The following is a 144,179-nucleotide window of genomic DNA, read 5'->3' on the forward strand; positions in this document are numbered from 1 at the left end:
TCCTAGGACCTATCCTATTCAATTTATTCATAAATGATCTGGAGAAAGGGGTAAACAGTGAGGTGGCAAAGTTTGCAGATGATACTAAACTACTCAAGACAGTTAAGACCAAAGCAGATTGTGAAGAACTTCAAAAAGATCTCACAAAACTAAGTGATTGGGCAACAAAATGGCAAATGAAATTTAATGTGGATAAATGTAAAGTAATGCACATTGGAAAAAATAACCCCAACTATACATACAACATGATGGGGGCTAATTTAGCTACAACGAGTCAGGAAAAAGATCTTGGCGTCATCGTGGATAGTTCTCTAAAGATGTCCACGCAGTGTGCAGAGGCGGTCAAAAAAGCAAACAGGATGTTAGGAATCATTAAAAAGGGGATAGAGAATCAGACTGAGAATATATTATTGCCTTTATATAAATCCATGGTTCGCCCACATCTCGAATACTGTGTACAGATGTGGTCTCCTCACCTCAAAAAAGATATTCTAGCACTAGAAAAGGTTCAGAAAAGAGCAACTAAAATGATTAAGGGTTTAGAGAGGGTCCCATATGAGGAAAGATTAAAGAGGCTAGCACTCTTCAGTTTGGAAAAGAGAAGACTAAGGGGGGACATGATAGAGGTATATAAAATCATGAGTGATGTTGAGAAAGTGGATAAGGAAAAGTTATTTACTTATTCCCATAATACAAGAACTAGGGGTCACCAAATGAAATTAATAGGCAGCAGGTTTAAAACAAATAAAAGGAAGTTCTTCTTCACGCAGCGCACAGTCAACTTGTGGAACTCCTTACCTGAGGAGGTTGTGAAGGCTAGGACTATAACAATGTTTAAAAGGGGACTGGATAAATTCATGGTGGCTAAGTCCATAAATGGCTATTAGCCAGGATGGGTAAGAATGGTGTCCCTAGCCTCTGTTCGTCAGAGGATGGAGATGGATGGCAGGAGAGAGATCACTTGATCATTGCCTGTTAGGTTCACTCCCTCTGGGGCACCTGGCATTGGCCACGGTCGGTAGACAGATACTGGGCTAGATGGACCTTTGGTCTGACCCAGTACGGCCTTTCTTATGTTCTTATGTTCTTATGTTCTCCTTGTAGCCACATGGACCCTTATAAATATTTTCCAAATAGGAAAAAGAGAAAAATCTAAATATTAGTCATAACTTCCAAAAGTCCTCCAACAAAGTTGTAGAGTGATATTTACAAAAAGAATTGAACTCCAAGTTTTAAATATTATCTTTATTCAGATGTTCTCAGCATATCTCATTATGAATCTTCTTGAGAGAGCTGAATCTTCTTAACCTCCACTGAAGTTAACGGGAGTCGTTGACACTCAGCACCTCATAGTATCAGACCAATAGGCTAAATTGTATTCCCTAATCTAGATGAGTGTTCTCTTGCTGTGCATCAGAGAACAATAACTGACAGAAAGCAGGTAGAAATTCAAAAAAATTCATACCTCTGGGCAAACTCCTGCTCCAATTCGAATAACTGAAGCCCCAGAGCAAGACCTTTGCAGGTTATTTTTTCCACCTTATCAGATTTCACTTTTTTGGGGAGGTCACGGACCAGTTCTCCATAGACCTAATGTGCCTTTCAGAACAATGGACAATGGAGAGTATTGTAATGGTTGCATCACCAAGTATTGGCCAAATGCTTTTCCAGAAACATCACTATAACAATGTTCTCTAATTCCAGTACTGATTTCTGCCGAGTAACCATCCACTATAGCATTTGAAGAGCAATAGTATACACTTCTCCAGCTTCTAGTTGAATCTCATTTTGCTGACTCAGAGAGCAATATCTAGTCACTTGACAATGGTTAATAACTTTCCAATACGATAACTATACTGTATTATAAGTTTAACTTTATAATGTCCAGTGATTGGTCTCTGATATAGACAAATTTGAAGATGTGGTTGTGGTGCTATTTGACTACTGGCTTACTCTTGTGTAACTCATGCTTAACTGAAAACATCTACACCTCCACTTCTACAAGTAAAACTTGCTTGTAGTATTTTTTCTCATTCTTGTAAATATTTTGGGATATGCTAAAATAATGTATAGAAATTTTTTAACAAAGTCAATAAAATCTGCTGAATTTTTTTTGTTGGCGGGTTTGTAGTTTTCAGTGGTTGTTTTCAGTTAGGAAAAATATATATGTTTTGTTTCCCTGCTCAAAAAATGTCTGGGGATACTGTAGAGAGGAGGCCCTGAGTGCTGCAGTAGTTAAATGTTGGGAAATTTGGATAACTTAGTATACCTACACTTACAGTAAGGAGCATGGGATTTTTTCATTACTCAAAATTCAGAGACACAATCTCATACTTAGTGGTTCACAGGGAACAACAATGTAAAATTTGACTAATATTACTATTGCTTCTCCATTTTTGCACTGGCTATCATGGCAAAGTTCTGGCCAACCCTTTTATTTTGATAGAGAATTTCTAAAAGTGGCTATCTTGGAAGTGCCCAAGATTGCATGGAGGTTTGCTGTAAATGGATGAAGGGATTATATTGTCTTTTCCCTCTGAAACGTAAAGGCTTTTTCTCTTCTCTCTCTCTCTCTCTCTCTCTCTCTCTTTTTTTCCCCAACCCTCTGCATCAGATTCTACTAGATCAAAGGAACTCTACAGATGTATACTATTTTCATCTTGGGATGTGGCACTCTGGGAAGCAGAATGAATGGGAATTGTGTGTATATGAGTGCATGCATTTGTGCAGAAGAACATAAAACAACATCATAGTCAGAGTTATCTTTCTAAGGAAGGTGACTGAGCCCCCGAAGCAGATGATTTGTACTGGGATGGATGTTTGCTTCTCTAAACCAGGTGCTCATAATATGGTATGGCAATGATATGCAACAGTTGCTAACGTTGCCAGTTTTGACCCTCAGAATTAGTGTATTATTGGAACAAAATGTATATTTGTCACACAGATGAATTCTGAGTCTTTGGGTTTGCGCAATTAGACAATTGGCAGCCCTACCGGGTGGGCATGTGGAAGCCCTGGCCGTGCTGGAAGAGGGTGCCCAGCAATGCAGCCGGCAGCTCACTGGGCATCAGCCAGCGCAGGCGCAGCACCACCCAAATGTCAGGCGGACCGTATCCGCAGAGGCGTAGCTTGTGCGTGCATGGGGGCCCATTGACTGTTCTACCGTGGGGCCCGGAATTGCTGTCAGCGGGCCTGTTTGCAGCAATGCATATACTTGGGCATTACATAATCTGCCTTCTGGAAACTCCTGCTAGTATAGAAAGCTACAGCATATCTCCTCAGCAACAGGGGCTACCTGGAGTATGTCACACCTGTCCTTCATTCTCTACATTTGTTTCCCATTGAGTATCAAGCAAAGTTCAAGATCTCTGTTCTCATCTTCAAGCTGCTAAATGGTCTGTGTCCAGGATATCTAAATAATTGCTTGAGGCTCTAAAGAACATTGTGAGCAGTTCTGCTCCTCAGGCATAATGCAGCTTTCCACATCAAGGGTAAAGCTTGTGTGTGTGCAGCAGCAGAATTTTCTCTGGAGTTCATCCATGGTGTTAGAGCTTACTCTCACAAGATCTAACCCTCAAACCTCACCACTTTTCATTCCAAGTGCAAGGTGCAGTGCTTTGATCTTGCCTACTCTAACACACACACAATACAGTAGGCATAAAAATATGTACAAATATCTTTTTAAAAACCTCTCATAACTTTCCCATTGGAGTGAAAAGAAAATGAGAGAGAGAATCACACATCACAGCTGTGAGTCACATTGTTTTTACATTTCTAAAAGGTGCTCAGATGCTAAGTGATGACACTAGAATAAGAATCTGAATAGAATAAACTTTACTTTGAGTCCGTGGGTTCGCTTGCATGGGAGACCTACATGGAGCATGTAGATGATACAGGAAATGATGATGACTCTAAAAATGGTATTCTTCCCTCAGAGTAAAGAACTGAACAATTGCTACTTCATGGCATTAAAAGGCCTTGTGCTGCTGGAAGTGCTGTCTTTCAGAAGATATGTAAAACAGAACATTAGATCACCTGTGGTCATTAAAGACCCCACTTTTTCTCTTTTTGAAAGAGAGAATTTTATTCTTTATATCTTGGCCATAAATTCCAGCTCAGGTAATTGCTTTCTGTCTACAAAATCCCCCCTGCAGTTGCAATTAGATGTAGTATTCTTCTTCAATCTCTATCTTAAACTATGTTAGTGTGCACTGTTAAACAGCTGCTGAGACCCACACCCCAGGTGGCTACATTTCAATGTTGGGTGAAGTGACCCTTCTATATCATTCATCTACCTCACAGGATAGGCATAATTAATGAATAGCTAGAAAGCCCTTTTAGCTCCTCAAATGCAACACATACCAGTACTGTTTTCTGCTATGATAAAAGTGGGTGACTGGGCAACAAAATGACAGATGAAATTCAATGCTGCTAAATGAAAAGTAAAGCATATTGGAAAATATAATCCTAACTATACATACAAAATTATGGGGTCTAAATTAACTGTTACCATTCAAGAAATAGATCTTGGAGTCATTGTGGATAATTCTCTGAAAACATCTACTCAGTGTGCAGTGGCAGTCAAAAAAGTTATAAGAATTTGGGGAACCAATAGGAAAGGATAGATAATAAGACAGTGAATATCATATTTCTACTATATAAATTCATGGTATGCCCACGCCTTGAATACTGAGTGCAGTTGTGGTTGCCCCATCTCAAAAAAGATATATTATAAATGAATAAGGTGCAGAAAAGGGAAACAAAAATGATCAAGGGCATGGAATAGCATCCATATAAGGAGAGATTAAAACGACTGGGACTGTTCAGCTTGGAAAAGAGCTGACTAAGGAGGGGTTATACTAGAGGTCTATACAATCATGAATGGTGTGGAGAAAGTGAATAAGGAAGTCTTATTTACCCCTTCACATAACACAAGAACCAGGGGTCACCCAATGAAATTAATAGGCAGCAGGTTTAAAACAAACAAAAGGAAGTACTTCTTCACACAATGCATAGTCAACCAGTGGACCAGATGACAAGAGATGGATCACTTGATAATTGCCCTGTTCTGTTCACAACCTTTGAAGCATCTGGCATTGGCCACTGTTGGAAAATGGGATACTGGGCTAGAGGGACCATGAGTCTGACACAGTATGGACATTCTTGTGTTCTTATGACCCCATTCAAGAATTTGTATGTGGAATATAACTGACTAAACTTAAAAAAAAACATATGAAGCATGAGGGCATAATGTCTGTTTCCAGGTTTAATTTTGGAATGCATGATAATATTGCTTAGAGAAAAAAGAGCCTTTGAAATTTTGCAAAATCCAGACTACTCCTCATTCTGTAAATCCCTAATATTGATGATTAAATTATCTGGAAATTAAACTTCCAGTTGAAACTAAACTTTTAAGGATCCTTATTGTCAGGTATGTAGGTGAAAGAAAAAACAATGGTGTTGGATCTAGGAGGAATTGGTTTCATTCTCTTTCCAATAACAATAGGTATTTAGAGAAAATTTGGAGGAGCTGAGATAACACAGATCATAGAATCATAGAATATCAGGGTTGGAAGGGACCTCAGGAGGTCATCTAGTCCAACCCCCTGCTCAAAGCAGGACCAATTCCCAACTAAATCATCCCAGCCAGGGCTTTGTCAAGCCGGGCCTTAAAAATCTCTAAGGAAGTAGATTCCACCACTTCCCTAGGTAACCCATTCCAGTGCTTCACCATCCTCCTAGTGAAAAAGTTTTTCCTAATATCCAACCTAAACCTCCCCAACTGCAACTTGAGACCATTACTCCTTGTTCTGTCATCAGGTACCACTGAGAACAGTCTAGATCCATCCTCTTTGGAACCCCCTTTCAGGTAGTTGAAAGCAGCTATCAAATCCCCCCTCATTCTTCTCTTCTGCAGACTAAACAATCCCAGTTCCCTCAGCCTCTCCTCATAAGTCATGTGCTCCAGCCCCCTAATCATTTTTGTTGCCCTCCGCTGGACTCTTTCCAATTTTTCCACATCCTTCTTGTAGTGTGGGGCCCAAAACTGGACACAGTACTCCAAATGAGGCCTCACCAATGTCGAATAGAGGGGAATGATCATGTCCCTCGATCTGCTGGCAATGCCCCTACTTATACAGCCTAAAATGCCGTTAGCCTTTTTGGCAACAAGGGCACACTGTTGACTCATATCCAGCTTCTCGTCCACTGTAACCCCTAGGTCCTTTTCTGCAGAACTGCTTCCTAGCCATTCGGTCCCTAGTCTGTAACAGTGCATGGGATTCTTCCGTCCTAAGTGCAGGACTCTGCACTTGTCCTTGATGAACCTCATCAGGTTTCTTTTGGCCCAATCCTCTAATTTGTCTAGGTCCCTCTGTATCCTGTCCCTACCCTCCAGCGTATCTACCACTCCTCCCAGGAGTTTGTATGCAAACTTGCTGAGAGTGCAGTCCACGCCATCCTCCAGATCATTAATGAAGATATTGAACAAAACCGGCCCCAGGAGCGACCCCTGGGGCACTCCACTTGAAACCGGCTGCCAACTAGACATGGAGCTACCCGTTGAGCCCGACGATCTAGCCAGCTTTCTATCCACCTTATAGTCCATTCATCCAGCCCATACTTCTTTAACTTGGTGGCAAGAATACTGTGGGAGATTGTATCAAAAGCTTTGCTAAAGTCAAGGAATAACACATCCACTGCTTTCCCCTCATCCACAGACCCAGTTATCTCCTCATAGAAGGCAATTAGGTTAGTCAGGCATGACTTGCCCTTGGTGAATCCATGCTGACTGTTCCTGATCCCTTTCCTCTCCTCTAAGTGCTTCAGAATTGATTCCTTGAGGACCTGCTCCATGATTTTTCCAGGGACTGAGGTGAGGCTGACTGGCCTGTAGTTCCCCGGATCCTCCTCCTTCCCTTTTTTAAAGATGGGCACTACATTAGCCTTTTTCCAGTCATCCAAAAAACTTGATTGGATTGACATGGGGCTAATCAATGTAAATGCAAAATCCATTATGGAGAAGAGTATGCTTAGGGAGAAAAGACAAAAGATGGAATGAAAAGCATAAACTGGCAAGATGGCAGTTGTGTGTTGGAATCTGTCACTTGGAAAGCATTTTTCCAAGATATCAAAAATGGTAATAGCTATATACTTGCCTTCCAAATCTTTGTACTCAAGAACAACAAGCATTGCTTAGTAAGCCTGCACACTGGCCATATGTATCAATGAAATGTGTGAACACCTATATGCTCATCGTACTTCAGTCTAGTGGGTTTTTGGTTTTGTGCATGTGTTTAGGGGTATGCATGTGTCTTTCCCCAGTTAGTGGTCCTGAATTTCTTTAGAACACTTTCAGCCACGATCTACGTAAAAATGTAATAGTTTTCTTCTTTAGGGCCTGATTGTATTTCCACTCCTGTCAATGTCATTATCTTCTACAGAAACAGGATTAAACCCTCTACAAATCCTTGATTAAATCATGTAACTTAACAATGATGCACTACTAAAACTGCTCCCAGACCCACTAATAGAATTTGGACATTTTACCTATCGTCTCTATTTTTAAGGATGATAGGTAAAATTCAGACTTGGTGTAAATAGATGCAAGTTTACTAAGCACAATAGAATTGCACCAGGTTTGAATTTGTCCCACAGTCTCCTGGCAGAATGTAGGACAAGCTACAGAATGTGTTTGCTTAGCTCTGTGATAGGAGAAGCATGGAAAAACAAAACAGATAATATTATGGATGTAATTCCTTTAGCATCTATAAAGTATATCTCTTGAGAGATGTGAAAATATAATGAGCAATCTTTTCTTATACTGAAAGAACATTTTTTTTCCTCCCTGATTGGGTGACATCAAAAGTCTTTTGAGATATCTGCATGAACATTTCTCATGGGATACTAGTGTGAATCTCACATAAAAAAATCCTGGTTAAAGTAAAGTTACTGCTGCAGGCACAGATAAGTGCCTTGAGTGTTTATTTCCTTCAAGAACATTACAGTTTTTAAAAAATTACAAGCCGGGAAATTCAGAGTTAAGGCTAATCTTACATGAATACCAAATATTAGACAGTATGTAAATTTTCACAGGTAAGGTGCCCAAATGACCTTATCCCAGGAAGATTCCCAAAACCCTATTCCCTCTCTATAATCAAACAGATAAACCCAATACAATTAATTTGCAGTGCCTCCAACTCCCTTTCTCAGGTTAGGATTGCCAAAAATTAGAAGAATTTTTTTCATTGTAACTGTGACTTTTGTGTGTCTTGATTTACTAACTATTAGTCAGAATAACTATGACTGTTTGGGTTTTGCCATCATTATGGTGAGTCTGAATAACTTCATTTTTGGTGGAAAAAATCTCTCTATTGACAAGCTGCATCTAGTGTTCAGATATCGTTTTGGGGATCAACAGGCTAGATTCACAAATAAACCAAAGTGTCTAGAAAACCAGTGAGAAGTGAAGCTGGATCTCCCACAGCCATTGGGCTAAAAGTTATGAGAGAGCTCCTTCTTCTTGGCCTATTTGTGCAAACTCACTTTTGGGGACCTGATCTGGTAAACAAGGTTGGAGCACACTTACCAGATGAGGTGAGTTATGAGGAGGACAGCCCAACTTCACCCACTTCATAAATCACTCTGGGGCTTAGGCATCCCTTCCCTGATGTGGGACAGTATTGTGCATGCTCATAGGTAGAAACATAGGTGCCTAGGGAACTGTCGCAGTAAAAATGTAGTGCCAAGCAAGTTTACATGTCTACAGGAATTGGGCGGCAGTTGAGCCAGTGTTTTGTGAATCCCAGTGGGGCCTGATTCTCTGATTCAGGCACCTAAAGTGGAAATTAGATACCTAAGTCCTTTTGTGACTCTAACTTCAGCTCTCCAAGGTAAAGGATAAGGGCTAGATTCTCCACTCACCATTGCAATGCCTAAGTGATTTAATAATCTACAATTTCTTAGGTATATAGGTCATAAATGACCTTAGCAACAGTTGAACAAAATAATTATGAGCATAACATTAATTCATTAATTAACTATTAAAATATGTTTCAATTTTATAGATCTATAGAAAGCTATGCAGACTAACACTGGGCTTGTCTACACTGGCATTTTACACCCCCTTGAGCGCTGCAAGTTTCAGCATTGTAAAGTGTCAGTGTAGACAGTACACCAGCACTGGTAGCTATTCCCCTGGTGGAGGTGGGATTTTTACAGCACTGGGAGAGCTCTCTCCCAGCGCTATGCTGTGACTAAATAGCCACGTTACAGTGCTGCTGCAGCAGTGCTGCCACGGCCAGTGCTTTAACATTGCTAGTGAAGACGTGCCCTTTTTTTAGACTTCTCTAGGGTACATACTTAATATTTCAATAAAACAGAATTTGGTACACCCACTTTATATATAGATATTTAACATTTTTTTTCTCATAAACATAATGAGAAAATAAATATCTATTGGACTATGGAATATTCTGATGTGGGTCTCCCTCAATTTCTCCCATTGAAACTCTTCCACTTTGTATAAAAAATTAAATATACATCAGACCAGTACCACCACAAAAAATATTCTATAGTGTACTGGATAGGGCATTTATCTGAGAGGTGAAAAAATCATATTCAAATCCCTTTGCTTCCTGGGGTGTGAGTGGAGTTGAACTGTCATAGGATCTGCCATATCCGTTGTGAGTTCCCTAATCACTTGGCTAAGGGGAATAACTGAGTCGGTTTTATTCTCCTCCTTGTCTTTCCCCCACAATCATAGGCTTTTTTAATGTGAAGATAGGCATGTGCTGCTTCTGTGCTTTCAAGCAGCAGCTTAGACACCTGATTCCAGCAGAGAGTTTCTACTGTGGATTCCAAGCTGAGATAGGCACCTCCTTCCAGCCTGGACTTAGGTACCTAACTACTTGAGAGGGGCAGAGCTTAGGACTGTTTTATTAATTTAGATGGAATACATGGGTCTAAGGTGTTAACATAATCCACTCACTATTCAACATGGTTAAACAAGGTCTACAGTTTGGTATACAGAGATCTCACCTGCTTAGTACCATGGCAAACCCACCATTCAAATCCTTTAAAACTTTTGTTAAAGATACCAAAAAGAAGGAAAAATAGTAAAAGCATTTGAAATGTAAAATATTAAGTAAGGCTTTAATTTGAACAACATTTCTTGTTCCCTTTCCTTTAGCTGAGAGAGTTTTAGACGGAAAAATACTGTTGTTTGACAGTCTCTTTGGTGCTCTCAAAGATAGATAATAACTGTCTTACTGGTGTTTGGGATTCAGTTGGAGCTGGTTGGTGTGGATCCCTCTCTCTGAACTGATCTGGTTAGAAGAACAGGAGTACTTGTGGCACCTTAGAGACTAACAAATTTATTTGAGCATACATCCTTCAGGATTAGGAAGAAGAAGGTCTGGGGTCCCAGGACACAATTGGGATGGCAGCCATGATGGCGAAGTTTGGTTCAATACTCTGCTCTTCTGTATTTCCCCCCACACACACACACACCAAAGTCAATAGGGAGTGGTGCTGTAACATTGTGGGCTTGCCCCAGTAGTGAACGGGGACTGGTGCCGCCATCGGAGCCATGAAGGGTGCCAGGTAACGGAAAATTTGCACCTGACGTTTGCAGAGGAAGGCTGCCACGACCACCATACACTTCGTGAATACCTGAGGGGCCACCGAAAGCCCAAACAGGAACACCCTGAACTAGTAGTGCTGGCCGCTGACCACAAAGTGAAGAAACCATCTGTGGGCCGGGATAATGGAGGTATGAAGTACGCATCTTTCAAGTCAAGGGCAGCGTACCAGTCCCCCGGATCCAGAGAAGGAATGATGGAGGCCAGGGAGACCATGCAAAACTTCACTTTCTTTATGAATGTGTTGAGGTCTCACAGATCCAGGATAGGCCAGAGCCCACCCTTGGCCTTGGGGATGAGGAATCTCCTCTATCGTCCCTAGAGCGAGGAGCGATTGCACCTCCTGCAGAAGGAGTTGCTCGTGAGAAGGGTCCCTGGAGAGGGATGGGGAAGGAGGGTAGGAGGGAACAGAATTGGATAGAATATCTCATGTCCACCATGCTCAGAACCCAGTGATCTGAAATAATCTGGGACCAAGCATGGTAGAAGTGGGACAGTTGATTCACAAAGGGTGGGGGTAAGGATCCGAGCTTGGTACTGGTGTGCCATCCTCGGGCGCACCTTCAAAAGTTAGGCTTCAGGCCAGGGGGCTATTTGGAAGAATCCTGGCCTTGACCTGAGGAGGACTGCGATGGGTACCTCCTATTGTTCCTGCCCCTTCTCCTGGATGAGTCCCTCCTCGGAGTCCCAGAGTAAAAGTGGGAAGGGGGCTGAGGCTTGAATGGCTTTCTCTGGGGTGCAGGATTGTGGATCCCCAAAGACTTTAGGGTCATCCACGAGTCCTTAATACCGTGCAAGCGAGAGTCCGTATTTTTGGCAAACAAGCCTGCACGGTCAAAGGGCAGGTCCTGGATGGTGTTCTGGGTCTCTGGTGGTATCCCTGACTCCTGCTCCCACCCGCTGCATTTCATTGTAATGGTGGTGGCCATAGTCCGAGCCACCAAATCTGCTGAGTTTAACGCAGCCTGGAGGGAGGTTCTTGAGACCACCCTGCCCTCCTCTAGAAGTGCATTAAACTCCTTGTGTGAGTCAGCTGGGAGCAACTCCTAAAACTTTGCCAATGCACACCAGGAATTGAAAGCAATAGTGGCTGAGTACCGCTTGTTGGTTAGCAACTCGAAGCTGGAGCCTCCCGGTCAAATAGACCTTCCAACCGAAACGATTCTTAGTGTCCCATGACTTTGGAGTGGGACCCGGCTGCCCCTGCCGCTTCTTATGATTTGCCGCATCAACCACTAGAGTCCTCAGTTGGGGTGGGTGGGTGAATAGGTGTTTATACTCTCTCTGTGGCACAAAGTACCTCCTATACACCCCCTTAGCAGTGGGTGGTTTTGAGGCTGGGGTCTGCCAGAGCACCTTAGTGGTGTTCTGGATAGTGCTTATCAGTGGCAAGGCCACATTAGATGGACCCTCTGGGCAAGGATGTCCACCATTGGGTCCAACTCCTCTGTGACCTCCTCCGCTTGGTCCTGGTGCCCCCTGGTGTCCATCACCAGGAGGTTAGTGGTAGTGCCTGCCACCACCTCATCTGGTGAGGAGGAGGAGGAGGCCCATGGGACTGGATCTTCCTGACCTTTCGGCTTCTTAGAGGCTGGGTCAGGTGCGTAAGTCCACCCCATGATTGGAGGTGGTTCCAGTACCACTGGTGGTGCTGGCTCGGATGCTGTGTCTGGGTGAGAAGGCCCAGAATCCTTGTCCCATGGGGTGTCCTCCAGAGCCCTGTGGGTGTGGCATGACATTGAAGTCGCTGAGGATAGAACATGGGGTGTGGCTGCCACGATGTGTCCCTGGAGCCCTGTTCCTGAGCCTGATGATAGGCCCAAGGAGGCAAAAAGGCCACTGTACTGGACCCCGCCACTGGGGTGGCCAGGATACCTTCAGTGCTGATGAGTCCACAACTCTGTGGTGCCAAGACGGTGAGCGGTACTGGCTGCGTCAGGAGACAGACGACTCAGCCTCCAACTTGGAAGAGTACTCTGAGCCCGACAATGGCGGGGTGGAAACTGATATTTCCAGGGAGCAGTACCGGGGCAATGAAGAGTGGTAACATCGTAGGCTTGCCCCGATGGTGAATGGGGGCCGGTGCCGCCATCGGTGCCGCGAAGGGTGCCAGAGATGGTGCCACATGCAGCGCCACCATGGATGCTGCAGACAGTGCAGTCGTCTGTGCTGCTGATTGTGCCTGAACTTGCGCCGACGTCTGGAGCGGTGCTGATGTTCTCATCTGTGGGGCCGGGGACTGGGCCATCATGGCAATAAGGTCCCGCATTGCCTTGAAGGTATCCAGTGTGGAGGGGAGATCGAGTTCTTCCTCCAATTCCTCCCAAGTCGGGGGGCCCACCAGCACCAGACTCGACGGACCTCCAGTTGGGGCCAGAGTCAGTGGTGCCAGGTCTTGACACCCATGGACTGGCACTCCTGACATGGAATGCACCCCGCTGGAATCCCCTCACAGTTTCTTTATGGGGAAATTACCCCTGTCTACCTTCTTCGTATGCGGCACTGGGGACTGTGTTCGGTGCTGCTCCCGCACTGATGATGCCAGTGCTGTTTCCAGTACTGGCTGAGGTCGGAGGGCTGACTCCATTAGGAGGAGCTTTAAACGATAGTCCCGCTCTTTCTTAGTCCTGGGTCTAAAGCTCTTGTAAATTGAGCACTTGTCTGTCTGACCTTTTCCTAGGCACTTAAGACAAGCAGCATGCGAATCGCCTCTGGGCATAGGTTTTGTACACCTCGCACACGCCTTAAATCTATATGAGCGAGGCATGCCCTGCTGCCTGGGAAAACTAGGGGACCCCCCCCAAAGTAAGCTTAACTAACTATAAAACTACAACCTACTGTAACTACAACTCTATGAAACTATTTACAACTAAGAAAAGGAGAACCACTAGGTAGGCACTTGTGAATGCAAGAGACTGAGCTGTTCCAATGACTGTCACTGGCGGTAAGAAGGAACTGAGCAGGCAGCGGGTCAGCAGGGATCTATATACGCCACCATGAAGGCACCACTCCAGAGGGCTCCACAGCTGACCCGACAGGTACTGATAGGGGAAAAACATTCCGACGATCGTGCACGCGGTGCGTGCACACACCTATTGGACTGCACATGAGCAATCACTCGAAGAAGAACCTAAACACCTAACTCAGTGTTTCTGAATTCCATTGGGTGACTGAGGCTCAGATCCTTAAAGTTATTTATGTGCTTAACTCCCATAAACTTCAGTGAAAGTTAGGTGTTGCAGTACTAATCTTTACCACACCCAACTTTTAGGCAAGTAGTCTGAGATCCTCAAACTTTCTATGCCCCTTTGCGGATCTCCATCATGATAGCTATCCTTATGAGGATAAGATTAAAGAAGCAACAAACTTATTTTCTCTTCTAATTTATATCAATGAAGGAGTTGGGGGAATTTGTTAATTGAACTGCTCTTTCATGAGTTTCATAAAGACTTTCTGTGCTGGATGATGTGGGGGGTGGGAAAACTCACCATAGTATTGTAAAGGAAAATGGTGATTATTCATCTTTAAGTTTGAATGTTAACATAAACTTTTCAATCTTCCCTCTCACAGTTTATTTTATCATTAGAAGCTCTGGATAGAATTATAGTCTTGTAATTCCCACTAGCCCATGTATTACGTGTCTTTGAATGGTTCATAAATAATCTTGCTACAAAATGCAGGAGCACACAGGTATTTAGATGCTAAACAAAAGATATATAAAGTACTATTTATCTATCCTATCAAACAGACCATACAAATTTTGCTTCTATTTAGCTTTAGTTCCTGGGTAACAAAATTAGAGCATAGCAAGTATAGGAAACTTTAACTCCTAAATATCTCTTATTTTTTATATAAATTTACCTGGAAAAATCTTCCAGGACCGGACTTATTGAGCACAATTTTTTTCATAGTATTAATCTGTAGAATTCAAACTAGATTTTTTTTACTTCTATAACAACTTTGTATCTTTCCCTTTGTGGAATGAAAGACAACTCTGTATTCTGGGGAAAAAAATCCAGTCTGATGACTTTGAGGTTGATTGAGGTTTATGTTAGGTGTCACTTTTGAACTACTGTCAATAAAAACTGTGGGCCTGATTCACCAGTCAATTGAATTAAACCATTATAAATCAACAGCATTATACCAGCCTAAAACTGATGTAATGTAGTGGGGAATCAGAAAATGTTTGTAATAAAGTATTGATAAGACTATCTTTAGTGGATTTATTGCAGACTTATTCAAAAAATAAAAGTTTGTTAATGTGTTGTGATAAATCTAGAATAATGTACATGAAAGATTGTTCCAACACTAAAATGGGGGGGGGGAACCCTCAAAATATTAAATACTGTATTTAATTCGTTTTTTACAAAATCAGTTCTCACTATTTTACTGATTATTTTTAAAGTTATATACTGAATTTTGATATTTTAGAATTTGCTTGTCAAGCATGTCAAATACATGACCACTCACATTGGCTGTAATTTCTTAACTTTTTTTAACAAACCTGCCCAAACAATTTATTAGAAGTACTTATAAGTATAAAAGACAAGAATGAAATGTTGTAGAATAATTGTGAAGACTTCACATCTTACATGAGGGTAGTTAGAAGATAAATGTGCATTTAAAAAAAAAATGACCTTGTCTTTTCACTTTGGATATTTTCTCAAAAATATTCAAAGTGATGATAGTTCTTTCTACTTTTACAATCCTCTCTGTTCCTCTGCTTCAATTAAAATATAACATTTTACTTTTCTATACTTTTTTTGATAAACTCACCTACCTTCAATTCTGAAAACACTCTTGCCAACTTTTCATATCCAGTGTATGAGTCTTGAACAAGGTTATTGAAAAAGTCTTTAACTCAATTTTAAATTTGATATTTTTTGATATTTTAAACGTTCTTACTGTTCTTAATGTTTATTAACCAGCATCTGGGTTTAGACTATTATGAACATGTGTTGACTGAAGGCCCGGTCCCTCTCTCAGTGAAATCAATGCGATTTTTGCCATTGTTTTCAGTGGGTACAGGATCAGGCCCTGGATAAATCCAAGATACTGTATATTAGGACACAATAAAATGGAAAATGTCTAAATGTTATATTTGTATGTGTTCTATAGTGCTGTTTCAGTAGTAGTATTAAAAAATACACCAGGACAGATTCTTAGCTGGTATAAATTGGCATAAGGCTATTGACGATGCCAGTTTACACCATTGGAGAATCTGCCCCTTCCCCCCCCCCCCCCCAAAAAAAAATTAAGTCTACCAAACCAATTCTAACATTATTTATGAATCTGATGCTTGTTAAATGCTCCACATTGATAGTCCTGGAGACTGTAATCCTCTGTTAAATTTTTTTGTGTAAAATGTCAAGGTGGATGTCATTTGTCAATGTCATTTGCAATACAAGCTTCCTCATAATTCTCTAAAAATGTGCCTCTGAATCCTGACTTAGGGATACCACCTCTGGGAATTAGAGGACAGCTTAGTGTCTATGAAGCATACTCTGGCTTTGGCTTGCCTTCTAGCTATTACCACAATCCTGCAAAGATATACGTACATACTCAACTTCATGCATTGAGAGTAGCCCTATTTACTAGATGGGACTACTCAGTGTGTAAAGTTAAGCATGTGCATAAATCTTTGCAGGATTGGGACCAAGTTTGTCTGTTTAGGTTTCCATACAGTACTGATTACCATGTTATCTGAGCACTTGTGACAAAGGACCCCAGCAACTGTGAAATCTGGTAGCAATGGTGGTTTGAATGCCTGTCATCTAAGCAACTGAGCCATTGCACGACACACCACTGCACAGCATAGCTATCTGATAATAATGAACTATGGCCTGGGTTGGATTTGAATAGGAGAACTAAATCTCAGAGTGTGACGGTGCTGCCCGTGGGAGCCAGCTGAGGTCACTCAATCAGGGTGAACTGCAAACAAAACGGGGCAGACAAACCCCAAACGCTGGTGGATATTCCAATACTTAGATTTACCAAGCCAGCACAAAACAGCTTCTATAGTATCTTACAGGTTACTAAGAAGTTCAAACAACGCAGTTCCCTTAAAGTACCCAGCCTCAGGCCTCCGTCCAGACACACACATCAGATATGATGATGATTACTGAAAATCTTATCTCATCATATAAAAGAAAAGGTTCTTCCAATCCCAAAGGATCAGCCACATACCCAGGTTCAATTACAACGTAGACCTTACCCAAAATACACGCTAATAGCCAATTCTTATTAACTAAGCTAAAATTTATTAAAAAAAGAAAAGAGAGAGAGTTGGTTAAAAGATCAATATACAGACAGACTTGAATTCAATTCTTGAGGTCCAGATACATAGCAGAGGTGAGCTTGTAGTTGCCAAAAATCCTTTTAGAAATAGTCCAGAGGTTATAGTCCAATGTCCATATTCAGGGTGGCTCCAGTCAATGACTGGGGATCTCAATCCTTGTGGCTTAATGTTTCCCCCTCTTGAAACCCAAAGCAGACCTGAGATGAAGTAGGATCATGTCCCAGGGTTCTTATACATTTCCAGCAGCCTTTCTGCCTGAGAAAACAATAGGCCTAACTCTCCTTCTTCCAAACATACTGGCAATTAGCACAGGGTAATTTATCCATTAAACAGTTCAGATACAGGTTACCACAACCTTCAAAGAGACATATAGACAATAATACTATTTCACTCAAGTATCATCATAAATGTTGATATTCCCTTTTTGATCTTTGAATTAAAACTATAGCAATAGACAAGACTTGTTTGCTTACATCACAAGCCCTGAGCAAACATCTACCCTTTTACCTCTAACAATGCAGACTTTCATTTCAAAGCTCTATTCATTTACATATCTTCCTAACCAGTCTAGGTTCGGCCATAGGTCAGGTCACTCTGTGAGTTAATTAACTCTTTCTGGCCCTGTCACCTTTCAATGAGATATTATATTACACTCATAATATCACAGAGAGTAATCCAGCTCTTTAAGTAGATAAATTTTCATCCATCACAAACCTTCAAAACCATTCAAAATCACAGTATTGCAAACTGCAGTACCAGACTATGTAGCTACCTCAACAACAACAGTACTATTAAAATAGTGTCTTTTCTTAATGAAGGATTACTCTTAATGCAACTGAAAGACTGTTCACCAGGGTGTCCTAATTAAGAACATTCTACTATATTGTGTTCTACATAATTTTGTGATGAAAAAGAATATTAACATCAGAAAGAGAATAATTCTGAAGGGCATATTTTACTGAACATGGTTTGTATTCTATTAGGGCCCAATCCTAACATAAGTGTCTTGTGTGGATTGATGGGAGACTTGAGGCCTGAGAATAAATTCTGGTTTTGCCTCTATTGAGTTTTGCATTAAAAGTGCTGGGTTCTCTTTGTGAATCTGCAGAAAAATTAGCTGTCACTTTGCCATGGTATAACTATGCATATTTTTCTCTTGCAGGCATATCTATTCTTTAAACTCTCCTTAATAAATAGGTTTTTATGAAGTGTTGTACTGATTGTGACAAAAGCATATGCTAATAATTCTAAAGACTTGATTCAAAACCCATTGAAATCCATGGAAAGACTCCCCTGGACTTCAGTTGGCTTTAGATCAGGCCCTACACAAGGACAATGTAAGCCAGAAAGAGATGAACGTATCCTACTGATTGCTGAAATTCACATAATTTTGCTAAGTAACATGAAAATAAACTCTATTCAGTTTTGCTGACAGATATTTTTAAAAGATATTATTTCATTTTACAATTATTAAACCATCTCAGATTCGCAGACAATATTGTGTTTATCACCGAAATTACTATCAAACTACAGAAAATGCTGCAAGAACTCAACACAAAAAGCAGCCAAGTTGGACTGAAAATTAACCACTCCAAAACGAAATTTATGCGGTCTGATACCTTGCCAAAAGCCAAAATAACAACCAAGAGAGAACAAAAAGAAGAAATTGAGCAATATGTCTATTGGGGCCAAGAAATTAACATGCACCATGATCAGGAAGGTGAACTCTCGCAAAGAAAAAAAGCAGGCTGGTGCGCATTCAATTCTATCAAGGATGTCCTCCGAGGAAAAATCGAGACGGCAACATGTGCCTGTCTCCAACTCAAAAGTACTGCCAGAAATGTTGCATGGCAGCGCAACATGGGTGCTGACTAAGACAGAGGAACAGCAACTGTCTGTCACAGAGAGGGCAATGGAAAGAAATATTCTGGTAATTTCAATCTGCGACTGAGTCCCCAATGAAGTGATCAGACAGCAGAGTGGAGTGCAGGACATTGTTGTTGAGAGTAGGCATAGTAAAATGTGATGGGCTGGGCATATAGCGAGGCTGACTGACAATGAATAGACTGCATCTGTCACTGAGTGGTACCCATGGGAACTGAAATGACCACTTGGCTGACCTCCAAAGAGATGGGAAAATTTTATCGTGAAAAGACATGGCCGCACATGGAGAAGGAAGGCCAGGACATGAGAAGAATGGAAGACGTGTTGTGATAGGCGCAATCTATACGAGGGTTGAAAGACCGATCGATCAAGGTGAAGGTGATAATTAATTCTAGTTCTAGAATGTTACTGTCTTGTCTTTGAATTTCTACTACTTTCTACTTTGACTGTTTAGTTCCTGAATTTGAACTTTTATCTGTCTTGTCTAGGTTTAATTCTAAAACAATATACTATGAAGATTTAAACTTAATCATTTTGATTATATTCAAAACAGAATTAATCAGACATTTGGGAACAGGAGAGTCTCATTCTTTTTGTGGAATATCTATAAATTCAAGTATATGTTATTCCTTTTTACATTTTTATAATCGTAATTCTTTATAAATAATAAAAATTTATGTTGTACCCTATTTCCTACATTCCTCCTAACATTACATAGAAAATTTTCTTATTGCAAAGAATAATCTGGAAGATTTCCAAATCAGTATGACTTTTTCTTTTTTAGTACATACAAAATGAAACAGGCTAACAGAGGGTTAAAAGAATGAAGGCAATTGTCACAGGATAAAGCCACTGCAGGTGGGCAGCTTAACTGTGTGTTAATTGGGTAGCAGGTGGACATAAATAGATGTCACAGAGAGTGTGTGTGAGGTTACTGTGGATGAAGAAACAGCATGAATACAGAGTTCAGGTCAATGTAAAATCAAAACAAATTAGACTTTTCTGCTGTATTCTTTAGAATTTGTCATGAAGAAGTCTGTTGAATATTATTTAACTCCTTTAGTTCTTCTAGAATTTGAATGAGCAGCATATCTCATTATTTTTATAAAGTGAAAAAAGCAAGCCAAACAACTTTCTCTTAAATTAAGACTACAAGATTATGGCTCTATTTTTTTTCTATGCCATTGTTCCAACACAAAAATACTACCTGGGGTGTGTGTGTGTGTGTGTGTGTGTGGACTATACACAACAAATCACCAAGGTCTGATTGAGTTCACTGCTTGAATATAAGAAGCACAGTCTGAAGGTACATCTACACTAGCAACTGCACATGTGTCCATACATGTGGTTGTGCCATAATCCGCTCATTGTCCATATCTAAACCTGCAGAAGCATGTGTCAGAAGGCGAGTAGAGGGCAAGTAAGCAAGCATGCCTGAGGGAAGTGGCTAAGTACATGCTTCAGGCTGTAACATGGCCCCATACCCATACCAGTGGGCAGTGTGGATGGTGGTAAAGGGTCTCGAGTATGAATTTCTCCACTCCTATTCCCGCAATCACACCCTTCCCTGGAAACTGAAACCCCTCACAGGGGAACCCTGCTGAGTGTCTGTGATGGGAACAATGAGCCTGTGGGATATTCTGAAGCCCACCAAGTGCCTGTCCCAGTTGCCCCAAGAAATTCTCCCCCACCCCATTGTTTCCTCCCTTGTCAGGGGGAGGGCAAGGAGACTGGTGTGGAGACATTAACATTTGGCCATTGTTCACTGCTTCATTCCTGCTAGAGTTTGTTGATTTACATTTCTTTTTAAAAATATTTTAATGATACATCCCATCTACTACCTTTAATAAATGTTCAAGTTTCCTTGACTTGCGTGTGGGGCCTCCCTCCTAAGTATAGTGAAGGTAAGCTATTTTCAGGTTCGGGATTAGGCCCCAGCATTCACAGTACATGTATTGGAATGTAACTGACTGGTGCCATAACACTGCAAATACTTTTCTGTCTGTCCCACAATCCCCTCTGCGTCCCCATTCAGAAATATCCTTTGTCCAAAGGGTACATGGGAGGGATGGGGAGAGTGCAGTTAGTGTCATATGCTCACAGAAATCACTACTAGTTCCAAAAGCAGTAGAACTCACACAGAGAAAATGGGTAGATAAGTGTTTTTATGGCTTGATTCACATGCAGAAAACCGAAACACAATTCAGAGTAACAATACAGACATCTCCCGCTTCTCAGTGATTAAATGTCCCTCCTTAACAATTCCCCCCAAACCATGACCAGTTCCAAACTTGGGATTCATGATCCATAAATGTTGTTAGCACTCCTGAGAAAGTAGGGTTAAAAGAAAATATGGGTCCACTCCCCCAAGCAAATTTTGATAAGGTCATTAAGAGAGACTGAGTGCTTCTAATAAAGGTTTGTACACAAGTGTGAAGACAAAAGCACTGCACAATGACAACATTACAACTCGACTGCTCACCTCCAAACACAAACCCAACCCTAAAGGTGATAACCCAGTGGAGGTGCCCTGTTATAACTGTCTTTTATGTATTCTTTGTCACAGGAACCAACAGCTACTGAACTTCAGCTGCAGGGGAACAAAATCCTCACACAGCTATGTAGCCCTACCAATATGTGCCAGTGTTCCCTCATGTTTTTTTCAGTAGCTGTCCAGGCTCTGAAGATGTCCCTCAGCACAAGGAGACATCATCCTCTGCCTCCTGGCTGTGCTAAGATGTGTGCATATATGGAATCCCTGATTTCCCTTGCCTGCTGGGAACCAGGCCTACTGTGCATGTGAGTAAGATCTGGGTGCCTGTACGGAGTTTGTAAAATGGACTTGTCATGAGCGCACTCTGGATGGAAGCACTCTACCAATAAAAATATTAAGAAGCCCCCAGCAGTCAACAATTACGCAAATTGTGTTAGACACACTGGCATTCAAGTGAGTGCATAGGCAGTGCCAGTGAGCTTTGAGTCTACCACATGTGCATTCCACAATCAGTCTGCAACTACCGAGTTGGTAATTTAATTCACTTTTTTCCAGGGTCATTGATATTGGAGTATGGTTTCTTGAATCAATACAGATAGCTCAGTGGTTTGAGCATTGGCCTGCTAATCCCAGGGTTATGAGTTCAATCCTTGAGGGGGCCACTTAGGGATCTGGGGCAAAATCAGTACTTGGTCCTGCTAGTGAAGGCAGGGGGCTGGACTTGATGACCTTTTAAGGTCCCTTCCAGTTCTAGGAGATAGGACATCTCCATTAATTTAATATAGTTCTCTGTGGTGTATCTGTGCCAACTTGTAGTTTGGGTGACTTGGCATAAACACACCACAGAGAACTATATTCTTTCCCCTTCAAGTACAATCCAGGTCTCCTGAGCACATAGGCGTTTTGAGGGTTTCCTATGTTGATATTCATGAATCTGCCTCTCTGGTCTACCAAGCCTTACAAAGCGTGTGACTGGTAACCTTTTCAGGTCACATACTCACTTGCCCTTTGGTGGGCAAAGTGCTGGGATATGGGTTCCACCATGGCCCCTGCATAATTCAGAAATTCCATCCTCTAGAATCCAGCTTTTATTTTTGGAACTTTGCTTATGGCAACCATACAAGAGGCTGATCGGTGTTAATTGCTTCACAAGTCTGCACAGTCATGACCCTAATGGTGGGCTTCCCAATTCCAAAGTGGTGTGTAACAGACTGATCATTGTCTGGTGTTACTAGCTTTCGCAGGACAACAGCCACTTACTTCCGCACTGGTTTGGCTGCCCTGAATCAAATGATCTGGTGCTGAAGATGTGGCAAGCTCCTCACACAGCTCCATGAAGGTCTGTTTCCTCATTTGGAAGTTCTGAAGCCACTGCTGCTCATCCTAGGTTTCCAAAATGATGTGATGCCACCACAGTGTTCTTGTCCTCCTGCACCAGAAGCAATGGTTCACTCATGAGCATCCCATGGCAATACTGGCATTCACTGACATTTGTATCATAGGAGCCAAATGGATTGTCATTCACCCTCAAGTTCAGCCATATTTGATGTTGTGATAGAGTACAGGGAGTTAACAGGTGAGCCTGCACTCTGATCATCCTGATGCTAATTAGTGTCCCCTCCTCTCCAAGGGTTGATTAGTGTAGCCCATAGGGCTAGCTTGCCTTTATTATAGTCACTGACTTGCCTTCATTATATTCTACCTTTAATATGTTCAGCAGCAATTCAAGGAACCTACAGGCTTGAGTTTAGAAGTTAGCATTAGGCTATGAACTTTGGCACAGATAAACAGCCCAATGGTAACCCCTACATTTTGTGGAACTGGAAATAGAGTGTAAGGGGGAATTTTGTCCATAATGACATCAGCCAACCGTAGAAACATGAGCTAACACCAACTTTTGGGAAGTTTTGGAAAGAACATCCAACTGGAAGATTGCCTTGGCAAAGAATTGACGTATATGATAAATTGAAATAATTGGTATACTAACCTATAGAAGAAGGACACTTCAACATTAGTAGGATGAGGAAATACAAATAAGGAAAAGGGGTGAAAAAACCTACTGAATATGCATTAGATATAATGGCATCAATGTAACATATTATAAAAGTAACATCCTAGCCTGTGGATGGGAGGAAAGAGAGATGTAGCCCTTGGAAAGTGCCAGAATGATGGACACTGGTGATGGTGATGAGGAAGATAATGGCTAACATTTCAGGTAGTTCTGCAAGGGATGGTGTGAATATGGATGTTCAGATGTACATTTTACAGCTATCTACCTTGCTGGGTTAGAGTGTGACTGTGCTAAATGTATTAATACATTATTTGTAAATATAGATGAGCTCTTATAGTATGACTGTTGCAACTGTGCACATCGTGATTCCTAGCTATATAATAATTTGAATAATACTGGGCCTGATCTTGGGACAAGAACCTGCCAACCCTCAAAAGTGATAACTGGGAATTCTTAAGTAATCAATTAAAATTAATACATAAGCTATAGATCAGGCTATACTGGGGAATGAAATGCAACTAGCTATTCTGAATAGCAGGCTGGGTGAGCTAAAGGATTAATTAGCCCTTCAACTGAAGACTGATAAAAAGGGCACAGGAAGTAAGTGCAAGAGAGAGAGGAGCAGGGCTGGCTGAGCCCAGAGTCAGAGATCTCCAGGAAGGGAGATCTCTTCTCCTCTTGGGCTCTGAGAGAAGGGCTGAGGATACAATTAAACAATATTGCTACATAAAACTGTAAAGATGCTGGTGGAGGAAACACAGATAAGCAATAAGATGTGGATATCCCACCAGTGGAGTCTGAGCAGGTTTCTGTGGTGCAAGAAAGCAGGAGTGGACTGCACCTTGCTACAGATGTGTAAGAAAGTTCTTCCCAAATTCCATCCCATGCCTAAACGTTTGTCCCATGACAAGGAGCAGAATCACATCATCATCCCATTGCTCCATGACTTCCACCCAATTTGGCAGGAGGGTGAGGTGAGCAGAAACTGCCATCGGCAAATGAATGAAGACGGGGGCACTACCAACAACACACAGCAAAGCTGTTCCTAGATTGTCTCCCTGTGATGCAAAGAACCCTGGGGTACCGCCGCTGAAAAGGTAGCACTAATGTTGCATAACAAAAGTGTAAATGCAAGCATATGCATGTACACAGCATTATACTGTGTCCAGCACAGCATATATGCACACTTGGCACAGGTATAGGGAACGTGCATGAAAATATACACAGTCAAGTAACCGAGTATTCGTGACAGTCTTAGATGTACCTAATATTTACAATTCTTAGAAAAACAGGAAACAGTACATTGAGAAACTGTGTGTTGCAGTGGTTATGGAATTCAGGCCAACAATCAGGAGACCTGGATTCTTGTCCTGGTTCTGCCACTGATCTGCTTTGCGATCCGTGGTGAGTGGCTGCACTTCTCTCTGCTTCTGTTTTCCCTCACACCCAGGACAAGTCTGTCTTGTCTATTTAGATTGTAAATTCTTCAGGCCAGTAAATCTCTCTTACCCTGTGTTTATACATTGTCCAGCACAACAGGGCCCTTATCAGCAGGAGCGCCGCCAGCTTTTTTGCCGTCCTAGGCGGCGGAAGGTCCCGCCCCCGAAATGCCGCCCCCGACAGAGGCGGCGGAAGGTCCTGCCCCCGAAATACCGACGACGAGCGGGTGGCCGAAGATCCGGTCGCCGCGGTCGCCGCCCCCCAAATGTTAGCGCCCTAGGCGACTGCCTAGGTCACCTAATGGGTTGCGCCGGCCCTGCTTATCAGAGATACTACTCTAACACCATTAATCTGCAATAATATTTTTTTGTTTTCATTATGAAATGTTGAGCACTTTTTTGTGCTCTCAAGTAATACATAACAAATATAGTCAATTAAGGTTAGTAATAGGCCAAAGCCAGCTCTGACTGTAGCCAAAGAGAACAGGATTTGGGTCTAAGTGCCTACTCAAGAAAATGGCATCTCCATCTAGTATCAATATTATTTTTATAGTGGTGCTTGCTATCCATCTGCACCCAGGGAAAGGTATCCAGAACCCAATTTCAGGGAAGATTTCTTCTTTTAATTTAAACGTTATAGTATAGTTTTGCAAAGAGTCCGAATGATGTTACCTTACAGCTACAAGTTTTGAAATATTAAAAGCAACTTATTTAAAAAAATAACTCTTACATTATAGAACTGGCAATCCTTATGAAAAGACAAAAGGTACTACACTTAAACTAGAGTAATGGGGTAGGTCATTACCACATAGGGTAGTAATGCTGCAGCGTGGTGTACCATAATTCCAAAATAGGTAGTATTTTTATAAGGGAAGATGCATGTGAACCAAAGTATTTTATTTCGCTGCCTGCTACAGTTTCTCTTCCTCTGTTCTTTGTCTGACTGTTGTCTATATGTTATGATGTTTTTGGAACAGGCAGCTTAACTTCATACTTGCCACTGAGGACCTGACTCTGTAAACTGGATGCTTAATGTCAGTGGGATTACCTGTGTGAATAAATGCTACTTGGTGTGAGAAAAAGTTGCAGAATCAGGCCCCTAGTGTCTGGCATACAGTAGGAATAATAATGTTAATGGTTAAATAAAAGTGCAAGTGAACACTTGACATACATACACCTCTACCCCAATATAACGCTGTCCTCGGGAGCCAAAAAATCGTACCACGTTATAGGTGAAACCGCGTTATATCGAACTTGCTTTGATCTGCCGGAGCGTGCAGCCCTGCCCCCCCAGAGCGCTGCTTTACCACGTTATATCCGAATTCATGTTATATCGGGTCGCGTTATATCGGGGTAGAGGTGTATTTAAGCAAGGATTAGTGTTTTGACAAATTTTTACTATGTACCTCCCAAATTAATCCACTTAATGTATATGGGTCATTTTACAGTGGTTTAAAACTATCTTGTTTTAGTTAACAATGACATCCTATGCAGTGTTTGTTCTTGTGCTCTGTTTCTGTAAGAAATAATGAACTCTCCCTTTTTCACCACATATTGCTAAGTGTGTGTGTGAAATAGGACCTTCCTAGTGAAGAAGGTTGCACTAAGATTATGGGTATACTTAAACCATTACAATGGCACAGCTGCAGCTTCACCACTTTTGTGTTTCAGTGTAGACACTCACTACAACGATGGGAGGGGGTCTCCCATAGGTGTAGGTAATCCATGTCTCTGAGAGGCAATATCTAGGTTGACAGAAGAATTCAGGTCAGATAAACTATGTTGCTCAGAGGTGTGAATGTTTCACATCCCTGATAGACATAGCTGAGTTGACTTAACTTTTTAGTGTAGACCTGGCCTACTCTTTGCTACTTTCTAGTCCTATCATCCTATCATCTATGTTTTTATGGTTTGTCCTCAGATGTGACCTATCTCAGTGGTCCCCAAACTTTAGTCCATGGCCCAAGGAGAGAACTGGCTGCTCACCTGGTCCTATCTTTCTTCCTTCTTTCCTCATAAAATCCCATTCAGCTAAAATATATTAAACTCTTTCCCAGTAGAACTTTCCCATGTAACAAATTGCTGTAGTTGCCACAGGGATATTCTGTGGGCACAAACTGGATGTCTCCACTAAACCATCTCTCTTACAATGTGGTCTACACTGTGAAAAAATTTGAAATCCCCTGTAGTGGTCGATGTTGCATAAAGGCATTATTAATTATTATTTATTATTATTATCTCTAAGAGGGAATGACATATAAAGGAGGCATGTTCAGGTACTACTTTACTAGCCATACATCATATGTTTCCATTAAGCTTTTAAAGATATATAGAGCTGCTCCAACTCCCTGTACATATCCAGTAGCTTAATTCATCTCATCTAGGTCTCCTAAATCAGAGTTTGTCAATTCAAGTAAATGGGATCCTGGGAGGAAGCACAAGCAGGAGAGCGCAAGAGGGGAGGACTCCTGTCTCATACTGAGAAAGAGGGACGATCAATGAGTTATCTTAAGTGCCTATACACAAATGCAAGAAGCCTGGGAAACAAGCAGGGAGAACTGGAAGTCCTGGCATAGTCAGGGAACTATGATGCGATTGGAATAACAGAGACTTGGTGGGATAACTCACATGACTGGAGTACTATCATGGATGGATATAAACTGTTCAGGAAGGACAGGCAGGGCAGAAAAGGTGGGGGAGTTGCGTTGTATGTAAGAGAGGAGTATGACTGCTCAGAGCTCCGGTATGAAACTGCAGAAAAACCTGAGTGTCTCTGGATAAAGTTGAGAAGTGTGAGCAACAAGGGTGATGTCGTGGTCGGAGTCTGCTATAGACCACCAGACCAGGGGGATGAGGTGGACGAGGCTTTCTTCTGGCAACTAGCAGAAGTTGCTAGATCGCAGGCCCTGGTTCTCATGGGAGACTTTAATCACCCTGATATCTGCTGGGAGAGCAATACAGCGGTGCACAGACAATCCATTATTTTTGAAAACTCATGGCGATCGGGGGAGGTCCCAGATGACTGGAAAAAGGCTAATGTAGTGCCCATCTTTAAAAAAGGGAAGAAGGAGGATTCGGGGAACTACAGGCCAGTCAGCCTCACCTCAGTGAAAAGAAGTATGGGCTGGATGAATGGACTGTAAGGTGGATAGAAAGCTGGCTAGATCGTCGGGCTCAACAGGTAGTGATCAATGGCTCCATGTCTAGTTGGCAGCTGGTTTCAAGCGGAGTGCCCCAAGGGTCGGTCCTGGGGCCGGTTTTGTTTAATATTTTTATTAATGATCTGGAGGATGGAGTGGACTGCACTCTCAGCAAGTTTGCCGATGACACTAAACTAGGAGGCGTGGTAGATACACTAGAGGGTAGGTTTCAGAGTAGCAGCCGTGTTAGTCTGTATCCTCAAAAATAACAGGAGTACTTGTGGCACCTTAGAGACTAACAAATTTATTAGAGGGTAGGGATCAGATACAGAGGGACCTAGACAAATTAGAGGATTGGGCCAAAAGAAACCTGATGAGGTTCAACAAGGACAAGTGCAGAGTCCTGCACTTAGGACGGAAGAATCCCATGCACAGCTACAGACTAAGGACCGAATGGCTAGGTAGCAGTTCTGCAGAAAAGGACCTAGGGGTCACAGTGGACGAGAAGCTGGATATGAGTCAACAGTGTGCTCTTGTTGCCAAGAAGGCTAATGGCCATCCCTGGCTGGGATGATTTAGTTGGGAATTGGTCCTGCTTTGAGCAGGGGGTTGGACTAGATGACCTCCTGAGGTCCCTTCCAACCCTGATATTCTATGATTCTATGAAGTCCCCTTTGGGGGTAAGCATAGCTGTCTTTCTGGAAGCAGCATACTTTAGAGAACAGGGCATTGGATTGGGACTCAGGTGACATGGATTCAGATCCCAGCTCTGTCACTGATCTGCTATGTGACCTTTGGCCAGTCATTTCACTTCTGTGCACCACTGTTCCTGTCACTCCCTTTGGTTGTTTTGTCTATTTAGACCATAAGCATTCTAGGGCAGGGATTGTCTTGCACTGTGTGTGCATACAGTGTCGAGCACAATGGGGCTTCAATCTCAGTTGTGGGTCTCTAGATCAATCTAGTACAAATAGTAATAATGATGATGATATTTATAAACAGTAGAAGCCTTTCCATTGACCTAAGCGAGAGATGAATCAAGCCCATGAGCAGGGATGGGCAAACTGATTTAGAAGCAGTAAGAACCCCCATCTTCCAAACTTTTACCCATCCCCCAAACTGAGCATTTCTGAAGGCAAGAGAACATTCAGCTACAGATCCCCACTATTACCTTCATCTCTCTCTTAAATAATCAGTTCTCAGGATCATGGGGAGAGAGACTCCACAAATCTGCAGCTTTCATGGTCCCTCAGTGCCCTCTAGGATGTAAGGTATAGTGTGCTTTTAACATTTTAGAGACCCTTAAGATTTGTGGGAAACAAAATTTACCTCACACTGGTACTGTGCTTGCACACTCACTGGATCAGCTGTGAGGAGGAAGCTTAATGAAAAGAAAGGGAGTTAATATTGCAGCAGCATCCAGTTGGATGCTGCAATTTGCAGGTGCAATTTCTAGAAATCATTTACTGTGTGTATTCTACTGTGCCAGCCGGGGGAGGTGGTAGATGATCCTTCAGCCTTAGACTCTGTATTTCCTGAGTCTGAGTGCTTTATTTCTCCACCTTAATGCTGCAAGAAAGCTACTTTGTTATATGGAATACTGCTTAGTTGAGGATTGTTTTTAATATGTGTAAAATATGGATATATTTTGTGAATTTTATCTAATTCCCAGTTACTTTATGAAGGACTCATCATATGGCTACTGTATAGAACTGTACATATTTTTAATTGCTAGTATGGTTAGGTTATCATATAGAGTTGTAAGATACAAGGATGTAGCTGGTAGCAAGTAGCTGGTTCAATAAAATCAACTGCATGGATTTTTCTGCATTGACTCATTCACAAAATGAAAAAAAAAAATTACTTGAATCAGGGATTCTATAAACCCAGCAGTTTCTCGGACCAAACTGGTGAAACTAATTTATTCCCTAGCAAAAGCCATCTCATCCAATTTGATATAGTTTTAGAAGGCATATTTTATTAGTATTGTTTACGGACAGAACTTGACAAACAACATGCATCAGATTAGATCATAATAATGCAGAAGTACTATTCTTTGTAGTGATTTGAATGACAAAGAGTGAATAAAGGAAAATGCATTTAGTAATCCAGGGACAGAATCCAATATTAAGCAGTAATTGAAAAAGATGCGTTGCTTGGAAACTGCTGAGAATACTGCTTTGTTTCAGCTGAGAGAAATATAAAGTAGGCATTAAAATAGTAAAACCTCTTTCCTCCTAAATGCAACTGATGATAGTTTTAAGAAGCAGTGACAGAGAACTTTGAATACTGTACTTCAGCCCCACAAATGGTCAATAAGACACCTTACAAATGTTAAAAGACTTATCCTTAGGTTAGCTAGATAGTATTAGATAATTCAGATGGAGTTATTAGGTTGTGGGTCCATGAACTTGGACTCAGATTAATGGCAATGAAATAGTCGTACTAAGAATAATGGCCCTTTCAGAAAAGAGTGCATGTAATCAGTGGTATCATGCACCATTGAGTTTTTGTGTAAGGGGCTTGCTGTTTAATAGCTGTTTGGTGGCATTTAGGATTGGATGCAGTTATTAAACAACGTAAAAAGCTAATTTGTTTCTTGGCAGGGGGAGTTAGCCCTTTTACTCTTGCCCATACTTAAACACGATGACCCTGCAATTAGATAAACAAAGAGATAGTAAATTTTACATATGTAGCATGTGCAAAAGGCAAACAGGTTTAGTATTTGTTCTGTGTAGACAAATTCAACACTACACTGAACATATGGTTATCTAGACAAGTATCCAAAGATTAATAATTTTATCAAAGGCATGAAATAATAATAAAAGCTCTGCCAAAAGCAGGTTTAAAGATTTAACTGAAAAAATGAGAGATATATCAAAGCATTTAGAAAAAGTAATCCACATAGAGTAACTATGAAGAACCAAGCCAGAATCAGAGCAGAATGTTGTCTGTAAAGAAGGTTTTTTCATGTGTATATAAAGAGCAAGTACCATAGCATATATAATAATAATATCTTATATTTATATAGCACCTATGAACCTGCAAGAAATCCTATTGAAATCAACCACATGTAAAAATTGCTTTGTTAATGGGTGCATTACAGGACTTAATTCAGTTTTAATTTAGCTTTGCAAACCTGCAGAATAGTCTGACATTAAAACTGTGTCAACATAAAAATCAACCACAATTTTTCTCAACAGTTTAAAATACATTTCTTTCTACTATATTCTTTAGAAAATAGAAAGACCTTAGCACATGAAAACACTGTATTAACTCCCATGAGGCTCCCACAGAATTTGTGAAGTAATATGATTTTTATCTTTCTGTGAGAGCTGTTTTTAGTGTTTCATTATTTATTCTTGTAGTTTCAAATGTATGCACATCCTTAACTTCCTGTCTTAACATACTGTGTAATATTGCCATATACTGTTAGCCAGCTGGCATGTTTCATTTCCAAGATGCCTGTACTACTGTGTACATCACACTTGTATAAATATAACCAGATTTTTCAGACCTGGGTTGCCTAAAGCTAGGTTCTAGAATATACCTTCACTTATTTTCCACAAATCCTGTTACAGTCAAGGAGAGCAGCGGGTGCTCAGAACCTTTGAAAATCAGACCACTTTTATTGGGGTACCTAAACACATATTCAGAAGGTGACTTAGGCACCTACAATTTAAAATTTTGGCCACATATACAACAATTTGTTAGTTAAAGTGGCGAAGTGCATTTAAAGTGACAACATGCCATTAAATACAGAAACCAATTAGACAAATTCCCACTGGCCAGCACCCAAATAATCTTAACTCTGTCCCTGAATTTGTGCTCTGGAGTTAATCAATTTATCCAACTTCCAATAAAGTCAATGGTAGACTTGAACTTTAATGGGTATTGGGTAAGGCCCTTCTATGGCTTTTTAACATTATAACTTGGGATACTTAAGTATGAGTGTATATTGTTTTTTCTGTATTCTCATGTTTGATGATTAATTGTGACATAAACAATTCCTGAACATAACTTTTATGCCAGATCATAAACATATGTTTATACTATGTTTGTCAATAGCTTGTTTCCAATGCTGTTTCTCTATATGGAATTATTTCCTTCAGAGGAATGCTATCTGGATGTGCTTATAAACCATTGCAATGGGCACTATAAAGGAACTTATGAACCAGAGCTGATAAAAAATGAGACTTTCCATCCTGTGGTAAATTCTGATATTTTGAAAGTTGTTTTCATCCTGAATTGAGACGAGAAGCAGACATGCCAAACCTGCGGAAAAAAACGCAGAAATTGGGCTTGTTTTTGGCTTAATTGGCTTGTGAGTTGCTTGTTGGCTAGTTTTTGGCTTGTTGCTTGTAGTAGCTTGTTGTTTCTTTTTTTTTTTTTTTTTTTTTTTTTTGGATTGGCTCCCGGCAAGCAAGGGCAAGAAGGGCAAGCAGAGCCAACGGCGGGAGAGAGTCAGGAGTGCACAGCGGGCCCACCACTGTCCCAGACTGCACGCCGGGGATCCAGTCACATAGACTGTTGGGGTTCTTAGGGATTGGCTTGTTTTGGCCTTGTTTTGAAATGGGATTAGCTTAATTTTTGGCTTATTGTGAAAGTCGGGGTGATTATTTATTGCGTGAAAGTTGGCAACTGTGTTGAGAAGTCACAACATCCCTGCTTTGTGCAGAATGAAAGTTCAAAACTATTCTATTCAGAAATGTCAAACATTTCATTTCAACTTTTTTGATTTAAATGAAACATTTTCATGTTCCCAAACGGAACCTTTCTGTTTCAGTTTATTGAACCAAATAAAAATGGTTTATTTTGAGTTAGTAAGAAATTAAACTGCATCTGTCTACGTTGCCACAGTGCCTCAAGGGAGCTCCAGTGTGAGTGCCTCATGTTCTCATTTTCTTCGATGTGTAAAGTTCCCCAGCCAGACCACATGTTCCAGCACTGTAGTATCTGAGCATTTACGAATCCCATATCAATCAAAATACCAATGTCTTTAATAACAATCTTAGTGGTATTTCTGTACAGCAGATATATAATCTGCGTACCTCCATTGTCATCTATTTGTTATATCAGAACGTGGGATTGTGTTTTCTGCACAAATATTTTGATTTAAGTGTTTTACACTAGGGAGCTGTTAGGGATATGTCAGTCAAGATGGTAACTATCTCCCTTCACTTAAGAAATAATGCAAGAATGATTAGCTCTGACATTCTGGCTTAATTCCCTTTTGAGCCTGTGGATCTGGTCTGATGAAGAGGGGCCAAAACAACCCCTTGATATTGAAGAAGCTTACTGGAGAAAAAAATGCTGGCAGGGTTTAAAAGTATTCAGCTGTGGGTACAAAGGGGGCCGAGTGAACCAGACTGAAAGGACACTCAGACACAGGAACCTGTGGGAATGTCTGAAGAAGCCAAGCCTACTTAGGTCAACGTAGGTCTGGGGTAGTAGAATATATGTGTAGGCTGCTTGTTCTTTTTAAAATCCTGCTTTTTTAAATCCTTTAATGCTTTGTTACAATTACAACATAAAAATTCTTAGTTTTAAGCATGCTGCTGGTCAATCTGTCAATCTCATTGGTCCCAGTTTTTGAAAGAAAGGAAGGAATCACATTTGCCTGAAATCCAGTCACACCTGCAGCATGTTAAGTAGTTGGTATGCATGAGATTCTGCAGACAAGATCCAGTCTAGCAGTGGAAGAGTTGCGTGATTCCACCCCAAGACAGCTAGAGGAAAGAGGCCTACTACCTGAGGATATGCACTCTGAGAGATCAGAAGTGTAACTGCTCTATAACTGTGGCACGGTTTTGGAATATATTTTCAATAGTAGAGTGAAACCCTAGATTTCAAATACAATTATTATTCATATTGTTGTTCACAAAATTGATGTTTCTTACTCTCTTTGTAAAGTATATTTGTAGAACTGTACAAATTAAGAATAATAACTACCGGTAATAATAATAGGGTTGCCCCCACAGGAAATTTAGCTCTAAGAAAAAAAACAATCAGTCAAATAGACTCTAATTATAAATTAGATTTTTTTTTCATTTGGCTGGATATGTTATCTGGCTAGGTTTATGATGGTAAGGAATTTGGAGTAAGATTTACCATTTTCTTGACACACAAAAATCCATAGAATTCCAGGAGTTAAGCATAACAGTCTCCCCAACTGTCACATTTTGACCTACAAGAAAACAAGCCATTTCTAATCCAATCATATATGGTGCAATACTCAGAAGTGAAACTATGAAGTTAGTTAACATAGACAAATAGAAGTACTTGAGATATTTTCAACAAACTTTTACTGCAAAATATCTTCTGATTTATTCAGCAATTCCTTGTGACATTCTTTACTTTCCAATGTGGCAGCACTAGGTAATAAATCCAAATCATTGCAAATATTATAGCAAGCTGAATTTAGTTTTTATTTTGCAGTAATGGAAAGCAATATTTTGAAAACACACATGAAATTTTAAATCATGAATCCATATATAAATAATTATTAGTTCTTCAGGAATGTAAATTGCTCAACTAACATCCAGATAATGTCATCTAAATGGTTCTTAAATGACCGAAATACTGATTAAAATAATTAAATGTAAAGAAAAGACATTTTCACAATTGGGGACTAAAGGGAAAATAGTTATTGATTGATCAAAAAGATAGGGAATTCTTGCAAAAAACTGAACATACAAATTTATTAGTCCATCTACCTTTGTTTTTTCTGTTGCTCCCATCAGTGATATCTAAACCCTGAACAATCACTCTACATGGTATGTAATTAAAGTGTTAAAAGAATTTGCCACTATACCACTAAAAGCCTAATCCAAAACCCACTGAAGTCAATGGAAGTCAAAAGGTGAAAGAATTTGTAATAATTTAGCTTTAAATTCTAGTTTGTACATTCCATTCAGGGACCTCCCAATGCAAAACTACTTTTCAAGGAGCACGAGAATATATCATCTGATAAAATATAACGTTCATTCAATATGTTACTTTAAAAAGCAAATTGGCATCAAATATTGAACAGTGGCCTGAGCTCTGCAAGTCACACTCCAATGCTTTGAGCCAATATAAGTGTCCATTCCAATAAAAAAGAAACAACTTAACTGAGCTTAATAAGAACAAAACTGGAGTGCACTTGGAAAGACAGACTCCCAAATTATTTTTCCTACAGATGACAACACCCCAAACTCTCCAGCAAGGTATGGCATGACAAAATTCAGCCAGTGGAGAACAAGCTGAAAACTATTGGGCTTGAGTCTCCCTTGTGCCTGAATTCCAGAAAAGTGAGGAGGGCCAACAGGGAACCAATTACAACTCTTTTAATCTGCACTGGCCTGTCCTCAGAGTTAGTTAGAGCAATTTAAGGGTTGCTCTAATTTATGCTACATTTATATAGTCCCCAAGGGAACTTATGCCAGTGGAGGATCAGCATAGCAGTGCAGTGCTCAAACACATGGCCAACACACCTTCTCACTCCCTCGTGAACTGATAAATCCCCAAGGCATGGAAAGAGGCTGATCCAGGAACTGGTTGTGATGGTGTTATACCAGTAGGAAGTTCCCTCTACCAGATAATTATCTGATGGTGCAATACAGCCATAAGCCAACCTGAACAGTGAAAAGGGGTACAGAATCTTGCTTGTAACATCAAAGCAAATTCTCATGGATGGATTTATCATGATGTCCATGACCTGTTTCTGGTGCTTGTTAAAGCCGCTTCCTTTTACAAGTTAACCCTTTACCCAGAGTTGCATATTTTCACCTTTATTTTTCAGTTATCCTATTAGGGGTCAGACTCTGCCACCCTCACCCATTGACCAGTACATTATCCAGTAAGTAGGCACACTGAAATAAATTATTTTAATTGTACTATTTGCAGAGTATGGTACTGCTCAGCATGGGTAAGGATGGCTGAATCTGTCCCTTCATGATCTGCTAAACTAGTTGATTTAGAATGAAGGTGAAAAAGTACTGATGAAATATGGGCATTTGTGAGTGCTGGAATGCTTTTTAATGAGTCAGAATAGGTAAAGCACCTAAAAAGTCATTTTAATATGATGGTTTTATTTTCAATTATTTTTTAATCAAAAGACGTCCTTTATATCTATCTTCCACTTTAGTGATGGTATATCATATTTTGTTAATGTTCTTTTCCAAATGAATCTTACCACACGGCTATTGCCCGTTTACTCAGTGAAACAGCATGGAATATAGATTAATACAAGTCACCATGGAATTTAAAGTCTAAACAAAAGAGAACTTTTTTTTAAAAAAAGAGAAAATGTTAACCCATTTTGAATTTTTCATACCCAAGGGATGAGAACAAGCTTAGTGCTCCATTTTAAGTGAATCCAGTCATATGACAAATGCCCTTTTGCTGTTATGAAACATTTTTGAATTGTAGATTGAAACAATATACTTGGGGATTTCACAACAGACTAGTAAGTATAAAAGAATGAGGATATAAGCTTTGTTCAGCCAAGAATCCAAGCTGACAGCAGACATTTTGCATAATGGACATTTTAAAACAATTAAGTAGGTCAGACATAGAAAATTAAGTGTTATCACTTTTTATTGTGTGAGTACACTTTCTGTTCTCTATCTCCTACACTCAAAAAGACACCTGTGAACCTGGCAGCTGCTGCAAGAGCATTTTAACAGGCACCATTCTGCTGACTAGAACAATCAGCATTCAATTTTGTCCTCCACTGTCTATCAGGCTCCTCTACTAGTGAGGGTTCCAAGGTAAAGGCCAAACGCTGTATTTCTTGCACAATACACTTTGAGTCCCCTCATTTGTGAAAACTGACAAACCAGATATTATGCAAGTGCATTCATCCTAAAGAGTTTGCTCAGTCAGCTGTGAGTCTAAGGTTGCTCTACTTGTTCTGCTACTGAATAGAAAAACTTTTACCCATAGAAGAAAAAGAATGTGTTCAATAAATCTATAAGCAAAGAATTCAGAGACACTTGTCATATCTCCTGTGGATTCTATGCATTAGGATAATTTTATTATTGATGGTCTATGAAATAATACAGACAAGTTCTCCTTTTTTTGTTTGTTTTTTCTTTATTGTTCAACAACAACAACAACAAACACATACTGCAGAACTCTGCATTTTGGACGTAATAAAACTTTGCCTCTGGTAAAAGTCTTCACATGTCCCAGTAATATTGTATTTTATTGCTCTCATTTCAGCTGCACTGATATATTTTAATGACAGTTTTGAAGAGATTTTGTAATCATATCAGTCCATTTTAGTCACTGTGTTCTGGAGGAGATGACAACATTCTTTTTTTTTTCTATGTAAAAGCACAATATTATGGTAAGGAAAATATTCTAGTAAAATTCAAGGAGTTGCTAAACTACTGTCCTACACCTATACAAACATAGATGGGTAAAGGAGAGTTTTCCTGTGCAGTCATGTCCCTTCCCCACAAGCCATTCTACAGGATCAAGGAGACACGCATAGTTTTGGGGTAGGCTCAGGTAAGGCATGCATCACCTGGTGCCCATCTACCCAACAAGGAATCTGCACAAAAAATAATACTGACATCAATATTAACTGTCGTATGGAAACTCATTCCTGACCCACAAGTGAGGGTTCCAGTGCAATGACCAAAATGGAGTCTATTGGAGCTACACTTACAAGGAGTCAAAATGGGAACAGGATATCCCATATCCAGGATAGATGCTCAGGGCCTCCATATGGAAGGTTCTGGCCTCTGGAAGCTCCCTGAGAGGCATGGGTTTGTTGGGTCAAACCCCTGTTCACTAACTGCAGTGAGCAATTCCACGCCCCTACCCTACAACTCTTAGCTGGGAGCTTATGGAGTTCCTAGTTTGCTTTCTTTCAGTTAGCAAGATATAATTCCTGACCCCAACCACCAAGAAACAGATTAGTTTATTTTGGGGCTGTCCAAAAACTACAGACACTTTGTTCGGCCATTCTGTATTACGGCAGCACACCTCATGAAGAAGAAAGCTCTACGACAAGACCAGTGTAATTTGTTCCTTGCAAGAGTTACCGGGTTGACACCTCTGCATGCTGAAGTGCTCCGTTCTTCTACGGAACAGGTATGATGGAGGCAGAGGCTGCTGCAGTGCGAGCTTCCTCATGCTGCCCTTACAATTCATCACACATTGCTAAATGTAAGAGGGAAGTTCATTTTCCATGCCCATGCATTCTTTATATTCTCTGCTGACACTTGAGGTTGCTGTATGCCGTGGTGTTCAAGTCATATCAGTCCCAGGATACTAGAGTCAAGGTGGGTGAGATAATATTACATAAGAACATAAAAATGGCCATACTGGGTCAGACCAAAGGTCCATCTAGCCCCGTATCCAGTCTTCCAACAGTGGCCAATGCCATGTGCCCAAGAGGGAATGAACAGAACAGGTAATCGTCAAGTGATCTATCACCTTGGCTATGGTGTAGATCGGGGTCAGCAACCTTCGTCATGTGTTCCATTAGGGTAATCCACTGGCGTGCTACTAGACATTTTGTTTACATTGACTGTCTGCAGGCATGCCCCCCCCCTGCAACTCCCAGTGGTCGCAGTTCACCGTTCCCAGCCAATGGGAGCTGCAGGAAGCAGCGTCAAGCACGTCCCTGCAGCTCGCGCCACTTCCTGCAGCTCCCATTGGCCGGGAATGGCGAACCGCGGCCACTGGGAGCTGAAGGGGGCCGTGCCTGCAGATGGTCAATGTAAACAAAATGTCTCATGGCCCGCCAGCAGATTACCCTGATGGGCTACATGCTGAAGGTTGCCGACCCCAGGTGTAGATTTTGTGAAATGAACCTCCATTGAGTAGAAACTAGATTGAAGTCACTCAGCTCATTTCAGTGAATTTCAGTCACTGCTAGGGTTATGGTTTATTATTTTAAATATTTCCAGCCAAGAATAAAATAATCACACACATAAAAACAAATACTTTACTAGTTCTTGGTCCCATACACAATCAGTGCAGTTCATGGTGTAAGTGTGCCCAACTTTCCTTTCCCTTCCACAGCTCTTTGTTTTCATTATCTGAGCCTTCGCCATTGGAAGGATTGAAAAGAGGCAACAACCTAAAGTTGGAATAAGAGTATCATATTTCCTATAAGAACGTAAGAGTATAAGATTCCAGGCCAGGGTCTCCAGTATCATGCAACCAGTTGGTGCCATGCTGCCAACACAATCTGGTATTCTTCTTGGTAGTCCATCGAATCCGATGATGACAAACCTGTGCAGATCATCAGTTGTTGGTCTTATGGTGTGCCCTCTGGTGACTGTACAAGCCAATTCTAGAGGTGCACATTTTGCTACAGATGGTGCATGGGAAGTTCATGGTCAGTGGATTGTGCGCTGCTGATGCTCTTTGACGTCGTTCACGTGCCTCTTGTAGACGCTGGCAGCGGTCTTCCTCAAAGGCGATGCAGGTATTTCTGACTGTTGCATGCCACTGTGTTCTGTCGCTGGCTGCGTCCTCAAGGTCCCTAGGTTTAATACTGCTGTACTGCAGATTGGCTTTGATGGTGTCCTTGTAACATTTCTGTGGATGACCTATATGCTGGATGCTCTGGGAGAGCTCACCATACAGAAGCTGGCGGGGGATTCTGTTGGCATCCATGCGGCTGACATGACTGGTCCAACATAGCTGTGACTTCATGATCATCATTTCGATGCTTGTCATCTGGGCTCTCTCGAGGACCTCGAGATTGGGCACTTTGTCTTGCCAGTGGATCTTCATGATGTTGCGGAGGCAGCGCATGTGAAATGCTTCGAGCTGCTTGATGTGACGCCTATATAGTGTCCATGTTTCGCACCCGTACAAAAGAGATGAAAGAACAACAGCTCTGTACACAAGCAGTTTTGTTGACATCCGGATGTTGTGGTGATTTAAAACTTTGACACGCAGACAGCCAAGTGCCTGGCTTGCTTTGGATATTCGTGCATTGATCTCATTATCCAGTGATCCATCACTGGATATGACACTACCCAGATATTTAAAGTTCTCCACTACTTTCAGCTGAGTGCCGTCGATGGAGATACTCGGGACAGAAGCATTTGATCCAGGTGCAGGTTGATGGAGAACTTCTGTCTTTCCGAGGCTGATAGTTAGTCCAAAAAGTTGCGAGGCCTCAGCAGACTTGTTGACAATGTGCCGAAGATCATTTTCAGTGTGAGCCATGAGGGCACAGTCGTCAGCAAAGAGTGCCTCAAGAAGGAGTTTCTGCACTGTCTTAGTCTTTGCATTCAGGCGATGGAGGTCAAAAAGTGAACCATCGTGCCGGTATTTCAAGTATATACCTCGGTCCAGATCTTTCAGTGCATGGTTAAGGACACATGCAAAGAACAGGTTAAATAGGACAGGAGCGAGAACAGATCCTTGTTTCACGCCATTGGTGATGTTAAAGGGGGCTGATGTGGCTCCATCAGACAATACTTCGCCTGTCATGCTGTCATGAAAAAGGCGTATAATCTGGACAAATTTTCTTGGACAGCCAAGTCGTGTTAGAATGGTCCAAAGGGCTTCCCTGTTGACAGTATCAAACGCCTTTGTCAGATCTATGAAGACAGCATACAGGTACATGTTCTGTTCAATGCACTTCTCTTGTATTTGTCTGACAGCAAACACCATGTCGACTGTGCTCTGGCCAGGTCGAAAACCACATTGACTTTCAGGTAGATTTGCCTCGGAAATACAGGCTATTAGGCGGTTCAAGATGATGCGGGCGATGATCTTCCCTCCAACAGAGAGGAGGGATATGCCTCTATAGTTTCCACATTCTGCTTTGCTGCCTTTGTTCTTGAAAAGAGAGACAATAGTAGCATCGCAAAGGTCCTGTGGTATGTTTTCATCCTCCCAGATGTTGATGATCACGCTGTGGAACGCTGCTAGTGCTGCTGGACCTGCTGCTTTATATATCTCTGCTGGTATCCCATCTTTTCCAGGAGCTTTCCCTGAACTCATCTGGCTAACAGCTTTCTTAATCTCATCTATAGTGGGCAGAAAGTCAAGATCTGTCAGAGCAGGTTGTTGTGGAATTTCATTAAGGACATTATTATTCACGGTTGATGGTCTATTGAGAAGGTTGCTAAAGTGTTCTCGCCATCTTTCGTTGATACCTTCTTTATCTTTAATCAGCATTGTGTTGTCTAATGAGAGCAATGGGGTGGTCCTTGGTTTAAAGGGTCCATAGACAGTCTTAATAGCACTAAAGAATATCTTTAAGTTGTGGGTCTCAGCATAGTGCTCAATTTCTTTGGCTTTGCTCTCCCACCAGCTGTCTTGTATCTGACGGAGGTCTTTCTGTGTTTTGCTCTGAAGGTACTTGAAATGTTTGGTCCAAGAGATGCTATTGCTGTGTCAGTCACTATCTGCTTGAACTGGTCCCACTTTTCGGTTACAGTACCGATCAGTTGTCCGTGGGATGTCAGTTTGTCATCAAGACTCTTCTGGAATTTGTTGAAACTGAAATTTGGGATTTGGGATTTGGAATCTGGTATTAAAGGTCATTTAAAACTGGTCCTTTGTTGGCATAGGGGCCCTTATCAAGGAGTGGGAGCATCAAAGTGGATTGTCAGCATAGCAGGGAAATGAGGAAAGGAGGAGTGGGTAGGATGCCCTCATACCATACCAAATTTCAGGTGAAGTGTCAGCCTTTTGCAACCATCTGCAATTGGTATAACATAGATCCTGTCAAACTAAGTTGATATCTCTTTTTCATGAGATTAAAATTTTGGTTGATAAAGATGTTAATATAATAGACACATTCTGTAATACTTAGTATTGCACAACATTTTGATTAAGAAACTAGAGCAATACAAAGTCAACACAGCACACATTAAATAGATTAAAAACTGTCTAATTGACAGGTCTCAAAATGTAATTATCAATGGGAATCATCATCAAATGGGTTTGTTTCTAGCAGGGTTATGAAGGGATTGGTTCTTGACCCTACACTATTTAACGTTTTTATCTATGACTTGGAAGAAAACAAAATAATCACTGATAATATTTGCAGATGACAAAAAGATTGGGGGAGTGGTAAATAATGAAGGGAATGGGTCACTGATACAGAGTGACCTGTATCACTTGGTAATCTGGGCACAAACAAACAATATGTGTTTTACTGTAGCTAAATGTAAAGTCATACCTAGGAACCAAGAATGCAGGCCATACTATCAGGATCATAGAATCATAGAACTGGAAGGGACCTCGAGAGGTCATCTAATCCAGTCCCTGCACTCAAGGCAGGACCAATTATTATCTAGACCATCCATGACAGGTGTTTGTCTAACCTCTTAAAAATCTCCAATGATGGAGATTCCACAACCTCCCTAGGCAATTTATTCCAGTGCTTAACCACCCTGACAGTTAGGAAGTTTTTCCTAATGTTTAATCTAAACTACCCCAGCTGCAATTTAAGCCCATTGCTTCTTGTCCTATCCTCAGAGGTTAAGGAGAACAATTTTCTCCCTCCTCCTTGTAACAACCTTTTATGTACTTGAAAACTGTTATCATGTCCCCTCTCAGTCTTCTCTTCTCCAGACTAAACAAACCCAATTTTTTCAATCTTCCCTCATAGGTCATGTTTTCTAGACCTTTAATCATTTTTTTGCTCTTCTCTGGACATTCTCCAATTTTTCGATATCTTTCCTGAAATGTGGCTTCCAGAACTGGACACAATACTCCAGTTGAGGCCTAATCAGCGTGGAGTAGAGTGGAAGAATTACTTCTTGTATCTTGCTTACAATACTCCTGCTAATACATCCCAGAATGATGTTTGCTTTTTTTTTTTGCAACAGTGTTACACTGTTGACTCATATTTAGCTTGTGATCCATTAATCCTTTCATCCTATTTACTTCAGTCCATTTCTCCAGTTTGTCCAGATCATTTTGAATTTTAATCCTATCTTCCAAAGCACTTGCAACCCCTCCCAGCTTGGTATCATCCGCAAACTTTATAAGTGTACTCTCTATGCCATTATCTAAATCATTCATGAAGCTATTGAACAGAACCATACCCAGAACCGATCCCTGCAGGACCCCATTCGTTATGCCCTTCCAGCATGACTGTGAACCACTGATAACTACTCTCTGGGAACAATTTTCCAACCAATTATGCCCCCACCTTATAGTAGCTCCATCTAGGTTATATTTCCCTAGTTTATTTATGAGAAGGTCCTGTGAGACAGTATCGAAAGTCAGGGGAAGGATAGTTCAGTGGTTTAAGCATTGGCCTGCTAAAGCCTGGGTTGTGAGTTCAATCCTTGAGGGAGCCACTTAGGGATCCGGGACAAAATCAGTACTTGGTCCTGCTAGTGAAGGCAGGGGGCTGGACTTGATGACCTTTCAAGGTCCCTTCCAATTCTAGGAGATGGGATATCTCCATCCATTAATTTAATTAAAAAAAAAGATATACCACATCTACCGCTTCCCCCCATCTACAAGGCTTGTTACCCTGTCAAAGAAAGCTATCAGGTTGGTTTGGCATTATTTGTTCTTGACAAATCCATGCTGACTTACTTATCACCTCATTATCTTCTAGGTGTTTGAAAATTGATTTCTTAATTATTTGCTCCATTATCTTTCCGGGGACAGAAGTTAAGCTGACTGGTCTATAATTTCCCAGGTTGTCTTTATTTCCCTTTTTATAGATGGGCAATATATTTGCTCTTTTTCAGTCTTCTGGAATGTCTCCCATGTTCCATAACTTTTCAAAGATAATGGCTCAGACATCTCCTCAGTCAGCTCCTTAAGTATTCTAGGATGCATTTCATCAGGCCCTGGTGATTTGAAGACATCTAACTTGTCTAAGTAATTTTTGACTTGTTCTGTCCCTATTTTAGCCTCTGATCCTACCTCATTTTCACTGGCATTCACTATGTTAGACGTCCAATCACCACCAACCTTCTTCGTGAAAACCAAAACAAAGAAGTCATTAAGCAACTCTGCCATTTCCACATTTTCTGTTATTGTCTTTCCCCCCTCATTGAGTAATGGGCCTACTCTGTCCTTGGTCTTCCTCTTGCTTCTAATATATTTGTAGAATGTTTTCTTGTTACCTTTTATGTCCCTAGCTATTTTGATCTTGTTTTGTGTCTTGACTTTTCTATTTTTGTCCCTACATACTTGTGTTATTTGTTTATGTTCATCCTTTGTAATTTGACCAAGTTTCCACTTTTTGTAGGACTCTTTTTTGAGTTTTAGATCATTGAAGATCTCCTGGTTAAGCCAGGGTGGTCTCTTGCCATACTTCCTATGCAGTGGGATAATTTGCTCTTGTGCCCTTAATAATGTCTCTTTGAAAAACTGCCATCTGTCTTCAATTGTTTTTCCCCTAGACTTGCTTCCCATGGGATTTTATCTACCAATTCCCTGAATTTGCTAAAGTCTTCCTTCTTGAAATCCATTGTCTTTATTGTGCTGTTTTCCCTCCTACCATTTCTTAGAATCATAAACTCTACCATTTCATGATCACTTTCACCCAAGTTGCCTTCCACATTGAAATTCTCATCCAGTTCCTCCCTATTTGTCAAAATCAAATCTAGAACAGCCTCTCCCCTAGAAGCTTTCTTCACCTTCTGAAATAAAAAAAAAATGTCTCCAATACATTCCAAGAACTTGTTGGATAATCTGTGCTCTATTGTGTTGTTTTCCCAACAGATGTCTGGGTAGTTGAAGTCCCCCATCACCACCAAGTCCTGTGCTTTGGATGATTTTGATAGTTGTTTAAAAAACACCTCATCCACCTCTTCTTCCTGGTTTGGTGGTCCGTAGTAGACCCCTACCATGACATCACCCATGTTTTTTACCCCTTTTAACCTTACCCAGAGACTTTCAACAAGTCTGTCTTTTCTTTTTTATCTGAACCATAGTCCAAGTGTATACATTTTTAATATATAAGGCAACACCTCCTCCCTTTTTTCCCTGCCTGTCCTTCCTGAGCAAGCTGTACCAACTATGTCATAGTTATGTTTATTTACTAGCATTTCCAGTACTTCCTGCTTATTCCTCATACTTCTCGCATTAGTATACAGTCAGAGTGACTGATGGGTACCTCTGTCCCCCTCAGAAGAGAGTCTCCAACCACCACTGCCCTATGTTTCCTCCTGGGAGTGGTGGCTGTTATCCTCCCAGCCTTGGGGGGTACATGACTTCTCCTCTTCAACTTTTGGGGGTGATTCCCCATCACTCATTGCCAGGGCAGCATGAGGATGGGGGACTTTGTCCTGGGAAGTAGTGACTCTGAAAATTACTTGGGGATCATGGCGGATAATCAGCTAAACATGAGTTCCCAGTGCGTCACTTTAGTCAAATTCTTTGATGTATAAACAGCAAAATCTTGAGTAAGAGCAGAGTGGGTTATATTACCTCTGTATTTAGCACTGCTGTGACCACTGCTGGAATATTGTGTCCAGTTCTTGTGTCCACAATTCATGAAGGATGTTCAAAAATTGGAGAGGTTTCAGATAAGAGCCACAAAAATGACAAAAAAGGACTGGAAAACATGCCTTATAGGGATAGAATCAAGGAACTTAATCTATTTAGCTTAACAAAAAGAAGTTTAAGGGGTAACTTGGTAACAGTTTAAGTACCTACATGGTGAACAAAAAAGGTGACAATGGAGGGCTCCTCAATCTAGCTGACAAAGGTATAACACAGGAACCACTGTCTGAAAAGTGATGCTAGACAAATTTAGACTAGAACTAAGGCACAATTTTTTAGCAGCAAGGGTAATTATCCATTGGAACAATTTACCTAGTGTTGTGATTATTTTTCAATTACTGGCAATTTTTAAATCAAAATTGGGTGTTTTTTTCTAATAGATATGCTCTAGTTCAAACAGAAATTAATTCAGGGAGTTCCTATGGTCCTTATTATCCAAGAGGTCAGATAAAATGATCAGTGATTCCTTCTGGCCCTATAATCTATGAGTCTGTGAACTCTTGGGCTGCTTTAACTCAGTACAGAGAGATCAGCCATACATGTGGTTGAAACAGGATTGGGGAAGTGCAAAGGTGAGTATTATGTCATGTTTGCAACAATGAATGCACACATGCGCACTCCCTGAACTTTCTGTAAATCACCCTAAGATCTGCCCTACTCACACTGTACATGAAAGGCCTTAACAATGTCTTTTTCATTTGTTCTACTTATTTCATGTTCAATGAATTAGAAACATACTACAGGGGTTTTCTTTCAGATCTGAAAGACTATAATAGCAGTCCTTACGTCTGTCACTGCATATTGAAAGTGTGCAGATTCATCTGAGAGAGCACTGGAATTTGGCTTGAGGTCTGAACAGACAAGTTGGCCTATCAAGAAATAAAATTATGATTCTCCATTCCATTACATCAGCTTTACACTGGTGTAACTCCATGTGAATTCAGTTGATAAAACTGATATGACAGAGTGGAGAGTCACGCCTATGTATTTTATTATGGGAACAGGGTACTGAAACTACTAAAATAAATCCCTGATGAAATACATGTGGTTCCTTTTCTGAAATATCAACTTGTCGGTAAACACCATCCTCTCCATGGCGATGTTACACAACCTGTCAAAACATTCTGCATAGCGGTGGCTGAAGAGGCCTGTACACGCAAGCTGTCACACAGCCTTTAGGATCCTACAAGAGAAGAGGCAGACTGCTAGAAAGTGACCGTGAATAACTCTATTTCAGCTGCGGGGAGAAGGAGTCACAAAACATACCAAATGCTTTGAGTGAAACAAGGCAGGCATAGGAAGCAAGAGAGGAGTCAGTACACATTATTACCTCACATTTTAAGTATGCAATGTTGTAGCGGTGTCAGTCCCAGGATATTAGAGAGACAAGGTGGGTGAGGTGATATCTTTTATTGGACTTTTGTTGGTGAGAGAGACAAGCTTTCGAGCTTCAGGTGACCTGAAGAAGAGCTCTGTGTAAACTTGAAAGCTTGTCTCTCTCACCAACAAAAATTGGTCCAATAAAAGATATCGCCTCACCCACCTTGTCTCTCACATTTTAAAGACAGCCACTTTCTCCTTTCACTCACTGGTTTCACACTAGTGATTTCAATAGAGTTTCTCCTGATTTACAGAGTGTGAGATATGATATGTATAGATTTATTATGGGGAACTAGAAAACGTCTAGGTTGACCAGCTCATATCTACCACATCAGACTCTCAAAGATTCTGAAACCCACATAGCTTATTGAACAGAATGATCAATACATAAGTAAACTTTCCCTCAAAAACCAAGTGTTCCAGCTAAGACACCAGTTATAGCAGGACTACAGGAACTTCTTTGGAACACAACTAGTTGGGTCACTGTATTGCCTCTTATTTACTCCAGGGATACCTCAACAGTAGAACCTTGACATCTGAGGAAGAAACACCTAAACTATACAGGTTTCCAATTTAATACATTTTAAGCAAAAGCATAAAATACATATAAACAAATAAAATTAAAAAGGCAGTGGGTTGATAGCAAATAATCAAATTAAACTAATTATCAGGTTGGTTAAATACACCAACAATTCCTTGGGAGTTCTGTGGAATGATTTGGGAAGGCAGCAATCTTGTTCATCAACCAGCTGCAAAAGTAATAAGGCATTATCAATGTCAATACTAATTGATTTATATATGTTGCAGTCAAATAGTTGACACATGGAGGGTCAAATCACTCCCAGGTTGAAGCTAATGTTGATACTACAGTTCTAAAGCCATTAAGTTAGCCTGCCAAAATTACCGGTGGAATGGAGGATAGGTGATAGCCAATATCTTCTTCCCTACCTCCAACACAGGATCATGATGAAATAATCAAATACAATTCAAAAGATTATTCAGCTTGTTATATTTAATATCCAAATGACAAATTTTCGTGAAAATGACACGATTTCTCAGGATTAAACATACAATTTCTAACACATGAAACATATGCATGTGTGATCTTTCGGATGTCAAGGTTGTTTAACCTAATGATACTGTAGGTATTTCAATAACTATTCTATAGGCACCATCCTCAAGTAAATTATCTGCATTCTAGCAACACACACCCACACTCACACCAGCCATCTGCTGGAACTTAAAACAAGTGCAAGAATTCTGAGGTATAGGTGTCCCTCTACTAATAAAGATTGGAAAACAAACCAGCAAGACTGATACATATGTAGGGTGGTTGTCACAGCTCTTGTGGTTTAATTCAACTTCAGTTGAAAAGATTAGCTTATAGTCTTGTTGACTAAAGGTTACCTGCTTGTAGTTGTTGAACCTTAGATGTTCCATGCTGCTGGACTCCTATCCTCAGAGCCAGTTCTGAGGGTGGAGGAAGCACAGGCCTCTCTGTCAGGCATGGGGACATTGTATAGCCAGAAGGTAGCTACCAGTGACTGCAGCAGCAGCCATTGCAGGCAAACAAGCCCAAAGTGAGCCAACTGCCAAAAAGACGCTGTCTTCCTTTCTTTAAGTTTCTGAAGATGATGGCCTGGCTGGTTCTTCCTCTTGGAATTCCTCCTCAGGAGCTTCTTGGTGAATTAGAACAGGGTGGTCCTCTTCTGGGGTAACTGGCATCACCCTGTGTTAGATCACCTTTATGCAAACAAAGAAACTCCATGTTCCAGTAACTTTGGGTTCAGAAAGTCCATGGTTCCAAAAATATTCCATCAGTTAGTCAGTCAGTCAGTCAGTTGGAATGACCTTAGGTATTTTGAGACATTTGAGGTCATGGACCAATCCACAGACATTATCTCAACCATCCTAAAAAGTCCTAACTCAAAAATAATTTCAAAAATGAAAAGTGAGCAAAACATTGGAACTGAAGTCATAGGAAAACATCAATTATACTTTTACTCAGTCATGCCCAGAGAGGGAGAGTTCCTGTTTTACAGACAGATACTTTTAAATTCCCCTTTATATTTTGGTACTCAGCAGCTCAACTTTGAACAACATTTTTGGCACACAAACCTGTATCTTTGGGTCTTCAGAAGTCTTCCTCCTTCAAGAACGGAGAGAAAAAAACTAAAACAGGAACTTACTTTTGACTGAATCAACAGAAGGATTAGGGACTGGTACTTGTATTACAATAGGGAAAAGATTCATGTGTGTACCTACTTCTGCATATGTCTCTGATGATCAAAACTGGTAGGGAAAATAATGTGCATTTATTTCCCTAATTAAACACCATGTTCCTAAAATCATAGGTAATATGTTTTTATTACATGGGGAATAACGCCACATTTTTATACAATTTAAACCAATATATCACGTCAGAAAGTCTGACCTATGGTATTTTTAGAAATGTGTAGTAGATTCTTCTACTGCCCAAGCTGAATTTCAGACTACATCCTTCCCCCATAAACAGATCTCGTTCATCAACACACCAGACCACAACAGTTGTTTTTTTTTAATTGCAAAGCATGCTTCTAGAATTTCTGCTCTGGGATCCCTTGGACCAGTAGGCATCCGTCTGAAATGAAAACCACTTAGAAACTTTGATTTTTTTAAAGTTTGGCTTCATTCTGGGTATTAAGGTAATTCTAACTCTGACAAGCATTTTCTTCAGTTAGAAAATGCTAAGTGTAGTAAACTTTTAAGCAGGAGTTCTCTTTAGCTATGGTGCTTGCACTTAAAATATTTTTTTCTAGTTTGAAACTTCTTATTTGTTGGAGTATTTCCTAAAGCTTGATCAGTGATGTCTCTGATACTGTTGTATAATCAACTTCTCTTGGTACACCTCCTATTGTAACTACAATATTCTGCATAAATCCCTCTGTGATTAAATAGAATAAAAAACACATATGGTTTCAAAGTCAAGTACAATCAAAAGCAATGAAGATACGCCATGTGTACAGAAATGCTTGCTGACAAAATTATGTAAGTTATTAGAAGTTCTATCCACTAAAAAATGTGTCACAATAAAATGTTTGCAAGCAAACTCTTTTGGAAGAAAGCACTTGTTTGCTGATAACATTCCAGTGCTGAACTATATCTCATCATTAAAATAAATGTTTGGATGCAAATTTGTCATGATGCAAATGTAGTTCAATGTAGTCTATGAAATCTTTGTTGTTCTACAGCCCCTACAAAAATGAGATTCCATTTCATGATGTTATCCAAAAATGAATAATTTAAAATGGGTTTGTTTCCTTCACGGAAAGACGAAGATTTAACTGTTGAGAAAAATGTGATTCTCCCTTTTCCCATATTTGGTAGCTTATAGTGTTACTAATATTTTGAATATATGTGTTAGGTAAATAAAATTTTAGAACATTTTTTTTTAAAAATGCATGCCTGAAAATATACATACAAATCCAGATATAGGCACCTCCATAATAGAAGGTAATAAGCACTGACAATTGCCCCTGAAATAATATGGGAGTTACTTTTGCATAGCACCTCCACTTGTTGAGGTAGCTATATATGGATTTATATTCTTGAATTCAGTTAATCAGGATGGTTATTCTTAGCTAGAGATTTTCTTTGGGTGCATGGGCCAGTTTTGTAGGATTACCATTCAAATAAGCTTGAAACTGTTTTATAACAAGATTTCTCTGATACATTATTAGAAAGACCTATACACAAATCTGGGTATTTAATAGGAAATAAATGTATATGAAAACTGCTTGATAAAAAGCTGTTTTGGAGGACTTTGAATTGTTCTGTGTGATACGGTACTTGGAGGGCCAGATGATCTAACGGTTAGTGTATCTAACTTCCAACCCCTTGTCTTTCTGTTAGTGGAGGGTGAGGGGTTATGGTGCCTTGTTCCTGACCTAAGGCTGGGAGTGTTCTCCCCCACCCACCGCATCTGTGTACTTGCCCTTAAATGGGGTATGGTAGGGAGTCTAGGCTTGTCATCCCTCCAGGATTGTCCTAGAGTCTCTAGGAATTAAAGATCCATGTGATGAAACCTCCAGGAATACGTCCAACCCAAATTGACAACCCTATAGGGGTCCTAGCCCAGGGGACCGTGGGAAGTAACATCAGCAATTTTTTCCCCATTGAGAGTCTAAGTCTGCCATGCTGGCCTACTTCCTATCTGTGTGCTCCTTCAGTTTGGGGCATAATCCTTATAGTCCAAACTGTCAATAGCTTCACACAAAAAAGTCCAGATAAGCAGGGCCCGGCAAGGCCTCCTGGTTTTTGAAGTAGGTGGTGGTTGGAGAAACCACTGCCTGGGACCTTACCCGCTCAATGTTCCCCTTTCAGGCTCCACCATCTGTCTGGCTTTCTGGAGGACTTTTTTCTCCTGCAGCCTGTCCACCACCCTTTGCCTGGGCTTCTGAGCTTTGCCTGGGCTCCAGTTCCTCCTTTGCCTGGGCTCTTCTGGCCATAGTATACTCACCAAGCCTGGAGGGTGGGGTTACCTGGGCCCAGTATTGCCTTTTAACTCATTTGGGCCAAGCGTGGGGTTTGCATACCCCGTCACATGTTGACTCTGAGTACAGATCCGCCTGTTGTTGATTTTCCATTTTTAGAATTCTCATACTGCATGGTCTCCATAGATTTCCTAGCCTAAAATTTACTCATAAAAGATGGTCCAATTCTGCAAACCATTTACTCAAATGACTAGCCCATACCTATGTGACTAGTCTCACTGAAATACAAGGGACTGCTCATGTGAGTAAGGATAATTATTTTAAAAGTTTTCAGGATTGATTATTTATATTATATTCTTAATATTAGGACTGAGGAGGGGAAAATGTATGTATATAGTCACTGACTTTTATGTCATTGCAGTAGATCAGTTGTTCTCAGACTTTTGTACTGGTGACCACTTTCATACAGCAAGCCTCTGAGTGCGGCCCCCCTTATACATTAAAAACACTTTTTTATATATTTAACACCATTATAAATGCTGGAGACAAAGCAGGGTTTGGGGTGGAGGCTGATAGCTCGTGACCCCCCATGTAATAACCTCGCGACCCCCTGAGGGGTCCCAACCCCCAGTTTGAGAATCCGTGCAGTAGATATTATAGTTTTGTGCTAAGAACTATTTATCTCCTGATATATTTTATGCTTATCTCTGCAATTGATATTCAAAATTGTCCTTATGATGCTAAATTGTCTATATTATATAGAAGATGACCAGTTATGAGAAATTAAACACATGGGGTCACATTCACATCTTGGCTTCAGCGAGATGCCCAGCCACTTGTGTCTGGACTGAATACAGTCCTATATCTCTGGAGTTAAATCTACAGTTACACTTATCAAATCCTATGGGCCAATATAGTTAGAATAACTTATTCAAAGGTTAGATTAATGGGGCTTATTATAGTATTTAGTCTTGCTTAACAGAACAAGACTGATTATATTGGACTTTATTAATAATAATTGCCCTGTTAAGGAGACTTTTAGTAAAAAAAAAAGTACTTTTTTCGCTAGTAAATCCTTGGCCTCAGCATCATTTTAAACTAAAGGGGTGTGCCTTCTCCAATCAATCAAACAGAAAGAGCCCATGTATAATTTCCATTTAAAAATGACTGGGATTTCTTTAGGAGTATTTTATAGAGATTTTTCATATAAATTAAGTGCAGCTAGTTCTATTAGTTTATAAAATCTCCACAGAAAAGTGACCCATTTTCTTTAACATTCTCTCCGGGCATTTTCTAAAGAATTTCTGCAGAATTTTGTTATAGTGTTCTAAAAAATAGAACTCTGCCACTGAAGAAAGGCACTAAACAAACACTCATTTATTACATCAGGTATTGCTTTCAAACCAGCAATGGTGATTGTGTTTGCTTGAAGGTAGAATGACAGAGGGCAATTGCTGATGCAGAGACTATTATCAATAGTTATGATGGAGCATCACATGGTCAGGGACAAAATAACCTGTTATTGCCCTTGACACAATACTGATTTTAATACTAACTGTTCAATAAGAGCACCTGACTATGTGTTGAGTGTAGTATTTTCATTAGTCATGTTTGATTAAGTATTCAATGTCTTTGAGTAACTAAGAGGAAGCCTATAGTTCCCAGCACCCACAATCTAATTGCTTTTCCATCTTTCCTAATACAAGAAAAAATACTGGGTTTTGGGGGAAAGAATGATTTCATACTGGTTAAGAAGCTGATATGGGAAGTGCTACTGATATATTATGATTATTTGTTAATTTTGGAATATTATAAGTCACTTACATTAAGTCACATTTCAAACTGAATATTATTTATATTGCACAAAGTAGCCGCAGTATGTAGTGGGAAATACATCTAAGCAAATACATCTTAACAGTAGATTGAACTTCTCAGTGTCCTACTGGGTATTCAGTTTCTTTTAAAAATAGACATAAAATGGAGCATGTTATTTTGGGAATATATCTGAAGGGAAAAAAAGAGAATACACCACTGACACTGGCAGGCCAGGTGCCAGCTCATGTCAAGACACTAGATGTCAACTGAACACTGACAAATACATAGCTGGAACCACTGTGGCTCACCTGTGGATTAGTATTGTTAAAATAGGTATTAGTTATAAAAATGTGTTTAGAGTTTAGACCAGTGGTGGGCAACCTGCGGCCTGCATGCAGCCTATCAGGGTAATCTGACTGCGGGCCATGAGACATTTTGCTGACGTTGACCGTCCACAGCCACGGCCCCCCGCAGCTCCCAGTGGCCACGGTTAACCATTACCGGCCACTGGTTTAGACTCTGTGAAATGCTTGTAAGCTGTTGCATGCATTAATCTCCTTTATAATATCTGTATCTCATTTTATAAGGTAATAATTGTTTTCTTTGTAACAGTAAATCACCATACAAGAGAGAAGCGTTACACTAGTTTCTGATAGAAGGTGTTATCTCCTGCTCAGCAAAAGCAGATGAGCCATTGTGGAACATCAGAGGACAAAAGACTTTGTTGATTGGTCCCTACCCCACTCCATTAACCCCCCCCCCCATGCATTGAAGATGTATAACGGAATTCCTCCCAACAGCTGAATTTGCAACTCAAAGCAGAAGCAGGGAAGGAATAAAAGCCCCTAACATGGAGGAACTGTATTGTTTATGCTGCTTGGACTCTAAGGGGCAAGGATTACTAAGCAAAAGCAAAAGATCCCCAGAGGTTGGCATGGGTTAGCCCTGAAGGACATTTAGAGCTTGTTGGTTATAGAAGCTTCTATTACTTTTTGAAATTTAAGACTCATTTGTGTGTATATATGTTTACCTGTTTAACCTTGTCAATAACTCTCTTATTTCCTTTTCCTACTTAATAAATAGTTTCCCTAGTTATATAGTTTTATTATAGGATTGGCTATAAGCATTGTCTTTGGTGTGAAATATAAGGTGCAATTGACCTGGGGTGACTGGTCCTTTGGGACTGGGAGTAACCTAAATATTGTAATTTTTTGGAGTAAGGGACCATCTGTCACAAAGGCAAGCTTCCTGGAGAGATAGATTGGAGTACCCAAGTGGATGTCTGTGACTCCGTGTTAAGCGCTGGTATAGTGCTTGAAGAGTTCATGCTTGATAATTGGTTGGTGAAATCTAAGTATAGCACTCAGAACAAATTTGAGGTTTGTGCCCTGCTTCCTAATAGTCTGGCCTGAGGTTGGTACCCACGCTTTTGAGCCACTGCAGGGAAGCTTGACAACACCTAATTCACTGTACTGATCTAGTGAATGGTAAGTGAATATGCATGGGTAGAGTCATCTTTAGGCTTTTGAATCAAAGGTCAAATGAATTAATGTTCTCTGTGAACTCCTGTCAACCCTAAATTGGACATCTGGGTTAGTGAATGGCAATTTTAATTTAAAATGATTTGTGTAGGTAATTGTAATATTGACATGCCTACTCTTCACATGAATGAAATGTGTTCTCTGGGGTGACTGGATGTGCACTTAATTCCACACAAAAATGTTGGACAAGAAAACAGCCACCAAGCCTCTTGAGAGCCCAGCAAGATTTTTCAGAATGTCAGAAAAGGTCAAAGTCTACTTTAAGCCTGAACATCCCTTCGATCAGGCAGATGGCTCCCCCCACCATCTTAGATTTTTAAACAGTACCTTTCACTAAGGTATCTAAGTACATACTTGTACCCCATGTTGCTGACTGAGCTGTGGGCGATCAGGCCTAGTGGTGGAAACAAGATGTCAGCCTACCAGTTACAGCTGGGTTCAGGGCGGAAAGAATCTAGGCAATGAGCCAAGGGTCAGAACTGCAGGGATAAAGGACAAATCCCAGAGCCAGGGAGTAAAGCAGAGCTGTAAGTCAGGGGAGAAGCTGAGGCTAGAAGCCATAACACTGATGCTGGAGGGGTGCAGGAGCAGGGTACGAAGTAGGCTGCAGCAGGAACAGGAACAAGTGGCAGAACAGAACAGGATCAGGGACTGGAACAAGAGCAAGCATAACTCTGGACATGGTATGTGTTGAGCAACTGCTGATCTGCTATCAGGTGTATAAGTAGGACTGCTAAACCAGCAGCCAATCAAGGGCTGTGGCCACTCTAGTAATTTCAAGGCAGTGCAGCTGGGCTCATTCATTGACTAGTGGTTGAGTTAGCCTGGGAACAGGCCAGCAGCTCGTCCTAGCTGCCCTGGTCCCTGAGATCACCCCTCTTCTTTTGGGGTTGCATCCCAGGAGACCTTGGGGCAGTTTCTTGGTGGAAGGAGCATAGGACGTCCGGGGCGTGGATGTGTTCCACGGGTTCCCACAAATGCTCATCTGAGCTGTATCCCTTCCAGTAAATCAGATATTAGAGTCTTCCTCAGACTCATCAGCAGTCAGGAATCTTCTGGACCACATATTCCTCATGGCCCTGCATGGTTATCTGCAGAGTGGGAGTAGTAGTATGAGGTGCGAAGGGATTCTTAATGAAATGTTTCAAGAGGGAGATGTAGAACATGGGGTGGATCTTGAAGCGTTCTGGCAGATGCTATTAAAAGGCTACCAGGTGCATTTGTTCCATGATTTCAAATGGTCCCAAGTACTTGTTGTCCAGCTTTACGGTTGGACGGGGGGATCACAGGTTTTGGTCAGACAGCCAATTCTTATTCCCAATCTTGAGGGTGGGGTTGGCTGACAGTGTTGGTCAGCATTGCACTTATATGCTGTCTTAGCCTCTTCTGACCATTGCCTGAGTTCTTCGTGTACTTGGTGGATGTGTGTGATGAGGTCAGCAATGGTGGGCATTGGCGAGTCAAGGGTGATTTCTGGGTGATACCCAAAGTGGAACCCATAATTCATGAAGAAAATTGTCTGCTGAGTAACAGCATGTGTGGAGTTGTTGTAGGTGAATTCTGTGTGGGGAAATAAGTGTCAGCCAATTATCCTGGTCGTAATTTAGGAAGCAGCATAGGTCTACTCCAGGATGTGATTTACTCTCTCTGCCTGACCATTGTTGCTGGGGTGGTAAGCATTTGAGGTGTGAGGTTTAATGTCCAGGAGTCACAGAAATTCCCACCAAAAGCCTGAAGTGAACTGGGACCTCCCCCATTGGATACTATGCTTGTGGGCAACCCATGAAGGCCAAATACGTCTTCAAACAGATGTGTTTTTTCCTTGGCAGTGGGGAGGCTGCAATATGGTATAAAATGGTGATTTCTTGGGTATTGCTGAGTTGTTGGCCAAGTATGATGAGATTTTGAGTGACGATGCTGACTGTATGAAAAAGGCAGAGGTGCAACATCAGAGAGTTCAAGTACACTACTTATCACCTGGGAGCAAAAATTAATTTATTGAAGAATGTGCAGAGCAAATAAAGAAAACAATCCTACATGAGGTTAAAGAGGCCAAGTATTTTTCAATAATTTCCAATGCAGCACCAGACATCTCATATGAGGAACGAACAATACAATTGATTAGATATGTTGATCAAATATCTGCTGGTAACTTTGTGATTCAGGAACATTTTTTGTGCTTCAGAGACTTCACCTAAAAGGCTGGTGAGAAAATACCTGAAATGATTTGCAACACCATATCTGAACATGGATTCGATGTCAAACCCTGTCATGGGCAAGCTTATGATAATGGTGCTAATATGGCAGGAAAACACTCTGGTGATCAGGCACTGCTGCTTCATCAGAATCCTCAGGCACTTTTTCCCATGTGCTTACACTGAAATTGTAGCTGCTGATTCAGTTGAGTCATCAGTTGATAGTATTATGTTCTTCAGATGTCTTCAACTATTCTGCAATATTTTCAGTGCTAGTCCACAGCAATGAGAAATTTTGAAGAAAAAATGTTCCTGATTCACTCCATTCAGTGTCTGGTACACAGAAGGCTGCACATATTGATTATCCATGTTCTTTTGCCTATAGCCTTGAAGGCTTACATGTGGCATTGAATGAACTGTCTGAATTTAGCCTGACTGCCAAAAACAGAAGTAATATTGCAAGGCTAGTAAAATACATGCCAAAATTTAAATGCGTTCTGCTCACCTCAGTTTGGGTGAGAATTCTTTTCCCCATCAATGAATGGAATCTGGTCCTTCAGCACTGAGATGCTGCACTTGATGTTGAAAGAGACAATAGTAAGGATCTTCTCACAGAACTAGTACAACTGTGAGAGGAACGGAACAACATATACAATGAATGTGTGCACATTGTGGCAAACCTTGGCATTGATCATCCAGGGACAACATGTCCAACCCAGAACAGAAGTGATGAAGCAAGTGATCAAGATCTGTAACCATCAGAGGAGTGAAATTCTAGAACACCCTTTCAAGGGGAGCAGTGGGAGCAAAAACCTAACTGGCTTCAAGACTGAGCTTGATAAGTTTATGGAGGGCATGGTATGACGGGACTGCCTACAATAGCATGTGGCCCATTGGCGATTGCCTGTGGCAAAAATCCCCAACTGCTGGAGACAGGACACTAGATTGGGTGGGCTCTAAGAACTTTTTTCCCAGGTATCTGCCCGGTGGGTCTTGCCCACATGCTCAGGGTCTAACTGATTCCCATATTTGGGGTTGGGAAGGAATTTTCCCCTAGGTCAGATTGGCAGAGACCCTGGGGGTTTTTCGCCTTCCTCTGCAGCATGGGGCCTGGGTCACTTGTTTAAACTAGTGTAAATGGTGAATTCTCTGAAACTTGAAGCCTTTAAACCATGATTTGAGGACTTCAATATCTCAGCCAGAGGTTGGGGTCTATTTCAGGATTGGTTGAGGTTCTGTGCCCTGCAATGTACATGAGGTCAGACGAGATAATCGTGATACTCCCTTCTGACCTTAAAGTCTATGAGTCTAAGTCAAGCCTCTAAAGGACCATCTTTGGGATAGTATTTTCTTTCACATCATGGACGTTCTCATGAGTGGCATCAAAAAGCAATTTGCTGCACTCACATATGTCTATGAAAAAATTGCATTTCTATGGACCTTTCTTGAAAGGAAAGAAGTTGCTCTCAGTGAGTTTCTGTGTCTTTATTCCACTGATGTCCCTGGTGATATAAAAATCAGTGTTTCTCAAACACATTTACAAAAAAAAAAAAAAAAAAAAGGCCCCAAAATACTGTCACTGTTTCATTTACTAAATAAGCTGCATGAAGTCTCTCTGCAGCCACCTGATTGTTGCACTTCACAGCTTTTCCTGCTGCTTACCCATGTCTGTGGCCAGCATGGAAAGATCATTTAGTGTGCTATAATGTGTGAAGAGCTACCACAGCACAACTATGGGTCAGTTGAGAGCTAATGGCCTAGCCACTCTTGCAGTTGAAAGTGATCTGGCAAGATTGGTGAGTTTCAATGATGCTATTTTTCATTTGCTGCGAAGAAAGCAGGAAAGCACTATTATAAGTTGAAAATCTTAAAATAAATCATATGGAAACTTCTTTTACTCTTCTTGCTTCTTTACTGCATTCTTTATTACCTCAGACTGACAGCGTACTGTTCTCATATTTTCGGCTTGTATTTGAGTCTTGTATTCCTCAGTTAAATTTATTTATTTATGGAAATACCGGTACTTTGCTTATGTAAATGCTTATGTAAATACTACAGATTCTCAACTCAGGATTGAATAAGGACTGGGAATGGCTGAGCCATTACAAACATTGAATCTATCTCCCCTTGTAAGTATTCTCACACTTCTTATCAAACTGTCTGTACTGAGCTATCTTGATTATCACTTCAAAAGTTTTTTTTTTTTTTTCTCTTACTTAATTGGCCTCTCAGAGTTGGTAAGACAACTCCCACCTGTTCATGCTCTCTGTATGTGTGGATATATATCTCCTCAATATATGTTTCACTCTATATGCATCCGAAGAAGTGGGCTGTAGCCCACGAAAGCTTATGCTCTAATAAATTTGTTAGTCTCTAAGGTGCCACAAGTACTCCTGTTCTTTTTACAGATTCTTTGGGGGCTCCAGTAAAATTGTCCCCCTTTTACCCTGGTGGGGCTGTTGCTCAATAAAAAATGACATGATGATGTTTGTTTATGCTTATGTCATTTTTAAAATAGGCTTTTATAATTCATTATTCTTTGGCCTACCAGCCTGACCTATTAAGTGACTGACATCAATACAGAAAATTGCAGATGAGCTTATTACCAGTTATCGGTTATTTTGTTATTTTCCTCCAGTTTTGAAATCTTGGTATTGCATATAAGATTCTTGACAAAACATCATCCTATACGATTTTTTATTGTGCCTAGTTATTTTTGGAGATCAACACCCTCTAGAGTTATTCTTCTCTAAATATCACTTAAATATTTAGCCTATAGCTTTTATAGCCAAATTCTAGCTTTGAACATGAAAGTACTGATCTCATTGAGTGTGAGCTCTCTCTCTCTTCTCACATCATCAATATCTGCTGATCTGTCCATCATCTGAGCAATATTGCCCATTTGTGCCATGTCCTTAACTTCAGTTCAGCTTATATTGTCACTCATCTTTCATCTCCTCACATCTTGATTAGAACAGCTCACTTCTCCTAGGCATATCTAAATCCTATCACTCCAGCAGTACAATCCCACAGCTTCATTCACATGCATACAAAACAGGGTGACAATACCAATCAACTTTGCTCCCCATTCATTTCCTGATATGGTTCAAAATTTCCCCTTTTGGCCAGTGGCAGATTAGCCACTGGGCCAATGGGGCCCAGGCCAATTGCGGGGACCTGGAAAAATGAGCGCCCTGTGCCCCAACCCCCTCCCTCTGCCCAGCGCTCTGCTAGGGAGCAGGGTCGGGGTGCTATGGCTTGCCCCGCTCTGCCCACCTGGCACTCCTGCCAGGAAGTGGGGGAAGTCCCCACACCCCGATCCCACAGCCTGGCAGGTGCACAGGGGAAAGCAGGAGTACTGCCAGTGGAAGGGGTGGGGAGGGGCCCCCCACTTGCTCTGTCCCAGGGCTCCAGGAAACCTTAATCTGCCTCTGCATATGCAGCAAAATTACTAAATTTTAAAATAGCTTATCTTAATTCTAGTACACAAAGAGGTGGTTTGTGATTGTGACTCTACAAGTGGCATTTGCAAATTTGTTGAATTTTCATGTGTAGAGGATAACAATGGTTAATATACCCAACACCTTTAAAAAAGAGCTAGGTCTTCTGTCTTTACCATCTTACGAAGAGTCTCCAAACTAGGAGAGAGATTGAGGATACATGTTTAGATGCCACAAAAATAGGGGCTTCATTCAAAGCCCATTGAATCCAGTTTCAATGGGATTTGGATAAGGCCATATGTTCCTAAAGAAGACACAACAGGCAGATAGATAGATAGATAGATCGATAGATAGATAGATAGATAGATAGAAAAGATGGTCAGAGAACAGACTTTCTTATAAGTCAGTGGAGTTACTCCCGATATAAATTGGTGTAAATGAGTGCAGAATTTGACTGTCCATGCGTTAACAAGGAGGTGAGAGTTAGGAAATACAGTTTGGCCCCAATTCCACTCCCCCTGAAAGCAACAGGGATTTTGCTATTGATTTAAAATGGAAGTAAGATCAGACCTTTTGTAATTCTGCAGTCCACATTCAGCATCTTGAGCTATGCATTGGGCGTATCTAAAGCATCTGGTTTTCATCTATTTTTACTTCAACCATATCAACAACAATCTTTTAAGTGCCATCATCCTATTCAAATGTCACCACTTCAGCGAGGATGAACCTGATTCATGGGCTCACACTGCAGGCACCTTTTGCCTCAGACACTGTGTGAAGAACCTAAGGGCAATGCTGAAGTGGCTAAAGTACTGTGTTGTGCAGAAAAAAAGAAAGAATGTGCCCTTTTGATTTAGCTTCTATTTTGGAGAAGAATTTAGAAATAGTAAAGTTCACATTTGGTCAGGTTGCATTTGCTGCTCCAGTGAAATTATCAAATTCAGTGGCAAAGAAACTAAAATCACCCTTGGTAACATGTTCCTCACACTTAGTACTCAAAAGCAATACTGACAGTTCTGGACTACAGGGCAAAAGTGCATTAAACCAAAGATAATGCTGCCTGCTTTGTTTTTGTCCTCTATATCTGTTTGCTATTATATTTAAAGAGGAGCTGAGCAATTCAGAAACTTGCACATTGCATTCTGTATTGCCTAGTAGCACATAGCTATCTGCCAGTAGCTCCTTGTATTGGAGTATTGATCTTTTCAATAAAAAAATGCAAGTTATTGATTTAAATAATAAAAAGATGGATTTTACCTAATATAGATAAAGAAATTAACCCTAAATGAGGCTTGGATTAGTTTACTTAAATTTTACAGTATAGTCCAAACAGCAAATACTTCTGGGTTGGGGAGTATGTAGGGATGAAATAAAAGTAGGCACAGGACATCATCAACAGCCATTACACAGGGTACCCATTTCATGCTTGCCGATATGGCTTGCTAACACACATTCAGACATGTGGCATGCTCTGCAAAGTACACAAGTATTGTAGCCTAATCAGTGGTCACAAAACTTGAATTTTACTTTCCCAACAACCATCCACTCACTCTTCTTCGTTTCTTATTAACATACATGAACAGAAAATACAATAATTTAAATTACCCAGATGTTTATCCTGCTTAACATTAACCTAATACATTCACTTTCTCACAAATGTATAATAAATCTTATCCCTAAAAATAAAATATTTTCCATATATCTCACCTACCTATCTATATCTCACACCCCACCTTATTGCAAAAGAATGAAGAAGGACTCAGGTCTGTAGACAGCAACAACACAAATACCAATGTAGAAGGTCTAGTCAATATTGCATACGACACATGGTCCAAGTAGAATAGCCCAGCTTCTCTTCATGGTGGTATCTCAAGGTGATCTGCGAGAAGTTCCCCCCTTTTTCTATTATTTTTCTATATATAAAGCATATAAGTCACAACCACCTGCATTCACACTTCTAAGGTCACTGAGACACTTTCTCCAAAATTACAGAATCAAATTCTTTCCAATTTGCCAAATCAAGATTAATGGCTTGTCTACGTAGGGACACTCAGGAAAGTTAAGACAAATTAAGTAAGGTGTGAAGTTATAGTGCATTCATCCAAATACATTCAACCTCTGTGTGGATATTCTCATTCAGAAGTAAAGAAGCCTTAGGTCACTGTAGCTCAATTCTCCATGGATTCATTCCATCCAAATGTGCTTTAAGTTCACACGGTTACTTAATTTGTCTTAATTTTCCTGTGTGTCCCCATGTAGACAAATCCGAGGACATTGTCCCTTAATGGCTTGTCACTACATTAATGACTGCACATTATTAATCACATTTCATCTACATGTTCAAAACATAGACCACCTTTTGATTCCTATATAGCTCCTTCTGCACACTATATAGGCAACAAAATTAGAGAGTGGGATATTTGAGATTGTCTGAAAGGGGAAGAGGTGGACAAATGTGATGTCAACAGAATCTAGTTTGCTAATTGTTTCTTCTATTACAAAAAGGAGTTTGGGTTCTGGCAATTTTTTTTTAAGCAGAATGAATATTTTGTCTATCCAGAAATTATAGGATTAACATCCTTTGCCTCTTTTAAATGATGTGCTTGCTGTAGTCTCATCTATTATTTAACTTCTATTAAGTATAGAGAAACTGCAGCTTCTCTTACTAGTTTGGTTAATTTTAAAGGAGCTATCGATCCTTATGTAACTAAGCTCCATCACAGCTGTTTTACTGGCACCTTCACTTCAAATGATTGCCAAAGGTATGCACAGTAAGCATGCTAGTCAATAGCTATAGGAGACCTGACTAATGGACACTGGTAGGTTAGTGCACCAAGACACCCTGACAAGGAGTGGAAGTTCCCATTCTAACTTCAGTGAAAGATTTCAACAAAGATTATTCCCTAACTAGTCCATTATCTTAAAACAATTAGCTTGGAAGTGGCTGTGTTATTAAATGGGCATTTTTCTTGAACAGTTCATGAAATTACCTGAAAATTATTATGCTGGAAAATTCTGGCAGAACAGACTTATTCTGGTTTTGACCAGTTTGTTCACAGCTCTACAGTGTCTTGATCCTGGCTACCTTAGGAAGTTTCTCCATAGGCTCTGTTTCAAGATTTGAGATCAGTTGAGATGCACTAAAATTCACCTGATTTGAACTATGGAGGGTGGCAGTAGCAGGAGGCTCTCAGGAGAGGTTCTGGAATTTGTTTTTCATATTTGCCTGTCTGACAAAGTCCAAGACTGTTGACCTAAAGGCTATAGTGCAAAACTCATCTGTTTGTGATGCTTTTTGCATGATGCACTAGTTGAATGTTGATGTAGGATGAATGTTGCTCTGATTGGGATGGAATTCTCTTGGGAGTGTTTATAGTAATATAATTGAAGTTTGTATGGTACTGACATGGAATCAGAGATCTTGATGCAGATTTAAATAATAAAAAAGAAATAAATTGTTTATTGGACAGTTTTTATCATTGGTTTATATTATGGGTGTTGTATGTTCCGTCAGACTATCATTGTGCCAGGTGACATAGACAGTTCTAGGGGTATGGAGTATTCTCTCCATGTGGATCTCTTTCATACTTTTCAGAGCTACCTTCCTAACAGTGATACTCTGAAAGAGCCAGATGTGGGATTTATAGGAGAGGGGGTAGGAAGATGCAAACCCTAAAAAGCCTGAGCCATTCAAAAAAAAACTCCCAATGCCTCTCCTAGGTGGCTTTGATCTATTCCAATTTCCAGGCTTGATTTGTGGGTAATTAACTGCAACTGACACACAACTGATGATAGTGACATGTTAATACAAAATTAATAACTTTTGAAATTAGACTTCAATCAATAAATCTTTATTGGTGTGCATTAGATCTTATTTACAGGAGTTCAGTAAATTAGTTTCTGTTGTTTTCTATGTTGGTAATTTTTGTGTGTTTGATACTTTTAGAAAATATTAAACTTTGGTCATTGTCTCTATTTTTAGGAAGTCATAATTCCAGAATCCCTTGTCCAATTTACTTCACGTTTGGTACAAATATTCTACTTTACCTCCAGACTTAGCCTCCCAATTTTTAAGTTGGAAATTCAGTTGCACCATCAATTACACACATCATAAAATGATCAATACTTTTGCTAGAAACAGTGACTCCAGCTACAACAGTAAGGGAGTAATAAAATCTCTGAAATTTAGAACATCTATTTTCAAAATTAGCAAGGAATAGAATGAATTAAAAATAAGGATAGCAAAAAGGCACAGAAGAGTTTGGAAAAAGTGTTAAAAATAAAGTAGGTTATGCCCAATGTGTATACATGGTATCTAGCAATAAATACGCTGAGAATGAAAGAGGGGTAATATGGATGAAAAGTAATCAAAGTTAAAACAGGGTTATGGAAGGGTACATTCATCAAGTACTGAGAGGAAGTGGAAAGATTACAAAATGAAGCTGAGTGTAAAAAATGATAAGTAAAGCAAAGGTGGGGAAAGAAAGGAAGATTACACAAAAGGTTATGATTAATAAGAAATTTTCCAAGTACATGAAGAACAAAAGGTCAGCAGGAGAAACAGTACACTCTCTAAAAGATGGCAAGAGTAGTTTATAGCCAGAAGAGGTAGACACTGATAAAAAAAAAAAAGTGTTTAAAAAAGGTGATGAAGGACAACTGCAAGAAACAGACACATTTCCCGGGAGAAGAAGAAGAAATACTAAGCGTAATCACACCAGAAGAGTTGATCAAGAAATTAGAACGTCTAGCAGTCGATAAAACTTTATGGCACGATGGAATGCACTGCAGAATTCTAAATGAAGAAGCAAAATAAATAGGAGAACCAGAAGGAAAATTCTTAAACATGGGAGACAGCAATGGTCTGGAGAGATGTTAATTCAACATGCATACTTCATCCTTTTTCTTGGAGAGTTGTATTTTTTGGGAGTGGACTTAATTGCTATCAAAACATGAATAAAATATTCCAGTACAAGAGGGATGGAAGCAAGATCCATAAAACTACAGGCCTATAAATGGGACCACAGCAACAGAGAGAGATGCATTCTTCATGAGCTAACTGGTGTTTCATGTAACACCAAATTTGTACAGTTAGGCCAGTGGTTCTCAACCTGCAGTGCCTGGGCTGCTTGAGGCCCAATCAGCATCCAGCTGCGGCCCATGTGACACTCTCAGGGCCAAAGAGGTAGTGGGCTGCATCCACACAGGAATCTATTGTGTGGATGCAGCCCACATAACATATAGAGAGCTGCATACACGGCCCACAATGGTCAATAAGTTGAGAACCACTGAGTTAGGCAAACCATAAAACGTTCAGGCTCAGTTAGTTGTGTTTAAATCTCAGAAAGTTTAGGCAGTATTAAACTTCCAAATGAAGTAGGCTCTCAAATACCATTTCTTGCTTTTAAGAATTTGCTGTAAGAACAAAGAGAAAATAGATTTTAGCTCAATAAGGACCATTCTCCATAGGTATTTAGCACTGTCAACATTCATTAGCTTATAAAAGATTGTCCTCCTTATCATTGTTGCAGACAGAGATGGTGATATTCTTGATTGCTACCATGAAGAACAGAAACTAAAGAGTTTGAAATTGTGTTGTGAGCTGTTTCTTTGTGAAGTGTTACAAAGTTACAAAGCTTAGTTAAAAGTCTTAAATACATAAGTCTGCATTTATGAATAGTTTTGAATGGATGTATTTTTCAGTAGGGAGTCAGAGGCATATAGGGCCTGATCCAAGGATCATTGAAGTTAATGGGATTGTGGATCAAGTCCATATTGCTTAACTAATCCCAAAATAAATATAAAAAAAAATGTTCATAAACTTTTTAAGGGTGTCCATTGTAAAAGATTGAAAGATTGAAATTTAGGGATCAGTTAATGGAAAATGTATTTCCAAAAATATATTGTCTTTTAAAATGTGTGTTTAAATGAAATTTATTAAACTTGGTGAGAATTACTTTTGACCTTTTTTTTATTTCAGGGTGTTGTGACCTGAAAAATAAATGTTATTTCCTTTAAGTACAATGATTACCATCAAAAAGTGAACCATTACTCACAGTGATATCTGATATACTGCATTATTTGCTTATAGCTAGAATAGAATCATAGAATCATAGCAGATTAGGGTTGGAAGAGACCTCAGGAGGTCATCTAGTCCAAGCCCCTGCTCAAAGTAGGACCAACCCCAATTAAATCATCCCAGCCAGGGCTTTGTCTAGCCGGGCCTTAAAAACCTCTAAGGATGGAGATTTCACCACCTCCCTAGGTAACTCATTCCAGTGCTTCACCACCCTCCTAGTGAAATAGTTATTCCTAATATCCAACCAAGACCTCCCCCAATGCAACTTGAGACCATTGCTCCTCATTCTGTCCTCTGCCACCACTGGGAACAGCCTAGCTCCATCCTCTTTGGAACCTCACTTCAGATAGTTGAAGGCTGCTATCAAATCCCCCCTCACTCTTCTCTTCTGCAGACTAAATAACCCCAGTTCCCTCAGTCTCGCTTCATAAATCATGTGCCCCCCCCCCAGTCATTTGCGTTGCCCTCCGCTGGACTGTCTCCAATTTGTCCATATCACTTCTGTTGTGGGGGGCCCAAAATTGGATGCAATATTCCAGATGTGGCCTCACCAGTGCCGAATAGAGGGGAATAATCACTTCCCTCGAATAGAAGATAACAATGTGATAGCTGTGGGTAAGTCTTGACTTTTGGGTGGTGATAACTGTACTGTAAATGTGTTAGTTGTCAACAAAAAATTGCAAAACTGTTTTGTCATCAGCAGTGTAAAATAAAAAAAATACTCTGATTCCTTCAAGTGAGCTGCTCAGTAGTTCAAAGAGAATGGTTCTGTCATTTTTGGACCAGCTGAACTAGAATGGCTATTCTGTTGGATGAGAAAGCAGAGAAATTATTTGATTACTTTGATTACTGTGAAATATATTACATTTTTTTTAGAAAAGCCATCTTTTCCTCCCTAAGTGGGAAGTTCATCTTATACATTTTATTGTGGAGCTTGTTACACTCAAAAATGTTTTGGTTTGAAGATGGATAGTACTATCATGTGCTGCAGGGGGCGGTTTTGCAATGAAATATGAATCGTGGTTGACCTAACTATTGGAGTTGGAAGATAATCCTCGAAAACTGTATCAGCTTGATCAGTTCCAGGCAGGCTTAATTCCTAGAGATTGCTCCATGACTACACTACCTGTGTCTCCCAAAATTATTAAGTGTTGTACACGTAAAGACATATTAATCTGGTGTAATTGTGAGATGCCTCACCTGAAGAAGTGGGGTTTGTATTTTGTTCTAAAGGGAATAGGTTCATGTTCATGCCGATCTATACTGAAAGTGAGTTTCTGATTTATTGGCTAGCTGCTGAGAAGGCTCTGTCGCCTTCACACATGTACAGATATCTAACTTCTGAATCTGACAGTTCCATCGTTCCAGTGTAGTATACCTGTGGTGTGGGTCATGATCATGCTGGAAACACTGCATTTCTGATTGTTATGAGCAAAGTCTGAAGTTATGCATTATTTAATACCTTGACGTTTCTGTCATTCACAAATAGTGTGTTACAAAGGCTTGTGGGAAGTCTGTTTACATATGTAAAGTTATGAGAACTGTGCACATCCTACCTTAGACACTGTATTACCAAATAAACAAATTTTATACTCAAATGTCTGCCTGGTACTTAGGTGGAGTTTTATCTCAGGCAGACATTTGTTTAGTGAATTTATTTATCAAATAGTACTTTATCTAAGCAAGGACGTGGGCAGCCTTTTTAATAAGGCATATACAACTATGCAGTACAACTAGAAATATTTTTTTAAAAAACACCCTACTATATAGAAATGTTGCAGGATACATTTAACAGCTGGTCATGGAATATCTGTATTTTTCATCAAAGTACTAAAAAGGTTTAATGTTTATGATATGAAATGGTTGTTGTGACATTAGTATTTTCATTTCTGAATTGCATTCTGTCATCTTTATTATCTTTTGTATTGGAAATTTGAAATCGTCTTTTCAATATTTATTTTTTTAAAAGCTGGACCAGTAGCTTTTTAAATTCATTAGACAACACTAGCCCCAATATTATCACATAGCCCAGCTTCTCTCTTTACTTCTAGAGTGACAATTCATAATCCTGTATTTAGAGTGTAATGCATTTCCACAGAACTTTTGTTTTCAGATCAACCTTAGGATTTCATATTGGGATTAAGCAGAAGCGGGGTTGTGGAGGATCTGCAGTATCATCTGAATACTCTCATGTGCATTTCTCATTAATATTACTGGGAGTTTCATGCACGAATGGAAATGTCAATGTCAGCAATCAAGGTAAGAATAAATATGAAAACAATATTTTCTCATATATTTGAAAATTTGCCTCAGCACAAAATATCCTTGAAAAGGATAGTTAAGATAAAACCATTTTAGATCAGATTCTACAACTCTGTCCTAATGAGTAGTGTTGTACTCCACAAAGCATCCCATCAAATTCAGTTGGCCTGTTCATGGTCTAAAGTACTAATCATTAGGACTAAGTGTGTCAGAATCAAGCCTCGTGATGGCTGTGTATTTGGGATCATATAAAATGTTATGTTTGAATATATAGATTTTTATAGATTGAATATATAGATTTTTGTATGTAAGCACAATGCATTTCTGTCTTAAGAAAAATGAATATGATTAATTTGATTAATGGAGATATCCTATCTCCTCGAACTGGAAGGAACCTTGAAAGGTCATCGAGTCCAGCCCCCTGCCTTCACTAGCAGGACCAAGTACTGATTTTGCCCCAGATCCCTAAGTGGCCCCCTCAAGGATTGAACTCACAACCCTGGGTTTAGCAGGCCAATGCTCAAACCACTGAGCTATCCCTCCCCCCAATATAAAATATGAGGACACTATGATTTCTGTCTTTTGTTAAATCAGATCATACAGAATGTATGTTGAAATGAATGGTTACTTCACTACGATAAATAAGACAACTTTCACATATTTAATATGAAATATGATGCTTATCAACAAGAAATCTGTGATTCCCATATTCCCAGAAGGAACGAGGAAGTAAGTGTTACATTACTGGTGATATAAAGGATGTTGTAATTAATTTATTAAATAGATTCATTGATTCATAGATTCTAGGACTGGAAGGGACCTCGAGAGGTCATCGAGTCCAGTCCCCTGCCCGCATGGCAGGACCAAATACTGTCTAGACCATCCCTGATAGACATTTATCTAACCTACTCTTAAATATCTCCAGAGATGGAGATTCCACAACCTCCCTAGGCAATTTATTCCAGTGTTTAACCACGCTGACAGTTAGGAACTTTTTCCTAATGACCAACCTAAACCTCCCTTGTTGCAGTTTAAGCCCATTGCTTCTTGTTCTATCCTTAGAGGCTAAGGTGAACAAGTTTTCTCCCTCCTCCTTATGACACCCTTTTAGATACCTGAAAACTGCTATCATGTCCCCTCTCAGTCTTCTCTTTTCCAAACTAAACAAACCCAGTTCTTTCAGCCTTCCTTCATAGGTCATGTTCTCTAGACCTTTAATCATTCTTGTTGCTCTTCTCTGGACCCTCTCTAATTTCTCCACATCTTTCTTGAAATGCGGTGCCCAGAACTGGACACAATACTCAAGTTGAGGCCTAACCAGTAGAGCGGAAGAATGACTTCTCGTGTCTTGCTCACAACACACCTGTTAATGCATCCCAGAATCACGTTTGCTTTTTTTGCAACAGCATCACACTGTTGACTCATATTTAGCTTGTGGCCCACTATAACCCCTAAATCCCTTTCTGCTGTACTCCTTCCTAGACAGTCTCTTCCCATTCTGTATGTGTGAAACTGATTGTTCCTTCCGAAGTGGAGCACTTTGCATTTGTCTTTATTAAATTTCATCCTGTTTACCTCAGACCATTTCTCCATTTTGTCCAGATCATTTTGAATTATGACCCTATCCTCCAAAGCAGTTGCAATCCCTCCCAGTTTGGTATCATCTGCAAATTTAATAAGCGTACTTTCTATGCCAATATCTAAGTCATAGATGAAGATATTGAACAGAGCCGGTCCCAAAACAGACCCCTGCAGAACCTCACTTGTTATACCTTTCCAGCAGGATTGGGAACCATTAATAATTACTTTCTGAGTACGGTTGTCCAGCCAGTTATGCACCCACCTTATAGTAGCCCCATCTAAGTTGTATTTGCCTAATTTATTCATAAGAATATCATGCGAGACCATATCAAATGCCTTACTAAAGTCTAGGTATATCACATCCACCGCTTCTCCCTTATCCACAAGACTCGTTATCCTATCAAAGAAAGCTATCAGATTGGTTTGACATTATTTGTTCTTTACAAATCCATGCTGGCTATTCCCTATCACCTTACCACCTTCCAAGTGTTTGCAGATGATTTCCTTAATTACTTGCTCCATTATCTTCCGTGGCACAGAAGTTAAACTAACTGGTCTGTAGTTTCCTGGGTTGTTTTTATTTCCCTTTTTATAGATGGGCACTATATTTGCCCTTTTCCAGTCTTCTGGAATCTCTCCTGTCTCCCATGATTTTCCAAAGATAATAACTAGAGGCTCAGATACCTCCTCTATTAGCTCCTTGAGTATTCTAGGATGCATTTCATCAGGCCCTGGTGACTTGCAGGCATCTAACTTTTCTAAGTAATTTTTAACTTGTTCTTTTTTTTATTTTATCTGCTAAACCTACCCCCTTCCCATTAGCATTCACTATGTTAGGCATTCCTTCAGACTTCTCGGTGAAGACCGAAACAAAGAAGTCATTAAGTATCTCTGCCATTTCCAAGTTTCCTGTTACTGTTTCTCCCTCCTCACTGAGCAGTGGGCCTACCCTATCCTTGATCTTCCTCTTGCTTCTAATGTATTGATAAAAAGTTTTCTTGTTTCCCTTTATTCCTGTAGCAAGTTTGAGCTCATTTTGTGCCTTTGCCTTTCTAATCTTCCCCCTGAATTCCTGTGTTGTTTGCCTATATTCATCCTTTGTAATTTTCCTAGTTTCCATTTTTTATATGACTCCTTTTTATTTTTAAGATCATGCAAGATCTCATGGTTAAGCCAAGGTGGTCTTTTGCCACATTTTCTATCTTTCCTACCCAGCAAAATAGCTTTCTTTTGGGCTCTTAATAGTGTCCATTTGAAAAACTGCCAACTCTCCTCAGTTGTTTTTCCCCTCCATCTTGATTCCCATGGCACCTTACCTATCAGCTCTCTGAGCTTACCAAAATCCGCCTTCCTGAAATCCATTGTCTCTATTTTGCTGTACTCTCATCTACCCTTCCTTAGAATTGTGAACTCTATGATTTCATGATCACTTTCACTCAACCTGCCTTCCACTTTCAAATTCTCAATGAGTTCCTCCCTATTTGTTAAAATCAAGTCTAGAACAGCTTCTCCCCTAGTAGCTTTTTCAACCTTTTGAAATAAAAAGTTGTCTGCAATGCAGTCCAAGAACTTATTGGATAGTTTGTGCCCTGCTGTGTTATTTTCCCAACATATATCTGGATAGTTGAAGTCCCCCATCACCACCAAATCTTGGGCTTTGAATGATTTTGTTAGTTGTTTAAAAAAAGCCTCATCCACCTCTTCCACCTGTGGCCTGTAGTAGACTCCTAGCATGACATCACCCTTGTTTTTTACCCCTTTTAGCCTAACCCAGAGACACTCAACACTTCCGTCTCCTATGTCCATCTCCACCTCAGTCCAAGTGTGTACATTTTTAATATATAAGGCATCACCTCCTCCCTTTTCCCCCTGTCTATCCTTCCTGAGCAAGCTGTATCCATCCATACCAACATTCCAATCATGTGTATTATCCCACCAAGTTTCAGTGATGCCAACAATGTCATAGTTGTATTTATTTATTAGTACATCCAGTTCTTCCTGCTTATTACCCATACTTCTCGCATTTGTATATAGGCATCTAAGATACTGATTTGATCTTGCCTCCCAGTTTTGCCCTGACCCTCCTTTCTCTCTGCCATTATAGCCCACACTCCCTCCTATTTCCGACCAATCTCCCAGGTCTCCATGTTCTCCACTTACCTGTGGGCTTTGCTCATCTGTCCCTGTCGAACCTAGTTTAAAGCCCTCCTCACTAGGTTAGCCAGTCTGTGTCCAAATAGAGTCTTTCCCCTCCTAGAAAGGTGAACACTATCTCTGCCTAGCGGTCCTTCTTGGAATAGCATCCCGTGGTTGAGGAAGCCAAAGCCCTCCTGGCGACACCATCTTCGCAGCCAGGCATTCACCTCCACGATGCACCTGTCTCTGCCCAGACCCCTACCTTTGACAGGAAGGATCGAAGAGAATACTACCTGCGCTCCAAACTCCTTCACCCGTACTTCCAGAGCCCTGTAGTCACCCTTGATCCGCTCAAATATATATATATATATATATGAAAATGTGTCTTTTGTTGCACTAAGCATAGAAACAAATGAGTCATCAGATTTCTCTATAGCAATAACATTTACTGCTACATTTTCAGCAGTTCTTCTTAGATGTTAGTTTTTTATATTCTATAAAAGAAGAATTCACACTGATATTCCGGGACAGAGTAAAGATAAATAAAAATATTATTTTTTCAGTAAAGCTGTGATTAACTACTCAGGAGCTGATTCTTCAGACATTATTCCAATGAGAGTTTTATTTCAGTAAGAGCCTCAGGACCCGACCTAAAATTTGATACAGAAAAAATGTGCTTTTGTATTTTAAAAGAATGTCTGTCAGATCCTCAGATGATGTGAGATGATGCAGCTCTGTTTATACCAGTTGAAGATGTGGTCTATGCCTATTTCTATAATTTAAAAAAATAATAATAATGCTCCAAATTCTGGCCTCGGCTACAGTTGTGCAATTCCACTGAATTATAGAGGCTGTGTAGGTGCATCTGAGGTAATCTTAGACCAGTATTTTAAAATATAGATTCTAAATGAATATAATCATTTAAATTACTTTTTATGAAATATAGATTAAATCACTTTTTAATTTGTGAGCCAGACTGCACTGAGCATTACACAGCCGCAGAAATGTTCATATATTGGGAATGATAAGTCTGCTTTCTGAAATGCTAAGGTTAATGATTTTCTAATTCCAGATAAACTTCGCTTAGCTCTTTATTAACTCCTGGACAGCAAAGTGGAGAGTTCCCAGAGCTACCTGCTAATGTGTTATGAGCTTTCTATTGTAAATGGTAAGGGATTTAAGATGATATTGAGTTCTCAAAACCTTTTCTCATCACTCTAGAATAAATTGGGCTACTTCTTCAGTTTCTCCAGCAACAAGAGTTAACGTAGTGAAGGGTCGGGGGGTCGGGGGGGGGAGAGCCAGTGACTGTTTCATTTAATAGCAGATGGGTAGCTCCCCATCTTGTTCCTGGCTTGGAGGACAGCAGCACCTTTTCCACATGGGCTAGTGCAATGTGAGTGCCTCTTCTGTTTCAATATCCAGTGCCAAATTTACACACAGGGAGTAGGTAAAGATTTTCCATTGTGCACCATCAGGGGGTGACTAGGAGTAAAGATATTAGAATATTTAAGAAAGAAAAGGGAGAGAGAGGAAGAGAAGCATTCTGATGTAAGAAATACAGAAAGGAGAGGGAAGAAAGAGGGAATGAGGGAAGGCAAGGAAAGAAAGCAGTAATGAGTGTAGGATCACCACCCTGCCACATTAAAGAGGGGCTTTGGCAGGATTAAGAGCCACCCTGGAGTCCTAAGGTCTGCTTTTGGAGTCCTCTTATTCGTGAGGTCAGTGAGGTTAGAGCACCTGGTGCTTTTGATTGGACAATTCAAAGGCTATCAGGCACCTAGCCTCTTAGAATATCAGGGTTAGAAGGGACCTCTGGAGGTCATCTAGTCCAACCCCCTTCTCAAAGCAGAACCAATCCCCAGACAGATTTTTACCACAGATCCCTAAATGGCCCCCTGAAGGATTGACCTCACAACCCTGGGTTTAGCAGGCCAATGCTCAAACCACTGAGCTATCCATCCCCCCCCTTCTGATTCCCTCTCCTTTCTCATTAAAGTAGTTGCATTCAAAATTCAGGAAGTGCCAGTTATAAAGTTGTTTGCAGTCTTAAATTGTGCTCCCCTCGTGCTCATGCACTATAATACAGTATTTAATTATATACTCCCATACTATTTTTCCCCTCAGTCCCTAACTCATTCAGTTCCCATGATGTATCCCTGCCTTATTTGCTGAAGCAGATGGAAGCTGTGTAGAGAATGAAGCAGGGGAAAAGAGAAAGAGGAAGGATGGTCTTGCTGTTAAGGCAGTTCTGGAAATCCAGGTGAATTGGGTTTCCAGAATTCATATGTGATTCCAGAGTTTCTATGTGATGTAGGGTGAGCCATTTAAATTTTCACAGGTGGGCTCAAATTGCATCATAAGACACTTGCAATCTAATTTGCAGAAGTGCTGATTACTCACAACTGTAATCTTAAATCAATAGGAGCAATAGACGCTTAACTCCTCTAAGGCCTGGTCGCACTTAAAAATTAGATTGACCAAGCTATGTCATTCAGGGTTGTGAAACATTTCATGCCCTGAGCTCCATAATTCGGTTGACCTAACCCCTGGCATAGACACACCTAGGTTGATAGAAAAATTCTTCTTTCAACCTAACTACTGCCTCTTGGAGAGGGGGATGAACTACATCAATGGAAAAACTCCTTCTGTTGATGTAGGCAGCATCGACACTATGGCACAATAGCAGCAGAACTGCAGTATTCAAGTAGGTGACAGAGATAACTAAGCCATTAGCAGTTATCTTTGAGAAGGCATGGAAGATGGGAGAGATTCCAAAGGACTGGAAAAGGGAAAATAGAGTGTCCATCTATAAAAAGGGAGATAAGGACAACTTTGGGAATTACAGACCAGCCAGCTTAATTTCAGTACCCAGAAAGATAATGGAGCACATAATTAAGCAATCACTTTGCAAACACCTAGAAGATAATAAGGTGACAAGTAATAGACAGCACAGATTTGTCAAAAACAAATTGTGTCAGACCAAACTAATAGCTTTCAAGCCTTGTGAATGGGGGGGAGGGATGAGGTAGATGTGGTATATCTTGACTTTAGTAAGGCTTTTGATATTGTCTCACATGATATTCTCATGAACAAACTAGGAAAATCTAGATGGAGTTACTATAAGGTGGGTGCATAACTGGTTGGAAAACCATTCCCAGAGAGTAGTTATCAGTGGTTCATAGTCAAGCTGGAAGGGCATATTGAGTAGGGTCCCACAGGGGTCAGTTCTGAGTCCAGTTTGGTTCAATATCTTCATCAACGATTTAGATAATGGCATAGAGAGTACACATATAAAATTTTCAGATGATACCAAGCTGGGAGGGATTGCAAGTGCTTTGGAAGATAGGATTAAAATTCAAAATGATCTGGACAAACTGGAGAAATGATCTGAAGTAAATAGGATGAAAATCAATAAGGACAAATGCAAAGTACTCCACTTAGGAAGGAACAACCAGTTGCACACATACAAAATGGGAAAGACTGCCTAAGAAGGAGTACTGCTGAAAGAGATCTGAGGGTCATAGTGGATCACAAGCTAAATATGAGTCAACAGTGTAACACTTGCAAAAAAAAAATCATTCTGGGATGTATTAGCAGGAATGTTATAAGCAAGACACATGAAGTAATTTTTTCCACTCTAGCTGAGGCCTAATCGGCGTGGAGTAGAGTATTGTGTCCAGTTCTGGGCACCACATTTCAGGAAAGATGTGGACAAATTGGAGAAAGTCCAAAGAAGAGCAACACAAATTATTAAATTTCTAGAAAACATGACCTGTGAGGGAAGATTGAAAAAAATTGGGTTTTTGTAGTCTGGAGAAGAGAAGATTGAGAGGGTACATAATAGTTTTCAAGTACATAAAAGGCTGTTAAAAAGAGGAGGGAGAAAATTGTTCTCATTAACCTCTGAGGATAGGACAAAAAGCAATGGGCTTAAATTGTAGCAAGGGCGGTTTATATTGGACATTAGGAAAAACTTTCCAACTGTCAGGGTTGTTAAGCACTTGGAATAAATTGCCTAGGGAGGTTGTGGAAATGTATTAAGAGTAGGTGTCATAAACAGATAGTTAAGGGTTAATGCCTCTTTTACCTGTAAAGGGTTAAGAAGTTCACCTAGCCTAGCTGATACCTGACCAGAGGAACCAATGGGAGGACAAGATGGTTCAAAAGGAAGGAGGGAAGTTCCCTTTGTCTGAGTCAGTTTCACTTTTGACCGGAGTGGGAAAGCTCCAGAATACAGCCTCTTATCAAGTAGTGAGTATTAGTGAAGGGAATAAATAGGTTTATGTTTATTTTCTTTTGTAACTTGTCTTGTGCAATTAGGGAATAATCAAACTGGGTATTCTTTTGTGTACTAAGTTTTTGCCCAGGGGAACATCCTCTGTGTTTTGAATCTGTTGTCTGTGAGAGTTGCTGGTATGCTAATCTCTCCCAGAGGGTTTTCTTTTACCTTTCTTTTCTTTAATTAAAAGCCTTTTTTTTTAATAACCTGATTGATTTTTCCTTGTTTTTAGATCCAAGGGGGTTGGATCTGGATCCACCAGGAGTTGGTGGGAGAAAGGAGGGGGGATGGTTAATTTCTCCTTGTTTTAAGATCCAAAGGGTTTGGAGCTGTGTTCACCAGGGAATTGGTGAAGAAGTCTCTCAAGGCTACCCAGGAAAGGGAATTAGTACTTGGGAGTGGTGGCAGCAGACCAGATCTAAGCTGTTAATTGAGCTTAGGGGTTCACATGCAGGTCCCCATATCTGTACTCTAAAGTCCAGAGTGGGGGTGAAACCTATGACAGTAGGTTAGACAAGCATTTGCCAGAGATGGTCTAGATAATACTTAGTCCTGCCTTGACTGCAGGTGACTGTATTAGATGACCTCTCGAGGCCCCTTCCAGTGCAGTGATTCTATGATTTATATAAAATGTGTGGATGCTGTACTACATGATCCATATGTAGTAGGATCTTGATACATTACATATGTAGAGCACCAGTGGGGACTGCTGATAGCTAGGCTATGCAAATGAATGATTTTACCCTTATGCTATTCCTCTCACACTCCTCCTTTCTATTTGTATCACTCATTTCTCATTTCTTGTCTTAAATTAGACTACGAGTTATTTGGGGGCAGGGGCAATGCATAGCACAATTGTCCCTAGATGCTGATCAGGGCCTCTGGACATTATTGTAATCCAAGTAAATAATAATGAGTTTAAAATAATAATAAGAAAAACAATGAATACCAAAATGTGTTAATCTCTCTTGAGTTTGAGCCAGCGGGAGTCTCTCTTGCACTGCCCTTCACAGAAGCACATAAAATGTTTCGCAAAAAAAATAAAAATAAAATAAAAACATTTTCCAGATGAAGAATTCTGAGTTTTAATACTTTGTTATTGCAAAACTAATTACAACCATTGTAATATTGCCAATATGTATCTGTTTTCCTATTCAGCAGAAAACCTCGGAACTGAAACATAATGGATGCTTTTTGTCTCAGCATTTTAGGAAAGTTAATTTGGTGCAGGCTGCATTAGTCATAATTATACCTACCCTGTTACACAGAAAACGTACAGCATAATTGAAACATTGACAAATCTAACTTAGTCATGCCTTTGTCCAACTGAAGATTCACAGTGCATAAAAGAATGTGTTAAGGTAATAATAAACAGAGATTACGAAACTTTTCAAAGTGTCATGTACACACAAGTAACAAGACAAGACTATTCATAGTTTAATGAGGAGAAAAATAAAATAAAATAAAATAAAATAAAATAAAATAGTGGACATTAGCAAGTAGTTCTGTTTCTCTTAAAATAAAACACAAGTACAAAAATGGTAGAGCTAATATGCAATAGTGAAATGATATAGAATAATTCTCTGTAGGAGTCAAACTGGAGAGAAAATTAATGTTACACAATTAAATCATCATAATCATTTTGTAGTTATTATTTGTGTCCATCTTTCTGAAGAGTGTATCAGAAGGGCTATAAACTTATGCCAAAGTAGACCTTGGGACAATCATTTACAGGCACAAGTTGCTTTTGGGCCTACACTGGATTTTTAAAGACTGCTTTTTCTGGTTCAGCCAAGTTCCCTGAGCATCCTAGGTCACTTGTGCTCCAAGGGGTCATGACTGAAGCATTGTTTTGGGGAGAAGAGCTCAATCAGTATTTTCAAAAGAATTTTTGGGTCGCAAAAGAGGTGCTCCATGTGCATCAAATGTCCAATTAAGCCAGAAAGTGCAAGTTAAGGTATTCAAGCAGCAGATCACTTCTCATGGGCTGCCCTGAATGTGTATATCAAGCAATCATTCTCCAAACAAAATAGAATCACTCCCACTAACAAATGACTAATTGTGAGTGAATAGGAGAAAGTGATTTTAATAAAAAGTTTTGGAAAGGATGGGGGAAGGGATAAGAACCTGGCAAGGACACAAACACACATACTGATGTCTGGGAGAAGCGGGTGTATTGGGGTTGAACACACAGGGTTAGAAAAACAGCTATGGGAAACTTCAATACAGCATCCAGTTGTGCCTCTGTGTATATAATGAGACACCTCTGGGAAGGAATGAGGCAGGCAAGAAGGCTCAAAATCAAACAGAGCTTGTCATGGTTTTAAGAGCAGCATCTCCAGATACACTATTCCCTGGATGCCTGAAATATACAAGGCAAAAGGGGTCTGATATTATGTTTAGGTTTTTTATAAACTGCCTGTAATCTGCTTCAAATTTCTCTTTTGCAAAAACTGAGTACATATATAAAAATCTATTAAAGGGGAAATAAGGACAATCTGGGGAATTACAGACGTCATCTTAACTTCAGTACCTGGAAAGATAATGGAGCAAATAATTAAGCAATCAGTTTGCAAATCCCTAGAAGATAATAAGGTGATAAGTAACAGTCAGCAAGAGCGGTTTAGGCTGGACATTAGGAAAAACTTCCTAACTGTCAGGGTGGTTAAGCACTGGAATAAATTGCCTAGGGGGGTTGTGGAATGTATCACTGGAGATTTTTAAGAGCAGGTTAGACAAACACAAATTGGGTTTGTTTCATCTGAAGAAAAGAAGACTGGGGGGGAATATGACAATAATTTTCAAATTTGTAAAATACTGTTATAAAAAGGGGGGTGATATTAACCATTGAGGGCAGGACAAGAAATAATGGGTTTAAATTGCAGCAAGGGAAATTTAGGTTAAACATTAGGAAAAAGCTTCCTAACTGTAAATGTAATTAAGCACAGGAACAAATTGCCTAGGGAAGTTGTGGAATCTCCATCATTAGAGGTTTTTAAGAACAAACATCAGCCAGGGATGGTCTAGAGCAGGGATCCGCAACCTTTGGCATGTGGCCTGCCAGGTTAAGCACTCTGGTGGGCCAGGCCGGTTTGTTTACCTGCCGCATCCACAGGTTCGGCTGATCACGGCTCCCACTGGCTGCGGTTCGCCGTTCCAGGCCAATGGGAATGACGGGAAGCGGCAGCCAGCACATCTCTTGGCCCACGCCGCTTCCCACAGCCCCCATTGGCCTGGAGCGGCGAACCATGGCTAGTGGGAGCTGCGATCGGTCGAACCTGCAGATGCAGCAGGTAAACAAACCGGCCCAGTCCGCCAGGGTAAGCACCCTGGCGGGCCGTGTGACAAAGGTTGCCAATCTCTGGTCTAGAGAATACTTAGTTCTACCTCTGTGCAGGGGACTGGACTAGATTACCTACTGAAGTCCTTTCTAGTCCTATATTTCTATTATTCTAATACCTGCAACCCACTATGTTGTTACAGTATATGAAGGATATGGTTATATTTCAGTCCTGGCTATTACATGAACCCTTTCATTATATTGGCATGCATTATTGAGCTCAGTCTGCAACTAGTCCTTGTATTTAACTTCTTTTAATGTAAAGAGGAGTTTGGAGCTCATGTGCTGAATTTTTGGGGATGCAAAGCAGTTATTTTGCTGGAAGTGTGGGATGTAAAAAAGAGGAAAGTGGAAAGGAGAAGACCTCAAAAACATCAGATATGCATCCAAACATTTTAGGCCTCATCTAAACTGAACTTAACTGCTGAACTTTTAGGGATTCACCCATTATTACTTAAAACAAGAACTTCTGCAATGAGCAATAATTCTGTGTCTGACATGCATTAGAGACTGAACTACATTAGCTGCTTACATTTTTAATTATCCCATTATTATGGAGAGGGCTGCTGTATTATGGAGAGGGCTGCTGATAAACTGTCTTAATAAAATCACCAACCATATTCTTTTAAATATAACATCAGTTTAAAAATGAGTAAAAAATAGTAGAAACTCAGCATTGCTCCCAACATCACTAAGCCATGTAGAACGAGCATCAAGTTCAGTTTTGTCTCTTTCATGCAGATTGCAGTACTGAACTTGTGTTGAATTTTCCTTCCCCCTTTGGGTATTCACTATCATTTCATTGAACTTTTGACTTTACTCCAGGGCATAGAGGTAATGAAAACCAATATCAGATGCATACAATATTAGACAACCTTATTGCAGTGCTGCCATCACACATCATTATTGTCAATTTGACCTTGTCAGCACACTGTGCAATATGTTCTTTGCTCTAGGTTTTATTACTGGTATTCTCACTGTCTGCAAGAGCTACATGATCTAATTGATCTCAACAACCCCCCTCACCCCTTCCCAGAATAAGTGCTCTGTACTCAGACATATTGCAATGATTTCTCCCAGTTTTTCATAACTCAAATCTGATACAGACCTGTTATGTGTATTATCATGCACTACAATGTATTTCATTTTTCAGATAAGATCGTGCACTTCCTGTGATTCACTTTCTTGTAATGTGAGTAAGATGTTTATTAGGGATGCATGCTTCAGACAGAGGGATTTACTGTTGTTGACACACTTACACAATCAGTTATTTAAAAAATATTATAGGTAAAACTGCCATTAGATGAACATAATGCTCTTGGCATAACTCCTAAAGATATGAACAGGGTCTTCGAGCCATTGTGTCCAGAAGAGTTACTGAGCACACAGAAGGAGAATACTTTCAAATATAATAAGAACTATATAAAACACATAGAATATATATTATAAATTGGGAATTAGAGGGCTATAAAGCATGTATTGTTGTGATAGGCACATGAGAAACGATCTAGAAATAATCTTGTATTTCACATATCTGATATCACATCTAAGAATACAAGTCACAATTTTCAAATTTGGGTGCCTAAAATTATACACCTAGATCCATATTTAGACACCTAAACGTAAGTGACCTAATTTTCAGAGGAGCATAGTGCCCAAAACTCCTACTGAATCTATTTGGAAACTGTAGTGATCTGTGCCTCTGAAAATCAATCTATGAGTTTAGGTGATTAAATATGGATGTAGGCATTTAACTATAGGCACCTAATATTTTGGCCAATGAAACTTGGGCATTAGTTCGATAGCTGGTTGCCTGCTCCACCTACTCCTACTCTCAAATGCTTCTACTGTGAAAAAAAAAGGACCTGTGATGACAACAGCAACAGCTGAGCTGGCAGAAGGGCAACAGTGTGGGAAATGGAGAGAGCATTAACACGGAGAGAGTAGAAATTGTGAGGGAAATGATTTCACTTGAGAGGAAAAGGGAGAGAACTGGAAACTGAAGAATATAGATTCAGACTTGGATTTATGTATTGTATAAAATAAAAATCAGTCAGATTTTCAATTTTCTACTATAATTCTGTCTCGGGATTTTGGTCACCACACAAATGACCCAGTTTTTGTTATTGTGGGTTATAATGTCACCAGTGGAAGTGTTATTGCTGCATAATTTACTATTGGCTGTTTATTAATACACTTTATATACAATTCAGTCAGGGACAGTGTTCTTAAAATGATAACAATGAATGAAAATGTTCTTAAAATGAACAAGGAGTAGGACTGAGTGGACTTGTAGGGTTTAAAGTTTTACATTGTTTTGTTTTTGAGTGTAGTTATGTAACCAAAAAAACCTACATTTGTAACTTGCACTTTCACGATAAAGAGATTGTACCACAGTACTTGTATGAGGTGAATTGAAAAATACTATTTCTTTTGTTTATAATTTTTACAGTGCAAATATTTGTAATAAAAAATAATATAAAGTGAGCACTGTGCACTTTGTATTCTATATTATAATTGAAATTGATATATTCAAAAATGTAGAAAAACATCCAAAATATTTAATACATTTCAATTGGTATTCTATTGTTTAACAGTGCGATTGATTGCGATTAATTTTTTTAATTGGGATTAACTTTTTTTAGTTAATCGCGTGAGTTAACTCCAATTAATCAACAGCCCTAGTATAAATATTTATATACCATGTGCATATTAGCATTTGCATACTATATGCTATTACTTATATGTTCACATCTACAAAGCAATAGGTTTAATTCATTTATACACCTGGGCACATGTAGATATTTTGGTAAATATAGGTAGATTTCTGGCAGATTCCTAATTAATTCATGTAGTGTGTGAGGGGGGAGAAGTGTGTGGATACAGGCATATGCTGTCTGGGATCTGAATATGTCCATATTAGAAATCTGAGAAATTAAGAGTAAGGTGAGTGGTGTACAGGTGGGGGTTTTTTTGTTTCTTTGTTTTTGTTTTTTGCATGGAGAGGCACTCAGCAGCTATCGATGTAGCAACTAAGCAAACACTGATTTTTCATGAACTCTATTAAGTTTTTCTCCTGGAATGTTTAGGGGAGTTAACAAACCCTCCAAGAGAACCAAAACTTTGATGCACTTAAAATCAAATGGATGTCATAACTTTCCTTCCAGAGACCCATTTAAGGAATGAAGATGTAGACAGAATTAAAAAAAACAACGAAGGGTGGAACATGACTATCACTCCTCTTTCATCTCCAGAATCAGGAGAGTAGTAATACTAATCCACAAGAGCCTAACTTTTCAATTTATTCAGATGTGGTAGGCAGGACCGGCTCCAGGCACCAGCTAAGGAAGCGGGTCTTGGGGCGGCCAAAATATAGGGGCGGCACTCCGTCCGGGTCTTCGGCGGGAATTTGACGGCAGGTCCCTCATTCTCTCTCTTCCTCTTTGAGCTGCCGCCGAAGAGAAGTAGAGGGAGTGAAGGACCCACCGCCAAATTGCCGCCAAAGAGCTGCTGCGATTGAGCTGCCACCGAAGTGCCGCCGCTCGTCTTTTTTGGGGGGGGCGGGAGGGGTGCTTGGGGCGGCAGAAAAGCAGGAGCCGGCCCCGGTGGTAGGATCCAGAAGGCATATACATCATAACTGAAGGCATTTCCAATACTAAGAGATTAATTTGAGGCAGTGTATATAATAATCCTAGTGGTGAAAATGCTAGTCATCGCAGAAATGACTGACATTATTTCCAACAGAGTTGATGTCCCAGTTGTACTAGAAGGAGACTGGAATGCCATCATTGTTGACATCATCATAGAGTTCTAGGCAAAAATCTCAGCCCTTTTTAAACCATTCATTATCTCAAATGAAGGCTATTGAACTAGTAGATATTTTGAGAATGAATCATCATATATTTCTCCATGATTCATTGCCTCCTATTCCAGATTTGTATGATATACAAGGTGCTAGTTCCTGCATATCTGGAAGTGGAATCAGTTATATCATCATCTCTGATCATGGTCCAGGTTATAGTGCTACAAGAGCCTCAAGATGGAAGTTAAATGTACATCTACTTAGAGACAGTATTATTTCTTTGGGTGATTGAAACTTCCATTACCAACTTATTGACGGAAAATACAAATACTGTCTCCTCTACTACAACTTTATGGGAAGCACTGAAGGTACCTTTAGGGGAGAATGCATAAATTTTGCATCTGAAAAGAAGAAGGGAATAATTCACTTAATTCTTTGTCTGAGGCGGTTGCTGAGTTTGAAAAGAACCATAAAGAAGACCCTCAAAATAATGAGCAGCTGCACTCTCTCATTACCTCAAAATACAAATACATTAATTGTATGTCTATACAGATTGAATTCAATGCTTAATAGAGTTAAATAGAATTATTATGAATGAGGAGAAAAAGTGGGCAAACTCCTACTGAGGAAAATTATACTGGCTTCATCCAATAACCTATAGGATTTTGCTGCAGGACAATTGTGTTTCTGTTCTAGAACCAGGTAAAATTAACAGACAATTTAAAGACTTTTATGAATCTCTTTACACATTTCCTGGTGACTTCAATTCCAATCTATTTGACCAATTCATGGAGGGACTACCTCTAAATATATTGTCACTACCGCAAACTGATCATATGGAGGAAGATATATTTCTACAAGAAGCTAAGCAGGCAATTGGCTCACTCAGTTTCAGCATAGCTCCTGGGTACAATGGCTTTCCAGCAGAATTTTATAAGACATTTATCAATCAATTAGTACCGAGTACTGTCAGAAGTTGATAAATGAAATATTTACAAAAGAAACAATATCTTGAGACATGAGGATGGAGACAATTACCATAATTCTAAAACAAAAAATAGACAAGGGCGGTCTTCATTGTGGCAATTAGCACCCTCTCTCTGTGTTGAATATAGATTATAAAATTCTGATTCTCTCTTCATGCTTACACAACATTGCTCCATTAATCATTTGTGTGAATCCGGTGAGTTTTATTTGCAGTAGATTAGCGGTGGACAATACTCAGAAGATATTCAACTTAATCTGCCAGGCACAAACAACTGATGCTCCAACTGCTATTCTATCATTAGATTGTGAAAAGGCCTTCAATCAAATGGAATGGCCATATCCAGGGCCGGCTCTGGCTTTTTTGCCGCCCCAGGCAAAAAAGCCTCCGGCCGCCCCCCCCCCCGCGGGGGGGGCGGAGCCGGGGGGGGGGGCGGCGAGCCCCGGCGGGGGCTCCGCTCTCCCCCCGGCGGCCGGGGGGAGGGCGCCGGAGGGGAGGGCGGCCGGAGCCTTGGGAGGAGGGCAGCGAGCCCCGGCGGGGGCTCCGCTCTCCCCCCGGCGGCCGGGGGCAGGGCGCGGGGGGGGAGGGCGGCCGGAGCCCTGGGAGGAGGGCAGCGAGCCCCGGCGGGGGCTCGGCTCCCCCCCCCCGCGGCCAGAGCGCCGGGGGCAGGGCGCGAGCCCCGGCTGGGGCTCAGCTCTCCCCCCCCCCTCCCCCCCCGGCGGCCAGAGCGCAGGGCGGCGAGCCCCGGTAGGGGCTCGCCGCTCTCCCCCTGGCAGCCGGGGGAGGGCGCGGGGGGAGGGCGGCCAGAGCGCCGGGGGGAGGGCGGCGAGCCCGGCTGTGGCCCCGCTCTCCCCGGCGGCCCGAGCGCCGCGCCGCCCCCCTCCAGGTGCCGCCCCAAGCACCAGCTTGGGTTCCTGGTGCCTGGAGCCGGCCCTGGCCATATCCACCAGTGATCCTGAGAAAATTAGGATTTCTTACCTGAATTGATATTGTTTACTAATCAACCCTTGCCTCTGTTCAGATATATGATGCTATATCCTCCACTTTTCAGTTAAATCAATGAACATGTCTGGGATGCACTCATTCTCCTCTGCTATTTGATATTGCCATGGCACTGCTAGTAGCATATATCAGGCACACACCCTTCATTGAATGAGGATAAAGAGTATAAGATTTGTCTCTGTGCAGATGATATTCTACTTACTCTCAAAAGTACTCCTTTTCAAGTCTACTGCTACTATCTGCAGTAAATTATTTCGGTGAGATATCAGGATTTTGCATAAACTGAAACAAGTGATGGATATTTCTGGGTGAGATCCTTTTTTCATGAAACAAAGTCACTGTCTGTTTACTTCTTAGATGAAGGACACCACAGTATCTCTTTGCACCCCTAAATATACCCAGTGATGAGCTGCAAAAATCTTAACAACCAGTTCCCTACCGGGTCTTAGGCGGCACTTCAGCGGTGGGTCCTTCACTCGCTCCGGGTCTTCGGTGGCACTTCGGCTGCACTTCAGAACCCGCCGCCGAAGACTCAGAGCGCCGCCCGAGGAGTACAAGTCCCATGTGTTTTTTTTTAATCATCCCTGCCAGGACCCCATCAAAACTGTTTGAATCAGGTCCCGCACTTCCTAAAGCCGGCCCTGCACATTGGGGTTGCAAAATTGTATCGGGGGCTGGGTAGGAAAGGCTGTGCCTCCTGAAACAGCCTGTCCCCCGCATCCGACCCCCACCCATGTCCTGCCCCCGACTGCCCTCAGAACCCGCAACCATCAACCCCCTCCTGCTCCTTGTCCCCTGACCAACCCCTCCAGAGACCCCCACCCTAACTGCCCCCCAGAACCCCATCCCCTACCCAACTTGCCCCACTCCCTGTTCCCTGACTTCCCCGACCCCATACACCATCACCCCAACTGACCCCCGGAACTCCCATGCATACCCAACCCCCCCATTCCCCGTCCCCTGACCGCCCCCCAGAACCTCCGCCCCCTCCTACCGCTCCCTGAACCTTATCCAACCCCTCCTCCCAGCCCTGGCCTGGCCCTCTTACCATGCTGCTCAGGGCAGCGTGTATGGATGCCGCGCGGCCCACAGAGCTCAAAGTGGCAGGAGCTGCAGAGCTGCCCAGGAGTGGTCCAGAGCGCTGGCACCGGCGGGGTGGCACGCTGAGTCTCTGCAAGAGGGGGGAAGGCAGGGGAGGGGCCAGGGGAGCCTCCCCACCCGGGAGCTCAGGAGGGCCGGACAGGATTGTCCCACAGGCCAGATGTGGCCCACGGGCCAGAGTTTGCCCACCCCTTTAACAACCGGTTCTAAACCGACTTCTAAATGTAACAACTGATTCATGCGAACCGGCTCCAGCTCACCACTGAATATACCAAAGCAGACCTTTGATACTCACCTCAAAATAGGGATCACACCCTTTTTTGTTCCCACTGTTGCTCTTTTCTGGTTAGCTTCCTTCTGGAGTCTTCCACTAGCTCTTCATCAGCATTTGACTTAGAATGCTAATGAACTCCTGTTGCATGATATACCATACACAATGGTCCTCCAACCAGAGAAGTGTCTCCAATCCCCTATTTAAAGGAGTTTGTCTCAAGACAGGGTACCTTTGACTGACTTGTTTTTAACTACAGACCTAGAGAAAATAATTTTCAGTACATATAATAACTCCTCATATATTTGTTGTACATACATGTCACCATTGTTATTTTGACCAGTGTGGCTTTTGTTACAGAGCTTACATGATATTCTTTACCTAAGGGTTCCCTGTATACCTCCAGTTGGGGTTCTTGGGTCTCACTTGATAGAGTTCATATCTAACCTCAGGGTTTCAGTCCTGCTCAGAGAAATATTGGATGAATTTCCTTTACCAGCACAGCCGTGTGCTTTTAGGATAGTAAAATTGGGAGCCTCTTCTGCATTGCAGATGCTATATATTCCACAGTAGGAAAGTAAACTGTGTACTATAGCTAATACATAAATGGTATCCTTTTCTCTGTTGAATTTATTGCTGACAGGCACTCTTCATAGTGGGAGGAGGAATACTGAATCCCTATTTTATTTACTTGATTTACAGACGGGTGACTGCCACTGCAAGATCAGAATGTCAAAAACTTTAATGCATGCTCATTCCTTAACTTCCACTCTAACAATCTTTTCTTCTGACACCATAAAGATGGGATAGCTCTGGTAAGGCAGATGGTTTATTTCCTCTAGTCAGTTTTATTGCAGCAGAATTACAGACATAATGAAGACACCAAGATTTCTTGAGCAAGCAGGACATCAGTAAGGCACAGTGACCCAAGGCTGATCATTTATAATCTGACAAAATAGGCCTACTTCTTTGATAAATAGAGTGGCCATTCCTTTCTAGATTAAAATAAATACTATATTCTTCTCTTCCAGCTTGCCACTCACATGTTCAAAATATCAGACAGCCTCATTCTGACTAGATGATCCTTTAATATTTCCCTAATAGCTGACTATTTGTTTCCCTCCTTTAAAAAAATTTGACAGCTCTTTTTAGAAAAATATCTAATGAAGCCTCAGCCCCTTCTGAAGCCATCCTCTGGGATACAATGAAGGCCTATATCTGTGGTTGAATCATCTCTCTTTCTGCAAGGAAAAAGAATCTTGCACTGGTTCAGCTGAATTAACTATTTGGCCACAGCCACATATGGGATAATCTTGTTGGCCCCAGGTGTGAAGGTTGGCTGTATATTGACCTTGGCCTGTTCAAAATCAGTTCAGAAGGGTGATGTGGTAAATCAAAGCTGGGTACATGTGTGGTAGGGTCAGCTATAAGATACTGGTTTCTGACATCTTCATGCCACATCGACATTGCAGAGAAATTTGGTTTGGTACTCTGTACCCCAAAGCAACACCCTGAAACCCCCATATTCACCCATCATATAATTATGATATATTTCATACAAAGCGTGCAATATAAGATATCATATGAAAGGTCATGATCTGCTGAAAGCCATTGTTTTGTCAAGGTATGTATATCATTAGTGTGTATAAAGTTATCAGATTTTGCTGTATGGTTGTTATTTAAATATGTTGTTAGTTTGAGAGTCTCCACTGCTAGTTCGTCAGTGACAACAAAGGAGTGTGTTGAACAACCATTAATCATCAGGGGAACTGTAATCAAGGGATTTACAATGCTGGAAGAGGGTTGCACAAGCATTGCACAATGGGGCATTACTCAACTCTGTGACTCAACAAAGCCCATCAGGACATGTATGGGCTAGTGTTTTCCAGGCACATAGATTGAAGATGTAAAATAGGCAAAAGCATAATGGCACTGTCCCCTTTCTCCTTCCCCACCTATGCAAAAAGCAACAAGAATGCTGGGAAGACAAAGACTTGAACTGAGGAGATAGGCTTCCCCTTTAACCTGGGACCAATGTATTAAGAACTATAACCTAATAGCAACATCCAGTGGGGTGAGAAAAAGTGCTTGATCCAAATACTGCCTAGTCTAATAGGGTTTAAGATGTACACCATATGCTTACCTTTTATTGTCTTTGGTAACTATCTCCCACCTTTTGTGCCTACCACTTATAATCACTTAGAATCTATCTTTCTGCAGTTAATAAATCTGTTTTATTTTTTACCTAAAACAGTGTGTTTTGGCTGAACTGCTTGGGAAATCTCCACTCAGTTTACAAAGGCTAGAACAGTGTTTCTCAAACTGGGGTCGCCGCTTGTATAGGGAAAGCCCCTGGTGGGCCAAGCCGGTTTGTTTACCTGCCCCGTCCGCAGGTCCGGCCGATCGCGGCTCCCACTGGCCGCGGTTCGCTGCTGCAGGCCAATGGGGAAGCGGAAGCGGCGGCCAGTAAGTCCCTCGGCCCGCCCACTTCCCGCAGCCCCCATTGGCCTGGAGTAGCGAACCGCGGCCAGTGGGAGCCGCGATCTGCCGGACCTGCGGATGGGGCAGGTAATCAAACCGGCCCGGCCCGCCAGGGGCTTTCCCTACACAAGCGGCGACCCCAGTTTGAGAAACAGTGGGCTAGTATATGTCCTCTCCGCATCAAAAGAGGGGCAGACTGTGTAATAAACCTAAACTGGTTAGACTTCTGGATAGGGCAAGATGGTATATTCTAGGGATGCAAGGCTGGGGGCTTGGGAGATTTGCTGGTTTCTTTCTCTGTGTGATTCATGAATGGATCAGGGAGCATTCATGCAATTTAGCTGGGTGTGGGGCTGTTGTGCTAAGTGATAGCAGTGCTTGGCAGGGTCTGCTGCTTGTCAGTACCAAAGCATTGTGAGAGACAACCCAGGCTGTAGAGTTAAGAAGGCACAGATGTACCCCAGTTCCAGGTTGTACCCCCGGGGATCCCATCACATCTGGGCAAGGCAAATGGCCCCACAATGGATGCCCTGATGGCAACCACACTGTTGCATGGTTAAAGAGGTATGTGTATAGTGATAGGCTTGGGTTTGCCCGGATGTTCTCAACTGTTCTTGTTGTAGCATCCTCATGCAGATGTGTGGAGGAATGACATCACTTAACACGGCAAGCCACAGTACTGGTGTGGGTCGAATTATTTCAGTTATGATGTGCATGATTGAGTGCAGTTGTGTGTCATCCTACCTGACATGATATTAGTGGAATCACACCAGAGCTGAAGAGTAACACAGGGCTAACCCTGATTATCAGAAAGTATGAATGTTTGCTCTCCATGAAATGCCAGCCAGTTTGCTCAGAATGTTGTTATGCATCCTCACCCTTAGCCGCTATTTTCCTCAAGTAGTTAAGATACATGAGAAATCTGTCTAGAGTTACTCTGAGGTAGACTGGGTGGGATTCATGTTTCAAGTGATGTCAATTGAGAAAGATATTCAGTTATTGATCTGATCTGGTATTGTGAAGATGGAACACACTCAAAACTGTCTTGGCCACAGTTGGTTGTAAATGCCACCGACTACAGTATTCCTCCATCTTAATCAAGTCAGTGTTTAGGGTGTCTTCAGGAATGACTGTGTTAGCAAATGTTATATGTGTATGTGAACTTGTAGGGCAAGGTAAGCAAAAGGCTGTTTGTGTACAGATTGAAAAGCATTGTTGCCAGCCCAGAGCCTTGGGGTAGACCATTGGTCTGTCTTTTCCACATGCTAACTATTGTAATCATCTAATCTGACTCCTGTATAACACAGGCCACAGAAATTCCCCAAAACAATACATAGAGCATTTCTTTTACCAAAACATCTAATGATGGTTTAAAAACTATCATTGATGGAGAATCTAGCATGACCCTTGATCAATTGTTCTAATGGTTAATCAGTCTCCTTGTTAAAAAGTTACCCCTTATTTCCAATGTACTTAAGTATTTAATGTATTGAAGCAGCTAGATTGTGTTATACAACCACAACTAGTCATGTACTGCTTCAGAAAAGTTAGTATACTAGATATGAAATCACATTTAAGATGGCAGATCAGGAATATCCCACATTTTGGCTTATTCTCTTGCTCCCTGTGAGGCTCCTCTATTCTTCCATCATCCTGACAGCTGCTCTTGAATTCCATTACCTGGTACTCCTCCTTGCCCCACTGGTGCTCACTTAGTTCTGAAACACAAGGCCAGAACAAGGTACTGATCACAGCTCAGGGGACAACTTTTGCTCCCCAATTTGGGCATGTTTATTGCAGCGAAGTGCATGCTGATTGATAGAGGCAGGGGAGTAGATGGCAGTTCACAGGTTTGTGCAGTACCTCTGTGTTGCTTGCAGGATTGTAGAAAGGTGAAGAACAAGGACAGAGAGGAGAAGAAGAAGGCGGCATAGTAAAAATTAACATAAAAAAAAACTAGTAGATCTCCTTCCAGCCTGTAATGGAGCCTTTGGAAGCACAAAAGAAGGACAAGAAAAAAGGTTTATAATAAATAAAAAAGTAGCTGAAATTAGGGATGACTCAAAAATGGGTGAGACTAGAGCTGAGTGAATACTGCAATAAGTTATTCTCAAACATTCACTCTGAATGAAGACTACAAATTCACTGTGTTAACATACCACATTATGCTTCTTATGCTAGCATTAAACACCAAAGAGAAATAGAGTTCAACTAAGAATTCTCTCTTCAGGGGTAGGTTAAGATAACTCACTTGACAAAACAAAAATAATAGCCATGAAGAAAATAAGACATGTTTTATAGGCTCCATTACTGCACAGTAGACATTTAAGTGTTTACTTGCTAGTATGTATTTGTTTTAGAAAAAAAACTGATGAAAGGACAAGAAAACCTGCTCTTTAAATAAGTTGCATCAAACTGAAAGTGGAGTGTGATCAATACTTTTTGCCAGTTTTCTTCTTAAAAGCCAGTAATTTAAGGTTGCATATGCAAAGTTGGATTTTACACATTATGTATTATCTGTAGATTTAAACTGTTAGACTGAAATTAAGGTAAACTAAAGCCTGAAGATTAAAAGACACAAACATAAAAAAGAAACCATTGACTGGTATCAAGAATGGCTGATTTTACCAAGAAATTCAAGGAGGTTTGCATCACCAACATAAAGATGAAGCTGGTGAGAAAGTGTTTAAAACAATGGGAGGGACTGCCCCATCAGTTTAAAATTGAAAGATAATATTTTTAACTTTGCTGGGAAATTCTACTTCCATTTGAAGATCTGCATGAAAATACAGGTTTCATACTTTACCGCCCTTTACTGAATAAATTGATTATATTCTATGTAATAGAGTAGCTCAGTGGAAAGAAACTTGAAACAATTAAGATGTTTTAAGGGATAAAAACAATACTGTCACACTTTGATAAGATGGATTGAAAAAATAAATATTTTCATATGACGTAGACACCAAACAAACATAACAATAAAAAGGGGTAAGAAATCCCAAGAGTTGCTAGAGAAATTACCTTTGTAACAGAGGGCAAAATTAGAACTCTGGGCTGGGAATGTATACTACAGACTCTTCCTATTAGGGAATTAAGAAGTTTGTAACAGCAAAGTAGGAAATAAAAGCATAGAAAAGTGATACTTTGGAAAAACAGATGCTTTCAAGACAGTGGAAATGTCAGCTGTTTTCTTTCATCTTCTCCGATTCAATAAAGAATTCTCTAAACAGCATAGTACCTTACATTGTTGACATTAATTCTGGTCCATCTGGAAAGGAGTGATATTTAAGAATGTACTATCAAACTTAAACTAGAAAAAAGTCATATCAATATTTTTTCTCTGTCAAGCAAACATTGTTGTTTTTAACCCAGGGACGATTAAAAATTTGCTGAGCTACCTTATTACACATTCACAGGGCAGCCACCATACACTGGAATATACAGCATGTGTAATACACATGACAACATATAAATATACATGTTGTGTCTACTCTTTGTAAGAAAATATTTTCCCTGAGAATTTTCAAATAGAAGATGAACTGAGAATGTTCCTGCTATGGCTAATCTTCTGCTTACCTGGTATTGTTATGGCTCAATACTCATTTACAATTCTATATTTTCATAGGAGTTAAACCACATAATTGAATATGGACATGGATTGTTTGTGTCCGATTTTCTGTTCATCTTTGAAGTTTGATTGGTTTTCAATCTGTTTAAAAACAGAGATATCAAGCTTGACTCAACCCTATGTTAGTCCAGTTTCTATCAGGTTCAAAGCTCTCAGTTATAAAAAGTTGGAAGGGAGTTGTGGTGATGCTTGGCCCCCTTTCAATCCCTACTCTGCCTAGTTCCCAGCCCAGCAAAGACTCTAAGAGAGACAGATTATGAACAGATGTAAAGCAGCATACTCCAATAGCAATTGACTCCAATAAAGCTACACCATTTATATCAGCTGAGAATTTGGCTCTTACACTTTGTGTGAGAAGGGCTGTATGAATATTTCATTTTTGCACTTAAAGTGCTTAGTAAATGTTGGAAGTTAACAAACATTTTATTTGTCAAGCATGATGGTGAGGTATTATCAAGTATCTGGTTTATACTGCGGTCAGTTAAAAAAGAATGACTGTAGGAGTGTGTGGCCATCCCTCCCTGTTAATCTTGGAGGGAGCCCATATCCCCTCAGTATCCTATTTCTATAAGGGCAATCTGAAAGGGGGAAATTAACTGTCTTTGGTGCCCAGGCCCCCTAAGCTGGGCTAGGCAATAATCCATCTCTGGGGCTCAAGCACTCAGGCAGGGTAGAGCCCCAAACAGTCTAAGGGTCTTGGCCCTCAAGCAGGGCATAGCAGTAAATAATCTAGGAGCCAAGCCCTCAAGCAGGGCAGGGCACCAAGCACTCTAAGAGGCTCTGGCCCTCAAGCAGGGCAGAGCAGTGATCAGTCTAGGAGCCCAGGCCCTCAAGTAGGGCAGAGCACCAAACAGTCTAAAGACTCCAGCCCTCAGGCAGGGCAGAGCAGTAAAGGGTCTAGCATCCTAGTTCTGGAAGCTGGTAGATGAACACAGGCCTCCTGACCTACAGTGGAGAGGCTGCCACCCCAGGGGTGGGGTTGGCAGCAGGAGGTAAGGGGACTCAGGCCCATCCTACTCCACCCATTCCCAGCCCAGGGCCCTAACAGTGCTGGAGTGTTCCACCACTAGTCCAACAGGGAATCCAGTCCGGGGCCAGCACAACCCATTAGGCAATCTAGGCAGTCACCTAGGGCGCTAACATTTGGGGGGCAGCAACCACAGCGGCCAGACCTTCAGGCACCCCAGTCATCATTGGTATTTCAGGGGCGGGACCTTCCACCGCCTCTGTGGGGGGCAGCATTTCAGGGGCAGGACCTTCCGCCACCTAGGGCAGCAAAAAAGCTGGCAGCGCTCCTGATCCAGTCACAACACACTGACCTGGATTCAGGCAGCAATGCAGCTAGACTGGAGTCAGCTGTCCCTGGGCAACTTCCTCCTCTCCCCTTAAAGTTGTACCTGGGTCCCAGGTTCATCCTCTGTCTCCCTGGGATACATTGCCAGTGACAGTCCCAGCAGCTACTCAGCATCAGACATGCCTGGCAGCTCTGGTGAGTCCTCAGGACAGTAGAAGTCTTCATGGGCTCCTGATCCAGCAGCAGGTAGAAAGCATCTCTCTCCCTCTGTGGCTCATGGCTGTGGCCATGGACTTCCTGGTTCCCCACACCAGGGGGATTGTGGCCATTCCTCCATGTCAATCTCTGAGGGAGGCCATGCCTCCTCGCTACAATGAGTTAAAAGTATTTCCAGGTACTACACCTGCCCTTTATTCTTCCTGCTAATAAAATGTTTTCTGTCCCCTGTTGCTGTCTGAAAAACCCACACAAACACGTGAAGGGAACTAAATAACTATAAAGGGGAAGCACGGACAGTGATTATATATATAGTGCTATCAAATGGCCCAAAGGCTTAATCCTGAAGTTAAGGTGCTGAATGCTCACGATTTGATCCACTACAGCACATATGAATAATATACTAGTTTGCTGCCTTTCATGCATAATGAGCTCAAAGTGCTTCATTTCCCCCCCCCCCAAAAAAAAAATATGTGTACAAATGATATACAGGGATCATTTTACCCACCATAGAAATGCATCCTTCTCTAGAGTTGAATGTGGCAAAGTAACAGCATCATTACACACCAGTTAAGAACAGGAAATGAATATTTTAAAAGAATTACAGTACTTGATTCTAATGTGCTCTACTCAGTGGCACTGAAGTGTTTTGCTCTGCCTTAGTGAAAATGTATGTGTTACATTTTATATGATTATGTTAACTTATAATGGCTAAAGGTCTTTAGCTATCTTTTTAAAAGTTGTCTGGGACTTCAGCATAAGTGAATATAACAATGTTTCCTGAGTAATTTGAGGACAGCATATGTAATAAGGACCCAGAAGTAGGACTAGTAAGAAAATTTGAAGAGGTTGTATAAAATAAATCAGAATTGACAATGGAGATCAGTGTATTTGCATTTAGAGGTTATAAGGCATCATTAGACTGTGGATGAGTCAAGATGATTCTTCAACTGAAGTTTTTGAATTTACACAGACTGAGACTGTGAGAGTTACAAAGAGATCTCAGGAAAGAAGTTGGAAGCTGGAACAACAAGGATTGTGATTTGTCCTGGTCTAATTTACAGCAAGGACTCCCAATTTTTTTCCTAACATGATCTCCTTTTAGACTGTGCAAAATCTTGCATTTCCCCAATGGATTCTTAAGACAGTATGTTTGGAAAATTAACATTATTATAAATCAGCATAGCTTACAAAACAATAGTACCAATGTGTGAGTTTGGATGAATAGAGCTATTCCATTCATGGCATTATATTTTTGAAACACAAAAGGGAATTTTATACTTAGCAATACAATAGATCTCTAGACAGAAATAACAGTTTTTGTATTTATTTTTAATACCAAACATTCTTGTGAATCCTGATTTGCACAGAAACAATGAATGTCACAAGCACTTTCATGGCCTCTGGTAAGAAAATTTTATATTTGCTTTTAAATAAAATCCAGAACTCTCACACATCTTGAGACCAAAAGCTCAGTTTAAAGCTTTGTGAAAAGAAAACTCAACAAAGGAGTGTTGAATTTCTGTCACAGGTCAGATCTTCCATTGGTGAAAATGGGCCTAGTTCCATTAAGTTCAGTGGAGCTGCACAGCTGAGGATATGAACTTTGGTGACTACCTGGTTTTGTTAACTGCTTCCTTGATAAATGAGTCACACAGACTTTAGGAAGATCAATTGAGAAGCAATCTTTAAACTTTGCTGAAGTTTCTCAGTATGGCTATTTATAATAACCTTCACATCAATGTTCTTGTCAATTTATAATCTAACAGAAAGTGAGAGATGCCTCTTTCACTATGTGAAGAGCAGACCTTCTCCCTCTTTTGAACCCACTGACTTTCTCTTTCACTGACATGAGATTCCAATTACACCATTTTAGGGATAAGTTTAAATTGTTCCAGCATTCAAAAATATTGGTAAGGTAAGCAAGTATGAAGATAAAAGGAATAATGTAAACAGCTCCAGTTCTCAAGCACTGTGATGTGAACAAACACATAATGATCAGTGCGGATCCAAGCAGCTATGATTTAGGTGGTGTATTGTTGCAACTACATGGATCTGAGTGGAAGAAGTGGCATTTTGCTCTTGCACACTCACTGGAGCAGAAAAACGATATACACAGATTGAAAAAGAGTGCCTGGCAAGTGTATGGGCATGTGAGAACTTTTACAGATATCCATGTGGACTGGGTTTGTTTACACTGATAGACCATAAACTGCTTATAACTAGGGTTGCCAGGCATCTGGTTTTCGACTGGAATGTCTGATCGAAAAGAGACACTGGCAGCTCCGGTTAGCACTGCTGACCGGACTGTTAAAAGTCGAGTCGGCGACACAGTGGGGTAAGGAAAATGGCCTGCCCTGGCTTCGCGCAGCTCCCAGAAGCAGCTGGCATGTCCCTGCAGCCCCTAGGAACAGGAGTGGCTAGGGAGGCTCCGTGCACTGCTCCCACCCCGAGCGCTGGCTCCACAGCTCCCATTGGCTGGGAACCGTGGCCAATCGGAGCTGCGTAGGCAAGGCATGTGGGTGCGGGCAGCATGCAGAGCTGCCGGGCTGTGCCTCCACTTAGGGGATGCAGGGACATGCTGTCCGCTTCCGGGAGCTGCCTAAGGAAAGCACTGTCCGGACCCCACACCCCACACCCCCCTCCTGCACCCCAACCCCCTGCCCCATCTCTGAGCCCCCTCCCACAGCCAAACTCCGTCCCAGTCCCACAACCCCACCTGCAACCCAAACCCCTCATCCCCGGATCCACCCCAGAGCCCATACCCCTAGCCGGAGCCTTCACCCCCTCCCACACCCCAACCCCCTGCCCAAGCCCGGAGCCCCATCCTACACCCCTAACCCCTCATACCTGGCCCAGAGCCCCTTCCTGTCTCCCAAACCCCTCATCCCTGGCCTCACCCCAGAGCCCACACCCCCAGCTGGAGTCCTCAACCTCCCACACCCCAACCTCATGCCCCAATCCAGAGCCCCCTCCCACATGCCAAACCCCTCATTTCTGGCCCCAACCCAGAGCCTGCACCCCCAGCCACAGCCCCAACTCCCTGCCCCAGCCTGAATCTCCCTTCCATGCTCCAAACCCCTCAGTCCCACCCCCCAGCTGGGGCCCCCTCCTGCACCCCAAACCCCTCATCCCCAGCCATACCCCACAGTCCACAACCCCAGATGGAGCCCTCACCCCCTTCCACACCCCAACCCCTTGCCCCAGCCTGGTGAAAATGAGTGAGTGAGCGAGGGTTGGGGAGAGCAAGTGAGGGAGGGAAGGGGGATAGAGTGAGTGGGGGCGGGACCTTGGAGAAGGGGCGGGGTGGAGCCTCAGGGAAGGGGTGGAGCAGGGGTGGGGCAAGGGTGTTCAGATTTCTGCAGTCAGAAAGTTGGCAACCCTAATTGTAACCCTCTGTAGTGGGGTGGTTACGCCACTCCTGCCCTGAAGGGCTTAAAACAGCCCTGGGAGAGGGCTGTGGCAGGGGAAAAGCTGGGCTGATTGGGAAAGCAGCCACAGCTGTAGCCAGCTCAATCAGGTCCCAGCTGGCCCTTATAAGAGGGCTGGGGGCCAGGAGCTAAAAAACAGACTCTCTCTCTTGCCTCTTGAGAGAGAAGGCTCTGGTTGCCTGGGAAGCTGAGCAGGGTACCTAGAGTGAAAGAAGGCTGGGGGAAGGCCAGAGGAGCTGGGGAGCTCCAGCCTGGAAAACCCCCAGGCTGCAGGCCTTGCTAAAGGCCGGAAAGGGTACTGGGGTTGCAGAGGTGCAGCCCATGGTAGGCATATAGTGGTATATAGACTGCACTCTGCCCCAGTGAGCGTGGGCTAGATAGTGACTGGCAGTAGCCACTGAGGCAAGGTGGGGCTAGGGGGTTGGGGGCTCCCCTGGAAGGGGAGACCCAGAGATGGAGGGGTTACTGCTGGGGGCAGAACCCTGGTATACAAGGGGACCGGGGTCCGGGAGGGACACGGGGGCCAGCAGCAGGTGTGACACTGGCCCACAGAGGGTGCTCCGGGCTGGAAAGAGCTAATTCCCTGGACGACCAGCAGGAGGCGCCGCGCCAGTGAGTCGTCACCCTGCCACATCCTCAACAATGGAAAAGACCTGGAGCGACTGAGATGCCAACATCTATGTCTAAGTTTAAAGCAATTTAACCCAATTGCTAAAAATGTTCCCAGGAAAAGAACTGGTTGTAGCAGAAACTCTGCCATGGAGCCCAGCATCACACTCAATTATACGTATCACGGCCTTTGAACAATCATTACAAATATTCTCACAATGACCGCAAACCTTGATACAAATATTTTCTATAGCATGGCCTGGCAGCATTTTGTAAACCAACAAGTCTTCCTGAAATACTATAAAGTCTAGCTATTCAGCTGAACTTAAAGAAGGGGTCGGCAACGTTTGGCACGCGGCTCGCCAGGGTAAGCACCCTGGTGGGCCGGGCCAGTTTATTTACCTGCTGACGTGGCAGGTTCGGCCGATCGCAGCCCCCACTGGCTGCGGTTCGCCGTCCCGGGCCAATGGGGGCGGCGGGAAGTGGCGCGGGCGAGCGATGTGCGGGGACAGAGAACTGCGGCCAGTGGGGGCCGCGATCGGCCGAACCTGCCGCGTCAGCAGGTAAATAAACTGGCCCGGCCCGCCAGGGTGCTTACCCTGGCGAGCTGTGTGCCAAACGTTGCCGACCCCTGACTTAAAGTCTCATTATATTCATCCAGCTATATTACAATAAGCTTACATTTCAATGTAAAGTTGCTCATAAACTCATTCAGCCATTGTTATTAACTTGGAAGGGAAAAAAGAGATATATTTAACAAGAACATTAGGTCTGATTCTGATCTCACCTATACTGGTTTTCATGAGTTCAACTGAATTGACTTCAGCTGAATTACTCCTTATTTACATCAGGTAAAGGGAGACAAGAATCAGGTCTTTTGTGTTTAATATTTTAGTGTATACAAATTGCATAGTATCCTTTAAAATAGTTTGTGGGCCCTGCTGTAGTAATCATGGGGGGGGGGGGGTTATACATATTTTAGGAAGCAGTCACAATAGTTGTGTTATTTGTAACTAAGCCTTGCTTGTTGTGTTTATTTAATAAGCATGACTATTTCAAACTTATCATGACTGTAGAGCTTCTTCCTAATATTGTTGTTGTGTAAAGGGCAAAAACACAATGAATATGTTGGCAACCTCTAGCTTTGTAATTGTCATTACCATATTTAGAGCACAAGACAAAATCATAGTCTGAGCTATGAGGACATATTCTGATCTCAGGGGTGCCAGTTGAAATCTGGGGTTACTCTATTAAATCAAATGAAATGAAGTTATCCTGGATTTACATTGTTTAATTGACATGATTACAAGGCTAGCTGCATTCCATCCCATTTTTAAAACTGATCTCTCTGTGAGCACACCCTCAGGCGTTCTGCCTTTTGCCTTTATCTGTCTTCCGGTGGAATCTCATGTTTCTTCCACTCTTAGACTGGGACCCAGTTATGTTACCATGTGTACCACTCACTTATCACCCTGCAGGCCAGTCTTGATTTGGGTACTTGCTTGATTCTCCCTTTCGGAACTCATGAACAGTAATTTTGATCAACAGTCTTCTTAAATGTGTTTACATAGCAGTTTCAAGAAAGCATTAGAGAACAAATATATTTTAAAATAAAGAGCCTACATACATCCAGTCCAGTTTCATCCAATCTTATTCTTCACTAAAGCTAACTTTTAGGTGCTTTTGACTTAATGTATAGGAAAAGAACTGAACCAACTCTCATTCTTTTAGAAAGCAAGTATCTCCCATTCTGACCCTGTCATTGTTGACAGCATGTCCTGCTGTTCTCCTAGCACACCTATGTTATGTCAGTCTCTTTCTCTCTGAAGCAGAAGAGAGGGGATCCTTCCATTCTAGAGGGAATCATTACTATATTCCTCTCTAGTTTTGTTTCAGGGCCCAGCTGTGAACTCTCCCAGTGCTTCAGACTATTATTTTCTGGTCCACTGGAGCATCCAGCAGGGCCTATGAAGGAGAATGCCCAGTCTTGGCTACTCCATTGTTTCGGTGGTTAAATCCATTAATGGATTGTAATCACTGCTATGATGGCTGTCTCTCATCTGTGGGCGAGAGGGCTGAAAATGTCTGGGTAGGTGGGGCTCCCTCAATCCCCTTTCTAAGCTTAATACACAACCTGAGAAATCAAGCACATAAAACACATTTTGGATATAGATAAAAATGCACACTTAATACAGAGATATCTATGGCCATATATTTTCACAGCAACGGACATCTAACTCTAACAACATGTATACATTTTTGCAACATGTAACTTTAGTAGGTATGATAACAGAAGGGCCTCTTAGTTCCTATTTGCTGAAAATAAAACAGTTGGTTTTCCAGACAGAGCAGCTTCTTCTTGGAAAAATGAACAGGCCTGTTTACAAGTGCTGCACAAATGCTGATGGCTTCATATTCCCCACTGACATTGCTTCCCCACAAGATAAACACTGAGGTCCACCTTGGTCAGTAAAACTCATATGTACATTGACGATATTTTTCATCAGATGTTCTAACCCAGTAACTGGTTGACTAACTGCATTAGAAGGGGCAGTTCTTACAGGGAATTCATCCCTTGTGGGAAAGGCTCAGGCTAAGAGGGTAAGTGTTCTACAGAAAATCTGCTGGCTCCTTGTCATAGCAGCCTGAGGGAACAAAACATATATTTGGTACTAGGGATGTGGGAAAAGAAAACAAACAAACAAACACAAAAACCCAGGAGAAAGGAGATGCCCAGCTCTGTGTTCTCAGAGAAAGAACACTTTGAAAAATTCCTAGAGAAAAAACCACACTAAACTGGAGTTAAGGTTAAGTGTATGTATCAGTAGGGGTAAAAACCCACATTACTGGGATGTTGTAATTACCCCCAAACCAACATTAGAAACTCAGAAAATTCAGAGTTAAGGTTACAATTAATAGAAATTCAAATATTTTAAGGTAAGGAAATGCATCATTAAGGCATCCAAACAACCTTAACTCCATTGTATAGTGATGACATGCAATAACCAAATGAATCAAGCATTTTAGTGTTTGTGGTCCCCGTTTAGATAAAAGAGATTTTTAAAGACACATTAGATTTTTTCATTATTTTCCCCCTTATGGAATCACTGCTTCTTACTTCCTCCCATTGTGCACAATCATTTGGGATAGGCAGAAGCCAGCCTTAAGTGACAAAATGTAGGATGCAGCATAAAGCAGAGAAATTACTGTCATTTGAGGCTGATCAAATCTATTTTATACTACATGAAGAAATACAAAAATGATAAATCTCTCACACACTGACACACTGTCTCGCCTTTCAATTTCTTTCCAAATTAGTTCTCAACTCCCCCCGCCCCTCCTATACATCTTAGCTTTTACTCTGTGGATTATAAAAGTAATTTTCAAGGATGGTGGTAACTGCAGTTGCATTTAATGATACCTTAGGAGGGTGTTAGACAGGTTTACATTGTTATCTACTATGCCGAAATAAGTCATTTTTAGTTTCAATGGAAGAGATATGAAATACCCAAGGACACCTGTGACTAATGGGAACTTGCAATTTTTTAAAATATGGTCTTGTTTAGCAATGAACAAGAGATGAGCCAAAGAAGAAATAACAAGGATGGTATCTAAGTTTATTACATATAAATTAGTTTGCTTACTGCTGTGATTAGCATTCTATCGGCTGTGGATAGTAGTCACCCTTGTCAGAAATAAATTGCTGACAATATAAATTGTATATAAGCCAATGTCAATCAAGTTAGCAAGAGCTGTCCACTGCCTATTTCAGAGCTCACTGTTTTATTAGCCTTGAGCCAAGGTTACTTTATTTTGCTTTTGCATGTGATGTTATGTGACATGTATTTTATTCCCTTTATAAATGAGAGAGGTATAATGGCTGCTCTGAATGCTATAACTGAATATATATGTAAGAGTTAAAAGCACTCAATAAACAATGAAGTCTATTTATTTCCAAAATATCAGGCTAATTTGTATTCATTTATACTGAAAGTAGGACACACTTGACAGCTATTAATCTGTATTGTAATTAGCATTAGCCTTGCAAGCTGAAGATAATGTAAAAGCTTATACCATAATATAAAATATTTCAATGGATCATAATTAACAAACAACTTCAGTTTCTGATGAATAATTTTTCTTTTATTGTTTTAGAGGTTGTGCCTAATTATTGTAAATGAATATAAATTAATACCATGTGTCAAAGTCCAGATCTCCTAGCAATATTTTTAAAATATTTTCCTTGTACATTCATTTTCTTTTTTCATGAATCAATAAATAATTTCTGAAATATCCTTCCATTATTCTGTGGAATTTCAGATATTAGTCTAGTGGTATTATCCATTAAATGTATGCCTATCTATATAGAAAACAGCATGATAATTGTCTCACTGTTAAAAGTATAAATTAATGAAAGGAAATTGCTCTAGTAAATGCTGAGATAAATCTTAATTCCTCCATTGTTACTAATAAAAAAACAGAATGACAATTCTGATATTTTTAAAAACAAAAACAAGGATGGGGATGCTTAAGATACTATTGGAAAACATCTGAAAATGACAGAACTTACAGATTATTATTTTCAAAGTGTGGTGCATTAAAGGTGGATCAAAACTGTTCAGTAGTTCATACCAATTCAAAGTCAAGATACCATGTTAATTAGGAAATAGGGTCTCTGCTTTATCTACTTTGTTAGCCTTAATAAACAACAGCTTTGTGTTCAGTAAATAGTGTTATAGACTGTTCATAAATCAGTGAAGAGGAACTTGTCTACCATTAAAAAATGTCTCTAAGAAGGTTAACTATATAACTATGGCCAACCTAAAGGCTCAGCACACATGATCGGAAAAAATTGGGCTTTCACACCTCAGGTCAAGAAAGCCTAACACACTGTCACTGGGCCTCTGGAAAAAGGGTGAGAAGGAAAGGGTATGAATCACATCACTCAAGAGCTTCTCAGAGCAACTGGTTTAGATCACATTATCAAGCAAGTTAAATGCCATGATTGGCTAGGGGATCTGCATATGGAGATGGTAGGTGATACAGTGAGTGAGAGGCCAGTCCAGAAAGAACAAGTAAATGGTCTATCGTGTTCAGTGCTTAGATCATTTGTTATAATTTTGTGTTCTACTCCTTTAAGTGTAAAGAGCCTGCTTTCCTATCTGGTAGGGAGCTGTTAGGCAAAAGATTCTTTTCCCCAAGAATCAGGCAAGCACAGACAATACTGAAAGGGGTTTATTCACAGTACTGGAAAGACTGACAAGCAGCTTCAAAAATATGGTGCCACCGTGGCCAGTTATATACATTGTCTTATCAATTCATTTGCATTTATCTGTACATACAGAGACAGACATTGTTACAAGTCAAGAGAGAACCTTGAACAAAGATAAAAATAAGAACAGTACGTACATATAGAGGTCATCCTAATTGCATCAAACATCTATGACTACCTTGAGGGGGAAGGAGGTGGGGTGGGTGGAGGGTAGGGATGAATGCTTACAGATATCTGGTGGGCTGTGAAGGGAAGGTTTATTCTGGTCTAAGAACTAAGTTACTGGGCGGGTATTGACCATATAAGCTTATCAATTGTTTACAATTGTCAGTGCCGTTTGTGTTACTGAAATAGTCCTGCTTGCTTGTCTGGGCCAAATCCTGCTTTTCTCACTGAACTGTCCCTTTCCATGGGCACAAGCTTTGTTCCTTCTTACTGATAAACTGAACTAAGTTATCATATATTGACAGAAACGATGTCCTTGCTCCTCAGCAGTTTCTGTCTTTTCTGCTGGCTGAATTTTAACTCTTTCCTGACAATTCCCTCCTTTTGACAAATCAAACTTTTAAGTGAGATAAAGTCAATACTTTAAATACTTTGATATACATGATCTGTTTTAGGGTTGCCCGAGGAAGGTGGGAGGGGGGAGGGAGAGGGGAATTGGGGGAAGGGGGTAAAGGTAGGAAAGTACCCACACATGACAAGAGAGGTTAGTAACACAAATATAGAATCAGAAGCAGCTGTTATTTAGACAATTGTCCACCAGGAGATGGGGCTGTAAGATGCATTATGAACAGGATCTTTCAGTCGGGTGGTGGTTTGATTGGAGAGCTGGAACTTGAATACGACCTTTGGTGATGTGGTTATGAACGGTGGTAAACGCAGACACAGCGGCCGGGACCACTTTGAGTAGTAGCTCCTTGTCTAGTTGAACCGGTGTGTTGTCTAGGTATAGATTGTTATACCACCGAGAAGCTGCTGTCATTTTAGTGAACACACGGCCGGGGAGGTGCACATGACCTAGCGTAAATGAGTTAGTAAACACATGAAAGCATTTGCCTGGCACTGTAATGGTCCATACATGTAATAAGATGCAGTGGTGATGAAACACTACTGAGTAGCGAATACTTGTACAGTAACTTCACCATCTGCAAGAGGAAGGGCATCCACAACAACAGAAAAGGACGAGATCAAAGGGCGAAGGGTAGAACAGGAGCACATGATGTAATTGTCTGTTTCTGTGCAACAGTCCGAGGTTGTCATCGGTGTAGCATTATCAGGGGATGGTGTCAGGTATCCAGGCAGCCCTACTTTGTACACCATATTATTAGCCACATATTCAATAGACTTGAAACGGAAAGAAGGAAACACATGAGTAGGAATAACAGAAGGATACTCGAAAAGGAAATTGAGGGAGGAGGGTGAGTCTGGAGAAAGTAGAGAGGCTACTATTAGTTGTGTAGAGATGCCTGCAATGTGAGCAAGGGTGGGGGAGGAAAGGGTATGAGATGGGGGAAAACCCAGGCATACATCTAACTTTTTTTTTTTTTCAATATTAAACAGATTACGAGCCAGCATATCACAAGCATGATCTTTAGCTTGTGACTTGGCCGGGTTGTCTATAGCATCTGAGGTTTTCTTAATGATTTTGTAAAAATCCTCTATGGCTACATCAGTTGCAGTCAAAGCATAAGATAACCTGGTGTTGGTATGCCTAAAGGCTTGGGTGGTTTGGCCTTTGACCCAACATTTTGTGATCTTGCATTCTGAAATTGGGGGTCCCATATGTGTGTGCCCACATCCTCTGAAGCTAAATACCCAGTTATAGTCCAGATCCGGTGAAATGCAGGGAGGAAGCCAAAGACTGCTCCCGGGCTGAGGTAGTCGGATGGATTGAGATCTTGGAGCCTGGATGTTTTTGGAGGCGTGCTGTAACCACGATAGGTCCCAGGTGATCTGGTCTGGGGGCAAGCCAAGTGTCTGGTTTCTTTACCCATTCACCGCTGCCTCCTGTAGGGAGTTGCACATACTGGCCAGCTTTGAAACAGGTATCTTGTGTAACATGTACCAAGGGCAGATCCCAGGAGACTGCATCAGGTATGTTTGCCAGGAGGATTAACATGGGGAGTCACATTTGTTACCTAAAAGGATACAATATAAACAAAATGAATTTATTTATACATTTTAATTCTGGTTTTATGAACCCATGTTGGAATTTCTTGCACTTTCAAAGAGGTATTTGTATGGGCCAATACCTTGACCTGATTTCCCTCCTGTACGTCCGCCCAAGAGGTGGTCTCTGAAGCGTCCTGGGCTTAAGAGGGTACACTTCTACAAGGAACCAGTATGCCTTGCTGAAGCAAAGGGTAAATAATATTACCTACCGCGTCCATGGCCTCGGATTTGAGGGGGTATTGCTTGGTAGGTGGAAGAAATTGACTGGTAACCTGGATGGGTGGGCAAAGATGAGCAGACATTGAACTGCAAGATAGCTTATTTTCTGCCCAAATAGAGGGGAATCTGGAACATAATTCTTGAAATAGGGTTAGATGTATCCCAAGTAAGAGCCACAGATTTGGCAGTGCAACAGAAGAGAGAAATGTATTATTGCGGAGGGGGATGGTATGAGTACGCATAAGTTTATCAGTAACTGTACTCTGAGCGAGGTTAAGAATTGCTTCAAGGTCGCACAGGACATCCATGCCCCAAATAGTCCCCTCTGCATTTGGAGCTACATAAAAAAACAGACTGAGTCCAGAAGAATAGATTAGATTTTACAAGAACAGGATAGCTTTTATAAGCCGTGAGTTGTGCACCTCCTACCCCTGAAATAGTAATATACTGTTTAGTAGTGGGGAGGGGGAGGTCAGTAATGGAAACAGATGATACCATGTCCACGAGAATTGTGCATGGCCAGCCCCTTATCCATGCTTGTAAGTGTGGCCTCGAGGGATTTATATCTGCATTAGCAGTACTGACAGGCAAGGGGGGGCCGCTGGATCCTAGCAGGTCATGGAATTTAAAAGCCTGGCAATTTCTTCTTTACTCAGGTGTGAGTAAGGGTCGGCAGTCGGTTGAGACACCGGGTGGGGCTGTTGTTGGTTACCCAGGGTTATTCGGCTTGGACACCTGGCTGCCCAATGTCCGTCTCTCCGCACACAAAACACTGGGAGGTGGGGGGGCAGTGGGGGCAGGACCAGGACCAGGTGAAAAGGCAGTGAAGTACTGCAGGGATTCAACTGGCCGTAATTTTGTCCCTGACTAGGCTTTTGGGTTTTTGCGTTTGCAGTTCTTTTGGGTATGCCTGAGACGCTCACAATTATAGCAGGCTACATTATCTTTTGCTGTTACCACAGCAATGCGAGTAACCTTGCTTCTTATTTCTTTAGCTTATCTGGCTTCGCATTCAGAGGCCCACATAGAGATGGATTTATAATCAGAGCCTGGGTTCACTCCCAAATTAAGGGCTGTTAGCAGGTGGGAGTTAAAACCTTCCTTTAACATCTTTAAAAATGCCTGATCCATTTTCTTTGGGTCTGCAATGCCTGCATTGCTGGAATACATCTCCCTCTGTCTCTCACAATATTGAGAGGCCGGCTCGTCCTTGCCTTGTACGCAGTTCACGATCAGTCCCCAATTACCGGCTCCGTTTCCCAAGGCTTCTTGGATGGCTTCCTGAAACTTAGTGCAGGCAAGGGTCATATCATTTTCAGATTTAAATTTAACTGTGGCCCAAATGCCGTTTTGGTGCCCTTTTGTAGGGATCTTGGCCCATGATAGATCGGGGCATTTAGCTTTTGTTGAGATATAGAGATCCCTGGGATGTAACGTATAGGTGGTAACCATCTGGCTTATTCTTTTCCAGAATATCAAATTTGGATCTTTGGGCTTTAAATTAGGGAGATCTTTTAGTAAGCCCCTCATTTCCTTTGAGCTTAGAGGAGTGTACTTATAAGTATTATGAGCCATTCTGTTTTCACCTGTCCCTGACCACCGAGTAGTCACTTGGAGAGGGGCCAAGGGAGCACTGGCACTTAATTTTGGGTTAAAAAGGGGGGAAGGAGGAGGAGGGGGCCAATTATCTTGATCTTTCCCCGTGTGTACCAGGTTCCAATTTTGAATTTGTTTCTCAAGGTGTTTCCAATTAATTTCATTTTGGTCTTTATCAGTATCGCTGCGTGAGTCAGGGTCAGTAAAATTACCCTTCTGTTCTATGCTAACAACAATACGACGTGCAGAGAAGTTTTTTTTTTTTTTTTTAGTTTTGCTTTTAGAGCCTTGTTTTCTACTTCAAACTGACTTAGCTTGTGGTTGAAATCTGTCTTTTGATTCAGCTCTGATGTAAGAGCCTTTTGGAGTGTTTCCAGCTCATGTAATTTTCTTTTATATTCGCAATACATTATTACAATTCCGTTCTCTAATCTTCCTTACGTCTGACCAGACCACCACAACGTGCTATCCATCATACTCATACCTTCATTCCATCCATTTTTTGCCATTATCTTTTGAACCTTCTCATGTTTCCCTTCCATAAAATCAATGAGTCTCCCTCCCGTGGAGGGCATCACTGATGTTCCCTGGGGCCAGTCAATGAGTCTCCCTTCTGTAGAGGGTATCATTGGTGCACCCTGGGGCACGCCAATGAGTCGTCCCCCCCACGGAGGGTATTGTTGATGCATTCTGGGGCAATTCATAAGATATTGTGTCCCAGCTTCCTGAAACCCACTTAAGCAGCGCTGCAGGGGAGACTGACTGAGCACACCCTTGTACTCAGTTTACTGCAGCATACACCCTGGTGCTCAGTACTTGGCAGTGCAGCCTTCGCCTCCAGTGATCCCTGCACCCCAACAGCCTTGGCCACAAACACAGTCCAGTTCAGTCCTCTTGCCTGTGTGTCCTATATGTGATTTGTATTAAAAAGGGGGTGTGGAGGGGTGCCTCGAGGAGTCCCAAACCAAGGTGTGTGCTAGAGATGGGAAATAAAAAGGTACTCACCTCTATCCCTGGTTGTGAGAAACTCTCCGAGGATTCCCGATCATACCCTGCTCGCTGCGCCAAAACTGTTAGGCAAAAAGATTCTTTTCCCCAAGAATCAGGCAAGCACAGACAATACTGAAAGGGGTTTATTCACAGTACTGGAAAGACTGACAAGCAGCTTCAAAAATATGGTGCCACCGTGGCCAGTTATATACATTGTCTTATCAATTCATTTGCATTTATCTGTACATACAGAGACAGACATTGTTACAAGTCAAGAGAGAACCTTGAACAAAGATAAAAATAAGAACAGTACGTACATATAGAGGTCATCCTAATTGCATCAAACATCTATGACTACCTTGAGGGGGAAGGAGGTGGGGTGGGTGGGGGGGTAGGGATGAATGCTTACAGATATCTGGTGGCTGTGAAGGGAGGGTTTATTCTGTTCTAAGAACTAAGTTATTGGGTGGGTATTGACCATATAAGCTTATCAGTTGTTTACAATTGTCAGTGCCATTTGTGCTACTGAAATAGTTCTGCTTGCTTGTTTGGGCCCCATCCTGCTTTCCTCGCTGAACTGTCCCTTTCCATGGGCACAAGCTTTGTTCCTTCTTACCGATAAGCTGAACTAAGTTATCATGTATTGACAGAAACTATGTCCTTGCTTCTCAGCAGTTTCTGTCTTTTCTGGCTGGCTGAATTTTAACTCCTTCCTGACAGAGCAGTGCTACAAGTCAATGCAAGATGACTGTTACAGAGTGAGTTACACACTCTCTCTTTCTTGCTCCCTCTATTAGGATAGGTCTATACTGCAAGTGAAGGTGTGATTGACACACCCCTGCTAGTTTTAATCCAGCTAGCATGGGGTAACAATAGTAAAGTAGATGTGGTGATGATGGTTTGAACTTGGACTTGACAGTCGAATAGCTGTCTGCTGGGTACCCCAAGTACTTGGATGCTTGGATTGCTAGTCATAGCACAAGCTGTGTCACCATGTCTTCACTACTAGTGTTTACCCATGCTCTAGATAAAATCTAGCATGGATTTGATTACCTGTACGACACTCATGCCTTCACTTCCTTAGTTTGAAATAAAAATGAACCAAACTGAATGTTTTGCTCTTTGTGTATGAACAAAATAAATTTCACATGACATTGCTCAGACAGGTGAGCATAACCCTGAAATCCCTTTCCTGAACGAAGGGAGGGCAAATCTGAAGAAACAACACAGTCTACCAAGTAAATAACTTTCCACTGAAAGTTATTACATCCCTGAAAATTTTAAAAAAATGGCTAAAGTACCTGCTGGAGCATTACAGACTGCTATGGAAATATAAAGTATTACATGATATGTCTGTAATTTGCTCCGTGGGTCATAATGTCTTTTTCCATGTCGTGGCAACTCCTATTAGAGATGTAGATGACTGCTTTTTTCCTCTCTTCATTCATAACCAAATAATTTAAAAAAGCACTTCTATCTCAGAAACTAGAGTGCATAGAATCTGATTTCATTTATGATAAGAATCAGATCAGTGGACATCTATGATATTGGTACTCATAGATTTATAGATTATAAGGCCAGAAGGGATCATAGTAATCATCTAGTCTGACCTCCGGCATAACATAGGCTAGAGAACTTCCCTGAATTAATTCCTGTTTGCATTAGAACTTATCTTTTAGAAAAAAACATGCCATCTTGATTTTAAAATTGCCAATGATGGGGAGTCTACTACAACCCTTAGTCAGTTGTTCCAATGGGTAATTACCATCAATGTTAAAATTATTCTCACTGCTCTCAAAGTATTCAAAACTCAAAATGTTCTTACTGTGAACTGCTTTAGAAGACTGAAATTTTCTGGTAGCCAACCCTATTACACCTTCTCTCCATAAAGGAGAATCTCATCTTTGAATTAAACATAAGTGATTTCCTATGCCACTACTTTGCAAAGATAGCTTTGAGTGGAGAGGAAGGGGAAGAGAGTATTTTACCTGGGGACTGTCACATTTACCACCCTCTGAGATGGAACATTTTTGAGGGACTCCTTGTAAGGATTTTTCATTTTATCACTGCTGCAGCACCTATAGGGCTTGGTTACATGAACAAATGGCTCACCTAGAATAGTATTAAGGAGATGATAAAAGTAAACTCACTTTAATAAATGGGTGAAGCTGTTCCCCATTTTATATCTGCTGTTTATTTCCACTCCCTGACTATTGAATTTTCTCTAGTTAACTACAGCTTTGCTGATCTAATTTCTCCATGTCGCATTATGACTAACTTCTGTTCTCCTCACATTTTGGTGTCATCAAACTTGATCACCCCAGAATTTAAACAAAAAATATTACTTGCCAAGGAGAAATAGGTAGCAGCAAAGGATGGTGTGGAGAGGTGTTTATGCTGCCTTTTTATTTGTTTTTTAAAAGATAATTTATTTTTCAAGAAAGCCTCTGTAAAACATTAAATGGCTTGCCTACAATTCGTAGGTAGTTCAGTGCTTGAATACTATCTGATGCTTCACTATTGTGACAGAAGGTGCTTCTCTTGGACAATTATTCCCATAATTTCTCAAGATCAGTCTGACAGTTCAACTGGGATTTTTACAGTAGTATGCACTTTAATCATGTACTCCCAGGAAACTGAGATAATCCATGACATATATGTTTATAATCATCTGACCTAACTTGTGTGTTCTCTCTTATTTTCATGGGTGCTTCCTTTGTGTGTAGGATCATAGCTTGTAACCAGGTTATGTGCATCTAATTTGATTGTGTTTCTGTGGTTGCTTGAAAATTTGGTGAAGTTTGCTACTCCATACAGTGCTGCTTTTCTAGTCAGAGATTTTGACTTGGCTTGTGCCATTTAATCTGTTACAGTAATGTATGCTGCCAAATACAGGCACTTTCTCTATTTATCTCTGGCCTCTGACTCTGACCTCGACTATTGTTTACTGGACCCGACCTTGTGATTCCTCCAACTCTAGCCTGGTGACTCCCATCCCTGGTGGGCAGACCTCAGCCCAGGTGTGAGCACTAACCAAGACCACACCCCAGTCGCTTATAGATGCAGGAGACAACTGAATCCTGTATTTTTTAGATTCTTTCTTATTTAGAATCTTCACTAATAAGCTAACTAATGCACATTCATGGAATTATTTTACAGAGGATACTAAACCATGAGGTTTGTAGTTGCAAACACCAGTGATGACCAAGAAATAATACAAAAGGGCTCAGAATTATTAGCAATATGGATTGAAAGCAAGCAAGTAAAAAAATTGAATTTGAAGAACTGCAAAGTTGCAAACTAACCGCACAGGTGATCAGTAATAAAAAACACAGCTATTCTAAGACATCAACCCAAAACATGGCTCTAGGAATTATTTTGGGGAATTTCTCTGGCCTCTGCTATTCAGGAGATCAGACTAAATGATTACAAAGTTCCCTTCTGGCCTTAGAATCTATGAATCTATAATATTTAGGAACTCATTTATAAGCAATTTTACTTAATTAGTTATGCATCTGGATTAAAATTAAAAGTTATACAAAAGGTCACAACAAATAATTATTTTGAAACATTTGAGGAATGGGAACCTGGGCTATGAAAGTAATAACTTGACCTTCTGTAAAGAGCAGCATTATTGGAAACAATTCTAAAACATAATTATGACTTGATGAATATGTAAAGGTATAGAATATATTCAAATAAAGTGTGAACTAGCTAATAATCAGAAAATTATTGCTTAGATTGCTTTTATATAAGTTAATATGTTCCCTGGGCCAAGTTCAGCTCTCAGGAACACTAGCAAAATTTCACTGATATGTATGAAGAGGCATGGAGTGTAAGTGAGTTGAAGAAAAATGTGGCTCATCTGTATATAGCACAATGATATTACATTTAAAAGAGGTTCAGTCTTCTGTGATGATGTGGGCTTGATTCTGCAAGATCCTGGGCAATTCCTGTGGGGGGAACTGAGATAATATTTCATATAGTATATCAACACCTATTCTATTTTAGTTCTTATTACATATTCATTACCATAGAATCTGTACAGCCCAGTTGACGCTGATAAAGCTCAACTCCCATTGGCAAAGATAGAAATTGAGAGCACTCAGCATCTCTAAGGAAGACTTACCACAACTCTGGGCCTCTTGGAAAGAGGGATTTGGATTGGATAGTGTGCCACTTTTGTTTTCTGTAACTATGGGAAGATTAATTTGAGACGGCTCTATGTAAAATGGATATTGAATGGCTTGAAGAGATTTACCCACCGTCATTGCTTTTAAATAATACTGTTGACTTTGCAATAACAACAGTGAATGAATGCAATTACAAAAGCTTACACGTATATTGCACCTTTCATCCAGAAGATTTCCCAAAGACTAGAACAACTGGATGTACACATGATTAGTTATTCATTTATAAACTGCATGTCATGATTTTTTATGTTCATTTTTTATTCTATTGTTTTCAACAAGCTCTACAGGGGAAATTCCAACATGTCCCTCAGTGAATGTGTCTGTCAAGTCTGCAGTGGATCACAAAGTTGTTTTAGGAAGAATAACATATCATAAAGCCAGACTGTGCCTGGCTATAACAGTAGTGGAGGAGGGAGCAAGAAGCGTTTTCTCCCCTTGCATGTTCCACGTCAGGGCCAGACATTACTGCAGTCCCTACCTACTCTCTTGCAGGCAAACAGTGCCCCAAAAGGCCTGGGGAAGCATGTGGGGGAGATGAAGCCATCACAATGGCCCCATTTTCTCACTGGCTGACAGAATGAGACCATCACATTGTAGACCAGAGATTAAGGAAAGGTGGCTTTAAGGTGCTGTAGTAGAAATAATTCATAATCTCAATGTACTGGGGATCTTATGAGGCAGAATGTCTTCCAATGTCCCCATAGGGTGGTGTAGTTCTGCACTGCCCCTCACTCTGAGTGTGTCCCTGAGGGTAGAGATTCCAAGGACACAAAGGACCATAGTGATCATCTAGTTTGACTTCCTATATGACACAGGCCATAGAACTTCCTGAAAACAATATGTAGGGCATTTATTTTAGAAAAAAACATTCCAATCTTGATTTTAAAATCGTCAGTGATGGAGACCACGACCATTGATAAATTGTTCCAATGGTTAAATACCCTCACTGTTAAAAAATGTATACCTTCTTTCCAGTCTGAATTTGTTTTAGCTTCACCTTCCAGCCATTGGATCATGTTATACATTTCTCTGGTAGAAAGGTAGGTACTTATAGGCTGTAATCAAATCACACCTTAACCATATAGTTGTTAAACTAAACAAATTGAGCTCTTAAGTCTATCACTGTAAGGTATGTCTTCTAATTCTTTAATTATTCTTGTTGCTCCTTTCTGGATCTATCTGCGTGCCGCACTGGCTCTGGCCCATACATCAGACCTCGACTGAACTGCCCAAGAAGATCACAGACTCAGTTCAGTAGTGAGGGTGCTTGGCCAGATTTATTGTTAACAAAGCATGGTCTTAGTGTCCTATATGTGCTACAGGTACATTAACACATGTATACCCATTACAATTAACTCGTCTCAGAGAGTGGTGGGACTCTCCATTCCCCTCTCGGCCATACAAAGACACCCCCTCTGTGACCATTCTTTTATACACTGACACAAACATGTTGGTTCGATCAAAACATCTCTATCTATCACCCTTAGCTTTAGGAGGGGTCAGTGTGTCCCTGTATCTTCTTTGGGGAGTGCGTTTACACCATAACCTTGTATCAGGATATTCTGGTACTACCCTACTGGAATGTGTTTATGTGAATACTTAGCGCCTAGGAATGCTTGTGTTTTTACAGAGCTAGCCCTGTTCTTGCCAAGTTCATGTATCAGATTGTAAACCTGCAAGCAGGCATCTGCTTTGTAACAGGGCCTGACTTTTGCTCATAACCTGATTCTGGCTAACTTTTGCTTTATTTCAGCAGGGCCTGACTTTAGTTCAGGCCTTAGGCCTCACACCAGGCTTCTTATACCAGGCTTCATGTCTCAGGCTCTCTCTTTCTATTACAGTCTGGAATATCCACATACAGAGATAAAATGGCAGCTGCTGACATTCCAGGCCTGTGGGTAGGATAGTACGTGTAGAGTGCTGGGTTGCATCCGTGATGTGATCTAATACTCACAAAGCCCTCTTTAGTTCTTCACCCTGGCTTTGGCCATAAAAGGAAGAGACAATATCCAATCTAAGAAATAAATATATTCATTGTAGTCTCTCCAGATATTTAGATTTTAGTGCTGCTGGTGTTGAATGAATGTACCTGAATATAAAAAAAAAAATGTCTGCTTCCAGCTGTGTTGAGTGGATGCTTTTCCTTAGCAGAGGAGAACACGAAACTGAAGCTGACAGCAATAAGCTGAACCCTAAATAACTGCTGAATATGTGGCGGTCAGATCTATGAAATCACAAGCAAAGTCTATGTTGTCTATAACATAATGGAATCATACTGGTGCCTCCAAAATAATTGAAGCTTTGAGTGTTGCTGTAAAACCACATTTATTTAGGGATAAAAAGAACTAGCTTTCTTAGATATAAATAATATTAATTGACCTGGCAGGGTTTGAAGACCATAAAGGATAACAGCAAACAACACAGAGTCAGTAAATAATCATTGTATATGTTTCTATCACAAAAGAAAATCAGTATAAATAAAGAATTATAGTCGTTACTGAAATGTCTGGAAATGCAGAATTATAACTAGCACTTAATCCTATCAAAGCAACACTATTCCTCTTGTATTTATACACTGAGGACTTGACTAAGCCATGTGAAACCTTGGCATTCATCAGCATGTTCCAAACTACCTACAAACCCTGGCTGTGGGAAGTATGACAAGGGGAGGCTTGAGGTAGTGCATTGCTTGTGCTCCTTATTCTCCATTTGCGGGTAAATTGCTGGTCAGGTCAGCCCAAATGGTGGGCTTTGCTTTATGGCAAGAGGTTCAGGACCACAGCACCTGGGGGATGTTCCAATTTGTCACATCCCTCAAGCAGACCTGGAAGCTTTGAAATACTGGGCTAGCAGGCTACTATGGATAAAGGGAGTTATGTGACATATTTTCCCCAAACACAAGCCAAATAGCTGCTGGAAGACTCCATTCCAGTTCCACGTGTCTGGGTTTTTGCTAGGGAAAGAGACATAACCAGATAAAGGGAGGGTAGGGAGCCAGGGAACTTGTCAGTCAGTGTTCCTCTCAGAAACCTGTGTGCATACAATTGGCTAAAGCCTCACAGCACTAATTTGCTCTGTGTGCCTTGTTGACTGCCTCAGGGGGCCAAAGGGGCACAGGTGGCAGCAGAGCAATCACCTAGCAACTGTTCTAGTCATGGTGCAAATGGCTGGGACAGACATGGAGCCAGGGCTGTTGTTTGCAGAGGAACAGAGAGTCACAAGACTTCCCTCACCAAATCCTATGTATGCTCAGGTCCAGCACATTCCCATCCCTATTGGCCCAGCCCCCATTAATGGAATGGGAAGTCTAGGAGCCATGCGTCTTTTGAATTAAGCTTTCCTTTCTATCTAGTTTTAAGTAATAAAGGACTATATGCTCCCAAATTACATAGATTCTGCAGATTTGGGTCTTTCCTGTTCTCAGTTGAGGATCTTCAGTTTCCATTTCCTGGCTGTTTAGTCTTTCTTACCTAAGTGTTGATGTAATGTAGCTATGGATCATAAGCAAGCCATTCAAAAAATAAACTTTAAAGGTTCTAATATTCAGAGTGACATCTCTGTGGTTACATGCAACTTAGAGTGTGTATTTGCATGCACGTACAAATGAATGAATTTGTATGTTCAAACCCCATTTGCATGCTCAAATCAAACCCAAATTAGCCCAGTCTGGATCTGATTCTTCAGTGTTTTGCACCTTGTATAGTCACTTATACCTGTGCAAAATGGGTCTAAAATGCTTCCAAATCAGAATTCTTTACTCCTTTTCATAGATGGTAACATTTTACACTCACTTTTCTCTCCATTTGCATAGGTGTGCAGGACTTTACAAGTTGCAAGACAGTGGAGAACTGGTCTTAAATGGGTTTTACTTACTTAATTTATATAATTTGCAGGCACAAGTGAGTTAGCACCAAAATTCTGCATACAGCAGATTTGATCTCAGTTATGTGCATGCCCAAATGAATGCCCATGGAGGCCACTTTCAAAATGTGGTGCAGAATATTTTCATATAATTGTTGGACTTGACTCACTATTCTGAATCAAGTCTGTTATTTTGATTCAGTGAGAATTAAGTTTATCATCCAAAATTAACATTAATAACTTTTGAATGGAGTATAATTACTATATTTTTATTAAGAGCTTTGTTATCTAATTAAATTACCTTTTCACAGGTCAACTTAAAGATCAGCTCATTAAAAATTGAAAGTGTAAAGCATAATATTATATCAAAGTTATTAATTATTATTATTATTAGTAGTAATATACCAAAGTGTTGCCAACATTCTAACTTTTAAATATCATTTGGTGATGTGGCATGATTATCACTGACTTTTATTTATAATAATTAAATAGTTGAAGAAAAACTCCACCTCCAGTTGTATGCCAGGGATCTCCTATTTTTGCATACATCATACAACCGAGGGACATGATTTGGCTTTGTCATGTAATTTACACAAAAAATGGTATACAATATCCCACCATTCCAGAAGCAGCAAGTATCTTTAAAAAAAGTCAGACTATAAAGCTTTGATTATCTTTTTTTTAAAGGCCATGGATATTACTAACTAGGGCTGTATGAAAGATTGATATAGGTCATTAGTAAAGATTCACTAAATACACAGTGGGGATTCTCAGAGATGTCTGAAAATGAGTAAAAAAAAAAATGAGTCAGCTGGTACCTGGATTGTGATGATTTCACAGCTCCTCCATGTTTACTACTTCCCATTTGTGTGGATTTGTGGAGCACTGCCCCTGACCAGTTGACTCCTTGAAATATCTAGCTGCTTCTCTGATAACCCCTGCAAATGGATCTTCCAGGAATTAGCTTTTGTAGTACACATAAAATGATTCAATCAAATGAACTATTTAAAAGATTCTACCACTACATACAAATACAACATATGCCACTAAATTAGGATGCACTACGTTACAATGACTATTTTAATTGGCCTTTACCATTGAACTGATTTAGCCTAAAGAGAGTGACTGTCAAAAGTGATTGCTTAAGCTGGATAATCAGTGCTGACACTATAGACAACGAGAATGGACATTGTCCCAGGCCTGGTTTTAGCCCAGTTTCCAAGATAGCATGTTGAGTGTTTGTGGACCTGTTCAATTTTCCAGAAAGTACCAGAGGGACCAAAATACAGGATAATAGCAGGGGGCAGAGTCCATCTTGGATGCACTGACACATAGTGCTCTATGATGATGTTATTGGGACATTATCACATGATAAACACAATCAGGAGAGTGAGTGCAATTATTATGAAATGTCAGCCCTAAGCTAGGCAGTGGTAACAGAAGTGCTGTAATGATGCTTGTTGCTAGCTTCATCCCCTGCCTGCTTCAGTCAATCATTTCAATTGTTTTCCTCAGCCAGCTGGTAAGATAATTAATAGAACACAAAATATCAGGGGACCGAGGGTAGACTGGAAAAACAGCACAAGGGGCACTAAGAATCTGAGTCTGGTCAACCAGTAGCTGGGGAGGTGAGCTGTAAATGATACAAGCTGAGAAAGGAAGGAGTGTTTCTGGGAAGTAGGGCTGTTTGGCCTCTATATAGAGTCTTCACCTACCCTACTCCCTGCTGTCAGAATCAGTCTCTCATCCCTAGCAGCTCTGCAAAACTATTAGGAATTACACAGAATGATTTTTCTATCCCCAGTTGATTTCTTCTTCTCCAAGCACTACTGGAACAGCAGCAGTGTAGTGACATGAGGAGTGCATCCTGCAAAGAGAGCAGAAGTCAGGAGAATCTCCCACAGAGACTGCAGAGTCCTGACCAAACATGTTGGGCCAGCCCCTTACCTGGTGTAAATTAGAATAATGTCAATTCTGCTTTATACCAGTTGAAGAGCTGGCCTACAGTTTTTACCTAAATAGTATAATTAGCAGCCTTGATTCAACAAGGACATCATGGCTACCTTGGTTGCACGGCTAATGTAGGCTCCAGGGCTTTGGCTGTGTATTCTACTGGTGCATGTGTGTTACAAGTCCCCCTCTGTGTCAACCCAGAGGTGATATGAGTTGTTACAGCCACTGTACTTTATATTATATCTTAAGCACATATACATATATATGCTGTCACAGTATGTTCAGAGAATCTTAAACAATTTCTAACTAAACTTTTGATAAGCTTTCTCCAAACAAAGCACATAACTCATAATAGCCCCTAATAGGCTAACAACAGCTAATAACAATTCATTATTCCCCTTATCAGCAAAGCATTTCAAATCATACCCAACAAAACTTACATGTCAGAGACACCTAAAACCAAGGCTGTCCAAACATTCCTTCAATTTTCATGGACCCTTATCCCATCCTCCAGGCAAATGGGAGCTGCTGGACGGGGCAGGTAAACAAACCAACCCGGCCCACCAGGGGCTTTCCCTAAACAAGCGGCATCCCAAGTTTGGGGAACACTGCTATACAGCATGAACACAGGTGTCAAATTATGGCCCTAAATAGTGCCATCTTGTACCCTTAATTATAAATGTAATAGTTTCCATCATTTTTCTGTTTACAGCACCAACTCTAATGTCATCTATATAGCACAGTATGGGATTTATCTAATTTCTTTACATACTTATTTCTCTTATGCTTCAGACCTCTAGATTTGTGGGTCAAAAAAGAAACATCCTTTAAAATGTGCTCATTAAAAGGACATTTTCAAAGTACATAAAACTAAAAAAAAAGATCTATGAGTGTTCTTTAATTAACTTCTGATCTCTAAGTATATGAAACTCAGACGATGGAAGGGATCTTTTGTCTAATTGATAAGATAAGATATGATAAGAAATGTTAAATAACTTTTTGAGTTGTGACCATGCATGGGGATACGATTCTTTGCTTTTCCTTCTGTTTGCTTATCACTTTCAATATATAACTTCCAAAATTTCTGGGGGGTTTTCTGTGTGTAACAAAGATAAATTGTTTGTTCATTTGCTTTAAACACAAGTTCTAATGGCACCTTAGAGACTAACAAATTTATTGTAGCCACTAAGGTGCCACAAGTACTCCTGTTCTTTTTGCGGATACAGACTAACATGGCTACTACTCTGAAACAAGTTCTAATGTTTGGAGTATATGCAATCAATCTAGTTAGAAGAGAAACTCAGAGACATAAAATACAGCATATAAACATAAACATAAATCTATTTCAAATGCCACGCCTTCTTCTTAAGAATATGATTTTCATGGTAGTGAATATATTCTTTTCTCATTTAACAAAAAATCACAGAGCTGAAAAAATAGCAATGAACTTGGCAATGAATTAGGAGTTACTACTGTCCTCTTTCAAATCCTTCTTTAAGATCACTTCTTTCATTTCTTTTAGAAATTACCCAACAAATTATAGTTATTTTGAAGTTCAGAGGAGGTGGGTGAGCTAACATCTTTTATTGGAACAACTTCTGTGCACAATATGGCTACAACAACACTGCAAACAACATGATAAGTCACCAGGACCAGATGATATTCATCAAAGAGTTCAGAAGGAATTCAAATGTGAAATCGCTGAACTACTAACAGTGGTATGTAATCATTTAAATAAGCTTCTGTACCAAATGACTGGAGGATAGCTAATGTGATACTAATTTTTTAAAAAGGCTCCAGAGGTGATCCTGGCAATTACAGGCCAGTAAGCCTAACTTCAGTACCAGGCAAACTGGTTGAAACTATGGTAAAGAACAGAATTGTCAGACACATAGATGAATATGATTTGTTGGGGAACAGTCAACATGTTTTTTGTAAATCATGCCTCACTAATCTACTAGAACATGGATCGGCAAACTTTGGCACGCGGCCCACTAGGGTAAGCCTCCTGGTGGGCCGGGCCAGTTTGTTTACCTGCCACGTCCGCAGGTTCGGCTGCTTGCGGCTCCCACTGGCCGCGGTTCACCGCTCCAGGCCAATGGGGGCTGCGGGAAGCAGTGCGGGTCGAGGGATGTGCTGGCTGCTGCTTCCCGCCGCCCCCATTGGCCTGGGAAGGTGAACCGCAGCCAGTGGGAGCTGTGATCGGCTGAACCTGCAGATGCAGCAGGTAAACAAACCTTGCCCGGCCCGCCAGGGTGCTTACCCTGGCGAGCCACGTGCCAAAGGTTGCCTATCCCTGTACTAGAATTCTTTCAGAGAGTCAACAAGCATTTGGACAAGGGTGATCCTGTGGACATAGTATATTTAGATTTTCAGAAAGCCTTTGACAAGACCCTCACCAAAGTGTCTTAAGCAAAGTAAACTGTCATGGGATAAGAGGGAGGGTTCTCTCATGGATCAGTGACTGGTTAAAATATAGGAAACAAAATGTAAGAATAAATGGTTGTTTTTTGAATGGAGAGAGGTAAATAGGGGTGTCCCCCAGGGGTCTGTACTAGGAGCAGTACTATTCAACATGTTCATAAACTATCTGGAAAAAGGGGTAAACACTGAGGTGGAAAAAATTACAGATGATACAAAACTACTCAAGTTAAGTCCAAAGCAGACTGCGAAGAGCTACAAAGGGATTTCACAAAACGGGGTCATTGGGCAACAAAATGGCAGGTGAAATTCAATGTTGACAAATGCAAAGTAATGCACGTCGGAAAACATAATCCTACCTATACATATAAAATGATGGGGTCTAAATTAGCTATTACCACTCAAGAAAGAGATCTTGGAATCATTGTGGATAGTTCTCTGAAAACATCCATTCAGTGTGCAGCCATAGTCCAAAAAGCTAACAGAATGTTGGGAATTATTAAGAAAGGGATACATAATAAGACAGAAAATATATTGTCTCTATATAAATCCATGGTATTCCTACATCTTGAATAGTGAGTGCAGATGTGGTTGCCCCATCTCAAAAAAAGATATATTGGAACTGGAAAAGAAACAGAAAAGAGCAAAAAAATGATTAGGGTTCTGGAACATCTTCCATATGAAGAGAGATTAATAAGACTGGGACTTTTCAGCTTGGAAAAGAGATGATTAAGGGGGGTATGATAGAGGTTTTTAAAATTATGACTGGTGTGTAGAAAGTAAATAAGAAAGTGTTATTTACTCCTTCTCATAACACAAGAACTAGGGGGGCACTCAATGAAATTAATAGGCAACAGGTGTAAAACAAACATAAGGAAGTATTTCTTCACACAACACAAAGTCAACCTGTGGAAATCCTTGCCTCCTTGTTGTGAAGGCCAAGATTATACCTGGCTTCAAAAAGGTTCTTTTTGAAGCCAGGTATAATCTTGGCCTTCACAACAAGATAAATAAATTCATGGAGGATAGGTCCATCAATAGCTACTAGCCGGGATGGGTCAGGATGGTGTCCCTAGCCTCTGTTTGCCAGAAGCTGGGAATGGGCAACAGGGAATGGATCACTTGATGATTACCTGTTCTGTTCATTCCCTCTGAAGCACCTGACATTGCCATTATTGGAAGACAGGATACTGGTCTAGATGTACCTTTGGTCTGACCCAGTATGGCCGTTCTTATGTTCTTATGAACTAACTATCTTTATTTTAAGGGGAGTATTGCACTGGTGCTCAGGAAAGGAAACCTGTGCCAGGATCCACCATGCCCCCTTGCACAGTCTGCACAAGTGCTGTTTGCAGCATCAGTCACTGTGAGCTCCTGCCCCAGGCAAGCAAGTCTCCAAAAAGGGACAGGGCTGGTGGACTTGGTGAAGCAATTTGCTCCATCTAGTAGAATGAGTGATGTGTATCCCTCGTTACATACACTGAGTAGCCCTGCTCTCCTGGTTCTCCATAGGGCTATGTGCAAAAGGCACAGTCTAGCTCAGAGATCGGCAATCTTTGGCACTCGGCCCGCCAGGATAAGCACCCTGGCGGGCCGCGCTGGTTTGTTTACTTGCCGCGTCCGCAGGTTCGGCCTATCATGGCTCCCACTGGTCACGGTTCGCCGCTCCAGGCAAATGGGGGCTGCGGGAAATGGCGTGGTCCGAGGGACGTGCTGGCCGCCGCTTCCCACCGCCCCCATTGGCCTGGAGTGGTGAACCACAGCCAGCGGAAGCTGTGATCAAACAAACCGGCCCAGCCCGCCAGGGTACTTACCTTGGTGGGCCACGGGCCAAAGGTTGCCAATCCCTGGTCTAGCTCTTAGTGTTTGCCATACCTGTCTAAACTGAAAGAGATTATTGTGATACATAAATGGTTAAGGAGACTAACCCTTTTATACACAGATCTTTAAGTAAAGAGAACTGATGAAGGATTGAAATATTTTTTGTTGAAGCTGATTGTATATTTACTGATTGAGTCAATCATGTTTATTATATTTCCTTGATTATTCTTTAATCTTAGTGTATTGGAGCAATTTCTGAAACATGGGACCTAAATTTTCCTATAGATGCCTATATGCAAAAAGTACTGGGTAAGATTGCTGCCTGGCCAGTTTTTGTACTGCCCTGCCACTTAAAAGATTTAATGGGCTGAGTATGTTTTCACTTGGGACACTTAAGAGAGCTCCACAGTTCACACACCCCTTGCCCAGACTATAGCACCATGATAGCATAAGATTAAATAATATAAAATATTTTTTTTGTGTAAAATCGTTCTCTAAATCATCCTATTAGTAATTAACTATAGTCAGCACTAAGACTCTTTCTCTTGCTGGTGGGAGTGGTGGCCAGTAGACAGTGTTTCTGTGTCTCAGAGAAGGCAACGCTACTAATAAGCCAGGGAATTGTGTGCACAGAGTAGCTACGAGATGTGGCCTATTTGTGTTGAGGAAGGACCACAACATGATGAACTCCTGTATAGAGATACAGTTAGATTATCTAGAAAGTTGTAGAAAAGATTTAGTCGTGGAAGCAGTTGTCTGTTTCTTGCTGTCTCAACTTAGGGCACGTCTTCACTGGCAATGTTAAAGCGCTGCCATGGGAGCGCTGCTGCGGCAGCGCTTTAACGTGGCTTATGTAGTCATGGCACAATGCTGGGAGAAAGCTCTCCCAGCGCTCTAAAAAACCCACCTCCAGAAGGGGTGTAACTACCAGCACTGGTGCACTGTTTAAACTAGTGCTTTACAGCACTGAAACTTGCAGCACTCAGGGGGGTGTTTTTTCACATGCCTGAGCGAGAAAATTGCAGCGCTGTAAAAGTGCCAGTGTAGACAAGCCCTTACAGCACGTCTTCACTACCCGCCGGATCGGCGGGTAGCAATCGATCTATTGGGGATCGACTTATCACGTCTAGTGAAGACGCGATAAAATTGATCCCCAATGGCTCTGCCGTCGACTCTGGAAATCCACCGCGGCAAGAGGCGGAAGCGGAGTCGATGGCGGCGCGGCAGCGGTCGACTCGCTGCCGTCCTCACAGCCAGGTAAGTCGACCTAAAATACGCAACTTCAGCTACGCTATTCACATAGCTGAAGTTGCGTATCTTAGGTCAACCCACCTCCCCCACCCCCCGTAGTGTAGACCTAGCCTTAGTGAGGTTTCAAAGAAATACAACAATGTGGATTAAAAAGCAGAGGACCAGGGAAGAGAATAAGCAGGGTTATTTAAGATTCAGAAGAAAGAATTAGATGTAATGGACTTAAAAACTAGTTAAGTATGAGCTTGGAAAAAAATCATTTATATGGAAGATGAACTATTGGATAAATACAGCTGGAGTTTAAATAAGGTGTGAAGTCTACTGAGGAACAGATAGCAGGTATAATTAGCAACAATACTTCACAGCACTTTAGAAACAAGACACTGGGAAATGTTTTGAAAAAGAAGAAATTAAATCTCTTGTGGTTCCCAGGTGGTGTGAAGGGAAGGACACCAACTTGTTATAAACATGTTCAGACTCAGGATTCAGAAGCAGAGATAAAAGAGAGTCAAACAAACAAAACTCCAAGCTGCTTAATATGTTCAAAACAACTGGATCATATTGGCGGATCATATTGGTATGGTAACTGTGATAATGACTTGTATGTTATAATTACTTATTATTGAGTTCAGAGGCCCTAGTCAAGATCAAGGTCCCATTGTGCTTTGGTGCAGTACAAATATACAGATAGAGAGGGTTCCAGTCTTAAAGACTTTATAATCTAAGTAGATAAGCAACAAACAAAGAGTTTGTGAGAGGAACAATCCACATATATATTTCCTATTTTGGGTGTGGGTTTTTTTTTTTTTTGTAATTGCATAAATAAATATCTTTCCCCGGCTGCCCCACAGCTTATGTCATATGAATCTATAGCCAATTTTATACAGGAGATCAGACAAGATTGTCAGATTGTCCTCTTCTGAATTTATAAGCTATGAATAATGTATGAATCTTTATGTTGACTAATTTCTTGTAAATATTGAAGAAAAGTCTTCAGAAGGGATTTGAAGTAGGGGAGAGTCATAAGACTAATAGGTAAGTTAAGTAAGGTGCCCTATGTAAGGAAGTATAGAAGAAAGCACAAATATATCTATAACTATATCGATAGATAGATAGATAGATAGATAGATAGATAGATAGATAGATAGATAGATAGATAGATAGATAGATAGATAGATAGATATGGAGGGAGAGGACAAATAGGCAATTGAGGTTGGCATCATTGGCAGAGTGGGGAAGGTGGGGATGGGTGACAATGTGATAAGAGACAAGAGTGGATGGGTAGGGAAGGGTAGAATTGGGAAGTGGCTTGAAGATGAGTACAAGAAGATTGAACTTGATACAGTGAAAGGGGGAATTTCCTTAATCTAACATAAAACTTATTTAGGCTGAAAGTATATAATAATAAAAATATGTAGCTATTCTACTGGAATTTTCATCAGTAGAGCTCAAAAAACTTTACAAAGGAGGTACAAAAGAATGATTATCCCTAGTTTACCAATTGGGAAACTGAGGCACGGAGTGATTAAGGGATTTGGCAAATGACACCCAGCAGGCCTGTGGCAGAACCTGGAATAAAACCGAGGTCCCCTGAATCCAGTGCAGAGTTCTATCCATTAGTATATATGGAAAAAATATAACAGGGCGTGACTTCTACGTTGCAGAAACAATCTCAGATCAGTTCTAATATCTCAGTTAAGACTCTAGACCAAATATAGAAGCTGCATTCTTATTATAGCAAGCTAAAAGTATCATAAAGCAATTTCTACTTTTATGATTATTTCCCCTAGATGTTGTTTTTAAATGCATCACCATCGAAAAATTGGTTTGCCCTATAATTGTACTTTCCTTTTTCCACAAAGTGTAATTTTGCAAGACTGTATCAGACACTTTGGAGATCCTTTAAATATCAATACATTTCAACACAAGTGAATTCCCTGGTGTCAAAAACGTGACTGGTTAAACTGTCTCTCTGGTTTCCCTCCCAAACACTGAGGCCTCTGTGGCTTTGCTGTGAAAGTTTTGTATCTCCATATATACAGTACATAGAGCATAAGAACATAAGAACAGCCATACTAGGTCAGACCAAAGGTCCATCTAGCCCAGTACCCTGTTTTCCGACAGTGGCCAATGCCAGGTGCTGCGGAGGGAATGAACAGAACATGTAATCGTCAAGTGATCCATTCCCTGTCACCCATTCAAAACATCTGGCAAACAGAGGCTAGGGACACTTCAGAGCATGGTTTTGCATCCCTGCCCATCTGGGCTAATAGCCATTTATGGATCTATCTTCCATTAATGGACCTATCCTCCATGATACATTTTATATAAATATCCCAGTGCTAATGTACTAATTATTTCATAAGAATCCTGGCTTTTATACTACATTGTGTGAAGATACTACTGAGAGACGATACAGGTACTAGTGTGAGAAAGCAAAATGCAGAGGTACTATCTGATGATTCCTTTACAGTTGCACTTCTCCAGTGAATAAAGATGGAGGTGGCATTACTCCCAGAGACATCTTCACTGCAATCCCATCCTCATTTTATCATAAAATGAAAACAGTTAATGATTTAACAAAATTGTGATTTTAATTAAAGCTAATTAAAATGTGAGTCTTAAAAGTGTCATTTAGATTCATGGGTGAAGGTAAAAAAATTTAATTGCCTTTTAAATGTCATTTATGGTCTAATGGTGACAAGGGTAGTCATGTGCTATTTTCCTTGCAATAATCCCTGGGGACAAACTACTTGGCCTTCAGCTTCATCGTTTATCTACCTGGGAACTGAATCATTGCTTAGTTAAAAAGGCACAAAGGTTAATATTATTCTTTAATCATATCACTGATGTGTCAGATCCTGTTACATTATATCCAGTATGGTATCACATGACATACGTTACATAGCTTCAGCAGGCAATTTCTTTTATGATGCCTGGCAGCTTAAAAATCCAATAACATTCTGCCCTTGATGATGCAGATGTCATCCCTTTGCAATACATTCTTTTCAACAAAATACTCAGTCCTTTAGACATGTACATTTTTTTTTTCAAATCAGCATTGATTAGGTAGCGAAGACAGAGTTCAGATAAGGTTTCTAAATGCTGCTTTCAGTCTGCAGAAGACTTTAGGTACCCATTTAGTAAAGTTGTACAGATAAGAACAGGACATACTAATTAGAAAACCAGCTCTTTGGAAAAACAACAATTTTGATGAAGAGTTAGCCTTTTGGGGTCAAAATCCATTGCACCGTTCTCAAACTGAGAGTCAGCTTTCACTCTAAGTGACCAATACATTCATGGATATTTGAAAAAAAGGTAAGTGTTAGACTAGCTAAAGGAAGATAAGAATATTTTTCCCCATGAAACTTGGAATCCCTAATAAAATAACAAATGTTATGGGACAAATATTACTATGTAGACACTGGCTGGTGCAAGGAGCAGTAAAGAGCCATGCTTCTCTGTAAATGATAGTCAAAGAGGCACCATCAAATTCTGGCTAAAATTTTCCATCTGAAACATTTTTTCTTGGAAAATACAGATTCAGGTCAAATTAAACATTTTACAAATTCATGTAGAATTTGCCTAATTATTTGGGTAATTTTTTTTTTGTTTTGAAATATTTAAAATTTGAAATATTTCATTTCAACATGTTCTAAATAAAACATTTTGATTTGAAACAAGTTCAATTTTAGTTCAAAAAGTTTTAAAAAACATAAACAAAATATTTTATTTTGTGTGAAACAAAGTGTTTTGTTTGACCTTAAAATATTTTTCTACAACTTTTTGGTTTATCCAATATAGGGAAAAAAATTCAGAATGGCCAGTGAATTGAAAACTCAGTTATTCACATCTCTACTAGCACTATCCCTCTCCATTTTCTCGTACACCAGGGGACAGATTTAGTGTAATCTTACACATACTTGTGTTCAATTATTTCTTCAAATGAAGCAATAGTTTCCCCTTACTACCTGCCATCATTTTGGGTTTGTACTTTGTACTTTGAAAAATCCGTAGGGTGGGATTTCAAAAGCACTTAATTGACTTAAGAATATAAGTTATTTACAGTATTTTTGTAGCCTTGTTGGTCCTAGAATATGAGAGAAACAAGGTGGGTGAGGTAATAAAAAATATTATCTTAAGAACACAAGTCCTGTTGAAAATCAGTTAGACATTCTTGGAAATCCCACCCTTATTGCTTGTGGCAGTGTTTCCCAAACTTGGGACGCCGCTTGTTTAGGGAAAGCCCCTGTCGGGCTGGGCCGGTTTGTTTACCTGCCGCGTCCGCAGGTCCAGCCGATCGCGGCTCCCACTGGCTGCAGTTCGCTGCTCCAGGCCAATGGGAGCTGCTGGAAGCGGCGGCCAGCACATCCCTCGGCCCGCACCGCTTCCAGCAGCTCCCATTGGCCTGGAGCGGCGAACCAATGGCCAGTGGGAGACGCGATCGGCCGGACCTGTGGACACGGCAGGTAAACAAACCGGCCCGGCCCGCCAGGGGCTTTCCCTAAACAAGCGGCATCCCAAGTTTGGGAAACACTGGCTTATGGTCCTGTATTTTAATGACATTTCACACTGCACATTACTGTATGCAGACAGGAAGGATGAGTTTTCTCTTGGGAAGGAATGAGAAAACTAGAGGCTCAAGTCAAGCTGATGATTAAAATGCTGACTCACTGAAACTCTTTTCACCCTTTGTGATACATGATCTTCTTCCATGACACTTAACCCTTATGAGACAGTGGGAAATATTCACATTTTTTCTGCTTTTTCAAGCTGTTAACATCATTTTATAAGTGCAGTGGCTGCTCTAGGCCACCATAATTTGCTTGTCTTCCTAGTTTTTTTTTTTCCCCCTAGAGTTAATCGGTACAGAAAGCATTCAAACATTCTTATTAAAACATACAATTTTTTTTTGGAAATATCTAAAAAGGTATTTGAGTTATTAGCATTAATCCTTTGTTGTACTCTCTTATTTAATATGACAGACAATTATTTTTAGTTCCCATTATTTTTTCCTCAAAAACTTAAATCTAATAATACTAAAATTCCTGTATTAATGTAGATGAAAAAGCTATCTGAAGGGGTTTGGCTTGCATTTCTGGGTATGTTTCATTCTCATACTACCTGGCCTTGGGAAAAAAACAACTTGGGCATTGGGTTGGTACTACCTATTCCATTGAAGATTGTACATCCTATGTTTAAAAGCCACCTCAGTAACTTTGTTTTAGTTCCCTAGGTACTAAGTAAGAGTGGAGGGATTATTTTACTTCGTCTGTATACCACATCTGTGAGATCCTTGATCAACCTTTAATAGTAAATTTTCTCTAGCAAAAGTCCACTCCTATCATTACTAGAGTGTATGAGACTCTAGTTAATATTTTCCCCATGGTTTTACATGCCTAATTCCATTAATGTCCTCTGCCTCACTTCTATTATTTAACTCCTTACATTGCATTTTTGTTGCCTTTAGTTTTGAAATTTCAGGTTACACTTTTATCTAGAAAGTAGAAATCAGTCATGCGGAACCTTGTTGAAAGTGTTTCTCTAAATCTGTTACCCAGGGTTTTCAGAATCCAAAGCATTGGTAACTTAACTCTTTTTCTCCAGGTGGTGTCAGAAATAAATCAAAGGAGACACAGCTCTTCTATCTGATATCTGATTGATTCAAATCAGAGTGCTTTTACCTAAAATGACTCTTTATTAGGTCTCAAGCACTCGCACATGCGCACCCCTCCCCACCTCCACACAAAGTAGGTTCTGAGCATCCTAAACCTTTATATTTACCAAAGTCTAAGATGATTTTGAGGATTCAGCAGCCAACCTTCCAGGCACCCTCCTTCCATCGAGCTACTGGGGAGTTTCTTTGGTCAGATGCCCAAAGAAAAGCTTCCTCAGACTGCTCCAAAGCACAATTTCTAACTAAACTTTTTAGCGATTTTCTCCAAACAAAGCACAAAACTCATAATAGCCCCTAATAGGCTAAGAATTTCCCTAGCAACAGCCAATAATAATTCATTATTCTCCGTATCAGCAAAGCAGCTTCAACAAAAAAATGTACAAACAAACACAATCAAAATCAAGGTGACACATCCCCCCTGCCCCTTCTATGAATCCATCCTTTCACTTTATTTGTCTCAGTCAGTAAAACTGCAGCTTGCAGCTGTTTTTGTTCTGTCTGCCTAAGCAAGGCCAAATTATTCCTATGGGGTGTCCTTGCTTCCAGTTTGTGCGGGGGTGGGAGGGTGGGGGAAGGGTTCAGTGCACAAGAGGGCTGCAGATTATATCAAATACCGTTCTCTCACAACAAATCCATATAAATTATTATCAGTCTTGCTCATGAAAAAGTCCAGCACGTCCCTCGGCCCGCGCCACTTCCAGCAGCTCCCATTGGCCTGGAGCGGCGAACCGCGGCCAGTGGGAGCCGCGATCGGCCGGACCTGCGGACGCGGCAGGTAAACGAACCGGCCCGCCAGGGGCTGTCCCTAAACAAGCGGAGTCTCAAGTTTGGGAAACACTGGTCTACACCATCAAAAGGCTCTCTACTCTTGGGTGATCCTTCCATGTCTGACTATACTGGCTTTATGCTACTTTTTATTAGTGTTATGGCATAAAGTGGCTGCAGTCTAGACCAGGATCTGAGTCACTTCATTTAAAATAAGCTCTAGAAATTCTGCACACAACCGTGTGTTCCAAGTGGATAATTATCCAACCATTATCTGCATCCATAATATTCAGATAACTTATAAGTCAAGTCATAATTACCTTCTGTTGCATATGCCTCCATTTTCAATAATCTGATCCTAATACTTTTCACGAACAAGCTCTAGTAGCGCCTTCCACCGTTTTTTCCCCCTAGTTTTCATTTACAAGCTGCACTTACAACTGTGCTTCACATATGTCCCAAATTCTGATCTGTTGGCTTTATGCATTACAAATTAAAAGAGAAAAAAAATCCATTTGGAGTATCCACACAGGAGAAAAATACTAACATAACCCATTATCATCATGTTGTTTTCCTTCTAACTGAACTGAAGAGATGCTAATGCAGATTAAACTGCCTTCCCCTCCCTTAGACTTAATTCTATGTCTTTCTTCTGCAGCAAGAATAGCAGACAAGTAACTAAACAAAGAAATAAAGGAAAACATTTGAGGCATCCATATTTTGCCTCCATTTCTTAAATATAACTACATAACTTAACTTTGAAATATATTTCTTTGAGGTTAAATCCACTCTACATGCATAGGACTAGAGCAGTGTTTCCCAAACTTGGGATGCCTCTTGTTTAGGGAAACCCCTGTCGGGCCGGGCCAGTTTGTTTACCTGCTGCATCCACAGGTCTGGCTGATCGCGGCTCCCACTGGCCACGGTTCGCCGCTCCAGGCCAATGGGGGCTACGGGAAGCGGCGCGGGCCAAGGGATGTGCTGGCTGCCACTTCCAGAAGCTCCCATTGGCCTGGAGCAGCGAACTGCAGCCAGTGGGAGCCGCGATCGGCCGGACCTGTGGACGCGGCAGGTAAACAAACTGGCCCGGCCCAACAGGGGCTTTCCCGAAACAAGTGGCGTCCCAAGTTTGGGAAACACTGGACTAGAGTAACTCGGCTCTCTGTGGGTGGAGAACAAAGGGATTTCAGATATGCAATTCTCCCCTCCAAACCAAATCCAATGAACAGGGCTGATGTGTAGCTTCCTTGCAGCTCTTCTCCCAGCATTTAGGTACCCATTTGTCTGGGTTAGAGAGATGTTGGAATCACTGACTTTCCCCTCAGCCCCCATCATCATCTTCTGCACTACCCTATACTGGGTTGTCATGAAGATTTTTTTCCATGGTATTTACTGGGCTACTCAGGCACCCCTAGATGGCCACTGTGCCACAGTTCCCCAGGGTTTAAAAACAAGCATAAGAAGTGTCATGCTGAAACAATCAGGGATGTAAGAGGCACGTGGCGAGGGAGGGAGCTGTTTCCTTGCCACTGTTCAACCTACACTTGCCCTGCCATCTCTGAACACTCAGAACCTGTAAGAGTTCTTCATATTGCGGAATGGGAAGGCTAGGGGAGAATCTGGAGTGAAGTCCATCATTTATTCCCACCAAACTCCAAACGATATGTATATTCACTCCTGAGTGGGGGCAGGAAAAGGGATAGTTCTCATTTGCAGCCTTAAGGCCCACCTCTGCCACTCTCACACTCAGTAATACCTTAGGCCCCAGTTCAGCATAGCATTTGAACATATGCTTAAATCCATTTCTCTTCAGGAAAGCACTTATGTATGTCCCATTGACTCAGCACGTGCCCAAAACTAAGCACATACTTCAGTGCTTTGCTCAATGGCAATGGACTGTGCAAGTAATCCTACTGAAATCAGTATGACTTGTGTAGTAAGGAACTACTCGACATCAGTAAGGGTGGTAGCATGGAGCACTAACTACCTGGGACATCTAGTGAAAATTTACTTCAGTGGAGCTCTTCTGTTTGGAAACTCAAATGCAGACACTGACTGTGTCTTCAGAAATAGCAACAAAATGGGTTTTGTTTTTATTAAACGTAAATGGTATTGATGCCATAAGTTTCCTCAGTTGCAGCAACAAATTGCAAGCAAAAGCAGGTCATTACACTATCAATTGGCTTTAGGGCTTTTTCCATTTTACCAGAGCAGAAAAGAAGCATTCAGCTAATCAACATTCTATCAGTGCCAAGAATTCATCTTAAAGACATAACCCAAACCCTACTTTTCCTGCTCTGAATCACATTATTTTTAGCATTTTTCTTGGACATTCTGAGGACGGAGTTATAACATCTATACACGTTTTCATTTTTGCTGAAATCCATGTCTATCCTTGATTTATAAGATGTCTCTACAAATTTTGACTTTTATATAAGTTGTCAGTTTAGACATCAATGCCTTATGCTAACTCTGATTATTAACAGAATCATTTTTTTCTTACAGAAAAGGAAGAAAAATAATTTGAAATGGAAGAAAACAGACTTTCCTGACATTCTTAGAATATTAAAAATGTTATATTCATCTGCTTTTGTATTAAATTCATTTTTCCTGAAGAAGAAAAGAAAATGAAGAACTCCATTAATGTGCTTTTTATTTATTTATTTGCTTACTTCAGATATGCTTCTGTCAATTGACGTAGCTGAAGATCTTTCCTAAGTTAACATGAACTTAATTTACTTGCTACATTTACAGCAGTTGCATTTCTAATTTAAGAAGCCTATAACTGCAACAGATTATAATGAAAAAGGCAGTTTGTCGAGTGGCTTTGGTTCCAGACTTTCGGAGTGTTAAGTCAAGGAATGAGTTTTCATATCCCTGCGTTGTTTCTTTATTAATACATTTTATCTAAATTACAGTGCAGCAGTTGGGCTGCACACATTACTTTGTACTTATAGATCAAGGTCAGGGAAAAATGGCCTTAGGGAAAATGGTGCCCTGGCCAAACTGCCCCTGGGAAGAGGGGACTCAGGGGCAGGCCCACTGGTTCCACAGCGGCAAGCACTGCTCTCTGAGCCTCCCTGACAGGCTGGCAGATCCAGGCAGCAACACTTGCCCTTGGCCCAGCTGTCTAGGGCGCCAGGCCTTGGCTCACCCACACTCACCCCTTATTCAATTTAAGAAGCTGGTATCATCTTAAATGTTAAAAGTCACTGCAAATTTAATAACTTACATTTCAGAGAAAGTAGTTAGAAAAGTTAGAAAACAGGAGGTTGAGGGCAGAGTAAAGGGTGTTGTGTTTGATTGTTCAATTTCATATTTTCCATTTAATTTTTTAGAAGTTTTTCCTTAAAGTAACATTTCCTGAATTCCCATTTTTTTTTAAACATCTGAATGTTATTTTAACATTTTGTTTTCCCCTAAACTGATAGCTATTAACAGTCCTACCTCCTGCTGCATATCACTTTTGCCAAGGATTTTCCTTGAGCTTTTGAACAATTTGTCAAAGACAAATACTGGTACCCCTGCCATATGGAACTACTTATTTTTCTGGGTTGAACTAAGGTAAACTATGTAGGAGTAGCAGAGTTCTTTTGATCAATAGCATTAATGTATTCAGGGCACTTGCTTTCCGTGAGTACTTTATCTTTCACTTCTATGGCTTCCGTCGATATCTCAAAAGTGACTATTGATTAATAAATATAATATAATATAATATAATATAATATAATATAATATAATATAATATACATCTGCATTAGCTGGTTTCTATTTTTTTCTTTTAGAAATTAATTTATACTTATATCGAATAAAGATAAAGAAATCACACAATCACAAGCATGTACATATGTGCATGTGACTGGCACTAAAGGAGGATTAAGGAAGAGAGACTATTAAAATAATGTGACAATTTCCATAAAAACACAATTAAAAATAATTGAAAAAAGAATTATAATCATTCTGATCCAGCCATGTATTCCTTGGGAAGAAAAGTGGATGACTGAAGCAGAGCCAGTAAGAAGCTTACTCACTGCTTAGGTTAAATATAATATAATTGGATTTCTCTGCCTTTCAGCATTCTGGTCCATGATGACTAATGGCAAACTTTGGAGTTAAGTAGTAACCACCCCCTTTTTAAATTTAATAAACTGGATTAGTAAGAATCATTCTCACAACATTAGAGGAGAGCTATCTTATTTATAACAGAAATTATTTAATCCACATAGAAAGACTACTTCTGAAAAACAATTACTACTGAAAACTTTGGTAACTGGCTGTCCTTTTACACTCACTCTCTCCCTCTCCCCACCTCTCTCTCTAGGAAATGTATTAAAACCCAGTGCAGTTACTGTGTTTTCTATGTGTGTGAGTGTCTGTACAATTGAAGGATCAGATTTTTTTTAAGAAGGCAAGTGTTCATGCAGCCTAAACACCTTTTGCAGTGCATTTTCTATGAAGTTCGACCATGAGGATTTAGATACATAGCTCCTATTTGTGCTAATGGACACAAGCAGACAATTCCCTATACTTGAATATGTATCCCCTAAAGTTTATTCAATGAACACACACATAAGCACAAGGATTCAAGAGGGCTTAGGAGGGAGAATATTCCTCATTCTTACACCCCATGCCTCTCAGACGATTTCACCATAATTTCAATGAAAAATGCATACCATAATTTTTAACTTCTGAAGTGTCAATATATTTACCCCTCACCCCAGAATTTGGTTAATATTTGGGGAAGTTTTTGAAGCACAAAGAATGGTTACAATCATGATCTAACAGAGAGGACAGAAGATGGGAAGGAACTGTCTCATGGACATTAATTGCACGGATTCTTTTTTTCCAAAATATAGCTTAGCAGCCCTGTCACATACTTTCCAATGAGTCAAACCTCCCATTGAAGTCATCTCCTGCTTTTCAATAAGTATTTTCAAAACAGGGTAATGGGTATTATATTTTTATGTGGATAAACTGTCCTTAGACAAACTTCCCCAGTATTAGGTATAGGCATAGTCACTGCATTCAGCACTAGAGATACAGAGCTTCACATTCCCCCCCCCCCCCCCTTCAATAAGAACTACTTTTCCCGTGGCCATGACATGGACATCCAGATTTGGGGGAAGATCCTCACATAGTGTAAATTGGTATAGTCACATGATACTCTCAACACTTTCACTATTTCTAACCAATAAACTCCCACCAAAATACAAACAACCACAGCTTTACCCCAAAAAGGGAGGAATACAAAAGACTCCATGAAGTCCACTACATTTTATTTGAAAGATGCTCAGATACAATGGTGATGGGAGGAAATACAAAACTCTAAGATAGAGATGAGAATTTGGCTTTACAACAGTACCGGCAAATTAGAGGAAAGAGAGGAAAAAGCCAATAGATGGCAGTTGTCTCCACTTTTAGAAAATGTTCTTAAATTCTATTAAAAGAAAACCCAAAAGCAAACGAGAGAGAGAGAGAGAGAGAGAGAGAGAGGGTGAAAATAATCCATCTGTTCCAATGCATTTGAAGTAATTGTATGTGTTTAATTTTCCCTGTTAATTGACATCAAAAGTTAGTGTTCATGCAAGGCTGAATTACAATTTGTATAGTTAATTGTACCTGTTCTGTGCAAGGGAAAGAAACCTGAAACTGACCTACTTTTCACTAGTAGTCATTGCAGGCCATTCATCTCAAGATTAATACATAAATTTCAGTCAGCAGACTGCTCACATGCAGCTCACTATGAGCATTCCTTCTATTATTTTAGATTCCCAGTACAATATTCAAGCTGTTCGATTGGTTTCCTCGGTCACATTATGTTATCTTTATTCTGACTTAACCGTTATAAACAGAACGCAGGCCAGAGCATTACACAAGAAGATTACATTTAGTTACTTCCATGGATCCCAAAATTTAAAATACCTGACTCATTCCTGCCTGAAGAAGAAAGATGCAAACCACTGGAAACAAGATTTATTATATAGCAATGTTTATATACAGTTTTCTCTGGTCATGTTCATACAAAACAATTGAATTTAAATGCACATATGGAGCTCTATTGGACAGTTATATGGGGGGAGGGGATGTCCCTCTCTTATCTGAATAATTACCGCATGATCGGGGTTCTATCCTGTCTCCATTCCACACACACCAATATTTCACATACCTGTAAAGTGCATTGACTGACTTCAGTAGTTTCAATTTCCCATCAGTTATCACCACTATTCACCCCAGTCCCCGTTTCATCACAAAGGATTCAGTAATCACATGGACATCATCAATCCTACTTGCAAAAGTTGTGATCACCTATCTTTGTCTCTTTCATCTGATTAACTGCATGACTGGCTGGCCACACTCCAGGTGTTCTGTTGATGGAGATAAGAATTATGACAGGTGACTTCTTGCACAGGTCTTGCATACATTTATGAGTTACTTGCAGAGAAAAATGCCATACAGGACTCAAACCCATCAGCACTCCATAAAAGATTTGGAGAGTACAGGTAGGACATATACTGGTGTACAGAGAAATAGGGAGTTTTCAGAAAAAAAGAAACTGTTGCAAGAGAAAAAATCCAGTATACTTTTATTTTAGTGGAAACTCTTTGGCTTCAACTTTTGTTTTTGAGATTTCTTATTAATTATGTTCCCTGCCAGACACATCAACACAAACAGCAGTAGGACAAGTTTCACTTCTTTTCATTTGTTTATTTATATAGTAGCTACAGCACTAAGGTTGTGTTTGAAATGTATCTTTGAAGGTCAGTTTAGTTTATATACTTATTCTTTGAAATATATGAAACATCTGTTCTTCCCATGGAATATAACCTTTATTACGAAAACAGCATACTACCAGCATGGCATAAAGATGAAACAATCTCATAACATCCACATCCTTTAGAGAGAGCTCTTCAATTACGTTAGAAATATGTAGCAAATCAAGTGATTACTTAAAAAAGAAATAGGTATTGACAGCCAGAGGAACCAGATTTGTATTAGCTTTAGATGTGATTGTAAGGACTACAGTAAGAAAGACTTGTCCTTCCTAGAACTGTGCTTTTAATCTAAACAGTGATGGGCATTCTATATGGAAGAGCATTTTTGTAATGACTATTCTGTCGTGACAGGTTTGAGGATTGATTCTGCTACAACATAATGGTCACACACCAAGTAGTCATATTATATAAATAGATGAAGTCCCAAAATCCCAACTCATCCTTCTCAAGTACAGAATAATGCAGCTTGGGCTACTCACTTACCTGGAAATATTTGCAAGTCAGCCTTGAGTAACAGGCATTTTGACTCTGATCCTCGTCAGCCAGCTAATATCCACACAAGTCTGTAAAATATAAGGCTATATATTTAGCACTTAGAAGCACCAATATGAGCATTTCTGAATTTAAATTTATTTTAGCAGAAATAATTCTATAATTCTCAGTGACAAATTAAATTAGGTAATCCTCTTGAGGTTGTTGGAAAAACCAGAGGGACATAGATTTAAATAAAATAGACATAATATATGTAATAATAACTTAATGAGAGCTTTTTCTTTTTCTAACAGAAACTAGTAAATAGATGGAATGTTCTTTCAAATGGAGTCAAGCAGTAAAATATATTTAAACAAAAAATGAATGACTGTATGGTAGCTAATAAGGGTCATTAGCCAGTTTTGTGACTCGGTCTAGAGGACCCCTACCACATCTTTTTTCTCCTTCTAGTGCTTGGCAGTGGGGGAGCTCTGCTGTAAAGTTTTCCCTTTCTGTAAACCATCCCTGGAATGTTCTCAGAGACATCTAAAGTCAATACAAAATAAAACTGTATTAAATTTTATGACAGTTCCCCACTGGATTCCAAGGAATATATATGGGTTGGGAAATGAATGTATGTATTACCTAGGACTGGCTGGAAAACATTAATTTAATTAAAAAAAAAATGGAGGTCTTGTTCCATATTGGGATGAAACTGAGGCCTTTCAAAATTTTACTTGAAAATCAAGAACACGAGAGAGACATAAGAACATAAGAACGGCCATACTGGGTCAGACCAAAGGTCCATCTAGCTCAGTATCCTGTCTTCCAACAGTGGCCAATGCCAGGTGACCCAGTGGGAATTAACAGAACAGATAATCATCAAGTGATCCATCCCCTGTCGTCCATTCCCAGCTTCTGGCAAACAGAGGCTAGGGACACCATCCCTGTCCATCTTGGCTAATAGCCATTGATGGACCTATCCTCCATGAACTTATCTAGTTCTTTTTTTTGATCCCTGTTATAATCTTGTCCTTGACAACATCCTCTCTCAAGGAGTTCCACAGGTTGACTGTGCCTTGTGTGAAAAAATATTTTCTTTTGTTTGTTTTAAACCTGCTGCCTATTAATTTCATTTGGTGACCCCTAGTTCCTGTGTTATGAGGAGTAAATAACACTTCCTTCTTTACTTTCTACACACCAGTCATGATTTTATAGAACTCTATCATATCCCCCCTTACTCATCTCGTTTCCAAGCTGAAAAGTCCCAGTCTTATTAATCTCCCCTTATATGGCAGCCGTTCCATACCCCAAATCATTTTTGTTGCCCTTTTCTGAACCTTTTCCAATTCCAATATATCTTTTTTGAGATGGGGCAACCACATCTGCAAGCAGTATTCAAGATGTGGGCGTACCATGGATTTATATGGAGGCAATATGATATTTTCTGTCTTATTATCTATCCCTTTCTTAATGATTCCCAACAATTCTGTTTGCTTTTTTGACTGCCACTGCACATTGAGTGGATGTCTTCAGAGAACTATCCATAATGACTCCAAGATCTCTTTCTTGAGTGGTAAAAGCCAATTTAGACTCCATCATTTTATATGTATAGTTGGCATTATGTTTTCCAAAGTTCATTACTTTGCATTTATCAACATTGAATTTCATCTGCCATTTTGTTGCACAGACACCCAGTTTTGAAAGATCCTTTTGTAGCTCTTCATAGTCTGCCTGGGACTTCACTATCTTGAGCAATTGTGTATCATCTGCAAATTTTGCCACCTCACTGTTTATCCCTTTTTCCAGATCATTTATGAATATATTGAAAAGGACTGGGCCCAGTACAGACCCCTAGGAGACACCACTCTCCATTCCAAAAAACATTTATTCCTACACTTTGTTTCCTATCTTTTAATCAGAATATTTTGGAGAGGGCAGAGTTATCACATAAAAGACCCAGGTTTGAGTCCCTACTTTGTGTCCTGGGTGAGCATCCTACCCAACCTGCTATTGACTATTTGAGGGTGGTGTGATTAGCACAGAAATTCCATCTTGGACTTTAGAAAGTTTTGTTGAAACTGATACGTTACTGCAACAAATTTTGGTTTAGATGAATTGACATTTTCTGATGAAAAAAACATTTTTGTTGAAAAGTTTCTGACCAATTCTAATAGCACCCCTGTCTTTCTACCCCCAGCCCCCAGATCCTTGTCCAGTGTACACTGGCATTGTGCCACTGAAGTCAGTATAATTGTGCCAATTTACACCACCCGAGGATCTGGGCCTATAGCAATGTTTCTCAAACTGGGGTCGCCGCTTGTGTAGGTAAAACCCCTGGCGGGCCAGGCCGGCTTGTTTACCTACCCCGTCCGCAGGTCCGGCCAATCACGGCTCCCACTGGCCGCGGTTTGCCACTGCGGGCCAATGGGGGCTGCTAGAAGCAGTGGCCAGTAAGTCCCTTGGCCCGTACCGCTTCCAGCAGCTCCTATTGGCCTGGAGCAGCGAACAGCGGCCAGTGGGAGCCGCGATCGGCTAGACCTGCGGACGGGGCAGGTAAACAAACCTGCCCGGCCTGCCAGGGCCTTTCCCTACACAAGTGGCGACCCCAGTTTGAGAAACACTGGCCTATAGGCTTCATTCTGCTCTGTTACACCAATGTCAACCCAGAGTAACTTCATTTACCTTAAAGGAGTTACTCCAGATTTACACTCATACATCTGAGAGCCGACTTTGGTTGCACATCTTAGCAGGGCTGGGTGTACAACAGGAAAGAATCTGACCCTATCTTTTTACTGCGTCTTTCTCATTCCATATACACTTTACTTCACATACCATATTTCTTCTTCTAAATACCTGCTGCAAATCCAATTTTCATTTACCTTATCTCCTCCCCTTCTAATTCTTCGGTGCAAAGTCAGACAGGTTAACACAAACTGGTCATTCTGAGTTAAAGACACTTCACTTAGAATCATGTTGTGATTTTTTGTTTGTTTCCTGAAGATTACAACATCTTACGTTTCTAAGTGCTCCCTTGTGTTCTATGCCTTTTCATAAACCTTGCCATTGCCATCTGTGTACATTTGCAACTGGCACAATATGCATTTTGTTTTGTAATGATCAAAAATGAATCTCTCTCAGCCACACACACTGATATTAATGAAGTATATGAGACATATAGAAATAAATATAAATAAAGGGCCTGATTCTCCTCTCATTTGCATAGAGGTAAAACAGGAATAACTCCACTGGCGTCAGGGATAAGAAAGAGCCAAGAGGGGGAAATCACTGTATATTATTTTAAAGTCAAGGGATAAGGAAAACTGTTTGGACTGAATAACCACCAGAATGTTCTTTCATCCATCCCATCCATTTATCCAAACCATCCTTCAAACTTAATGCCTATTGTGTGATTTCTTCCACTGAAGTATTTGGAGCTAGCTGTTTTTGGAGATGGATACCATGGATCACTGCTTTGATCCACTGTGGTAAGTCAGATGTTCTTGATAATAGCTGAAGTTTATATAGGGAATTTCTTCCTGAAAAATCAACAAGTGCTTTCAAAAACACAATAACTATGCCATTAAAGTCAGTGAGAGTTCACTGCACACAGGTGGTGTAAGATCAGACCTAATACAGAATTGAATGCCCTTAAACTACAATCCAGTATGTAGTTTTTCTTATGTATGGTCTGGTCAGTTCTCTTATCAACAGTGTTTCCCTGTTCGGTGAATTCCTATTGGTTAGAAAAGCCAGTGGCAAAGCTCCAGATGCATTATAAGAACCATAATGAGGACATTAACACTGTACACTACAGCAGAAATCCATTATTTCTTTTTCATCCAGAAAGATGAAAAAGTTGTTCCATGTACATCTGGACTAAAGACTGACAGTGATTTTAATGGGAGGTGGACAGAGACTCATGTCTGTGTGCGTCCCCGGAGGATTTAGTGGATATGAAAATCTATTCTGGAAATTCTCTACTCAAAAGTCTACTGAGAAATAAGTTTGTTCTGTTAAAAGTTTATTGTATGCAAATTACTTTTGCACTTAAGGAATATGAGTTTGTTTCCAATCGATATAAATGGGGAATATGTAAATTTGTGGACTTTTAATTGAAGATTTTGGACAACATAATTAGAGTCTTTCATTGGAAATTGTAGAATCTTTGGGGTATATTATCCTCTTAATGCAAGAAGTTATACATATGCCTTGAGAGAATATCATATCCCACCAATCATGTTTGGAATTAATCTGTACAAAACTGGAATAATAGATAATAGGTTTAGAAAACATCCACTGTCTTAAAGCATCTAGATTACTAATATAACTTCCAATATTACCACTTAATAAAACAATAAATTAAATAATTTTGAAAATATATTTAAATATACTATTATTATAAGAATGCTAATTTTTCAATACTTGAATAAATTGCAAGTGCTCTCTTTCTCATTTTTAAGATGCCAAGAAATTCTCAGATAAGATCAGAAAGTGTTAATGTTTTTGTACATATTCATCTAAAGAAAATGCAGAAAAGTTATCCAAATCCAGGTTTGCAGACTATGAGCAATCTGGGGCAGGGACTCTCTTTTTCATTACTTGTGAATAGGACTTGCCCAATAGGACTCTGATCTTTTCTTAGGTAAACTAGGTCCTACTGTAATACAAATAAGTAATAACAATAATAATAATAATAATGTTGTCATCTTATTGCTCTAATTTTAGTGAGAACGATTCTTAAAGTTGCCTAATATCAGCTCCATCTAACCCCCTATTTTCAGTTACTCTTAACTTTCTGAAACTGTCACCCATGTGGCTTAAATGGGCTTAGTCCCTAGGATGCTTTCCTTTAATATTAAGCCAAAAGAGTTTAGATATTTTTCAAATGAGAGCAGAATGAGAATTCCAATGCCAAGTGTAATTTACGAGCTGATATTTATTGCTGAGTTTTATACTCCTAAAAGTAGGGATTTCAAAACAGCAACACTAACAGTTTCCTTACATGTGTATAGTTGCATCTTCTAATCTAAACTATACTGCATTCATTTCTGGGATAGTAGCAGGTATCTTGCATAACTAGTGAGTTGATGCTAAGGCTAGGTCTACACTACGGGGGGGGGGGGGGTCGACCTAAGATACGCAACTTCAGCTATGTGAATAGCGTAGCTGAAGTTGCGTATTTTAGGTCGACTTTCCCGGCTGTGAGGACGGCGGCGAGTCGACCGCTGCCGCACCGCCGTCGACTCCGCTTCCACCTCTTGCCGCGGTGGATTTCCGGAGTCGACGGAAGAGCCATCGGGGATCGATTTTATCGTGTCTAGTGAAGACGCGATAAGTCGATCCCCAATAGATCGATTGCTACCCGCCGATTTGGCGGGTAGTGAAGACGTGCCCTAAGAAGTATATGCAGAATACATAAACACTTTCAATACCATGCCCGTGGCTTCAATGCAATACATCAGTCTTTCTTTCTGTGGTTTTCAATAGATTTTCTATCCTCTTTGAAATGACCGGATTGCAGTTAAAGGATCTGATAAATGCATCAGCTTCTGGGCTACAGTTTACTGAATTAACATACCTTAAGAAATATTATGAAGTTAATAAAATATATAATCCATTGTAAAGAGTTATTGAATGATGAATTTCTTTTCTCACCACCTCAGTGGTTGCTGAGAAACATCATTTTGCAGAGAATTGTTTAGGAATGGATCCCCTACAATAACAGAATATATTAGTTTTAGTCTCATATTGGAGCCTGAGGTTGACATTTAGTATTTTGCAATACTTGAAGATTCATTTCATATCACATATGGATGTTGTGGGAAATCACGGTTACAAGAAAGTGAAATTTTTACTGGGGTAAGATACCCTCTTCTTTAATGTAAATTCACTTAAATAATGAACATGGAACTAGATGGATCATGGAACAGGTAATTGACTATGAAGTCCTTAATCTCTAGAGTCCTGATCCTGCCACATACTATGTGGAAGCAGGCAGATCCTTGCACCCACTCAGAGCTTGCACTGAAGTCAGAGGAGCT

The sequence above is a fragment of the Emys orbicularis genome, chromosome 1 (genome assembly GCF_028017835.1).
Source record: "Emys orbicularis isolate rEmyOrb1 chromosome 1, rEmyOrb1.hap1, whole genome shotgun sequence".
NCBI lineage: Eukaryota > Metazoa > Chordata > Testudines > Emydidae > Emys > Emys orbicularis.